This window comes from Mya arenaria, chromosome 14 (genome assembly GCF_026914265.1).
Source record: "Mya arenaria isolate MELC-2E11 chromosome 14, ASM2691426v1".
NCBI lineage: Eukaryota > Metazoa > Mollusca > Bivalvia > Myida > Myidae > Mya > Mya arenaria.
This window is the reverse complement of record NC_069135.1, coordinates 12,660,812-12,804,990: the sequence shown is the minus strand read 5'-3', so window position 1 is coordinate 12,804,990 and position 144,179 is coordinate 12,660,812. Positions and strand designations below refer to the sequence as shown.

Genomic DNA, 144,179 nt, shown 5'->3' with positions numbered 1-144,179 from the left:
TTTGTACATTTCAAAAGAAATTCCTATAGAATTACAGAAACGTGACCAGGAGTGGAAACAAATATGCTTTGCATTTAATAATGCCAAGGGCAATAACTCAGGTATGATTGACTTTAGATTTAAGAAACTTAAGCGCGAAATGCCTATCGGATGCCTTGCCATCTAAATGATCTCTGATATAAACCGGTTAATGACTTAATGACAGTGTTGTGGCTGACATTGGCGGTCGTGTGCTATTCATATTTGGAGTAAAATAAAAGATATATATCTTCTGTGTAATGGAGTTTTGGTGGCCAGGCCTTCTAAATATTTAAAAGTGAATCTGTCCATCGATCCAATAAGCGGAGGCCTAAGACCGAACATTAAATACACTAAATTACTTTAGCAGCTGTATATTTTTAAATCAAAATTATTGCAGATGATCCGATGCAAAATTTGAGAAATATATAGGTATAAGTATCATTTGTTTGGGAGAGTCAACCAAATGCATTCATTGAGGTTGGTTTGGTGTCCTTGTGAAATTTGACATTTATATGCACGTCAGAATTTAACAATCAGGGAAAAACAAGATGCCGAATCAAATTATAACGATTCAAATACATTTCACAAAAGAGGATAATCAGTGTAATCTTAATCTCCAATTATATTCGGTCTCTAAAGATCGAGGATTGTGAATATAATAAGGGATAGTTTATGTTTTGATACCCAGTACTTAATATTTTGATCCAGACAAATAAAACGATTTTCTTGATAATAATCACGATAAACAACTTGTTTATTAAGAACATAAAAAATCATTTAGGAATTTGGATTCATGAAATTAACCTTTAAAGCTAGTTAAGCTTTAAAAGCTTTGAAGAAACCTCGACAGGCGACAACCTGCTTGTAGAACGTTCCCACCACTCATATGCTGCCGCCCCTTCCGGTGGTTTGTCGGTATATGTTGTTGAAATTGGTTACGATGACGGGGACGGGGAGGGCGATGGCAAGCAGGCCGGATAGCACGCACATGGTGCCGATCAACTTCCCAAACACGCCCTGTGGATATACATCGCCGTAACCCACAGTCGTCATGGAGATGACCGCCCACCAGAACGCATCCGGTATGCTCGTGAAGAACGAATTCTCAACCTGCGCCTCGGCATAGAAGATGGCCCCCGCATAGATAATGACGGCGATGCCTAAGAACAACAGGAACATAGACAACTCTTGCATGCTCACCCGCATCGTCTTGGCAAGAATCTGCAGTCCGTCCGAGAACCGGCTGAGCTTGAAAATGCGCACCACGCGAAGCACGCGCAGCACGGACAGAAACCTGCTGTTGTTCTGGCACGTGTTAGCCACGAAGAACAATATTATGAATATGAAATAGGGTGCGATGGACGCAAAGTCGATCCAGTTTGTGATATCAGTCAGGAATTTCACTTTCCTCGGACAACAAATGAGCCGGATTGCAAGTTCAAAAACAAACCACACTATACAGCACGATTCCACTATAAACAGCGGATCACTGTAGTTGAACCTTACCACAACCGTTTTCTTGCCGTCTTCACCAATCACCGTATCGTTAAGACAGTCTCTGCCTTTGAACTGCGGTAACGTTTCTACACAAAACGTCACAATCGACGTCAAAATAAAGATCACGGATATCACTGCTACAATATTAGAAAGGACACTGCTACCCGGGTATTCAAATGTTTTCCATATATAACATGTGACCCTGTGGTCAGGCAATACCATCTCTTCATCTTCGTCGTCCATCAGGTAACCCTCAGCCTCCTTGAAGGCGCTTATAACAGAATCTCCCATCTTGAAAAAGTCGAGCTCATCCAGGAAAATGTCCATTGGAACCTCCACCGGCCTCTTGAGTCGCCCGCCACTCTGATAGTAGTACAGAATGGCCTGAAATGACAGTCTATGTCGATCAAAAAAATATTCCTTTCTTTTCGGGTCCCAAAACTTTTGTCTTTCCTGAGTATTTCCAAGCAATGTACTTGGAAGTCTGTTTAGAGTTTTGAGTTGGGTTTCGAATTTTAGACCGGACACATTCAAGACGACTCGTGAGCACTTCTCTGTGGCACAGTCATGGATCATGTGATTCGAGAGCAGTGGGTTCTCGTTCTCATCTGGGTGTGTGTCAGGCCCGTGGGGAGTGGGTGGGCGCTCAACGTTCTGCAAAGCGAGGAGCGGGTCGCTGTCCTTGGGTGCTCCAAATTCATGTAGTCTCACCAAGTTGGCACTTCCGGAGGACCCAACGCGCCGGTGGGAGAGCACAGGGGACTGGCGGATTGTGGGCTGACCTTTGAATACGTTTAGCGGGTCCGGCCGAAGCGCGTAGCCCTGAGCCTGGTAGGCCATGTCCGTCGAGTTCCGTGCCATAAAATGCATGATGGTCTGTTTTGTTCAGTTCTTTTAGATTTATGAAGAGGTATGCCTTAAAGTCCTATTATTTGAAGTATATTCCAACATATATCCCTTCAGGAATGACACATGGCCTTTTTAATTGTAAACTCCTTAAGTTTCACCATGTTAACTTGACTAAAGCAAAACAGAATACAACACGCAGTTTACCTTCCTTCAAACAATTCGACTACCATTACACAAACATGTACATCATCCACCATATAAACAGTACAAAAAGCTGTTTGTGCACTTTTTTATTTCCTTTATTTCCTTTTAAAGAATTATAACACAATATTTAAATCTCCGGTACTCAAAATAGGTATTCTGAACGAGTACAATAGAGAATAGTATCGCGTCTAGGTCGCTGTTTGTATGAACCATAAGCTCATTATGTCACTTTACTTAGCACAAACCCAAAATTTCTTTCATAATAAAATCCGACGGCGTTTTAAAGATTATAACAATATTCGAAATTAAGAATTCAATCTTATACGCATTTAAGTCGACCAAGGTAAACATACCTCAGTCAAGGTATATCTCACCTACCCCGATTATACAGATGGTAGTTTCATATTTCAAACACTTTTACCATTAACGCTGCGACTTGTATAAGGAAGGATAATTGAATCTTTAAGATATATAAATTTCTAATGGTAATACACATATTGTTCATTTTATTAAATGCACTACTGTACAGACTGCTATGTTATTTTAATGCCACAATGTAAGAAGAGTGCCACCTTTAAGATTAATACGTTATTATTAACCTTAAGTTTGGACAATAATTTTCTTAAAGCAAACGAAAATAGTATGGAAGTTACGTCTTCAAGAGGAACTCTGATATCGTATTAGTAAAGATTTTGGATTAAACAACGAAAAAGTTTTGTTTTACAAGCTTAAGCATACTAAACAGTCTAAACTCGTACTAATCACCTAACATTATTTCAGCAAATCGAAGGTCACTGGAAGGTGACCGAAAATGCTCTTCTATTATTGCGCTTTTATGAATTCAATGTCTTATATTAAAATTAGAAAATAACAAACCATTGAGAGTACTGAAAGAGAAGGCCAATTTGTACACTCACCTTCAGTGAATGCGCCGTCAACGCACACCTAGTTATTTGAAGAATAAGTAATTTGATCACACATAAATAATAGCCAATAGTCAGGAGATTTGTTACAATTTGTAAGATTTGAAATGCCATACGTACAAAAGAACTCATGATTTATTTTACATACAATGAAAGTATATTAAGTCATGTAGTTTTTTTTTTATTTATAGGAGCACTTTGGAAAGTGAAAACGAACAGTTTATATTGCAAAAAGAAGCGGACAGAATCGTTTCGCTTTCAACCATAAATTTGCAAGGATTATTTATAACAATATAATTTATTATGTTTAGTATTAGTAGTTTAGGGATACCTTCCCATAATGCTAAAATTATTTTCAATTATTATTCTCAATTTTCTTTTAATTCGGTCATAAACTCCATTATTACCTTCTGAAGTATTAATGAAACAATCGCCAGGTCAATTTTGTTTAAAAAATACAACATTTTATAGTCACGCTTAATTAAATGAGAAACAAAACGAATGACAATTTTATAAAATCATACACCGCCAATATTCACCAGGCTTTACAGACAGGGAACACATTGAATTACAATGGGAGTATGTAAAGAGCAATCACACTTCAACACATACGAACAAGCTTTAAAAGTATACAATAATTTAGTATGGATACTTCGTAAAAACACTTTTATGGCATTAATAAATGCCCTATTTTCATTCAAAGCTTGTGTTACGTTTTCCCTTCATCCATACGAGTTCGACCCGGCCTGTGACTTAGTACCTTGACGTTGAGCAATACATACAAAAGTATACAATAATTTAGTATGGATACTAAGGCGTGTCTAGGTTAATGTTAAAACGAAATTATCCCATTAGCTTCACTTGTAATGGCTTCCCAAACGAAAAGTGCTTTTTTTCTACCAAAACTTGCTTAAACCCACGGCTCAGAAGAACAGGGGGTTAATAACACAAATGAAGTTGATAGATGCACTTAAGGTGTTGTCAATTTCTCTTTGGAGTTCATCCCTAGATTTGAAATGCAATTTTTGTGGCTGAGCTTGGTAGATTCTCATTATCTGTTATATGAAACAAAAAAACTTGCGCTTTTTGGCTAAGACAATGAAAAATCAAGATTCACTTACATATCATGCATGTTTCAAGTTAAATTATTAATACGAATTCATGAATTCATCGGAGGTAAAAATCATTAATGTTCATTTTCTAGACAAAATAGCAAGTTATCATCCATATTCGATTTATTTATTAAATCCTTTCTAACAACAAAATACAAAGTTATTTGACATATTACAATTTCTGAATAAATGTCTTAACATTTTATCTCTTACAAGATAAATAAATAATACAAACGAGGGGAACACAGATGCCAACAACCAGGCCCCAGTTTCTCGAAATCACTCAATTTCTCACTCTACTGAGTACACTATTTAAATCCTGTGTAAAGCAGAATTAGACAGACATTCTAGTTCTTTCAAATACCGATCAACAGTCATCTAAGCAGATTATCATTGGAAACACTTGTTTACAAACAGCCTTGTGTAAATACATTTCATAGTTGTGTGTAAAAAGTTTTTTACATGACATGAACGACGATCACACCAGTTCACGACCACACCAGTTCACGACCACACCAGTTCGAACAGACCTGATATCGAGAATATAGCAATTCCTCATCATTATTCATCGAAAAACAACCATTTAAAAAATAGTATTGTAAAACAAATAAAATTTAATCAAGACTTTTCAAAAGAGGTACAATTTAAAGGTACAAACATATTAAAACAAGAAAACAACAACAACAACACTTCTTTATCGAGCTTAATTCATTTGAAGAAAAAGTGAATAACTGAATAACTGTATTTTGAAATACACTAAAATTGCTTTAACTTGACCTGTCGATCACTAGAGAACTGCGGATTGGTCGAAGTCTTGCTCAGACCCATAACAGTTAGGTAAATTTGCCATATATTGGCTTTGTTGTACATAAAAGTTAAGTAAATTTGCCATATTTTGGCTTTGTTGTACATAAAAGTTGGGTAAATTTGCCATATTTTGGCTTTGTTGTACATAAAAGTTGGGTAAATTTGCCATATTTTGGCTTTGTTGTACATAAAAGTTGGGTAAATTTGCCATATATTGGCTTTGTTGTACATAAAAGTTGGGTAAATTTGCCATATATTGGCTTTGTTGTACATAAAAGTTAAGTAAATTTGCCATATTTTGGCTTTGTTGTACATAAAAGTTGGGTAAATTTGCCATATTTTGGCTTTGTTGTACATAAAAGTTGGGTAAATTTGCCATATTTTGGCTTTGTTGTACATAAAAGTTAAGTAAATTTGCCATATTTTGGCTTTGTTGTACATAAAAGTTAAGTAAATTTGCCATATTTTGGCTTTGTTGTACATAAAAGTTGGGTAAATTTGCCATATTTTGGCTTTGTTGTACATAAAAGTTGGGTAAATTTGCCATATATTGGCTTTGTTGTACATAAAAGTTGGGTAAATTTGTGATGTCTGTGCTTTCATGCTTAAAATAAAGATGAAGCTCTGGTATAAATCATTATTTTCATTTTTTTTTAAATAATTCATTTCATTTTGTGAAAAAATTCCTACAAAATTATGTCTCAAAGTGCTTACAAAAACACATGTGAGACACTGAATAAATAATGCAATAAACATAAGTAACAAACATGAATGTATAATACATGTAAAAACACTTATCTTATAAAATATATATTTATGCTCTCTTATAATGGTACCATTTTATATGCTACAGTCAATTCTACAGTATGGCATCAATTCATCTGAACAAAACCTAACTGTTTACAGTTTTCATAATGACATCTTAATCATTCTGTTACCAATTTTTGTAATTTTGTAATTTCATTTGTATTCTCATAACACGTCTTCCAAATAAATGTGAAGTTAAACATTCTTAAACAACTCTCAGAAGTCTAAGCCACGTCATTAATTTTGTAACATATTATTGTTATGCATTGACTTGATCCTATTTGAAAACATTATATGCTTCACTACTTATTTCATAAGTTTTATGTTCTAGTTTTAAACTTGTAATAAATACTGGTTCATAATTTCCATCTGTATTTTTTTCAAAATATGGAGTAAAACATTAAAAAAATCTTGGTATTTAGGAAAATAAAATCTATGCCATATAAGAAAAGAATTTCTCATTAAAAACAACAGCCAACTCCCTTCTAAGACACATGAATGATTTCTGACAAAAAAGAAAACTGACAATATATCACAGGTGACAACAATAATACAAACTCTTTTTCATGACTAGATACAGGCAAACCATCATTTTCAAAATTGATAAAACATAAAAATTGATTAAAACATTGATTTGAATTTAAATACAGTATTTTAAATACCGAATATAGTTAATGAATTATTACACCAGTTTAAAGACTAAAGAGTTGTACAACAATATTTTAAGTGATATGTAGGCAGGCTTCATGTATAAATTATTAACTTCAAGTGTTTTTAAGAACAAGAGCCGTCATAAGACAGCGCACTCAACTACAACGCTTTGACTTAGAAGTGAATAAAATAACAATGTAATATTACCAAGTTTGGTTCTTTATGTCAAACCTAACTAAAATTATTCGATACATTAGGTGATTTTGATGCTGCCTTCCCACCAGCCTTCCCGAACAATGATGCAAGTCATTCAAATAACTTAATTTCCCATTATGAAAGTGTGGTCAAGAATATACAAATATGCTTTTCAAAAGAAATTTAAAAAAAAAATCAAAAAAATCAAGGGCCATAATTTGTATTTAGGGTTAAAATGGAGTTATGTTTCTTGTTCTAATATGGTCGTTAATAATTTTGAATTTCATTAAGAGCATTGAATGAATGGTATAGAAGTTCTTTTTATCAAAATGCCAACTTGCCCTTAACTTTTACTTGCCTAAAACTTTAACCTAAGTCAATCAGGGGCCATAACTTGTATTAAGGATATGGAGTTTTGTAACTTTATTGGGTGATGGTCCTGAACAATTGTGTGAAGTATTAAGTCAATTGAATGAAGAGTATAGAAGTTATTAATTAATATCCCAACCTGCCCTAAAACTTTAACCTAAGTTCCATAGTCAATCAGGGGCCATAATTTGTATAAAAGATAATATAGAGTTATCTAACCTCATTATGTGGTGGCTCTGAACAATTGTGAGGTATGAAGCCAATTGAATGAATGGTATTGGAGTTTTAAGTGAAAATCCCAACTTGCCCTAAAACTTTAACCTGCCCTAAAACTTTAACCTGAGTCAATCAGGGGCCATAACTTGTATTAAGGATAATATGGAGTTATGTACCCTCATTGTGTGATGGTCCTGAACAACTGTGTAAAGTATTAAGTCAATTGAACAAGGGGAATAGAAGTTATTAACAAGCATTTTCAGTGAAAAGATATCCCCCGCCAACGATGGCTTGTTTGTGCTTGATGGCTTGTTTTTCATTGCAGGATGTTGGTTCATATAACATTCAAGTTTCATTAAATTCTAGCAGCTAGTTACTGAGAAATGGCTGCAAACAATGATTTTTTTAATAAATCAAGGGCAATAACTCTAAGGAAAATTGACCAATCCAAAAGAAAAATAGACAGGCATCATCACAGTATGTTGGTTCTTATTTATTCCAAGTGTCATGAAATTCTACCAGCTAGTTGCATAGAAAAGGCTGCAAACATGGATCTTTTAATAAATCAAGGGCAAATAACTCATATAGAAATTACACAATCCAAAATATAAATAAACAGGCATCATCGCAGTATGTTGGTTCATATTTATTTCAAGTTTCAAGAATTTCTACCAACTAGTTACTGAGAAATGGTTGTAAATGAGAGTTTTTCAAAATATCAAGGGCAATAACTCAAGTACAATTGACCAATCCAAAAAAAAAATGAACAGGCATCATCCCAGTATAGTAATTCATATTTATTTTAAGTTTCATGAAATTCTGCCAGCTAGTGACTGAGAAATGGCTGTGAATGTGCATTTTTCAAAAAATCAAGGGCAATAACTCCAAGGACAATTGACCAATCGAATTTTTTTTTGGACGGGCATCATTCCAGTATAGTGGTTCATATTTGTTTTAAGTTTCATGAAATTCTACCTGCTAGTTACTGAGAAAACGCAGGTGACGGACGGACGGACGGACGGAAGGAAAGACGGACGGACGGAAGGAAAGACGGACGGACGGAAGGACAACGCCATTTCAATATCCCCCTCCCTATTTCATAGGCGGGGGATAATAAATGTCCAAACCTGCCCTAAAACTTTAACCTAAGTTCCATTGTCAATCAGGGGCCATAATCTGTGTAAAGAATAATATGGAGTTATTTAACCTCACCATGTGATGGCCCTAAACAACTGTGTGAAGTATTAAGTCAATTGAATGAAAGGTATTGGACTTATAAGTGAAAATCCCAACTTGCCCTAAAACTTAAACAGGACGCCGACGCTGGGGCGAGTAGTATAGCCCACCTTTTCTTCGAATAGTCAAGCTAAAAATTAATAAGCTCGAATTGTTTAATATAATTGGCAAACAAATTTAAAAAAATAACCTAATTATTAAGAACTGCTGGTATGTTCATGAGGTGATATAACGGAACTGCTTGCAAAAATATGATTATTTAAAAAATGGTTTTAAGTTCAAATAACATTATCTGAAGGCAGTTTAGGGAGTTTCTCAAGATCATGAAACATTATCTGAAGGGCAGTTTTAGGAGTTTCTCAAGGTCATGTAACATTATCTGAAGGGCAGTTTTGGGAGTTTCTCATGATCATATAACATTATCTGAAGGGCAGTTTTGGGAGTTTCTCAAGATCATGTAACATTATCTGAAGGGCAGTTTTGCGAGTTTCTCAAGATCATGTAACATTATCTGAAGGGCAGTTTTAGGAGTTTCTCAAGATCATGTACAATTATCTGAAGGGGAGTTCTCAAGATCATGTAACATTATCTGAAGGGCAGTTTTGGGAGTTTCTCAAGATCATGTAACATTATCTGAAGGCAGTTTTGTGAGTTTCTCAAGATCCTGTAACATTATCTAAAGGGCATTTTTGGGAGTTTCTCAAGATCCTGTAACATTATCTGAAGGCAGTTTTGTGAGTTTCTCAAGATCATGTAACATTATCTGAATGGCAGTTTTTGGCGTTTCTTAAGATCATGTTACATTATCTGAAGGCAGTTTTGGGAGTTTCTCATCATGATGCTTCATATGGCTGTAGAGTGTTGCACTCTGTGCGAAGGAGCGCAGGCAGATGTGGCACTGGTACGGTTTCTCCCCGGTGTGCGTGCGCATATGCTGCAGGAGATGGTGCTTCTGTACGAACGTCGAAGAGCACATGGAGCACTGGTAGTCCCGGATCTGGTAGTGGATCTTCATGTGTAGTTTCAACGCCTGGCTGCGACCCAGAGTCTTTCCACAAACATTACATGGGTAGCTCTTCTTCTTTATCTCCTCCGGGTGCTGCTCCTTCAGGTGACTGCTACGATCATCCTCGTTGTCAAACTTGGCCATGCAGATCCTGCAGGAGTACACCCCGCATGAGTAGTAGGAGTTCTCCGCACAGTTTGTCTTGCTCTTCAGGTGACGATTGAGCTTGTTTGTGTTGTAGAAGGAGTGGCCACACTTGTCACAGATTTTACGCTGGGCTGGGGTGTGTGGGTGTTTGCGGAGACGGTGGTCCTGGAGCTGAACCTCGTTCTGGAAGTTCTTCCGGCACATTTTACACCGGTGATCATGACTCCCGTGACGGTCCTCTACGTGCATGCGCAACAGCGCCAGCCGCAGAAACCCTGAAAACATACACAAATAGGTATAAAAGCATATAGCTAGTTTTTTTGAGATGTAGGAATGATTTAAACATTATGCTTCAAACACACCAAAGTGTTAGATATGGATGTTATAAATAGCTTAAAAGCAAGGGAATGATTACAGATCATAGTAGCAGATGTTTTAAACAATATTGTGTTTTGACTTTCACAATCATTCTGTTTCTATGTGAGATAGGATGAGGTTTAGCTTCCTGATGTGATTTTTTAACGATTTTGACTTATTTTTAATGTACCATTCAACCAGCTTCTTCAATGAAACATATTTAGGAGTAATGCATATAAATCATTTATTTAGCTAAGTGACTTTTTGTACCTTTGCCACAGAAGGAACAGAAGTATTTCTGCTCGTTGGTATGGGCCTTCCTCACGTGAAAGTTCAGCTCACTCTTCCGCTTGAATGCCCTGTCACAGTCCTGACAGGAAAATACGATCATGATGAAGTCTGAGGACCTATCACAAGCCAATTATTTCAAACCTATATCTGCACTCTTCAGTGTTGCATTTGGGGAGTGCTCATCGAAATTTCTTTAACAAGCCGTTTCATGACTGCTAAGTAATCATACTTGATAATCATAAGTAAATTTTGTCTATAAATAATTTTAAATCAACATGAAAAGGTATGGCTAAAAAGGGAATAATTGTTTGTTTACCAGTATTAAAGTATGATATTATTTCCAGTCATATTTTGACAAGTGGCAGAGCCACAGTGAGTTGTAAATTATATCTCACCTATAATTTTCTACAAACTTCTGTAAATCATTTGTCAAAACAATGCACATGTAAACATACTAAACAACGATGATATAATAAATAATCTGTATGTAACCTTACCGTGCACTTGAATGGTCTCTCACCCGTGTGTACGCGAATGTGTTCTGCAAGGCCTTTACGCTCAGGAAACCTGCGTTCACAGTGCGGGCACGGGAATGGGCGGTAGCCCATGTGCACAGACTTTACGTGTTTGTGTAGGGAACTGTAGTCGTAGAACCTTGGGTTGGTACAAGAATGATCAGAAATCAATCACAACATTATTGATGCTGACAATTCAATTTAAATCAAACATCACAGTGTTTTTTTCATTATAAAAGAACAGGAATGAATACTGTATTTGGCCAGTGTGAAGTTGAAAGATACTCCACAGGTAATTATAAAATACATCATACTGGTAATACTGATTATCATAGCATAAAATAAAAGATCACACAATGTAAATTATCTTCCAACTTAAAAGCCTTATATATATATATTTCAATTAATTTATATATCTAGTCACAAACCTCTATGATCCCAAGATGGATAACTTAAGTACATTTATGTACAATGCTCTACATGTTCACTAATAATTCCATTAAAGAATCCCAGATAGAAAATACTATTAGTACAGATAAATATATATATATATAGTAATATATGCTAACATCCAATTAGTACTTAATTATTGACATACTTGCGATCACAGACATTACATGTTGCTGTGTATTCCTTGCGTCCCTCGTGCACATCCATATGGGTGGTCAGTGATGCTTGTGTTGTGAATGACTTGCTACACAGTCCGCATGTAAAGGTCCCTTTGTGAAGGTGCATGTGCTTCTTCATGGCAATCTTTGACAGGAAAACCTTGCCACATACCTCACATATACTCGTCTCTATGTTGCTTTTATCCTTTATTTTCTTCTTTAGCACAATATCTACAACATGCTTTGTTTCTCCATCTTTTTCACCCTTGTCATTGGTCTTAATTGTCTTTATTACCACCCGTTTTCTTTTCACACCAGTTTTTGCTTTTTCTTTCACCATATACTTAGAGAGACCTTTGTTTGATTTCTTGACCTTTTTAATCCTCATTGTCCACTCTTCATCATTTGTGTCAGCATCTGGTTCTAAAGTGCTATCCTTCTTCGACAGTGTGCAGTTATAATCTTCCACATCTGTGTCACCACCATATTCATTGACCTCATCGGCCAACATTTCTATTTTTTGTTTCACATCATCCTCATCTGGAACAACATTGTCTTGGTCACTAAACCAGTCAACTCTCTCCTCATTGCTTACAACTGCAAGGTCTGTGTCTTTCTCCATATCATCCATCTTCTCAGTCTTTACTATACTTAAATCAATATCTTCAGTAATAGCTTTGCTAGAATCAACACTTTCAGTCGGTGATGATTTTTTAACTTGTTGATAATCTGTGAAATGTTTGGTCATTGTAAAATCAGATTTATGGCTTTGACCCACATCTGTATGAAAACTAGTTTCAAACTGCATGCTTTTAGAGTTGCTAGAACTTGAACTTTCCCTGCCACCAGGCATACAATCATCTATGTCTGTTATAGCTGTAGTAGTTAATGTATGTTGCACTGGTGGTATATCGTACAAGTTCCTGGGAAACAAGGGGAGGTTATTGTGGCGTCCTTGCATTAGAAATGATTCGTTGTTCCTTACAGTGAGGTCCTGGGCCTGGCTGTATTCGGACACAGGGGGGAAGAAGCCGGTACCCAGCTCTTGGACAATATCATCCACCATCTCTTTTTCTGTCTTAGGCTTAGCCCATACCAAGGCTTCAGCAGTTGTCTCTATATGTGTGTTTGTGTGGGCAGTGAGTGCCTTTTTGGTGCTGAAAATGATGGCACAATACTCACACTTGTGTACCTTGCCATGTGGGTTCAAGTCTGGATTGTCAGAGCTGTGTTTCAACTTGTGTCGATTCAGCTCAGATATCCTCCGGAAACCGTCGCCACACTGCTCACATGTGTGCTTTACCTCACCTGTACAGGTTATGATAGTCTGAGTGAAATTTACATCTACATGTACTGGTACATATTTTTTGATACATATTTGGAAACATATTATACAAATGCTTAAGCCGTTTTACAAGATACATATTTGAAAACTATATGTGAATAAAAACATCTAGAACTTACCAATTACTACTTAAATTTAAATTAAGTACCCCAAATAATGCTTAAACAATGAAGGCTTAAGAGCAATGCAATTCCAAGCATTTATGAGTCTCACAAGTGCCTTGAAAAATCTCAGCAAAACCTGTGCAGTTTTTTATGCTCTTGCAATAAATAGTAGTATCAGAAACTATTATTACCCCTGTGAAGGCGTATATGGTGGTTGAGGTCACTGATTCGTTTGTATGACTTAGGGCATTCATTACACTTGAATGGCCGTTCACCGGTGTGTACCCGCTCGTGTTCCTCATATGTCTTTCGGGCGTAGAACGACTGGCTGCAGAACCGGCAGTGGAAGTTCTTGATGCCCATGTGCACTGACAGGGTGTGCTTGTTGAGAGAGCTCTTGTCGTAGAAGTTCTTGCCACACACATTGCAAACCTGATCGCCTTCATAACCATCATGGACTCTGGAGTGGCTCTTCAATGAAGACTCAGAGTTGCACACCTTGTCACATTTCTCACACTTGTAAACTCCAGTGTGTAAGTTTTTATGTCTGTCTAGAGCTCGCAGAGAATGAAGAATTTTCCCACATTCCTCACAAGTGACATCCTGTTTCTCATAATATTTCTTCCCAGTGGGATTTTCTTTTCTCTTTCCTTTGGTTTCCTTTCTTCCAGATCTTTTGCACTTCTTTTTTACATCTTTGTCCTCAGAAACTGGATTATCATATTTTTCATCAACTATGGTACTAGCATCTGAGAGTTCATCATCATCCAAATCACTACCAATATCATCATTTCCAACACCTTTGTCTCTGTTCACAGAATCAGCCTCACTTTTTTTAACATCACCTTTAGATTTGTCATTAATTTTACCAGTATCAGACTTCCCAGCTTTCCCAACATTTTCAGCTTGAGTTTCATTGTCTTCAACCAGAGCTTCAGATGGTAAGGACTGGCCTGAATTTAGAGGCATGTTAATCTTCTTTCCGCTATCTGGTACTGCAATAGCACATGTTTTAGCAGAGGAAATATCTTGAATGGCACTGCTTTGAGTAGCTTGTATGTTACAGTTATCATGCTCCTTGCAAATTGAGTCCTGGTGAAATATATTTGACTGATCAAAAGAAGGCAAAGTATTCAAAGTATTATATTTCTGATTTCCATAACATTGCATTTTGTTTTCTTCCGCAGATGACCAGGTCGGATGTCTTCCAGGGACAGATGGAAAAAGGGGCTGGTTATCTTCCCTTGAGTGTGGCGGGGCAGGAACTCCATGGCGACCCAGAGTGTTGAATGGATCCATGATGTCACAGTCTATCAAGTGATGTTTTAGCAATATGTGAATACCAAGCTGGCAAGTGCTACCAGTTTCTGGAAGTATATAATATAAATTATTCATAATGTACATTTAATTGTGTTTGAATTGTCATCTTTCCTGTGTGAAGAGGAGCATACGAGTTTAGGCCAAAGGAGCCACAGCCCTGAATATCTAGTCAGCAACTGCAATAAAATGGCGAACCTTTTAATCCTGTTTTGTTGTATATGAAACCTGGCTATGCATCATACTGACATTAAGCCATAGTAAAATTAGAATGTAATAAATCAGATAAAAAAATGAGGCATGCAAAATGTAGCACCCTTTTGCCCTCATGAGTACAGTATGTGCCCCCATCTGCCATCTTAGAATTGAATTCATTAGATATAATGTAATACATACATTGTTTACATACTTAAGTTAATAAATCTTGCAGTAAAAACCTATAACTACTTTAATTAAACACATTTCTAATTTTATTGTCAAATTTATCATATTTAAGTTCTTCACAGCCAAATACATTATGCTCTTTTCACACTTAGCAACCTGTCCCTTTTCTGCAGAGTCTTTCTCTTTTTAAAACCTGGCGACAACCCTATAACTATAAGTAAATGATTTGGTGCCCAGGCTTCAGAGTTAAACAGATATCATAATGACAGAGCCCTCACTCTTTTATCATGGAATCTGTTGAGAAGGTCAAAAGTCATACCTACAAGAAAAAGATTAAATGTTACTCATATAAGTACCTTACAATACTGTTAAGTAATCCCAGTTGTCAAAGTGAATCAGTCTTTGTGTGGAGCTCGAACACACAAGCACTGGAACACCAGCACAGCGCTCTACCAACTAAGCTCACCAGGCAGCTGGTTTTTACTCACACACACTACACTTCTCCCCCATTAACCTTTTAGAACAACCTACACACTCTTGCCTTGTACTTCTGACACCTGTAAAGTAAAACTTGGAGAAAAAGAGCACCTTGCGCAGGGCTCAAACCACGACTGCCGAAACACTTGCATGGTGCTCCAAGCAAGGGGATCTGACCATTATTGAGAGCTAATCGGGCAGCTGGTTCTTACCTTAACACACTACAACTGGTGTCTGAAGCAAAGCCTAGTCCATACCAACAGCCGCTTACTTGTTTTGACAACTTTTATTAGGGTGACTCTATGCATCCATAATACACTTCTTCTTTCCATGCCAAATCATAGAGCTAAGATAATCTTGCAGAAAGATAATGCACTAGTCCAAATAATTCTACATTGACAGATTTTGAACTTTTTTATATGGCAAATCCTTCGGGATTTGAGGAATCCTACATATTGAACGTCTATTATATAAGACTAGATAACATACTTGCTTATCTGCCACTATATAACCAAAATGGTGATGAAATGTTTACAGAACTTATTTTAATCCGTGCTTTATGTTTTTGGCTATTTAGAGTAACTGTCGTTTGTTTAATGGACAATACAATGTAATTGTGATGTTACAGTTGAAGAATATATTTTACATTGTAATGAATCGGTCTACTTGTTTGGTAAAGGGAAACATAATGAAAATCCTAATAATAACGGCAAATGTTTAAATGTCCCCCTAAGGAGTATTATTGTGGCTTAAGTAAAGGCAAGAATACCTGGACTAGCTAGTCATTCTAAAATGTTGTTCAGATTTAGTATTTTAATGATATCCAGCATCATCTGGAAAAGTTAATGTGAGAAAATGTAGTGTGTGAGAGTAAGAACAAGTCATTTTATTAGAGCAGCCAGTTAGAGAACCCTACCAGCAGATTGGAGAAATGCAAATATAAGTCCTGTCTACAAAAAAGGCGACAGACAGTTGCAGAGAATCATAGACCTTTGAGCCTAACTACAGTGCTCTGTTAAACTTTAGAACATATCATCTGTGGACATTTACTGAAGCATTTTGAGAAACATCATATTCTGACTAATAGAAATCATGGATTGAGATCTGTTTTTTCAACGATTTAGATCTGTTTTTTCAACAGAAACTCAACTATTAGTAACTATGGATGATCTACTACAATCATTTGATAAAAAGTGCCAAGTAGATAAAGCTATACTTGACTTCTCAAAAGCTTTCGATATTGTCCCACACAACAAACTATTACAGAAATTAGAAAATTATGGTGTCAGAGGAAACCTACTAGTTTGGCACTTGTCATTCTTAAATAAAACAGAATCATGAATGTTATTGTTGAGGGTGAAAAGTCAGTCAGTGTAAAAGTAGACTCCGGCATGCCTCAAGGAACAGTACTCAGTCCTCTGATGTTTTTATGCCATATAAATGATCTACCAGATACAATGAAATTTACAGTTCGTTTATTTGCCGACGATTGCCTTCTCTATAGAACCATCCCCACCACCGAAGATAACCTCGTATTGCAAAATGATTTGAAACAACTTGAAAATTGGGCTAAATCATGGGGAATGCAATGAAATTTAATGCAAAGAAGTTCTACATCCTAAGTGTAAGACAGATTTTTTTTTCTATGTTTGGGACAACATCATACTACAACAAGTAAATACAAATCCATACTTCTTTTGACTTTGTCAGAAGAGCTAACATGGGAAACTCACATCAGTAACATTTGTAGCCACTATAATGCACGTTTAGGGAACTTTTTTAACATTTGGATATTCATTTTGTTCCCTAAATGCCACAAGTCGACTATTCCATATCAATGTAAAATAAATCTTCAACTGTTACTCCACAATACTTAACACTTCACTGTTAAATAAAAGCAAAAAACTTACACTTTAATTATTTTAGCCCAAACCTTTTACTTATTGCACATAAGTTTTTAATGAAACACAAATAATTAGTTTAATTTAGATAAACTTCTGTCAATAAAGCATCGCCATTTTGAAACCATCTAGCAGGTTCCCGTTATCTTTCCGCCCAATATACTTAGCGCTGGGACCTGTCATTCTTGGCCAGGAAAACAACAAGTGGGGTATGGACGCGTAGAGTCGCCAAATAAAAAATCATCAAAGACTCTGAAGCGGCTGTTTATATGGACTATAACTTTTGTAAAAAAGCTAACTCTACTTTGGGCTTTCTGAAGTGAAATTTACGAAACTGTGTGCAAGACTGTAGGAAACTTGCATATATTTCACTCATACGTTCTACACACAAATATGGATCTGTTATATGGGGCCCTTACTATGTCAAGGATAATACTTCTATTGAAAAGATTCAGCGTCATGCTGAAAGATTTATCATGAAAGATTACACTTCAAGAGAAGATGGCTGTGTCACAGACATGCTACAGAGACTCGATCACGACCCACTTTAGACCAGGAGACGCTTGTATTCATGTTCAAAATCATCAGGGGTATGGTGCGGCAATCGACAAATCCAGCTACATAACACTTATTCAAAACAAAAAAAGCATTAAACCAATAAACTGTAGTGACAGTGTTAAAACAGATATAGTAAAAAAGTTTGCAATTCACATTGTTATCTAAACAAACTGGCTATAACAGAACAATACAAACATTCATTTTTTATTAAGGCAGTGCAGGACTGGAACTATTTAGAGGAGAGTGGCGAGCAACAAAATACAGTGGAGAGCTTCAAGGCAGCTCTCACAAGTCATGACTGAATGACCAGGACTTACCACCGACGCCTTATGCCAGAATTGGTCCTGTGTCATATATATACAGACAGATAGGTGCCACTGAGGTGTTCAGACCGTTCTTGCTTCGTGGGTTCAAGCCATACATGTGATAACGTCCCGGACGTCCGGGATTATCCCGGAAATCGTATCTCTGTCACGGAGTCACGGAGGGTGCATGTTTGTCCCGGAAAGTCATAAAAAAAAACGGAAAAAAAAATCTTGGAATCGATTATCTTAATTTTACCAATGTAAGTCAGCTATTTTGCCTGTCCGGGACACTGGTCGTAAAACACAGGACATGTTGACACTAATTCGTTAATTGGTACATGTGTCGTTGAGGTCATCGTCAATCACCCGATAATTGATCTATTGGCCTATTGTTGTGCTTAACGAGTCGGGGAGGGTTCTTGTATACAAATTCATTGTTTTCATATGGATTTGTTTGGTTTTATGAATGATAGCTTTTAATTGATGAATTGATATTTTTCACACATTTAACCGACAAACGAGCATGATGGTAAGTTCAAAGAAAGTGACAAAATGAGTAAAAAAACAAAATTAAAACACGGAAAACATCCCATATTGCATTCAAATTTCAAAGTCGATACATCGTTATACTTTAAATAACTTTAAACAACTTACGCGTCTATAAGGAATTTTAGTGTTTTGAACTGTTTTTTCGAACTATCGTTGTGTATATTGAAATACTTATTACACATAGAAAATCTATTGTATTCATTTTTATTAATTCATGCTGGTATGATTATAAAACGCAATAAAATTGAAATCCTTCAGTCGATGTTCTTGTTCAAACCCACAAATATCACGCCCTGCAGAAACCGCGGGTCTTTCTCCTCACGTGACAGACACGTCGCATGTTCTCAAAAACAGGTGCCTGTGCCTGTAGTTGTTTATTTCCTGTTTTGATGAAACCGAAAGTAGACTGCATATCCTCCTGGTTAGCACTTCATTTAAAGCCTGGGAGAATATCTGGTGGTTTTATTTTTTCAAGAAAATGCAGAAAAAACAAACTTATACGTCTTGGCAGTCAAAATAGGTACATTTTCTTGACGTTAAAAACAACTAAAATAGCCCCAGGTATGCTCTAGAATGCACCACAGACGTTCCCCATTTAAAAAAAATTCAGGGGGGGGCATGCCCCCGGACCCCCTAGTGTACGTTGACATTACGACAAGTGTCCCGGAATCGACCCAAAAAATTATCACATGTATGGTTCAAGCACAACTGGACTCGGTGACAGGAGAACCTAGCTACAATAATGAGCGATCAGGGATACTCTTTTTCATTATTTTGACATTTCTTATGTATTCTTGTTCCGCTGTCATGAGTCTGTCATACTAAAATAAATCTTCAAAAGACTCGCTGACGCCAGTGACGGGCATTTAGGTGGACTACACTACTAGTTTAACTTAAATATTGTTTTAATTGCAAACGTAACACGGCTAGAACATCAGATAAATTAGAAATGATTGTTTTTCTTTGATTATGTGGAGGATAATTATTAACAGTATGAATACCTTTCTGATAGTGTTTTTGTGATACAAAAATAAAAAATATAATAAATGGTAAATTTTGTTATAAGGGAAATAACTCTGACCACAATTTAACCCAAAGAAAAAGTGGTGGTGCTAAATCCCGGTACCCGGTATCGCCCTGTACCCGAAATCACACCATACCGGACTATGTGATACCGGGTTATTATCAGATGATACATATAAATGGCAGCAAGGATAAAAATGTTAAACACATGAAAAGCGGACTAACTGTGTAAAAAACCTGTGCTGTGTAATCAATTAGTAGGACTGATTATTTACCAAAAAAATGGCTCAAGGACTACCAGTATTCCCATCATTCAATGTCACTGAAACAGCAGTGGACAAGAGCGTTACTTTTGCACTACGCTGGTAAAGATGATTATGACATTTTAACAACACTTCCAGACGTCGATGAAACGTTTTGACGCTGCAAAGCAAGCACTAACTCAGTATTTTGCACCCAAGAAAAGTATTGAATTCGAAGTGTACAAGTTTCGACAGGCAAAGCAAGAATCTCAAAAAACTTTGACAGTTTCCACACAAGTCTCAGAAAGCTTGGAGAACACTGCGACTTTGCAAACACAAACAAGGAAATAAGTTCACAAATCATACAAGGCTGTACGTCAAGACTAAGGCGCAAAGCGCTCAGATCAGAAATGTCTTTAGACGAATTAATCAAAGAAGCGCGATCTCTAGAACTATCCGACAAAAACGCAAACGAGATAGAACAATCAACCAACCACAACAACAGTAACAACACCTATCCAATCAGGCAAAAGCAAAAACCAAACCATCGTTAACAACGACAGTCTACCAACACTTACCGTCTGTCGCAACAGAAAACACAACGCTGCAGAAACTGTGGTAAGAAATATCCACACGTGAATGGCCAATGTCCCGCTGCCGGTAAAATATGTAATGTTTACAAGAAACGAAATCATTTTGAGCTTGTTTGTCGTTCAAAACGCAAGCAGTCAAAGCCAGTGCATACAGTAGGTACCGATACATGTTCTGACGGTGAAATTTCGGATAATGATATGAGCAGTAACGAATTAGCGTTTGGATTTGCAATAAATTCAAACAAGACAGTAATATCCTGCAAGCGACCTACAATCAAAGTCAAAGTCGAAGGTCATGCCTTAAAAATGCTCGTAGACACAGGGTCATTGATAAATGTCATTGATGAAAAAGCATACAACTCCATGAAACCGAAGCCAAAATTAAACAAAACGGATACGAAGGTATCACCGATTGTCGTAGCACCGAAACCGAAGAGCAAAAACAATGAAATTCGTATCTGTGTAGACATGCGCTTCCTAACGAAACCATTAAAAGGACTCGACACATTATACGAACAATTGACGATCTAATTGTGGACTTAAATGGTTCAAAAATATTTTCAAAATCAGATTTAATTCATGGATATCATCAACTTGAAATCTCGAAGAAATCACGCATCATAACCACATTCAATACACATGTTGGCATGAGACGTTACAAAAGACTAAACTTTGTATTAACATGTGCATCAGAAGTTTTTCAAAATGCAAAACGAACCTCACTTGAGGGCTTAAAGGTGTACAAAACATCAGCGATGACATAATCGTGCATGGCAATTCGCAGGAGCAACACGACAGTATACTGGCAGCCGCCCTACGACGTCTACAGGAAAAAGACCTCATACTGAACAAATAAACGAACAGAAATGTGAATTCAACCAGAAAACGCTTGAATTCTTCGGCTATATTTTCAGTGAAAATGGATTTTTTGCTGACAAGAAAAGGTTTGAAATAATAAAGAACACACCTGCTCCACAAAACGCATCAGAAGTAAGAAGGTTCCTCACAATGAAAAACTTTGTCTCCAGATTCATACCAAACTACTCAACAACGACAGAACCTTGCGAATGCTCGTGAAGAAAGATGTCAAATTCGTTTGGAAAGAAAGACAACAAAAAGTTAGTGACAATCTAAAATACGATCTAAGTAGTGAAACTGTAATGACATATTTCAATCCAAAACTGAAAACACAAATTGTTGCAAATACAAGCCAAGGCATAGCAGCTATCATGCTGCAAGGAGGGAAAGTAGTTAGCTATGCAAGCAAATCATTGACAGATATCGAGAAAAGGTACTCTCAGACCGAAAAAGAAAACTAACGTATGGGCTATTGAACGATGGCATATATACCCCTTTGACACAAATTCACCATCGTAAAAGACGCAAAAGCGCTTGAACACATATACAAAAACCCGAAGTCCAAGCCGCCAGCCAGATTCGAACGGTGGCGAGTGAAAATACAAGCCTATGATTTTGATGTCATATACAAGCCAGGTGAATCACACATGTAAGACTACCTAAGTAGGCACCCTGATGTCATAAAGACAAAAGAAAGCTGCGCAGGATAAATTGCAGAAGAATACATGTCATTTATTACGTACCATCATGTTCCAAAAGCGATGACGTTGCAGGACATAATCAATGAGACAAGCCGTGACAACGACCTACAACAGGTGATGCCAAACGTGGAAATCAAATTACAAAACCAGTACGGTACTAGATAGACGTGCACGTGTGAAAAATGAACTGACAGTTGTGACGTTCGAAAACGGCGAAGTTCTTTTGCATGGAAATATATTGGTGTTACCTAACAGTTGCAACAGAAGGCTATTTCAATAGCAAACTAAGGACACCCAGGAATAGTTAGGGCAATATATATGCAAAAAGCTACAGAAACATGCTCAGTAGCAAAAAGTTTAAACATAAACCCGGTTTAATGGCACTGGGCAACGCCATAGACATAGAACACAAATTCACAAACAAGAAGCATAGAACAGCACACAACTCTACAAACAGCACAGTGCATAAATACTATATATATAGATATAAATAATTGGTATGTTTATCAAGAATTGTTAGGTACCGCCTTGGAACGGTCAGTAAAATGTAAATTTACTGGGGGTTTAAACCAGTTTATGAGCACAAACCTCACTCTTATCCAACAATTCTTAATAAAGATAAAAAGCAAAAGATAAATCTTATCAAAGTATTCATTAACTTGAGGAAACTTATCAATAAAACAAATAATAATAAAAAACGAAAAGGTAAACCCCAAGAACTTCAATGATTAGAGATCCCAACTCTATCTGCAGACGGAGGGAAACAATTCAGAGCACCTAATGCAAATACTTTTCAAAGATACGATGCAATCATCGTTAGAAACCAAAAACATCACACACAGGTTTAAAACTGTGTGATCATAGAGTTTCATAATAAAAAGCATCATTGTACTAAAATTGGGAACAAATAAAGAAAAACATTATTAAAAATAAAAGCGACTAGTATGCTATTCTCTCCTTCCAAATAATTTGAAAATGTAAAATATTTGAAGAAATTTAAGTCACAGCCAAAACACTCGGAGTCAGTCAACACGTGTCCGCCAAAAACGGTTTTAAAGATAACATGAATTAGCAAATTCTTCATAAAAATTAAAGCACTGAAAGTTTAGTTATGAAAGGATGCTATATTCAACCCAATATTTTGTTTCAGGTATTCATCTTCAAAAACAAGAAGGCAAGTTTTCTTCAAAATATTGCCTGTATATCCACGGTTTAAATAAAATCCAAGTAATTCACTAAGTCTATCTGCCCAACTACCTGCTGAAACATTTTAATTTTACGAATTTTCTTTAAAACATCACCATAAAAATCGGGATGAGCAATACTATCAGCAATGAGCGATTTAAGACTACTATTGTACTTTGATATGAGATTATAATGACCATTAACAAATTATGAAAAAGTTTTCCTTAATTTAAAATATCGGAAACCCTGTTTTAGAAGTTTTTGCGTCATAAGTTTACTGCGAGAGCTGAAACTTTTTACATCTGTACATATTCTAGCCAATCGTATTAACTGTGCAATAAAAAAACATACGATGGTAAAATAGGAACATCACCATCTAAAGAAGGGTAATTAATAATTTTAAAATTAAAATCATCACGTTTATCATAAAAATTGGTGCTCAATATATCTTTTATTTCTAGTTGCAATTCTAAATAGGATGCTTTTAAAACGGATTGCGCGAAAAGCTGTACTTTCCAAAAATGGACAAAATGGTTGAGGACTTGTGTTACACAAGTTGTATTCCCTGTCTCGCAGCAACTGATAAAAACTCCAGGGAACCACTTCAAATGACTGAAATATTAAAACAGGCATGGGATTCAGTGAGTATGGATTTCTGTGGACCATTTCCTGGTGGAAAATCTCTTCTTGTTAACGTTTTGATTGATGACTTTTCAAGATTCCCAATTTTTGAAATAATAACATCTCTTAATCCAAAATCAGTTATTGAGAAGCTTGATAAAATATTCTCAGAATATCGAATACCTGAAGTACTGAGAAATGACAATGGACCGCCTATGAATAGTGCAGACTTTCAAGACTTTTCAAAACAATTTGGTTTCAAACACAGAAAATGACCTCCTATCTGGCCTCAAGCAAACGGAGAATGCGAGCGCTTCATGAAAACATTTGGAAAAGTAATTCGCGCAGCAAAAACTCAAAATGCAGATTGGCGCACAGACATGTATGCATTCGTACGCAACTATAGAGCTACAAAACATGCGACTACAAAATACAGTCCAGCAGAACTATCATTGGAAGACAGATTAGAATAAAATTACCATTTGCACCATCGAAACCTTTAAAGAAAAATGTGCAAGTCAAGGCTCGTAAAAATGACGCAAATCAAAAAGCTAAAATGAAATCGTATGCGGACGCAAAATTGCATGCAAAACCGGAAACATTTAGCGTTGGCGATACTGTACTTGTCAAACAACACAAAACAAAAAGTTCTCCTAACCTTTCGACAGTCGGCCATATACAATTACAAAAATAAACGGTTCGATGATAACAGAAAAAAGAGGAAACAAATCAATCACCCGCAATTCGTCCTTTTTCAACCTGATAAGGCTACACGGCTCCGACAGCGAGGACGACTTCGACGACCGAGACGTTCATCGCGCACTAGAAACGCCCCAGAACGTGTCCAAGACTTTGTGCAAAAATGATTTATAGTGAAAAGGGCATAATAATCAATTTATGGATTTGGATTAGTTTACCAATATGTTTGCTCATATTTTTTATGTTTAAGAAATCGTTTACTATGTTTAAACTTGTGTACATAGCATTTTAAATCATGACATTTTAATGCTAGTGCAAATCTCTTAATATGTAAAAAACAATAAACAGCAAATAAAAATAACATGTTTTGTTTTTTATAAATGTGAGAAAATACCTCATTGAGCTATTAATTTTCCATTATCACATTAACGACTTTAAACAGAGATTCTTGTAACTTGAACCCAAGATGAAATACATCGATACTTCAGTTTTCCTCCCGTTCCGGGTCTGCTTAAGCCTTAAGTAAACTTAATTTTCCTCGTTGAATGTTCATATCTGATTGTTGTTGAGTTTATTTCTTTAAATATTTATTTTAGTCTTGAACTAGCTTCATTCATTACAGGGCAGCTTTTATTAAAACACGAAACTACAACGAAACAATTGCATTATCCTCAGTACTGTTCTGACAAATATGGAACAGCAAAGTAACAAGACCAGCCCACAAAATTAAACTGAGGAAAACAACACATTAACGTTTACGTTCAAATGGCCCGAGTTTTGACACAGAATGCATACCATATATTGTAGGCAGTGTGCACGCATAGTGTATGTTTTTATAAAGTAAACACTCACATTTAACATACGTAATAAAATGTGTTTCAACAAAAGCCGATATGTTTCTAAAAGCATCAATAGTGTGTATGAGTTTCAACTGTAGACAAACAAATCACGGCTTTTGACTTCAACGTGTGAAGAACATGCCGTAATGAAATACTATTACACTGTATCATAAAAATTAGTTCCTCTTTAACGTATGTCGCTTTCGCCTCGAACCAACTTTAGTTTCTGATGGCGTTTTTATTTCGTTTACGAATGATCCAAGTCGACTTAAAATGTTCTCCGTCTTTTCCGTCTTCTCTGTATGTAGTTTGGTTCGTGCATTGGAAGAAAGTCTCCATCTGTGGGTCGATTTCTTTGAATATTGCATTTCGCTTCATAATTAGAATGTTTTTTTGTTTTGTTTGTACGTTCAAAAACAGCCTCATATCCGATAATAAGATTTCGTTCATGAACTTACAAATTTGTCGAGTATTGAAGAACACTCGTGGAAGTCAATGCCACATGGCACATAGTGTGAATATAAAACATACAGGTGCTTACAACTTGCTTGGAAAATGTATTGATAGGTAGAAAAGCAACTGGAAAAGATATGATGACTTCCAGAATCATCATTGCTGGCAAAGATACTCTAAAGGTTCTGATCCGAAACATAGCAAATAACATCATAAGCCAGTGATCATTTTCAGATAGTCTTAAGCTAGCAGAAGTGAACTCTATTTTCAAGAATGATAGCCCCAATAAAGAAAAGAACTACATATCAGTCAGTTTTTACAATAAATGTCAAAATCATGAACTGGCCAGAAGCATGCAACTGATTAGTCATTTTTCGTAAAAAATAATTCTTTGCTGGCAGCTTTCAAAACAACATATGGATATAAAACTACCCCGTTAAGCACCTTACACAGTGCAAAAGTAGGTGGGGAAGGTAAAAAAAAATGAAAGCTTTTCAAATGTTCATGTTTATTTTGTTTTGCGGAACGATCGTTTTGGGGAGTAAAACATACATTCCTTGTCATGTCACATGTTTAGGGGTAGTAAGGAGTTGACCAAATTCAACAAAAGAATATTTTATCAGATTTTGGATAAAAAAGATTCACATTTTTTCGGAAAAGTCTCTCGACAGTATACCATTTGTTTAGTCAAAATGTCCCAGACTAAATAATTACAATGCCTTGAGAGTATTTGATGATTTATTTTCGATTGGAGTGAGTTTGTGCACACAAACAGTTTAAAGCTCCAGTAAATTTACATTTGACTAACCGTTCCAATGCGGTACCTAACAATCCTTGATTAAACACACGTATTTTTTCATATAGTATTGATGAACTGTGTTATTTATGGAGTTTTGTGCTGTTGTGCCATGTTTCTTGTGTTATATGTATTTGGCGTCTACCATGTGCCATTAAACGGGGTTTATGTTTAAACTTTTGGCTACTGTGCTTGTTTCTGTACTTTTTCAGATACATATTGAGAGTATTTGATTTTTCAATTAGGAAAGTTATTCAATAAAAAAAAATGAAGAATAGTGGATGCAATTCATTTCCTATTGTCAAAAATGCAAATATATTTTTAAAATAGCTGCAATCACAACAAAGCCTCAAGGCATTGTTGATTGGATAGTTCTCACAATTTTGAAACAAAACATATTCATTTTGTATTAAGACCATATCGAAAATATGTAAATGTTGTTGTTTTTTTTATTGAAAATCAGATAAAATCCTCTTCCTCACTTCCCAATTACAGCTACACATGTTGCAGCGGATACATGAATTATGCTTGCTAAATATTGAACCTGAAAACTAAATGAATAATAAACTTTTAAACATTTTTAGTTTTGGTCCTTCAAACGACGTTTTCACTGTGGAAGGCCTTTAAGACTGGTGGATTAGGCTGATGGAAGACTTGGAAAGGTTCTTGATTATAATAAATATGAAGATGCCGTTCTAATGGACCGCTAAAAAGCATTCGAATGGCTGCCCCATGATCTCATTTTTGAGAAGCTTAATGCACTTGTTTGTGAAGAGCAAGTTAAACGTTTAAATGTTGAAGAAGATATTTACATGTAATTTAGCTTCCATGCACAAAATTAAATTTTAAAATGTTTACAAAACATCTAAGCAACTTAATATCCTTCAAAGACTTAGCAAATTTTGGCAATCAAAACTAAGCTTATTAAAACGTTTTATCAGATCCAATTTCATTTACTGTCATGTTGTTTGGCATTTTTGTAGCAAGACAAACACCGAAAAAATAAAAGATCAAATACATTGTTTTCAATGATAACACCTTAACTTATGAAAATCTCTTTAAAGAGTTCAATTGCCAACATTTCAGGAAATACGGTGCTTTCAAAACTACATGGAATTTAGAAGACTGATCAGCACCTGATGTGCAACTAATCTGTTATAAATTTGAACTTTATAAAAATAATAGTTGTTCTTTTTTGTTTCGAGTTTCCAAAGTATAAAAATATATCGAGCACATGCAACTACTTGTGTGTTTTCGGAATATTTCTAATAAAGTCTGACGATGTACATCTTTTATTCAGGGGTAGGTGCTGATATTAAAGACATTAAAGAGATTTGGATTGCTGCCTGAAGGTTGGGATTGCCCCAATCATATGAGCAAGCATACCTGTGTGCATTACTGTTTTTGATAATGTGAGCAAAATATATCAGTACTTTAAATAACATGATAAATTTAGTACTTTTTGCTAGCAAGCGATAGTTTTTTACCATCTACACATTACTATTATGCTATAATTCCCGTGTACATAGTGCTACTTTCAACTTTACTGTTTAAAATGTATACTATTATTATTCTTAATGTATATTCTTTAAAGAACAAACCATTATATAGTGGAATGTCAACTATAGGAATAAACGGTTTATGTAAATACTTTTTCCAATGTGTAACCTTTTTAAAACTTTATGCTTTTATTTCAAGGTCACCAACTTATTATTATGTATTGCTATGTCATGTTTGCTTTTTATTCATATCAGAAAATATCTCATTGAGCTATTATTTTTTCGTTTTTTTCCAATGACACAATTCGACCTCAAAATTTCTTCGTTTTGTTCGTCTTTTCTGTATGAAGTTTGGTTCGCGCAATGTAAAAATGTTTCCATCTGTGAACGAATTTCTTTGAAAATTGCTTTACAACAAGTCGGCCTTCTTCCCCGCCTCCGACGACCCAACCCATGGCGCATCACGTACACAGCGTTTCGATCGCTTACAAGTCCACATACTGGCCTCCTTGCTGTGTGGTCTGCATGATCCCAAGATAGGAGTTGAGATCGCTGATATCCCGGTCACTACTTAGTGTCACATATGCTCCTGTTTCAAAGACAGACCGCATTAGAAACCGTTATCACGCATTTCTTTTGCCAATCAGTTTATCATTATCTGCAAGATACCTCGGAAAAGTGCATTTTCCAGCAATTTGGTAGACGGCTACTACACCAAGTTCGCTAAATCGTCATATGTCTGATTGATGTACTATTTCAACAGGTGTAAGTCTATGCATTGTCTCATGTGATCTTGGACGCGTTTTGATTCTTTAAGAGCATTGCGTAGTTCCTTGGCAGCTCCATTGCCAATTGTGTGTTCATGAAAGTCAAAGCCTTTACAAACTTATTTTATTGATTGTTGCATGCACTGCGTGAGTCTTCTATGGCAAAATTAATTCATTCCTCTGTTAAAACTTTGAAAGTGATAATTAATCAAGTAGGGTTCAACGGCAGCAGTTGTCGAATCGATCGAGAAGACCATCTGAATAAAGCTTGTGAAATTTTAAGCAATTCATCTGGATTGTCACTGAAGAGTCATTTCCGATATCTGAAACTTGTCATTGAGATTCGGAGGCCTAAATGGCTCTCACATTTAGTTTTCCATCTTCCTTAGCTTTCATCCATATCTTGTGATGATTACTTTTCCAGTTCAATGGTCATCACAAACTGATGTTATACCGTGTTTTGACAGCTGACATCAGACAAGGCATTGTTAGTCAAGTTTTCAAGCTCTGGAGAGGGTGTCATGGCAATATCTGTACCAAATTACCAGCACTTTTAGTAGTATTTCATTGCGTTCACCATTAACAGTTATTTATGTATTTTAATGGTTAACATAAGGTTTGCTTTTAATAGCTCTTTATTTTTTGTTGCCAATAATTAATGTTTTAACCTTAACCTTGGTTCTTGTTTTCATATAGTATGAACGCTCACGTGACCCGCGATGTTATGAATCCAGGAATCGCGCTAGGGCTTCTTGGATAATATGCAAAATCGCGAACGAGAGTACTTACTCTATGTACGCACGAACATACTAATCAAGTCGTACATAAATATTTTCTTTTTTTCTTTCTTTCTTTTTTCTTGAAATAATGATTTTGATGGTAATATTTTCGCGTTTATCAAAAAAAATATCAAGACTTTTTCATATGTGTTTTACATATGCATGGCCCAGGTATTTCTCGCTAAATTCCGCCTACAGAGGTCTCGAAATGGCGACCGGTTTATGTTTTATCGTACAGAATATCAAGTGCGTATGTAAATATTAGGGTTATATCTCATGTATCAGAGGTTTGATAATGATAATATTAGATGTTGTATGCATTGTATCATTGATCTGGTAAACGAGATTGTATTACGGTATCTGACACTGAAACTAGGTCAGCAATTCAAAAGGTAGAGAACAATAACTATGTACCTTCCTTCTATTTACATCCGATTACGAACTAATGACTCAGATTAAAGGGTCACTTTATATGACTTACAAGTACACAGGTACTTATGCATTAACTATTTAATTATTCATATGAATGAAGTCTATATATCATATACCTGCTTCTCTCCGATTTTAATGGTAAACAATTATTTTATACTTTTTTACCTACAAATACATCTGATCATACACAACATAGGAAATTGGGTTTCGGATCAAAAGTTAGTGGCACATAAATTCACTCGTTATGAATATTGGTGGCAAAGATACTTTAAACGTCCCATCCGAAACATGGCTAATGAAATCATAAGCCAATTAAGGATCATTTCAAAATAGTTTTAAGCTAGCACAAGTTAACCCTATTTTCAAGAAAGCATGTAAACTAATAGCCGATATAAATGATGCGTGTATTAGTTCCAACTGTGAACAAACAGTTCACGTCAACGTTTGCAGAACAGGGCGTATACGTAAGACTATTAAACTGTATCATAAAAGTAGTTCCTCTTTAACGTATGTCGCTTCCGCCTCGAAAGAACTTTAGCTTCGGGTTGCGTAAACAATTTATTTCGTTTACTAATGAGACCATTCGACTTGAAATATTCTTTGTTTTTCTCGTCTTCTCTGTATGTAGTTTGGTTCGTGCATTGGAAGAAAGTTTCTATCTGTGAATCGATTTCTTTGAATATTGCTTTTGACTTGACAATGAAAATGTTTTCGTTTTTATCAAGAATTTCGAGAGAACGTTTCTCGTTTGTAAATTGAAAAGCAGCCTCATATCCGATAATAACATTTCGTTTATCAGAACTTACAAACTTGTCAAGTATGGAAGAACACTCGTGGAAGTCAATGTCACATGGCACATAGTGTGAATATAAAACATACAGGTGTTTACAGCCGTTTTGGGCTGTGTGTGTCTTTTTAAGACTTGCATGCATTTGTCCTAATGTCCCTTTTGCAGAATCGTTCACGTAGATGGTTTTACTGGCACGTTTGAGAGACTCGTTTATACCAGCTTTTTTATGTCCTTCGTCAATGATTTCATAAAGGAAATGTCTATGAGGATCAAAGATGCGACATTCACCATGGGTAAAATGGAATCTTCTCGTTCTGTTCATGACGACAGCCATTCTGTCCTTTTGCACCAATCTATCATGACCAATGTGAAAGACACCCGAATGAAGATACTTAGTGAAATCTTTTAGAATGGAATGATTTTCGTTTTCAATTTCTCTCGTACAAACCAATGCCACAGCGAGATACTGCCTTTTCTTGTCCCTAGTTCTGTTTGGGTCAAGAATATCTTGGATTTCGTAACACGTTTCTTTCCCGACATCCCTTAGCGACACCAGGAATCGTACAATGTTACTTCTGTATTTGTAAATCCACTCACTTATGTCAATAGAATCGCACATTGTCAGCTAATTACAGCTGAATATTATCAATAACCGCACATTTTTCGTACATGTTTGATTTATTGCTTTTGGGATCAATACATTACACGTACGCCCCATTTTGTAATCCAATTACAAAAGGTACACCATACCTTTGATAACTTAAAACGTTTTGTAGACGTATCATGTTTCTATTCTTCGTTATCGTTATAATGTCATTGTAAAATCTATTTTAATTGCTTATATCGGTGGTCGATATTTTAATTTGTTAGTAACTTAATCATGTGGGTAAAGTCACGAATGCATGCATGTTCGAATACTATGTTAGAAATAGTTCATGTATTAATCTATATTTGCTTTGTCCAATTGCGATTATTGATGTTATTTAAACAATTTAAACTTTTTTACTACCTTTCCTTTGACAAAGGTTATTAACCCCTTAGCTCCACATATGTTTGACGGGTGTATGTGGAAGATGTCTCGATCTATTACAATAAAGTCGGCCATCTTCCCCTCCAGCAACGACCCAACCCTATTGCAACGTATTGCAGCGTTACTAGTTTACATTTCCACCGTTGTGTTCAGGTTCACACACTGGCTTCCACGCTGTGTGGCATGCATGATTCCACGAAAGGGTTGAGAACGCTGATATCCCAGACTATATGTCGTGTCACATATGCTTCGCGAATTTGTTTGCCAATCAGGTTTTTCAATATCCAACGATATTTCGATTACGTGTACTTTCCAGCAACTTGGAAGTCGGCTACTGTACGAAGTTCGTGAAATCGACATAAGTCTGATTGATCTACCTAAAAAGTCTTTTTATTTTCGATGTCTGCAACTTGTCATTGAGATGTGGAAAGGCCTAAATTGCCGCGCACATTAAGTGCCGTCTTTCTGAGGCTTTCACCCATACTTTGTGGTGATTACTTTTTCATAAGCAATGGACATCACAAACTGATGTTAAATCGTATTTTGACAACTGTCGAAGACAACAGACATTGGATTTCATTCCAGTGCAGTTTCATACATATCATATTTCAGAACAAATAATGTCTTTTTGCATGCTTTTAAATATAAAAATACATTTGAAACCAGAGTAGTTCTAAAACTTTTTAGTAGAGTTCAAAAGCCCTAAAACAAAGAATTGATAATAATCAAAAACATATTACAATTATTTCCTCAGTGGGTGTACAACATACTGGAGAAGAAGAAGGAGGCTGATCGTATTGTGTATGAGGACACAGACCCTGACACAGGGTTCATCCTGCTGCCAGACATGAATTGGGACCCAACAGACACAAGTGCTCTGTACCTGGTAGCAATTGTCCACAAACATGACATCAAGTCTTTGCGAGACCTGGACACAGGGAGCCTTCCGCTGCTGCAAAATATACTCATGAAAGGGCTGGTGGGTTGTTTCAAATTTCTTGATCCATATATTCTATTAATTTTATTATTTCATCATAGCATTGGTATCACTGTTGGCAGCTTCTTAGTTTGCTCTTGTTGAAAAAAGAACTTATTTCTTAATGTATGTGGCAAATATTCTGCGTGTAAAATGAATGTTATTGTGACTGTACACAAAGAATAACTATACTTGAAATATGTACTTTCCAGAAAGCTATTCAGGACACCTATGACATTCCAGCCAGCAAACTGAATGTTTACATCCATTACCAGCCGTCATACTACCATTTTCATGTGCATTTCACCAATGTTAAGTTCGAAGCACCGGGGTTCGGAGCTGATAGGGCTCATCTTCTGGCTGATGTAATTAACAATATACAGTTGTATGGCGACTTCTACAAGAAAAAGACGCTGACGTTCCTCGTAAGAGAGCAAGAAGACTTGTACATGAAGTTTAAAGATGCAGGATACTTTGATTGCTCTGACATTTAGTTTTCCGTCTTCCTGAGCATTCATCCATATCTTGTGGTGATTACTTTTCCAGTAGCAATGGTCATCACAAACTGATGTTATACCGTGTTTTGACAGCTGACATCAGACAAGGCATTGATAGTCAAGTTTTCAAGCTCTGGAGAGGGTGACATGGCAATATCTGTACCATATTACCAGCAATTTTAGTAGTATTTCATTGCGTTCACCATTAACAGTTATTTAATTTTTTTAATGGTTAACAGAAGGTTTGCTTTTAATAGTTCTATAATTTTGTGTTGCCAATAATTAATGTTTAAACCTTAAGTTATTAAATATACTTATTTAAGGACTGGTTCTTATTTTCCCTGTGTTCATATAGTATGAACGCTCACGTGACCCGCGATGTTATGAATCCAGGAATCGCGCTAGGGCTTCTTGTATAATATGCAAAATCGCGAACGAGAGTACTTACTCTATGTACGCACGAAAAATATTAATCAAGCCTTACATAAATATTTTCTTTTTTCTTTCTTTATTTTTTCTTGAAATTAAGATTTTGATGGTAATATTTTCGCGTTAATCAAGAAAATTATCAGTAAACAATTATTTTTATTTTTTTACCTACAAATACATCTGATAACCCAATAATACTCATACACAACATAGGAAATTGGGTTTCGGATCAAAAGTTAGTGCCACATTAATTCACTCGTTATGAATATTGGTGGCAAAGATACTTTAAACGTCCCATCCGAAACATGAAATCATAAGCCAATTAAGGATCATTTCAAAATAGTCTTAAGCACAAGTTAACCCTATTTTCAAGAAAGCATGTACACTAATAGCATTAAAAAGACCACACCCCTTTATAGAAAATAACTATATATCAGTCAGTTTTTACCATCAATGTCAAAAGAGAGCAACTGATTAGTCACTGTGATAGTAAAAATTATCCTTTCCTGAAAGCTTTAAGAACAACGTTTAAATGTCAAACTACCCGTAAGGCTGCTGAATAAGGCAGGTGGAAGACTGGGAAATGTCCTTGATGAGAACCAATATGTGGGTGCAGTTCTAATGGACCTCTCAAAAGCCATCGACTGCCTGCCCCATGATCTCGTCTTTGACAAGCTTCACGCATATGATCTCTCAGTCCCAGCATGTAAACTAATAACATCCTTACACACACAAAACAATGGGTCAAACTTGGTCAAATTACCAAGGTGTGGGACTTTATCTTGAAAGACAAGGATCAATATATTTTGGGCTATAGTCTTCAACTCCTTTCTCAATGACATCTTCTACTTAATTAATAAGGCAGCTTTGTATAATAATGAAAATGACAATGCTCTTTCTATCTGTGATAGAAATCAATCATGAAATTGTTAAGACCACTCCCAAACGAATGCAGGCTAACCCGGATAAATTTCAAGCAGTTTCAATTGGCACCATGTTCGTTTGAAAGAGCAACTCAATATACTTGATCACATTATCGTTTGTGAAGAACAAAATCGCGTTTTAGGCGATGAAGTAGATATATAATCCTATTTTGATGCCCAGATTTTTAAAATGTGTACAAAAGCATCTAAGCAAATGAATATCCTTCAAAGACTAAGCATATTTTTGACAATCAATACTAAGCTTATTATCTTTAAACTTTTACTGTTCTGTTATTTGGCATTCTTGTAGCAAGACCAACACAGAAAAGAATAGAAAAGATCCGATACATTGTTTTCAATGATTACACCTCAACTTATGAAAATCTCTTCAAAGAGTTCAATAGCCAACATTACATTTTAGCAGATAGATGCATCGCTATTGAAACTTACAAATGTCTGTACGGTATCTCACCAGAATATGCTCAAAACCTTGTAGCTTTTCAGACATGTAATTTTAATATCAGATATGAAAACTGTATAGAAATGCCATCAGTAAGAACAACTAAATATGGGAAGAACTCTCCGCTTTAAGGCGGGAAATGTTTGTCCATATGCGAAAAACCTCCCAACATTTGCCAGTCCGAACCACGTAATAAAATTACTCGAACTCGCTACATTGTAAACTTTGCTGAGACCAGGGATGATCTTCATCGATAGTTATGTAGATACATGTATTAGGCTATTCTGATTGGCAAATAGTATGTCGTTTATCGAGATACACAAGACATCCCTTAATGAGATATTAAGTCGTTTCACTGAGATACGAAAGTCGTTAAAACGAGTTAGTATGTCGTTAACGAGTTTCATAGTCGTTTTGACGAGAAACGTAAGTCGCTTTAACCAGATAAAAAACGTATCACACCTCCATGCCACCGTATTTACCTCAACTCAGGTCAAAGATCTGATAAGAGGAATCAAGACAAGAATATTAAGATCAGTAAACAGAGGTTGTGTACTGTACACATTTTTTGTTTTGTTTTGTTATTTTCGTGTTGTTTTGGGGGAGGAGGGATGGGTCACTTATAGAAGGCTTAAACTATGCCTTTAACTGCACTGCATATTAAGGTGCTTCTAGATACCGTTGTAGAACGTTCTTTAACATTATGGTAACATTGTTCTATTTTTATCCCAGCCACTGGATACTGGATAATGTTTTTTGAAAGCCTTCAGTTGTAAATCTGAACGCAACATCTCTGGTACAACCTTACTTTTGCTTTCACATTTACCTCTAGTCTGATAAGTATACACCACACGGTTCGATTTATGGCAAAGGATTCACACCATACATAGTAGACAGTATGCATAGTTTATGTTCGCATGAAGATAACAATCACATTTAACGTACGAAATAAAATTTTGTTGGAACAAAAGCCGATATAAATGATGCGTGTATTAGTTTCAACATTCGGAACTCCTCGGCCATTTTATCGAAAACAACCTCGGATGTATGCCGGTACATCTGTTGAAGTAGTTCGTAAAATTTTGAATTATATCATTAGTTAAATGTAGTGTTTTAGAGTTGTACTTATTGATCTAAGTTTAAATTTATTGTCATTGAATTGTATTATAGCAAACATAATGAACAATCCCAAGAGTTAAGTCACAAAGTTTAACTGCTAAATAAAATTACTACGCGATCTACTTGCAGCGGACTTAAACGTACCACTTTTTGAGTGTGTAAACCATCCAAATACATCCGAGGTTGATTTCGATAAAATGGCCGAGGAGTTCCGAATGTTAGTTTCAACTGTAAACAAACATTCTCGATATCACGGCTATTGACGTCAACGTTTGCAGAACAGGGCGTATGCGTAAGACTATTACACTGTATCATAAAAATAGTTCCTCTTTAACGTATGTCGCTTCCGCCTCGAAACAACTTTAGCTTCGGGTTGCGTAAATAATTTATTTCGTTTACTAATGAGACCATTCGACTTGAAATATTCTTTGTTTTTCTCGTCTTCTCTGTATGTAGTTTGGTTCGCGCAATGGAAGAAAGTTTCCATCTGTGAACGAATTTCTTTGAATATTGCTTTTGGCTTGACAATGAAAATGTTTTCGTTTTGATCAAGAATTTCGAGAGAACGTTTCTCGTTTGTAAATTCAAAAGCAGCCTCATATCCGATAATAAGATTTTGTTTATCAGAACTTACAAACTTGTCAAGTATGGAAGAACACTCGTGGAAGTCAATGTCACATGGCACATAGTGTGAAAATAAAACATAAAGGTGTATACAGCCGTCTTGGGCCGTGTGTGTCTTTTTAAGACTTGCATGCATTTGTCCTAATGTCCCCTTAGCAGAATCGTTCACGTAGATGGTTTTACTGGACCGTTTGACAGACTCGTTTATACCAGCTTTTCTATGTCCTTCGTCAATGATTTCATAAAGGAAATGTCTTTGAGGGTCAAAGATGCGACATTCACCATGGGTAAAATGGAATCTTCTCGTACTGTTCATGACGACAGCCATTCTGTCCTTTTGTACCAATCTATCGTGACCAATGTGAAAGACACCCGAATGAAGATACTTAGTGAATTCTTCTAGAATGGAATGATTCTCGTTTTCAATTTCTCTCGAACAAACCAATGCCACAGCGAGGTGCTGCCTTTTCTTGTCCCTAGTTCGGTTTGGGTCAAGAATATCTTGGATTTCGTAACACGTTTCTTTCCCGACATCCCTTAGCGACACCAGGAATCGTACAATGTTACTTCTGTATTTGTAAATCCACTCACTTATGTCAATAGAATCGCACATTCTCAGCTTACTACAGCTGAATAGTATCAATAACCGCACATGGAATTGCAATAAAATATACGAATTTTGCATCTAACTTTTTCGTACATGTTTGATTTATTGCTTTTGGGATCAATACATTACACGTACGCCCCATTTTGAAAAATCCAATTACAAAAAGTACATCATACCTTTGATAACTAAAAACGTTTTGTATACGTATCATGTTTCTAATCTTCGTTATCGTTATACTGTCAAAATCTATTTTGATTGCCTATATCCGTGCTCGATATTTTCATTTGTTAGTAACTTAATCATGTGGGTAAAGTCACGAATACTTCATGTATTAATCTATATTTGCTTTGTCCAAGTGTTCAATGTGAGGCAACATGGCGTTCGATGTTACTAAATCAGACTTAAAATAAGCTCTTATTGCGATTATTGATGTTATTTAAACAATTTAAACTTTTTTACTACCTTTCCTTTGACAAAGGTTATTAACCCCTTAGCTCCACATATGTTTGACGGGTGTATGTGGAAGATGTCTCCATCTATTACAATAAAGTCGGCCATCTTCCCCTCCAGCAACGACCCAACCCTATTACAACGTATTGCAGCGTTAATGGTGTACATTTCCACCGCTGTGTTCAGGTTCACACACTGGTTTCCACGCTGTGTTCAGGTTCACACACTGGTTTCCACCGCTGTGTTCAGGTTCACACACTGGTTTCCACCGCTGTGTTCAGGCTCACACACTGGTTTCCACCGCTGTGTTCAGGCTCACACACTGGTTTCCACCGCTGTGTTCAGGTTCACACACTGGTTTCCAACGCTGTGTTCAGGCTCACACACTGGTTTCCACCGCTGTGTTCAGGCTCACACACTGGTTTCCACCGCTGTGTTCAGGCTCACACACTGGTTTCCAACGCTGTGTTCAGGCTCACACACTGGTTTCCACCGCTGTGTTCAGGCTCACACACTGGTTTCCACCGCTGTGTTCAGGCTCACACACTGGTTTCCACCGCTGTGTTCAGGCTCACACACTGGTTTCCACCGCTGTGTTCAGGCTCACACACTGGTTTCCACCGCTGTGTTCAGGCTCACACACTGGTTTCCGACGCTGTGTTCAGGCTCACACACTGGTTTCCACCGCTGTGTTCAGGCTCACACACTGGTTTCCGACGCTGTGTTCAGGCTCACACACTGGTTTCCGACGCTGTGTTCAGGCTCACACACTGGTTTCCGACGCTGTGTTCAGGCTCACACACTGGTTTCCACCGCTGTGTTCAGGTTCACACACTGGTTTCCACCGCTGTGTTCAGGTTCACACACTGGTTTCCACCGCTGTGTTCAGGCTCACACACTGGTTTCCACCGCTGTGTTCAGGCTCACACACTGGTTTCCACCGCTGTGTTCAGGCTCACACACTGGTTTCCACCGCTGTGTTTAGGCTCACACACTGGTTTCCACCGCTGTGTTTAGGCTCACACACTGGTTTCCACCGCTGTGTTTAGGCTCACACACTGGTTTCCACCGCTGTGTTTAGGCTCACACACTGGTTTCCACCGCTGTGTTCAGGCTCACACACTGGTTTCCACCGCTGTGTTCAGGCTCACACACTGGTTTCCACCGCTGTGTTCAGGCTCACACACTGGTTTCCACCGCTGTGTTTAGGCTCACACACTGGTTTCCACCGCTGTGTTCAGGCTCACACACTGGTTTCCACCGCTGTGTTCAGGCTCACACACTGGTTTCCACCGCTGTGTTCAGGCTCACACACTGGTTTCCACCGCTGTGTTCAGGCTCACACACTGGTTTCCACCGCTGTGTTCAGGTTCACACACTGGTTTCCACCGCTGTGTTCAGGCTCACACACTGGTTTCCACCGCTGTGTTCAGGTTCACACACTGGTTTCCACCGCTGTGTTTAGGCTCACACAATGGTTTCCACCGCTGTGTTTAGGCTCACACACTGGTTTCCACCGCTGTGTTCAGGCTCACACACTGGTTTCCACCGCTGTGTTCAGGTTCACACACTGGTTTCCACCGCTGTGTTCAGGCTCACACACTGGTTTCCACCGCTGTGTTTAGGCTCACACACTGGTTTCCACCGCTGTGTTCAGGCTCACACACTGGTTTCCACCGCTGTGTTCAGGTTCACACACTGGTTTCCACCGCTGTGTTCAGGCTCACACACTGGTTTCCACCGCTGTGTTCAGGTTCACACACTGGTTTCCACCGCTGTGTTCAGGCTCACACACTGGTTTCCACCGCTGTGTTCAGGTTCACACACTGGTTTCCGCGCTGTGTTCAGGCTCACACACTGGTTTCCACCGCTGTGTCCAGGTTCACACACTGGTTTCCACGCTGTGTTCAGGTTCACACACTGGTTTCCACCGCTGTGTCCAGGCTCACACTATGGTTTCCACGCTGTGTTCAGGTTCACACACTGGTTTCCACCGCTGTGTTCAGGTTCACACACTGGTTTCCACCGCTGTGTTCAGGCTCACACACTGGTTTCCACCGCTGTGTTCAGGCTCACACACTGGTTTCCACCGCTGTGTTCAGGCTCACACACTGGTTTTCACCGCTGTGTTCAGGTTCACACACTGGTTTCCACCGCTGTGTTCAGGTTCACACACTGGTTTCCACGCTGTGTTCAGGCTCACACACTGGTTTCCACCGCTGTGTTCAGGTTCACACACTGGTTTCACGCTGTGTTCAGGTTCACACACTGGTTTCCACCGCTGTGTTCAGGTTCACACACTGGTTTTCACGCTGTGTTCAGGTTCACACACTGGTTTCCACGCTGTGTTCAGGCTCACACACTGGTTTCCACCGCTGTGTTCAGGTTCACACACTGGTTTCCACCGCTGTGATCAGGTTCACACACTGGTTTCCACCGCTGTGTTCAGGTTCACACACTGGTTTCCACCGCTGTGTTCAGGCTCACACACTGGTTTCCACCGCTGTGTTCAGGCTCACACACTGGTTTCCACCGCTGTGTTCAGGTTCACACACTGGTTTCCACCGCTGTGTTCAGGTTCACACACTGGTTTCCACCGCTGTGTTTAGGCTCACACACTGGTTTCCACCGCTGTGTTCAGGTTCACACACTGGTTTCCACCGCTGTGTTCAGGCTCACACACTGGTTTTCACGCTGTGTGGCATGCATGATTCCACGAAAGGGTTGAGAACGCTGATATCCCAGACTATATGTCGTGTCACATATGCTTCGCGAATTTGTTTGCCAATCAGGTTTTTCAATATCCAACGATATTACGATAACGTGTATTTTCCAGCAACTTGGATGTCGGCTACTGTACGAAGTTCGTGAAATCGACATAAGTCTGATTGATCTACCTGAAAAGTCTTTTTATTTTCGATGTCTGCAACTTGTCATTGAGATGTGGAAAGGCCTAAATTGCCGCGCACATTAAGTGCCGTCTTTCTGAGGCTTTCACCCATACTTTGTGGTGATTACTTTTTCATAAGCAATGGACATCACATACTGATGTTAAATCGTATTTTGACAACTGTCGAATACAACAGACAAGGGCTTAGGCTTTTATAGTCAAGTTTTTCAAGCTCTTAGATGGTGTCATGGCAATGTCTTATATCGTATGATATTTGGTTCACCGTCAACAGGGTAAACTCTTCAATTTCGATATATAGTCCTGAATTTGTCACCATTGTTATAGAATATAGATGGTAAACACAAAGTTTGCTTTAAAACACCTCTTTTATATCTGTTACCAATATTTACTGTTTTAAAAACCCTTTATTTATTGAATCTCATTTAAGCAGCCGCGGTTTGGAAACCTATAAACGCACGAAATAATCACTCCTTACATCAACATTTTCTCCTTTTTATTACTTCTGGAAATATTTTGGTTAAATAATAATTTTCGCGCTTATCAAAAATATTATCAAAACTTTTTTATTTGTATTGTTTTCATGACCCAGGTCTTTCTTGGTAAACTCAGCCTACACAGGTCACGAAAGATAGACCGCGGCATGTTTTATCGTACAGGAACTCAAGTGCGAATGTAAATATTCAAGTATGTTTTGAAAATGATAAAACAAATCGGTTTTACGCATAGCATCGTCGCTCTGGCGTACGATAATGCATAGCCGTGGATATCTGAAACTGAAACATATCATCGGTCAGTCAAAACGTAGAGAAAATGTACCTTCCTTCTTTTTACATACAGAACTAATGACTCAGATTGAAAGATCACTTTATAGTACTGTAACGGTCCACTGTAGGCGGCGGATGTGCGTTCAAAGTATAGCATTCCGTTAAGACGGAAGTACGTTCATAGTACGTATCTTTACTTGGTTGGTAATATGAAAATTAGCAAAGCCCGGGTTCTGTGTGGATTGAGAATTTACTGTTTATAAAGACCAGCGAACCCCTTCAGGTCGAGCATGCTTTTCTCTTAAGGGATCTGTTGGTGCCAAGTTGTTTGACGTCGCACGTTACAAATGTTGGCAGCGGCGGGATTATTAATGACAACTGCCGGACCGGAGTTGCCTTACCCATCTGTTTCCCAGTCCAAGACTCGGGACGAGTCTTCTCGGAGGGGAAAGTAATGTAACGGTCCGCTGCAGCGGATGTGCAATAGCATTCATTTATAGACGGAAGTTCGTTCATGGTAGGTATGTCTACTTTTGGTTGGTAATATGCAAGTTAGCAAAGCCCGGGCTCTGTGTGGATTGAGAATTTCCTGTATCTAAAGACCAACGGACCCCTTCAAGTCGAGCATGCTTTTCTCTGAAGAGATCTGTTGGTGTTTGTTTGACGTCACACGTAACACAAGTACACTTGTACATTAACTATTTAATTATTCATATGAATTTTAAGTCTAAAGACTAAATGTTTTATTCCGATTCAGTAAATATATTCAATCTTTATCATAAGTTGTAAAATGAGGCGATATTAATAGACCCCTTTAACTACAGGGACAAACCAAGAAGCCGAACATTTAACCACAGTCCGGTTTAAGGTGTTATAGAGACACAATAACGATGGTAGAAATGGGGACTATCTTAGTATTTTTCTTTTTATATTTTTTTTTTTTTTTTATTTTTATTTTTCGCACAACCTCTTTCTTTTAACAAAAAAGCATTACAATACAATATCGAACATAACTTTGTTGTTGATTGTTACATTATAAACTCTACAACATGTTTTTGAAAATATCTAGTTTATGATTACTATAGTTAGTTCTGTATTGATATTGTTTTGTTGATAAGTGAATAATGAAAAAAGAAAGAAATGGGGACCATGGTAAGTAATATCTAAGAGTTATTAAACATTTGATTGCTCCAGGTCATGTTTATATTGCGACGTAAAATAAATGTTACCTTTTAGATTGTTTTAATGTTAAATTAGTCACAGTTTTAGTTAAATAGTTAATATGGGCATTGTATCTTTAAATGAAAATGAGCCTTGCTGTAAAATCAAAGTAAGTGTAATGTAACCCCAACACATTTTTCTGAATTACTTCCCTTGATAATTTTGAAAGACACTGACACTCTTGAACAATGGACAGAAAGAAAAGAAAACTGGAATCTGGTGATCGGCAGGACGACGACCGCCTTCGTATATTGGACAGTTTTGAGGGTTTTAAAGTGAAGAGCGTGATCAGTGAAAACTCGCGATGCAAAACGGCTGTCATCCACGGGGAGCTGGACGGGAAAGACGCCATTGTTTTGTTGGAAAGAAAACCATTCAACCTCAGTAATGTTAGCAACTACTTTACGGAGGAAACAGGTTTAGAGAATACATTGAAGAATGACATTTATGGAACTTATGATGCATATCCACCGAAAGTAGAGAATGGTAAACAGTTTTAACTATACGCTACTTGTAGTTATGTCTGATATTTTCACAAAGTATTGATCAATTTATCTAATCGTCACAGGTGCAATGCATGAGTCAGTTGTAACAACCGCCCGCCCCCCCCCCCCCCCAAGAAAAAGTTCTGGGCATAGCGGGGTCTTTGACTTTTGGTCCGGCCAAGCCCGGGTAAAATCGCCGTCCTACGGGGATGAACTGCTGGTAAAATCCCCGCCAAATGCACCCCGCACCCCAGGGACCCTAGGTAAGGCCCATTCCCCGCTTTTTTTGGAGCAAAGACAAAACCATGCACTGCATTCACCCAACACTGCGGGGCCACCTGGAAGGTTAAAACACTGCCCATTTCCCCGGTATACCCTCGAACCTGGGGGGGGGGCCGTGATTGAATTGACTGGTGCAAATTAACAAGAATATGTGTATTCCAATTTGACAATATGCGTTACAAACTGTTTTGAAAGTTAAATAGCAGTTGCATGTTATCAGGTACCGTATGGGCAGAGGAAGCTGTGTTATAAATGTTAAAGTTATAATAATAAATATGTCTTAAATTATGATAAATGTTTACATCTGTATTTTGCGAGTGGACTCAGGGTAATATTAATAAGATGGTACTATATTTACTGTATACTTTGAATGATGATAAGAAATTAAATATATCTTTTTTACAGCTGTGAAGGCGGTGGTGATTCACCCTGCCACAGAGAAACATGTGCAGAAGTACACAGACCAGGAGCGATACATTGTGCATGAGACACCCAGTCTATATGAACAGGTGACACTGCCACTCATCACAAGCAAACAGTTCAGCATACAGGTGGGAAACATGAACAATATGTAATGATGGGAGCAACCTTAGGCCTTGTTAAATCTAAAAAAATACAGGTTGTTGTTATAAGGTTAGATTATGATATAAAGGGTATTTCTTAGCACCTTTAGTATGGAATTGTATTGTTAAATATGTTAATGAGTGGGGAATAAGCTTGATTTCATTCCAATGCAGTTTCATACATATCATATTTCAGAACAAATAAGGTCTTTTTTGCATGCTTTTAAATATAAAAATACATTTGAAACCAGAGTAGTTCTAAAACTTTTTAGTAGAGTTCAAAAGCCCTAAAACAAAGAATTGATAATAATCAAAACCATATTACAATTATTTCCTCAGTGGGTGTACAACATACTGGAGAAGAAGAAGGAGGCTGATCGTATTGTGTATGAGGACACAGACCCTGACACAGGGTTCATCCTGCTGCCAGACATGAAGTGGGACCGAACAGACACAAGTGCCCTGTACCTGGTAGCAATTGTCCACAAACATAACATCAAGTCTTTGCGAGACCTGGACACAGGGAGCCTTCCGCTGCTGCAAAATATACTCAAGAAAGGGCTGGTGGGTTGTTTCAAATTTCTTGATCCATATATTCTATTATAATTTTATTATTTCATCATAGCATTGGTATCACTGTTGGCAGCTTCTTAGTTTGCTCTTGTTGAAAAAAAGAACTTATTTCTTAATGTATGTGGCAAATATTCTGTGTGTAAAATGAATGTTATTGTGACTGTACACAAAGAATAACTAGACTTGAAATATGTACTTTCCAGAAAGCTATTCAGGACACCTATGACATTCCAGCCAGCAAACTGAATGTTTACATCCATTACCAGCCGTCATACTACCATTTTCATGTGCATTTCACCAATGTTAAGTTCGAAGCACCGGGGTTCGGAGCTGATAGGGCTCATCTTCTGGCTGATGTAATTAACAATATACAGTTGTATGGCGACTTCTACAAGAAAAAGACGCTGACGTTCCTCGTAAGAGAGCAAGAAGACTTGTACATGAAGTTTAAAGATGCAGGATACTTTGATTGCTCTGAAGAAGTCTCTGTAGAAAAATAATAAATAAATCGACATTTAGCATCACTTGTATAAAGTTTATTTTGATATTTGGCATGATTATATAGATGATCATAATTTATTTCTGCGGTAGGGCCACATCAAATCATATATGATATTGAACAATTTTAGTTAGGTTTGACAAATAGTGACCAAATTTGGTATATGGGAAGAGTTTATGGAGACCTTTCATGGGATAGTGTTTGGGGCTCCTTGAATCAAGGTCACTGTAAAAAGAAAGTGTTGGTACTGAATAACTTAGCTAGGGTTACCATAATGTGACCAAACTCATATATAGGAAGAGTTTATAGAGACCTTTCATGGGATTGTGTTTTGGGCCCTGAGAGTCATGGAAAAGGTCAAGGTTACTATTGCTAATCATAGAAACATGGTAATTACTGCATAACTTAAGTTAGTTTGACACATTGTGACCAAATTTGTATATGTGAAGAGTTTATGGAGACTATTCATGGGATTGTGTTTGGGGTCAAGGTCACTGTAAAAATGAATTCTCATTTGCTACTAAATAACTTATTTTAGGGTTGACATATTATGATCAAACTTGGTATGTATGAAGAGTTTATGGAGGACGTCCATGAGATTAAAATTCGGGCTCCTAGGGTCAAGGTCACTGCTACTACAAATAGAAAGAGTTAAAATTGAATATCACAACTGAGGCTGATGTTCTTCTGTCAATAATTAAAACAGTTTAAACTTGGTTTTGTTGCATCACTGCTTAAATATTTGCTTGTGACAGGCACATATAACATCATCATTGTACTAGTTTCCAAGACAAAGCGGCGTATAGTCCAGCACGCTGTCCTACAACAGCTCCTGTTCTTAAATTTAGTCATTCAAAGGGCATTCTGTAAACGAAATAATGTTATAGCTGGACTCGTGAAACTTCTGCATGTGTTCCAAGTTATGGTAATCAGTTTTTGCATTAAGATATTTAAATTGTAACTGGTTTTTTTTTTTGGGGGGGGGGGGGGGGGGGGGGAGGAGGATAACAACTTAAGTATTGTATTTGCATGGTTTATTTATTCTTACAAGGCACAACAAAATACCGGTACTCAACACAATGCATTAACAGGTTCTGATACCTGTTTTTTGCCAAAAAAAAATTTAATGCATGCATCTAATTAATACACGTTTTCGTGAAAACATACATCCTTTGAAACAAAATGTTCATATTTAACAGATTGTCCATCATACTACAACTTTGGACACACTGCATTCTTATCGATGTATGCCAGCCTTTATTCATGTGCTACATGGAAGCATTCGCTTGAAAAAGTTTCAAACCAAAAGCAATTACACCCATTTACACTTCAGTGATCAGGTCAATGATTCTGATACAGGAGTGTCTGTGCTGTGGGTATCAAGTTTTGAAATTTCGTCTTTTAACTTCTGGATTGTCATTTTCTTTTGTTTCAAGCGTTCATTCAATTCTGAGATTTCATATCGTATTTTCCGTTTGGCATTTTCTATTTTCACCACTGTCTTTTCCTTTTTCTCTTCAACTGAAAAAGTAGAAAATATTAGAATGAAAATATCTATGAATATAGTTCAAAATAAACTGTTAACTTATTTTGTAACACCTGCAGAACCTGTCTGAGCTTGTCATTGTTGAACTAAATATCGTACAAAATGATTCGATGATGAACATTGTAAATCTTATCTGCACAAGAAATATAAACTAACTATATTTCAACATACAAGGGGAACTACTCTTTGTGTTAGTTTGGTGAAGTGTTTAGTTATGAACTTATTATAATTGAATTTGTTTATCAAGGGTTAAAACATGACAAGTAAATATCTAAATTGGTTTAAATAGTTATGAATATTTTCATCCAACTATATTTAAATGTGTATATCTCTGGTGATGCTAGACTGATTCATCTGACAATTTAACATGACCATGACTTGTAGTTTTTCGCATAAATATTGATAATGGCCACAATTTTTGTCCAGGGCCTTTTGAGCCTTCTTTGCTGAAACCAATACCCAGCTACTTTCACAATGGCATAGCCTCTGAAATGTCCACCATATTTTAGCAAAACTTTATGCACAAATATGTATTGAAATTTAACACAAAGCCTAAAGTGGAAGTTGTGTATGACTTCAATCACAAGGGCTGGGTGTAGTATCTGTGTTGTACATGTACCATATTGTCATATTTACTGAGCAATATGTGATGTGCCTATGTTGAACAAAAATTATTTATCCTCAAGCTACTGGTACTTATTTGTTGGTTTATGATCAGCCTATCCAGTACTGGTCTCTGTTCTGAAAATTAATGATTAAACAAAGTAACCACTCCCTGATGGAAGAATTGGAAATAACGGCAAAATAATTACATCAATTGATAATAGGAGAAACAATGCTTACAGTCTGAGTCATGTTTATATGCCCCGATGGAGAGAGAGCGTGTCCCGTTGAGAAGCTGCTGCATCATGTAGGAAGGGTCATTAAACACCTGCAGGCAGAAACAAAAACAACATGGTTTATAACAAGAGTATTACTGCAGACTGATACTAACACTCATGTGATGTTTGCTAATGAAGGTGCATAACGCAACAATTGAACAACCTGAGCTACAACGAATGAACTTGCTTCACTCTATTATTCACATAGCAAGTTTTATCTTAATACATGTTTGTGAGTTGTAGATAACATTTACTTTTTATATTAAACAAGTGCAACAATGACACAAAAAGAATGACCTTTTTCTATTAGACATATGAGGAGGCAACAGCAGTGACACGTTAGTGGCAATAATGTGTATTTCAGTCCCTCAAAGTATCCCCTCTTGGCAATCTCTTGGAACCATAAAATCCAGTCAGTAAATGCCATTATAAACATTTCTTTTGTTATTTTGTAATACACTGGTATCAGGCATGCAAAGCGGGACTGCATGTCTCTAAACAAGGTCTAGGCAGACACCACTTATGGGACTCCACCAGCTTTATGGTGGAAGTTGCAAATAATCTGCATCCACTGCCGCGCGATGTGCAGGTGCATTATCATGCAGCAGACTGACACAACACACATTGGTACTTAGGTGCTTGCTTATTATCATGATCAATAACAGAAGAGTGGTCCCTCTAATACCGTATATATCTGTGACAGTATTGTGCTCATGTACTTCAATTAAGGACTACAATTCTGTCACAGTAAAAAAAGCGTACATCACCTGTCTCAACATTTCTACTGTTCAAAAAAATACAAATATGCTTCATCATCAGTGAAATCTCTCTTAACTAAGTAGGGTCCATGTCTTTGGAATTAGAGTCATTAGATATGTGCATATAATTATTCAGAATTATTGAACTACTTTTTTTACTTTTTTACCATAAATATTATGAAAAATCAGAATAACAAATATAAGTGCATCAAATTGCACCATCTGTGATAAAGATCACCCAAAAGGAGGGAACACCCCTATCTGGCTGACCCCGACCAATCTGACAACCCTTAAATTTATCCTTAGGGAAACACTGCTAATAATTACTTAAAATATGATCTTAAAAATACTAACGAGCTCTTTCACTGATTGCATTTCAAATTGTAAACTAAATAACAATGGCAATTAAGACATTTGTATTAAGTCCCAAATACTGACCAGTTCATCGTAGTACTCAGCAACGAGAGATTTCTTGCCAAGCATGACCTCCGTCTCACTCTGGAACAACTTCAACAAGTGGTAAACCGTCACCTGAAAACATACAACGGGCATCAAATTACAAATATTGCCATAAACTACTGTATACATGTATAATGTAATGCTAACTTTGTGAGAATTATTGGTGGATAATGGTATTAAAAGACATTTAATTGCATTTTATTAGAAAAATGCGCCAAACTGTATTCACACTTGATGCTATTTCGGAAATGATGTAGTTTTATCTCGTGTGTGTGATGTTTTATTTTGGATAGCAGAACGGGCTAAAATTTCTAAACAGTAAAAAAAATAACTGATCAATCTCTATAAAAAGCCTATAATAAATGTCTTTATCATCAGCTGTAAAATGCATTCCTATGTTGCTGATTTAAATTTTGAAATGAACTTCAAAGATTCAGTACTTTCATAATAATTGTTTTCATTGGATAATATTCCAACATTGATTGACACAAGTAACTCAGGTGAATTTAAAACAACACAGTTTATGGGAATATTGTTAAAACACAAGCGCTAACTGTTACAAAATATGCCCGTCCTAATTTTAGGAAACAAAGATTGGTGATAAGTGGTTGTACCCTAAGCCAAATTTGAAAGCTGACACAGTAAAGACAGCTTTTTACCAATTCAAGGGTCATAACTCTTAAGTGACAGAGGCTACAAGGCTGGTTATAGCATTTACCCAATATATACTGTGCACACACATTCGGACCAAATTTTGTTATCATTGGAAAAAGTAAATGATTGGAAAGGACCTATTTAGGTAATTTATGTAACTTAAGGCCAATTAATCTCAAGCAATATGGCTGATTTATGAACTTGTCCAAGATATTTTTCCCATACCCATTCTGACCAAATCTGGTGATTAGACGATGATGGTGATAATTAGAGGTTATTTAGCGGAAATGAACATTTTTAAGTAATTTCTCAAATTTAAGGGCAATAACTCTTGAGTGACTTGAGAGATAAAGCTGGTTATCAAAAGTGTCCAAGGCATAATGCCCTTTCACATTATGACTAAATTTGGAGATGATCAGAAAAAGGCTTCTAAAGTTATCGGTCAGACAAGACTGAAATAAAAAAAATCTATGACAGGGCAATAAACGGTGAGTGAAAACAGCTGGTTATCTAGCGTGTCAGAGATATTATTCCCATACTGCTGCTGACTGACTTCGGTGGTGATTGGACAGGCTTCAAAATTATTGAGTGAACAGCATCAGGGCTTTCAACAAGTTCTAAAACCCAAGAGTCATTGACTCTTGAGATCTGATTTTCAAGAGCCATTGTTCATTTTTTCTAAACTCTTGGTCTTTCTTCATCAATAATATTTCTCATCTGTCATAAGATGGTATCACAAGGTTCATTATTATCTATTCTTTGTTTAATAGTTTCTAAAACTTAAATAAAAAATACAATTTCCAGTGTTTTATAAAGATCAGCTGTGTTAATCTACTTTTCATTCTAGAAAAATCTCTAGTAAGAAGTAAAGTGATAAAAATAACTTTAATAGAATACCTTGTTGTTTCCTTCTCTTAGGTCTAAAAGGCGGTTAAAAAATCCTAAAGTCAAAACGTGGAAAAATATGTTATAACGTATTATTTATTTAATGCATGTTCAGTGAAACAAGAATTATGAATGTACTATTCGTTATGCAACCCTATGCATCCTTTTCATTTTTCATTTTTTCCGCTCAACCAACCACCCTCCCACCTGCACGCCACAGGTAAAAAAAACTTCAATATGTAGTGTTTTAAAAGCGTCAAGACCTGCTTATGCACATTTATTACTCTGGTTGCTTTCATTTCTTCATCTGTTAACTGTGTACATTTCATGGATTCATGGAACATAACCATTCAGCTGTAACCTGTAAAATTCACTACACAATATTTACCGGTCTCTCTGTTGGGTCATTGAAGTATATTTTGATTATGACTTCGAACTCTCCCCAGCCAGTCTCTGTCACCTCGTAGGGAGACTTTGTATGAACTGGAAACAAACAGGCATCTTGGTAAACATTAAGGCTAAATGACTCCAGGTATATTCTCTTCTTGCATGCCATGCTAGAACATTTCAAATGGCACCCCCTAGGCCAGCCACATTGCGAAACTTCTTTTTTTCTTATTAAAATCTTATATTTTATACCGGTAGTTGAAAAAATTAAATGAATACATTTTAAACTGTTTAAATTCGAGTGAGATTGAACAAGAACTGCTCTAACAAAACAAAAAATATTTTAAAAATGTTCAAGAGGAACTATTTGTATATATAAACTATCATCATTTTGATATAAAATTGAACACTTAACATCTAAATAGATGTCAAGTACTTTATATTATATGAATTATATATCCTGATTATATATACTTTAACATAAAAGTTTAATCCGAATTGAGTGAGTACCTCGGGTAGAATTTGGGTAACTATCGTGCAGCTTGAATGTTACTTTCTTCACATATGTGGACAGATCCTGAAATGTAGTAATTTCACAGCTTTATCCTGTATATATATATGATGCATTTAGATGTGATGCATCTTTTTATAGAAGTAATTTAATTTAGTGGTTGAAAATAACACAGACCTGCAAGTCCTCAACTTTTAAAATGAGTGTTGGGCTTGCTCAAAATACATAATTACATACATGTTGCCATGCTTGTTAATTATTGCCTAGAAAAAGTGAGGTTAAGCAGGCTTGTTGACCAACAGTCTGTTTAAACAAACTACTCTCCATTCTCTCCACTCCCTGTCTCCAACAGACTGTCATCGCAAATTGTAACGTTATGCAATTTTCTTAAAGCATTACAATGATGTACATGTTTAACCACCAAAAACACTCAATTGACCAATAATAAACATCATTTTGAAAGATCAGAGGAATTCCAAAGATGTTGCGATCATCCAGGGAAGCATGATGGAAGTGTAAACATATCGACCATTTACCTCATTTCTGTAAGGTTTCAGGTACACGGTCCACTGATGAGTGTGTCCATCCTCCTCCCTCTTTTTGCCGAAATACCTTGCTACATTCCCATACACGATTGGCTTCACTATCGTCACACCCTAAAACAACATGCCATGTGAAGCTGGTTTGTTACAGTGTCTCACACTTGACCCAACTATATAACATGAACTTGAAAAATGTGATTTACTAGCTCAAAATAAAACATTTTATTTATTTCCATCCATCTTCTGTTTATGTGAAAACCCTTGAATGAGAGGGGATTTTGGCAACATAAGGCAAGATGTAACAAGGATTCAGTCATCAAAATAAGATCTTTGAATGTTACAAGCCATAAATCATATGCATGTACTTGAAATCAATGGAATTAACAAGACCTACTAAATAAAATACAGATTTAAGCAAGCCAATTATACCAGAACAGGTTTGAGGTAATTTTGACCCTTGGTGCTTATTTGTTATAAAATAAAAATATTATAATATGAGTTTTATGGGCAAATAATACTATTGCCTAGTTTTTTTGTGTAGAGAAAACTTGGATGTTCATATTGTATAACATGCAAAGAGTTTTGATAGCATTGTTTATTTTAATATTTGGCTCAGATTGGACTAAATGGAAGTCTTTAATTTTCATTTAATTTTATTTGTGCAATATATATGTCATATACAAGTTATTATAATATATATGTCGTCTAAACAAGATGTTATAATAAGAGAGTAATAAAAACAATATAACAATTAAAGTTTAACATATATAAATTTAGTCATTTAAGATTGATTGAAAAACCATCACAAAACAATGATTTAAATGTCATTTATCCAATGGTGTATGAGGTAAGAATTGTTACATGTTACATGTATATGTATTTTAAATTCAGTACTCCATTGTTCAATTAGCTAGTTGCATTGTGAGGTGACCTAGATTAATGAAAGTAAACTATTTCTTATAGAATGCTTTGGAATGTTCTCTCCCTGGATATGCATGTATAGTATTTTTTACATTACAATAATCAAGATTATAATAAAATTTGAGAGAAAGGTCTTCAGGATTATTATATGTATTTCTTTAGACCTTGCAGTCAAGGACAACCCGTGAAAGTGCAAGCACTTATTGCCAACGGGGTCCTTCTATTTTGCTGAAGGGACAGCACGCGGAAGAGACAGTGGTGGGATACATGGAAGTCAGGGTGCGATACAATAACTCTTTTTCGAAGAGACCCTTTGGTTCTTTTACATGTTCAGTGTAATGCACCAGTCAATTGTAACCACAGCCCCTCCAGGTCAGGGGGTATACCAGGATAGCAGGGAAAAAGAGCCGTGTTCTGACCTTTCAGGTGACCCCGCAGTGCTGGGTGAATGCGGGCGCCAAAAATAGCGGGGAATGTTCCTTACCTAGGGTCCCTGGGGTGCAGGGGGCATTTGGTGGGGATTTTACCAGCAGTTTGTCCCCGCAGGACGGGGATTTTACCCAGGCTTCGCTGGACCGAAAGTTAAAGTCCCTGCTATTCCCCACTACCTTTGAAATGCCGAGCGCCAGGCAAGGCAGCTTCGTCTAACTTTTAACGTCTCTCTGTATGACACAGCCAGGGATCAACCTAGGACCTTCTACTCTGTAGGCGACAGCCTTAACCACTCGGCCACAGAGACAGTTAATAAGTAAGTTAAGTTTAGTAAGTTTCTATAAAAGTTTTACTAGTGCTAGAACATTTCAAAAATATTGGATTTAATCTGATCTAATTAAGACAACTCAAGATTTAATAAAATCATTCTGGTACTACTAATTCTTAGTGTTTTAGCCAGGAATTAAAAAGGGCAGGGTGGGCCAAAAAAAGGGCAGGGTGGGCTAAAATAGGGGCATGGTGCTTTCTTAAATGGGAAAACAATGCGCACAATATTAGCTTTGTATTGTTGTAAAACAACCATGTACCTTATCAAAGTACATGCATGTTCATGCACACATTGTAGTAATATCCCTACAGAATACTCTTAATTCTTTTTTCTTGTTCATTTTCACTTCAGACACTTTCTTTACCATCTCGGGTTGTTGTCACCAGGGCTCTCACAAGGCTGATTTTTTTGGGGAAGTCACTTCTCCCACCAGTCAAATTAGGGAGAAGTGGGGAGACTTTAAGGAGACGAAATACTTATCTTTAAACCTGAGATAAATATTGTGCCATGCCACAAAACTTTAAATTCACATTTACTTTGATTGCTTTTACTAGATGGAATGTTAAAAAAGTGTTCTTGTTTGGCCTATCAAAAGTGTACTTGTCTAGAGTCTCCTTTTTGCAATGTAAAGTTTACCTCCAAAAAAGTGTATAAAATAAAAACAAAGACATTTAAAAAAAATACCATTACAAAAAATCAGAATGGCCTTATATATGAGCTGTTAAAAACATTTAAGTGCAGGGGGCGAATCTTGTTTTGGTATGATCAGGATAGGGTACGAATGTCACATTCAGCTTTGCTGTTGTTTACTTGTCTTTGGTTAAATAAATTTAATATGCTGACATTTTAAAACAAAATGACATTTAAAATCTCTATCCTTCATGAAAAACTCACTAATACTTAATAATAGAACTAGAAAATCGAAAAATAAACTCCGAAAAATGTTATGACAAAATGGCGGTGACTCGCCGAATCTTCTACTTTTAAACATCGTACAAATGAGGAAAATACTCCAAGTAAACGCTATATAAAGCAAATAAAAAAGTTTTGAGATATCAAAACAAATTTTCATTACGAACATTCAACACAAAAACTATCAAATATTGGTCATGAAGTCAAGTATTTGATTTTCTTAGCGCCACCGTCTGTTTTTCAATGACCGTCTGCTTCAAACGAAACACTGTTCTAAAAAGTGTGCCTTGTTTTTACACTGCAAGTATCAATTGTTTACTAATACTTGACAACATTTTTCATTCTTTCTTCGCGTTTTCTATCGCAATTTAACAAACTTTTAATCATTTTACCAGTGTCTTCTCTGATTGGTTAAAATGGGACGTTTCGATAATTGGATGATAGACGACCCAATTGTGTGATTAGGAGATTACCGATTATAAATTGCTAAATTAATTAAATTTGTAACAACATCGGCATCAAAGATCGACATTTAGAGGTACAACTTCGATGTCTCAGACAAGGAATAATGTGTCATAATGAACAGCAATTAGCACCCTGATTAGAAGCGTGAACTACCGTTAATCAGACCCGCGGTGATGACGGTCATGTGCCTTAGAACGCACTGATCTGTGACAGATTAGGAAACGGCGACATTGACCAATGAAATACTTTTAGGGCGTAACTGTGATAAACAACGATCTGAATGGCCAGAAGGGCGCAAGGGGGCGGGAAAAATATGACAGGGCGTGTAAAAAGGGGCAACGGGGCGGGGTCAAAAAAGGGCAGGGCGGGCCGCCCTTCCATTCCGCTTTAGCTAAAACACTACTAATTCTAGACAATGACTGAATGAGTGCGTGAACTTTCTTAGAAGAAACATGACATACCTTTTAAGTTTAGTATTTAAAACAAGTAGGTCTGGATTGAATTTGAAGGATATTTATGGTTTTCATGTAAGTGAAACGCTAGAAATGGCATGCTTTATAATCTGAGGCGTTACCTGTTGAAATGTATATAGAAATTAGTTAGTAGTGTATAACCTAATCGTATCCGAAAACTGTTTTCCGAAATTTATAATATTTAATTGTTTCTACCTTAACTCTTCCGCTGGACTCTTGACCATATTCAGACATTTTGTGGAGAAAAAATATGTATGACAAACGTGTGATCAAGTCTGATAAATAAAGATGAATTAAACATTAAAATCAATAGAAGATGTAAATCTTTCGAAATTCGTTGTTGATGTTCGCGCAACAAAATATATTTAGTTGTGAAAAGCAGTCTACAGTACAGTACATTGTTTTATTAATTTACCTCCCTTATTTTCAGAATTGCCATTTCTTTAGGGCGGAAGAAAAATGTCACACGATGAATCTCTTTTATACATTCTCCAACTTTCTGATAGTGGTTAGTGTTTTCAATTCATTGATACTTAACGACAGGATTTCAAGTATTAATACTTTTCCGAAAAAATAGATTTTCTATCAGAGTTCCATTTAAGATATCAACATTTGGACTGCATGTACATATAGCACATTAGTGTATAGCCTGGACCATAAGCATTGGCAAGAGGCGGTCCAGGAATCGACATCAGGGTTGGGGTGTCCCCTTTGGAAATTACAATCATTTAATTTAGAAGGTGTGATCTGGTGCATTTCTGGGAACAATTTATAGCGACTGTTTCAGTGTTGGTAATTGTACCAAATTCTTTTGACATTTTTGGACAATTACAAAAGGTACATACTGTATACATGTACACTACCAGTTCTCACATGGGGATATATACCCAGGCCTTTTTCTATAGTACCCACAGGTCAAACTTTCAGACACATTCACAAAGCAAAATATGCGATATTTTCCCCAATCTTCAAAAAAAAAACATAAAAAAAAACATAAAAAATAAAAAAGTGGAAAATTTGAATTCAGAAATCGTTGATTTTCATCACATTCAGAGCTCAGTATGAAATATTATCTGTCATGATTTATTACAATAGATATTTACACCCCAATATCTCAGCCTTTTCAGGTTTGAAAGGGAAAAGGAACTAATATTAAATAATTTCATCTTACGCAGGAGACTGAAAAGCTTGATCCTATCCATACCTTTAAAATTTCACAAAATGTATAGGGTCTTTTTCCCAAAATGGGCAAAAAAGCCCTGTATAACAACGTGCTCATCTGCTGCTACTGCGTATGAGTTCCAACAAACATTGCAATTGTGACATATCGCCGCAGTGCAGCTTACCACGACATGCAGTTATTTTAACAGGGTACAAAAAGATGATTTTTAGCTCGACTATTCAAAGAATAAGGCGTGATACCTTGGTTAAGGTTTTGCATGCAAGCATACATAGGTTAATATCTCAGCAACTACTTGAGGTATTGCATTGAGACTTTATATAATGGTACTCAACCATCCAATCTTCTTAATTAACCAAGTTAGATAACTCTAGTTTGCATTTAATGCAAATAATTGCCCTTTATTATTCGACTTAGAAATTCTGGTCAAGGTTTTGCGTGCAAGCACACATAGGTTAATTTCTCAGCAACTACTTGAGGTTTTGCATTGAGACTTTATACAATGGTACTCAACCATCCAACCTACTAAAATTAACCACGCTAGATAACTCTTGTTTGCATTAAATGCAAATAATTGCCCTTTATTATTCGACTTAGAAATTCTGGTTACGGTTTTGCATGTAAGCACACATAGGTTAATATCTCAGCAACTACTAAAGGTATTGCATTGAGACTTTATACAATGGTACTCAACCATCCGACCTACTTAATTAATCAAGTGATATAACTCTAGTTTGAAATATATTCAAATAATGGCCCCTTTTTTATTTAACATAGAAATTCTGGTTAAGGTTTTGCATGTAACCACATTTAAGTCAATATCTTGAAACTTTACTCACAGGCTCCCAACCATTTAACCTTCTTATTTAATCAAGTAAGATAACTCTATCTTTCATATCATATAATTTTTGCCCCTTTATTATGCGACTTAGAAATCCTGGTTAAGGTCTTGCATGTTAGCACAGTGAAATATAGGATAATATATCAGTAACTACTTGATGTATTGCATTGAGACTTTATACAATGGTATTCAACCACCCAACCTATTTGAATAACCAAGTTAGATAACTGTTTTTTTGCAAATAATGGCCCTTTATTATTAGACTTAGAAATTCTGGTTAAAATTTTGCATATAACCACATTTATGTTAATATCTCAGCACATCATGTATTGCATTGAAATCTAATCTAACAGTGATCCATGCATGTTTCGCCAAAACTTTTCAATCCTAACACTGAAAAGCGGCAGAATAGTCGAGCCCGCTGTCTCTGTGACAGCTCTTGTTAAATTGTAACGTTCTCGCAGAATAGCTTTAACCTGGTTGCTGGGTTAAACAATCTTATCCCTCACACTTGACAGGGTTCATTCTTTTTTATGGTTTTGTTTTAATTATATTTATAATTAGGTTGCTGGATTATGAAGTTTTTGTAAAATAATTTTTGGAAATAAGTTAATTGATATCAAAATCATTTACACACAGAATGCATTGCATCAGTGACAACACTTGTGGCTATGCATTTCTTGCCAAGACAAATTATACATATTACATTGTCAAAGCACAATGTTCACTCTGCTACACACACAATTTTGCAGGCTTAGTTTATTTCATTTCAGCTTTCAGAATATACCATGACAAGTTCCATTTCCACAAACAAAATCATTTGCCACTTCCATCAAGTAGATTTCGTAAGTCATGTCCCTGTGCACATTCAGCATCATGAGGTTCAGCCTTTTCTGTGTTATAAAAAGGCACGTTTTATCTTTTGCTGATTCTCGAAATATTTGAGGAGCAGCAGCTGCCCCTGTCGCCCCAGCTACTGTACCTCTGACACATGGATTATTTATCAACCTGCTGACATTTTTAACAAAATGACATTCTTCTGAAAAATTTAATGTTGAATTATATAGACACAGACCTGGCATTAATGTTATTGGTCCCAGGTATTGCTTTTCATTAACATACCAAAAATGAAAATCATCAATTATTAACATACATCTCACGTACATAAAGGTAACATTTCAGCAAGTTTCTTCTCAATATTTATGTACACTGACAGTGTTTAAAAGTATGCCCTATTAACTCCATGGAGTGTTGGTTAGTTCAAACCCTTATATCTTACTGGCTTTGGAAAAATATGTTTAGATTAATATATAACACACAGGATATATTTTATTTTATCTGAATTTATTTTGAAAAAAAGTCTGCAGAACTGGTCAAGTGGCCAACTGGCATGAGATAGGCACCACATGACTAACTGACAAAAAAAAACAACACAGTTTATTAGGCACAATATTATATGGTTGATTTCTGTACAAGTAATAGAATAACCTTGATAAAATGTCTATCAGATTTAATGCCATACCGTAATTATTATGAAATTAACGGTTGTAATGAAAACTTCATTTCGAAATGTATATGTATATAATGTTCTTACCAATGCAGGGTTTCCAACTGGCGGTTTTTCCCACAGTGGAGGTTTGGAAGCAGCTTTGAAAGTAAACTACATTTCTGAAAAAGGTATTTCATAATATTTTCTTGGTCTTTCTGCATTCAACCATGTACATTTCTATTTCAATAAAAGATGTTTGGTGTCCTTATTTATGTTCATGAAAATTTCCACATGAAAACCTTGTAAATAGTTTTCATTTCAGTTTTTTTAAAGGTGTTGTTGTTTTGTCTGGAAATGATATACTTGACGGGTTTGAAAAATAATAAAAAAGTTGACATCTATTTGATCACATGTTTAAGTAAAACAACAAAACTATTTGCTTTAATAAATTACAGATTCATTGAAGACTTACTTCAACTCTTGTCTTGAAAATATTGGTAAGTTGGAAAGTGACTTCGTTAATGATGGTTGTGAATTTCATCTTTATTTTTAATATTTAACTTTTTTTTCTTTTTTTTAAAATGTATTTATTTTACAGCAGTTGTGAAACAAGTCATTACAACAATATAAGGATCATTTTCCTTGGCATGATATAACGCGAGAATGTGGTCTTGTGTTACGGGGAAAACCAAAATACCTGGAGGAAATACACTGACTTGTCTGGCTTGGTGACCACAAACCAAACTCACATGTGCCCAGTCGGGTGAATCAAACCTTGATCAGGGCTTTTTCACCTTCTTTGCTAGGGGCCGAAATAAGGCTACTTCACAATTTGGAAAAATGGCATTTTTCCAATTTTCAGATATTTTTTTCACAAATCCCAGATATTTTTCCCAAAAAGGAAGATCTTACTTCAAAAATTTATTCTACTTGAGCAAATTATTCTTTTTATCTTTTAAGTTGACATAAGAAGAAAGCTGTATAATTTAAACATTATTCAAGGACCAATTACTCCATAGAATTATATTGTTATCAATTCCCCATTTTGAGACGTTAACGCATTTAAATTTCCCAATTTGCAGAATTTCACGCGTTTAAATTTTCCAAAATGAAAAGGCTAGGCCTCTTCACAATTTTTGGTGAAAAAGCCCTGCTGGTTGCCTAGGTGAGGAGTGAGTGCCCTTACCACTCTGCTAACAGGACAACAAACAAACAACTTTATATATTTTTGTGATATTTATTAACATAATTCAGTTGTATGTTCTTAAAAAAATTAATATTATTTATAAAGCTGAATAAATTTATGCATGGATTTTAAAAGATATTTATTTATATAAAAAAGTTTGCGACATATGATTTTGTCAGTCGAATGTTAAAGGTTCGTTTATGGTTCCATTTATGCGAGATGCCTACCGCCTGTATGGAGAAATGGAATCACTGGTGAGACTGGACCGACTGTGTGAGGCATGCACACCCAATCATGTAGCCAGGAGGGCAAGCTCAAGACAGGTCAGTGATGCAAACATTTCTGCAAGAAAGATTCTTAACTGACTGGTTCTTTTCTCTGTTATGGTTAACTTCATATCCTCTTTCTGAGATCTCTTTCTGACAAATACATGAGACATGAATACCAATATTTATCATTTGGATAATTAAAACATGAATAAAGATTATATTATGTACCAATAGTCCAAGATTATAAAAAAGTACACTATCTGGAAAACTATAATACACCCCACTCTGTAACTGCAGGGCAGCTCTCTATTGGACACAAGCCAGAGGGTGTTTTCCGTGTCCAGCCTGGTTGAAGTGGGAGATAATCTGCCATGCAAGCACCTGCCAGTTGTGTATGGAGTTGTGTGTGCCTCCCTTGGTGTTGACATCCACACAGCCACTGTTGCCTTCATCTTCACTGGCATTCGCACCATGGTTGCCAGCTCTGTCAGGCTCGACCTGTTGGGACCTATTGAGGTTTGTGAGTTTGGTCACTTTTGATTGTGTTGTTTATGGCAGATATGAGCAAAATTTATTATACAGAACTCAGATAGTAGAAATTAAAAAAAAATGACATGTCATGCTTTGGGTAAATTGTTTTTTGAAAATCAGTTTATTGTAAAACATGTTATATTAAAACACTTTGAATTAGATCTACACTGGGCAAAAAGGTAATGATAATCACAGGACATAGTAGGTCAACTGTTCTCTTTTATTTATGAAGATAAAACAAGTCACCAAAATATGCATTTTATGAGGAAATATTCAATACTTCAACAATTTCTTACAATTCCAACAATTCCAATGTTAAAGTCATGGATAATTGTCATTTCAGGCTCAAGCTGTACAGCGTGAGCTGCAGAAGGAGATACCTGCAGTTATTGAAAGGTAATATTAAATATAATATAATAGTTATTCTTATTGAATGGAAGTTGAGAAATGTGGTTTACTAAAATAAAATAAGCTTTTTACATAGAAAAACGTTACTAAATCAAATTATACAGCCATTTCCCATGGGTTTTTGATATGTTCCTAGACAAACTTAAAAAAGATTTTGAATAGAAATCATAAATGTATGATTGTAAAGGATGATGTTTTACCATGCTTATGGCATGTTTTATACTTGCAGGCACAAACAAAGAAGCAGTGAGGATGCTTGTATGCTTTTTCCCCAGGCAGATATCTGTCAAAACACGCATGACACCATGTTCACCAAACTGTTCTACTCATGAACCCACTATTCCTCTTATAAACTGATATCTGGCTACATTCTCTTCATTGAGCAACATTTGGCTAACCTACTTATGGACTTAAATCTTACTATTCTACCAGGGGTATTCTGTCAGAACTTAAAGCTGGCTGTTTTTGTCATATTGATTAAATAGCATCTGGTTAATCATTGCATGCCTTTAGCTGACTATTCTGCTTATGAACTGAAATCTGGTCATTATATATATATATATTCAATTCAGCAAACTGAAACATGTTTGGATTGATATTATACAAGGGAGAACAATAAAAGCAGTACACTTCATTGTGAAATATATCTAGATCATAATATGACTGCCCATATATATATATTTCACAATGAAGTGTACTGCTTTTATTGTTCTCCCTTGTAAATATATCAATCCAAACATGTTTAAGTTTGCTGAATTGAATATCAAACAAAATTGTTATTAACTTACCGGTAGCTATGTTCTCATTTATGCTTTATAATTACGGGAATAGCATGTAAATTATAATACTTAATTACATCATAACAATTGTCAGATATTATATTATTTTCATAAATGTTTTTTCTTGTATTATTTGTTTGACACTGTTAGTTGCTCTTAGTTTCTGTTGCTAGGTGTAGATTATACAAGTATGCACATTTATCATCTACATTAGTTTTGTTGACTGTCAGATATATATGAGTTTAGCATGCTTCTTGTGTTCACCATTTACTTACATTGTTTGAATTTGGGCTGGAATCAAGCTGTTTAATAAATGAGATGTGATTTCTCAGAACATTTATGTAACAGTGTTCAAGAAGAAGATTAATGTGAAATGAAAAGGCAGCATTATGATCTGACCATTTATACCTCAAGTGTTTGTAACTCACTCCGTTAATGATATATAGAGACACAATCGTTGGTGACGAAAGTAGGCAGAATTTCAATTTAAAGAACATGATTGCTGATATATTTCATATACATGTATGTACCTACAATAATTAATTGATAAAACATTATGACTACTGTATGAGGATAACTAATTGCCCGTATGCTTAGTTATAATCTTACTTGATTGATATGTTCTTTAATAAAAACAATTTCTGGGTGAGTACCTAAATCGGAGCCCTATTTTTTAAATATTTTTAGTAAGACTTGCACCACAACTACAAAATTTTCCATCAGCATACTAGGATTCAAGACCAATGAGTTGATATAAATGGGATTTTTTAAGATACTACCAATCTGCATAAAGAGTAATTTGGTTTAGTAAATTAATAATTTATTTTATTTCCAGCTTGTTTTTTGTCAGTAAAATTTGATGATATAATTTAAAAAGTTCATACTGTACCAGTATGCTGTGATTGTGGCAAGCATGAACATTTTTCCCCGTGTGCCATGTATTGACATTTGAACATGAAAAAGTTTGAATGATAGCAGCATTTGAAATACCTACCGGAGTATTGTTTTCTTTGGAACATGTATCTTAGGCAAATGTCTTTATTGATTAAAATCATAAATAAACCTATCACAATCGGAAAAACGCTTTTATAACAGGTCTTCCATATTGAGGTACTGTTCAGATTTAGGTACTCGCCCAGTATATATAATTAAAAACATGTTTATCAAAACTATTTTTTAATAAACTTTTATATATTTTTACAAAATGTATGATAATATATTGGACTAGAGTATTTTTAAATATTAACGACTTATAATCTCATAAAGGTTGGAAGTTAAATAGACCTTTTCTATTGTGTTTTTGTTTATACAAGGAAAGTAATTTAATCCATGACATGTAAGCCAAAATATACACTTTATCTTGACCTGTTTATAAGAGCTGCTCACTTCATCAAGTTGCTGTACAAATATGTAACATTGAATACATTATTCAAAGAAGGACTGAAGGCTTAAAAAGGAGATGTTGAGTTGATTGATTGATGTTTATTTAGGTAATACACACTCAATATACCATTTTGTTCTACAGATTCAGTAGATCAGATGCTAACATTAAGCAGTTCTTGAAAATATATCACATAAACAATGCATAGTTCTAAAATACTGGCCATATTCTTAAAACATCTAAGAGACATTTTCTAACTTACACGTAAGTCGAGTTCAAAGTGCCTTTAATATTAAAGTTTATTTTTTAAGCTCAATGAAAATAATGTATGATTCAGGAAAGTGACTTAAGTCAGGAAATGACTTAAGAAGCTTTATAAATAACGACCCTGCAGATATAACAATGCAACAAAATATTCAATGCAGTTTGAGACTGAAAAGAGGAAATTCTAGTTGATTGGACCAAATTTGTTGAATCCACTCAATTGGGACTTATAAAAAGTATCATTTTTATATCACATAATGAATGTGTTGTGGATGGAATGATGAGCAATGACCTCGAGCTTGGTAACAACACATTAATTGTCAATAATAACATTTAATGTCCAAAATTCAAATTACTGTGCCCATGGTACTTTTAATGGGAAGTCAATGTGCACGAGATTAGAAGTGTTTATTATGGTTTTATGTAACCTGACATGCTAAATTATTTTCGTAGGGTTCCATTATATGTAAATAAGCCTAAGCTAAGGCGGCTTTCAAAAAATATTTTGTATGAAATCTTTCATTGAAGATGCATAAGTCATTGGAGCTCAACAATTCCAAGACAAGAAGTGAAATTCGTTCTGTGCGTATCGTTTGAATCAATTCAACGTGTTTTACATGTGTACTGACACAAATCAATGTGGATTTGCCAAAGTTTCTTAATTAGTAACACTCGTTCTCTACAAGACAGGTCACAATTTGGCTTTCCTGGTCCAGTGCATCAGACAAATCAGTCTATTTCAGTGCGATTTTGTTATGTCTCGTTGAATTAAGAATGTAATTATTAACAAAACGTAAACAAATTGGCACTGAATTTACAAGTTTTTTTTCCACGATTCAATGATAGCAGAACAAGGAATCATAACATGTCTTTTATCATTTATGGTCCAGATTTAAAGATGACATACACAAATTCATGAATGATAAAGCTCCAACTTGTGGTACAGAGGAGTCAGTTTGAAATATGTTAATGTGCCTGATTGACAACCAATTTAAGTTTAATTTAATTTTAAAACAAATGTAAAACAAGCTATTGCAACTTAAATTAATTACTCTCGTTGGCACAATGTTGCACGAGAGTGTGGTCTTGTGTTGTGGGGAAACCCGGAGAAAACCCACTTGTCCGGCTTGGTGACCACTTACCAAACTCACATGCGCACAGGCTGGGAATTGAACCCAGGTCGCCTTGGTGAGAAGCGAGTGCTCTAACCACTGCGCTAACCGGACTACCCATTAAAGTTATTTTAAAGTCAACCAGTCGTGGCTTAAAGTCTGGGCCTAGCTACCGTCCCCCCCCCCCCCAAATCGCCCAAGTTTACTTTTTATTTCAATATAGGGGAAAAATATTAAGTTAACAAGAGTGTGTGACGAATGCCCCCGAATGTGACATTGACCTGAACAAGGAAACATGAAATGTTAAAGCTCAAACACTGACCTTTGATGTATGCATGTGGATCATGCATACGACACACAATCGTATATAAAGTGTATCTTTCACTTAAGAGGTAGGGACACGGGTCTTGCACGCAACACGTGGTCTTGGTATGTTGAACACCTGTGGCAAGTTATTTTAAAATCTGTGCATGCAAGAAAAAGTAACAGCCCGGACACAACAACCTATACTCTATGTCCTTATATTCAGCATTCCCTTGTGAATAAACACCTAAGTGTGACCTTGACCTTAGAGGTAGGGACACGGGTCTTGCACGCGACACGCCGTCTTGGTATGTCAAACACATGTGGCAAGTTATATTTAAACATGTCCGTACAAGAGAAAGTTACAGCCCGGACACGACAACCTATTCTCTGCATCCTTATATGCAGCATTCAATTGTGAATAAATACCTAAGTGTGACCTTGAACTAAGAGGTAGGGACACGGGTCTTGCATGCGACATGTCGTCTTGGTATGTCGAACACATGTGGCAAGTCATTTTAAAATCTATCCATACAAGAGAAAGTTACAGCCCGAACACCACAACCTTTACTCTTATCCTTATATGCAGCATTCCATTGTGAATAGACACCTAAGTGTGACCTTGACCTTAGAGGTAGGGACACTGGTCTTGCTAGGGACACATCGTCTTGGTATGTCGAACACATGTGGCAAGTCATTTTAAAATCTGTCTATACAAGAGAAAGTAACAGCCCGGACAAAAAAACTACACTCTATGTCCTTATATGCAGCATTCCATTGTGAATAAACACTAAGAGTGACCTTGACCTTAGAGATAGGGAACGGGTCTTGCACACGTCGTCTTGGTATGTCGAACACATGTGGCAAGTCATTTTTAAAATCTGTCCATACAAGAGAAAGGAACAGTGCGGACACGAAAACCTATAGTCTATGTCCTGATATATGCAGCATTCCATTGTGAATAACACTAAGTGTGACCTTGACCTTAGAGGTAGGGACACGGGTCTTGCACGCAACACATTGTCTTGGTGTGTCAAACACATGTGGCAAGTTATTTTAAAATCTGTCTATACAAGAGAAAGTTACAGCCCAGACACAAGTTATTGAGCCGGACACATGGACGGACAGACGGATGGACGGTGTGATTTTAATATGCCCAGCTTCGGGGGCATAAAAACACACTGATTTTTTTTTTCAAACATTACCATAATATATTTTATTGTGCTGATGTCATTTTTTAATCTATACAAATAATCCATTTCACCAAAAAAACTGGAAGAATCAAATGAAATAATCAGTTTATAGAACTGGGGATTAACTGAAGTTACTGGTTACCTCATATGTTAAGCTGCCAGTTAATGTCCTTCACAAGTTGGTTGTATTTTGACCTCATTGACTTCAAAAAGAATGAGCCCTGATCAAAATCAAGGTTATCTTTGAATGTATTGACTACTGGTGAAGTGGTTATTTCACAAACTCCCTTTAGCTGAGTCTCAGGCTATTGTGGATATTTCTGTTTATGTTTGAATTTGTCTTTGTAGCTTTCTGGGAAGTTACATGAACTGCACACCAGGACAGAGAAGAAACACATTCCAGCTACAGAGGCTGGCAGTGAGGGCAATGTACAGCCAGATATTGACATCATCAGGGCCAGGTGTAAGCAGCTGGAGGCAGAGATAGCTGTCACAAAGACACCGGAATCCATTATGTGTATGTCTTTAACCTGTTTGTTGCAATTATATTTTAAGTCTTAATATATATTTGTGTTTACATTAAGTAACGTGAATAAAGTACGTCCAATTTCATATTGCATTAGATAGTAAATGTTAGATACCTTGTTTGCAGTACTTCCCAATGACCCTGGTGTGCGGTTCAATGAATTGTGTGCAGACACAGAACAGCGGATCTCCCAGTACAAGGAGTGTGTTGACTTCCTCTCTGCACAGTGTTCAGACATGCACCAGGAATATGAGAGGTCAGGATCTGTGATATATTTGCTGGTAGCAATGTATTATGGTGATACATGAAGCACTGCTTTTATTTTATACCGTGTTTGTTTTATGTAAATTTTCAGTGATTCATTTGGATGCACATCCCACATCTTTTACTCCTTGCTTTTCCTGAGGACCCATTTTTCTTAAACACATGAATTTACGGGATGCATATGATCATATTCAAGTTATCTGTGCCAAAAAAATACCTTGGACTCCATTATATTGCTGAGGACTTTTTTGAAGAATGGGAGTCCAAAATATTCCTTAAAGCAGATATCAAAATGAATCGCTGATTGAGATTGTTGAAAAAAACTGATTGTACAGTGTACTTATAATATTTCATTACTTTATAGGTATTGTTGATATATGATTTAGTTTGAATTAATATAATAAGTGTTACCTGAATTTGAGATGAGATGCTCATAATGCCGTTTACTCAAATCAAAATGAATCTGCTTTTAATTGTTTTATTTCCTTTTTATATTTAATTTTATGTCTGTATTTCAGGGAGTGTAAGCAGAGAGAAGAGTTGAGACTCATCATTAAAGCTGCAGAGGCCAAACTAACAGAAACAGACTCACACAATCTCTCACATGCCGAGTAAGTCTTATAACAGACTCACACAATCCCTCAAATGCTGAGTGAGTCTTATAACAGACTAGCAAAATCCCTCAAATGCCGAGAAAGTCTTATAACTGACTCAAACAATCCCTCAAATGCCGAGTGAGTCTTATAACAGACTAGCAAAAACCCACAAATGCAGAGTTAGTCTAATAACAGACTCAAACACTTCCTCACATGCCGGGTAAGTCTTGTAACAGACTCACACATTCCCTCACATGCCGGGTAAGTCTTATAACAGACTCACACAATCCCTCACATTCCAGGTAAGCATTATATCAGACTCACACAATCCCTCACATGCCGGGTAAGTATTATAACAGACTCACACAATCCCTCACATTCCAGGTAAGTCTTATAACAGACTCACACAATTCCTCACATGCCGGGTAAGTCTTATAACAGACTCACACGATCCCTCACATGCCGGGTAAGTCTTATAACAGACTCACACAATCCCTCACATTCCAGGTAAGCATTTAAACAGACTCACACAATCCCTCACATGCCGGGTAAGAATTATAACAGACTCACACAATCCCTCACATGCCGAGCAAGTCTTATAACAGACTCGCACAATCCCTCACATGCCCGGTGAGTCTTATAACAGACTCACACAATCCCTCAAATGCCCAGTGAGTCTTATAACAGACTCGCACAATCCCTCACATGCCGAGTTAGTCTTTAAACAGGCATGCACAATCCCTCACATGCCGAGTAAGACTTAAAAGAGACTCAAACAACCCTTTGCATTCTGAGTAAGACTTATAACAGACTCACACAACCCCTTGTATGCTGAGTAAGACTTATAACAGACTCACACAACCCCTGGCATGCTGAGAAAGTCTTATGATTGACGCACGCAATCCCTCGCATGCTGAGTAAATTCTTGTGACAGACTTACACAACCCCTTGCATGCTAAGAAAGTCTTATATTAAACAGACTCACACAATCTCTCACAGGCGGAGTAAGTCTTATAACAGACTCACACAATCCCTCAGATGCAGAGTAAGACTTATAAGAGACTCACACAACCCCTTGCATTCTGAGTAAGACTTATAACAGACTCACACAACCCCTTGCATGCTGAGTAAGACTTATAACAGACTCACACAACCCCTTGCATTCTGAGTAAGACTTATAACAGACTCACACAACCTCTTGCATTCTGAGTAAGACTTATAACAGACTCACACAACCCCTTGCATGCCGAGTAAGACTTATAACAGACTCACACAACCCCTCGCATGCTGAGTAAATTCTTGTGACAGACTTACACAACCCCTTGCATGCTAAGAAAGTCTTATATTAAACAGACTCACACAATCTCTCACAGGCGGAGTAAGTCTTATAACAGACTCACACAATCCCTCAGATGCAGAGTAAGACTTATAAGAGACTCACACAACCCCTTGCATTCTGAGTAAGACTTATAACAGACTCACACAACCCCTTGCATGCTGAGTAAGACTTATAACAGACTCACACAACCCCTGGCATGCTGAGAAAGTCTTATGATTGACGCACGCAATCCCTCACATGCTGAGTAAATTCTTGTGACAGACTTACACAACCCCTTGCATGCTAAGAAAGTCTTATATTAAACAGACTCACACAATCTCTCACAGGCCGAGTAAGTCTTATAACAGACTCACACAATCCCTCAGATGCAGAGTAAGACTTATAAGAGACTCACACGACCCCTTGCATTCTGAGTAAGACTTATAACAGACTCACACAACCCCTTGCATGCTGAGTAAGACTTATAACAGACTCACACAACCCCTTGCATTCTGAGTAAGACTTATAACAGACTCACACAACCCCTTGCATGCTGAGTAAGACTTATAACAGACTCACACAACCTCTTGCATTCTGAGTAAGACTTATAACAGACTCACACAACCCCTTGCATGCCGAGTAAGACTTATAACAGACTCACACAACCCCTTGCATTCTGAATAAGACTTATAACAGACTCACACAACCCCTTGCATTCTGAGTAAGACTTATAAGAGACTCACACAACCCCTTGCATTCTGAGTAAGACTTATAACAGACTCACACAACCCCTTGCATGCTGAGTAAGACTTATAACAGACTCACACAACCCCTTGCATTCTGAGTAGGACTTATAACAGACTCACACAACCCCTTGTATGCTGAGTAAGACTTATAACAGACTCACACAACCCCTTGCATGCCAGGTAAGACTTATAACAGACTCACACACACAATCCCTCACATGCTGAGAAAGTCTTATAACAGATGCCATTAACTGATCCCTGGAAAGTGGTGACATGAAGATTGTTAAGTTACAGCACTCTTTTCCCTATCGGAGGTCATATTTTTCTCAAACATAATTATTGCTTGAGTCATTATTTGGTAAGTCTGGATGCTATTGAATTTAACATGGAACATGTTTATAACATGTAACATTTGCATGTTGAATGCATTGTATGAAATATTATTTTATGGTTATTTTTCTGTTGCAGGGTCTGTGACAGAGTTCAGACAAAATTAAAGAAATTGAAAGACACGGACAAAGAAAAGAAAAAGCAAATGGTAAGCACATGTCATCATATGTTAGGAAAATACAAGAACGTATTCAACATGTAGTCATTTTTTTTCAGTGTTTATATAAATGAATATTAATAAGTGCATAAAATTGTGTTTTCTGGATTAAATGTTTGTTAATTTGGATTGTAAGTTTTATTTAATATCCTTACCATGTTTTGTAGAAAGTTAAGTGATTTTCTTTAGTGATTTCAACTTCAACTTTCTTCCCTATATTGCAGGTAGACTTTCTTGACAGAAAATTTCCACTTCCTGATCAAGTGACATTTAACAGAGTTAAAAAGAAGGTATTTGTCTCACTGTCTCTGATTTATACTTTCATTGATGCTGTTTGTCCTTTATAAACAAGGGCAAAACATTATTTAATATCCTTGTTGTCAGTCTCCTAAATACTGTCTCAATGAAATTGACAATTTTAGTTTTTGTTCAGTATAATAAAATAGATATAAACTGCCTTGAGGGTGTGACAGTGCATATTGTCAACCTTCAGAATACATTTACCTTGAGGTAAATAAGGCATCTCCTCTCGACAAACAGGTTAATGATTTCAGTCCCAGCTGGGGCTTACTTTTCTACCCAGGAAACAACTCAAGATTGATTGCATTGGCAAAATCAAAGCAAAACAACTAAGTATTAAAATAATAAATATCTATAAACATACCATACCATTGGTTTTCAGTTGGGTAGCGAGGAGAGGGGAGGACAGCTACAGACACTGGCCGACCTTCTGCCACTCAAGTCCATCATAGATGTATGTAGGAGCAGTTAAATATGCCAGTTAGAAATACATGAAGTCTAGATTTGAATTTGATTTTAAAAATATATTAAGGATTTCTAATAGACTGTTGTATATTTTAAGGATTTTTCATTATTTCTGTTTACATATAATTATTTTCCATTTTGAAAACAATCGTGTTATTTATGTGAAGAGCTTGCTAGAAATTGCTTTTGAGGGGTGCTGGAGTCAAGGTCACTGTAATTAAAAATAGAAAAATGGTTTCTGCCCAATAACTTAAGTGGTAATTGATGGATAGTGATGAAAGTTGGTGTGTAGGTAGCTTATGTGAAGAGCTAGCTTGGGATTGCTTTTGAGGGGGTGGGGTCAGGAAAATGGTTTTCATCCAATTACTTTAGGCTGCTACATTTTCCTAACTCATAAAGAAATTAATTGGCTATAATTTCTAATTGCCCATATTAAAAACCTCCTATCAACGCATTGCAGCGTTTAGTTTTGTCTTGTCTCATATCCAATGTTCATTAGAAAAAAATTGCAAAAACTCGTGTCTCATATCCAATGTTCATTAGAGTCCCTCACTCTGTAGCTGTATTGCATGCTGTGGTTGGAATATTTCACCAAGACGTGATCTCCATGCCATTTACTTAATGCAATTTGGAGGCTGATATCAATTCAATGAATTTGCTTATTAGCCACTATTTTAGTCTTTAGTTCTGTGCCCTGTCGGCAACTACTTCAGTAAGTTGGTATGATCTGCATTGCCCATGTGGTAATTAGTACTGTTTCCCTTTATATAATCAATGTGCAGTTTGTGTCATAAAAACCTTGTGTAGACAATGACATAAAAGTTCATTGTCCAACCATGATGAACTTGGTGACCATCATGGTTCGGCATGGCAGAACATATTGGCCAAGTTTGATTATGGGATAAATTGTCTCATTTACTCTAAGAGTAATGCCCCTTTAACAGTAAAATGTAATTGGTTTATAACTTATGCAGATTATTTCTTACTTACAATTTATTATCCAATCAGGTTTAAACTTACATATACAATATCTGTAGGCATAATTACTTGCTTCAAACAGGCAACACGTCAATTTGGCAAGATTTTTGTTATTTCATTTTCCTCTTCAATTAATGACATCCGGTTTCAAGGCAGTGTGTGCAATTCAATTTCAAGCTTCTTATGGCATGATTTCTTGAAACATAAGCCTTCCACTGACTGAGATGTAATTAATCGTAATTGAGTTGTAAGGTGTAAAAAAAAATCTACCTGTAACATCATTGTCTTCTCCTCTTTCAGATGTTGATGAAGGCGTGTATGAGCAGTCCAAACAACCCATACATTGTGGTTGACCACCGGTTCTGGCCGCTGTATGTCGAGTTCCTCCTGGTCTACGGCATCGCAGTCCTCCACCCTGACGACTCACAGCGCATCAAGCTCACGCCCTTTCACCTCTGACAGTGTAAAAATCTGATGTTTGCTTTATCTTAATAGCAAAATATGCTGTGCTCAGTGACACAAGTTTGATGATAAATGTGAAAAGGGACAATTACAACAGACATTTTTGAGATAGAGTTGTTAAATGTATTGTGCAATAAATGATAATATTTAATTTTTTGCTGATTTCTTCAATCAAGATAATTGAAAATTGAAATATTTTTTGTGTGTGACCAGCAAGGCATGGCAGACACATACAGATTGCTTTAAACAAAGCCAGTGACTCTTTCATTTCCATTGTTTTTACCCAGAAAAAAGACTTTAGCAGGGTTCTTATCAGATGACCTTTGACCTTTAAGTGTGACCTTAACCTTGAATCGAGCTGGTTATAACATATGCTCTGCACATCATTTCAATATGGTGAACATAAACAAAGACATATAAAGCAGACAAGATTGGTGATGACTGATGACGGACAGACAACTTCAGCAAAAACAAGTTTATGGAGGGAGACAATGGCACCAGGGCTTACATTACTTTTTTCAAGAAACAAAAAAGTAGTTCATGTGGTTTCTGTCAATTTATTTGAGCATTACCAGTAACAATATAATTGCATAAACAAAACTATGCATAAGGATTTCATTGAAATAATAATTCATGTACATACAAATAAAATGAAAATTTCAAATGAAACGTTTTCATAATTCACACAAACATGAAAAGCATGAAACACATCAAATAAAAGTAGTTATTTTCACTTAAACAATGAATTATGGTCTTATCAATGCATAATATAAGTTCATTTCAATATGAAGGAATTTACAGCTAGAGTGAATTTTACCAACTTGTTAATGTTAGGCATGTGCTCGTCTATGATTATGCAAGAAGCCAATTTGAGAATAAAAAAGGAAATAGCACACATTTGATCTGGTGTTCAAAAAAGCAGTTCAGTCTTATTTCCAGAGAATGGAAGCATTTCCAAAGGCTTAATATCATATACATATTCTTCTTAAAATGAGATCCTACCATTCTATTAGATTTGTTTTACTTCCTATGAACTACCAAAACGTTTTTGACACATTGAAAACAAAAGCAGAACTACAGCTATCACAGAATGTGATAAGGGCCTGGAATAATAGCTCATATGAATGGGGGAGGGGTTTGAGGAAATGTTAAAAGTGAAGTTATTTTTGTGGGGCCCAAATTATCAGAATTTCATGGCAATCAGTTAACTCTATCCCATACATCAGTTAATGGTACAAAATAAAATAAGGTAAAACATTGTACAGTTTTGCATGATGTATATATATTTATGGGCTGTTTCATTTTACTCCAAAGAAAGCTAAGACACATTCTAAAACGAAGCCAATGTACTCTATAGCTGTGGGATTGTTTTGTCAGATTAGAAGAAGAGGAGGTTAAGAAGAGTTGAGGCAAAGGCAATCCAGTAGCTAGGACATCCTTGAAGACTATAAGAGAAGCCTACTTTCAATGTGCAATACAAATGCAGAAAACTCTACCACTAATAATCCAAATTTGGGCATCTCAAGATGCCAAAAATGTGCCATATGACTGGCACAAAGATGTGAAAACCACTGACATTTTGAGTACCTGCTATCAGACACTGATAAAGGTAAGAGAAATAACAAGATTATGATGATGAAAGGGTGGGCTAAATAGAGCTATCCTTTGCCTTGTAAAGTAGCTGTTGCCGGACTGGCCCTGCAGCTGAATCATCCTGCACGACTGTAGGGATATGGTTAACAGCAACGGAGCCGCTTTAGAGATACCCACATCCTTTTCCTAATTTGGATGGAAGGGACGCTTTTCAAAAATGTCAACTAAATTGCCCCAATGAGTTGATTAAAAATCTCATCGAAACAAAACTGTTTAAGAACTAATAATGTGGCTATTTGTTTTGATTACGTTATTTACCGCTATGTTTACAATGTTTTTATAACATTTTTTACTATTACATTTACAATGCTTTTATAACCAAGGTGTATGTGATCAGAATACCTCAGCCATTTCCCTCAGATGTATGCCTGTGTATCAGAAGAAGTTGTTCGTAAAATTAATGATAAAAATAATAATTGTAGCATTTTTATGTGTAAATTGTAATACTTAATTCAAATTGATTCTCGTTGAAGCGTAAGATTCCTATAAATAATGTCCTCGAAATATATGCCAGGTGCAAAACCAGCTGATTATGAAGCTAAGAGGGAAAGAAACTTTTGCCAAAATGGCAAACAAATCATCCGTGGCTTCTGTTCGATACCAAGTACATGTCAAGAAATGCAAGTGGAGCATTGACACCAAAATCACACACACCACATTTTCAATTAGAGTGGGCTGTTCCAACCGGAGACTTGATACAATCAAGACTCATGAAGTGACAACAACCCACATGAAAGTGACTGTGCACCTTCATGCTATGGAAACTGCACCTCAAGAAAAAATAAAACCAAATGCTATGAACTACTGAAAGTTGAATACAAGCAGTTAACAATCAAAATGAGCAATGTCCATTACATTGGTAGACATAATAAACCATTTACAGACTTTCCCTATTATGTTCTTTGGACCGCATAAAAGGGCTGGATGTTGAACAAACGATTCAAGTTGTGCTCTCCTTATACAGTCAATTGCACCTGTGACCAGAAAGTCAGAGAATCTAAATTTTTCTTGATTTCTAAATTTGTTGATTTAACGGGTAAAAGTAAAACGCTACATCTCCTTACTCTTTATTGATGGTTTTATAGTATTAACCATATGCATTTTCATATAATATAATGTAATGTCAATGCTCATAAAAATGAAACATAATTTGTAATTTTGTTTTAAAAATAAAATAAAATAAGGTTATTATATACGTTGGTCCACACTTGTTCTTTCAGTACCGAAATCAGCTGGAAGTGAGAATAGAGATGAGCTGACAGAAATCGGGCCCGGCTTGATGGATGTCTCCTTGCGATTATAAGAACTGGATGTCTCAGGGGAAGGTAGGCAAGTCTAGGAGGTGCGCCCGATGAGCAGGAGCAGTACCCCCATCCCGGAAGTACGGGAGGTTCCCATGGAACCAGTTTGGGCTGACCTTTTAGAGGTTAACCTAGAAGGGGGTGGGAGGATGAGGTCTCAGGATTCAAATTGCCCCTTGAAGCGGTCCACCCACCAGGGGTTAATTTGAACCAAGAGGGAGTTCTTGCCCAAGGGTCTCGGGCTCTGCGGCACTACAGACAAGGTCACATCCTAACAACGTGATTATCCATTGTCTTGCCCACAGAATGGGGTTGGTATTTAAGCACACTGTAACAAGCCATCATACGACACGCTGATGACAGAACTTCCTGGATTGTATTACCTTTACAGGAATAGCCCTTAACTAAAACAAGGACTAAAATAGTATTGGTACCACTATTGCCTTCATCTTTTTATAGTTAGAATCTTTCAACATAGTAATGCACAACCATATGTCCAAGTGTAAGTCTGCTGTAAGGGGCATTATAAGAGAAACATTATTTAATTTCTGGGGTAAATATTTCTTTATTAATAATAATCTCTTTATTCCCTATGTTGTTTCTTAGTTTTATACTATAACTTAAAGTTCAACTTAAAATAAACTGTTACTGATATTATTTATATATATAATTTTATATATATACTTCAAATTTTTAAACACTGTTTCATTACCATTAGTCTTAAGTACTGTTTCATTTTGTTGACAGTTTTACTACTGATATATGATGCATGTACATATCTTTGTTTGATCAAATTATATTATTCAGGAACTCATTGTTTACAATACACAATGGCTAAAACTTCAAATAGATTTTCTCCCATCTTGCAAAATAAAAATAAAAGAAAATGGAGAGGGACATGCACTTCCTTGGTCAGGATACATGTGCGGATATTGGTCAGTAATATGGCAGATGCAGTGCCCCATCAGTGTTAACCGAGACTACATCCCCAATTAAGGAGTTCATACATTGTTGTTGGACGGTGTGCTAGCATTTGACTTGTCCATGTCTATTTGAAAGGATTGAATGCTGTGTTTAACAAAAATTTGCATAAATATTAAAACTAAATGTTATATAACACCATTTATAAACAGTATCCACAGTGCTAGATCATATTTTCAGGGATAATATCATTTAATAAATAACAGATGACGTCGAAAAGAGGGGCACGAATCTGACATGTGAGGCAACAAGAAAAGTAATCAATGATTATTTTGCCCCCCAGAAGAATGCTAATATGGAAATTTACAATATCCAGTCACGCAAACAAAATGACACACAATAATTGGATGAGTTTGTGATGGAACTCTGGTCACTTGCTGACAACCGTGACTTCACAAATGCTGACATGGAAATATTGCAACAAGTTATTCAAAACTGCAAATCGAGCCAATTAATTTAGACATCATGTACTGCGAGAGCAGGAACCAGATAAGGCATTAAGTGACATATTTATAAATGGGCGAATGTAATAGCAATCTGACTGACAGGCCGCCGCTACTGAAAAGTCGGATACTGCACAAAAAGTTTCACAAAGACCATGTGGTGTGGACGTATTGCAGACAATGTGAAATGGCAATTTACCCAACAGACTGTTTTATGTGGTACCACACTAAATAGCATTTCCGTGCAGCGGTCAGGAACCATAACAAAAAATAACAAACTAAACCCTACTATGACAGCTAGTATTTATTGTGTTAATATTTACAATTGGACCCTCATTTGTGTACTTTTTGTACTATTTTGAACAAAAACATTTGGTTGGGTTAAGCAAAAAATTATGAGTTATTTTTGAGGATTATTATCTGTATGTCTGATATATTCTGGCTGCCTTTGATGGGTAATATATGTCAAGTTTCAATCACAATTATTTCTTTATTATGAATGAGATTTTTTTGGTCAGAATAGATCATTTTTGTAGTTATTTGAGCAAAGCAAATGTCAACATAAAAAAATGCTTTATTTTTCAGGTTAAAGGTAAAGGTCATGGTCATGGTCACATACTCACAATATACCCATATGAAATGCCTAGTGATGACGAGTAACATAAATACTTTATTTCCTGGAATTTTCATAAAAGTCTATGAACAAAGAAGTATTTTAGAATAATCCAATATATATATACCCTATATTTATCAGAATTTCCTACTATTTATTAGGAACTCAGAATACCATTTCCTGAGTAAGTTAGCGGTGAAAGAGATCATATTTATATTGCGAAGGTATGAGCACATGTTCCTTTTGCAAAATATTTTTGCAAGAAACATACGAAATAGGTTTTGAGTAGAAACCCAGTTTAATATTTGTTTTTGACTAGCGTACAGCTAATACATAGTTGTAAATTTTTCAACAGCTATTACATTCGTATCTTTATGCAATTTCTAATGTGGTATCTATCAAGCTGTTAAAAAATATTTGTTTAGAAATAGGTCTCTGACATTAGTATAGACCTTTTCAATCACTATTTATATAAGCAAATTCTATTTAATGTTAATATTCTTAAATATCTTTACTCTACCATCACATTTTGATCATCTCAAATTACTTTTCCATTGTTGCCAATAAATAAATTTGTCTATTTAGAAATTTGGTGCTTGGTAAACAAGCCATGTTCGATGTATTATGTTGCAACATTATTTTAATCACAGAACTTCCGCCATGTTGGGTGGATAAAATGCGCCAAATTGACTGAAGAGTTGTTTCATCTATTAAATCTGGACTTCAGGAGCTTTCATTAGGAGGCTCGTCCAGGATTCACACAGAATCAGTAACATGGGGGAACATACGGCAATGGCACTGATTGCTGTGAAGACAATGGTATTGCTAGCATCAGAGGCGGCTTTAAAACAATTGCCAATTTGTACCTCCCACTTTTGAAAAAGGCATCAACAAGGGCAGTCACCATCATGGCTTTTGAAGATTTCTTCGGGAACTTGATCAAAGAAAAGAATGCAATGGAACAACAAAAAGAAATTTGCTCAAAGATGGATGAACCTTTGATTAAGAAATGAACGCATGCAAAAAATTATCATTCGAGCAAAAAAATTTTGAGCTGTGTCCAATAATAATATTTGCTTGCAAAAAATCTGGCCTACCATGTCACGATAAAATGCTGGTTGTTCACCAGTCCAGCAATAGTGTTGCGTCTGGAATACAAAATGAACAGATCCGTACTACAGCATACACACTACTTAAAACCTATGAGACTGATGAAATGTTGATCAAAGGCATGTACTACCTTGATAGAATACTTTTATACATGATGTTAACAATGTGATGTAGCCGTTTATTGCTCCAACAATTGTCAAAATGCCCTACTCCTGTATTCAAGCAGATAAACAATTTACTTCATAAAACCTGTTATAACAGCACTGGTAGGGATGTTCAAGACATAATGTACATTTGCTATTTATTTTAATCGTGTTATCAATTAGCTATTTTCATGCAGAGTCAGATATACAAGTGCTTGTTGTGTGAACATGTGATTGTTAAAGTCACCGAAAAGGGCAACGTCTGATATGGATAAAGCGGCCAAGGAGGTAGAGACTTCTTCAGGGACGGTAATCATCTTACAAAACAAGTGTGATTAAAGGTTACAGGCCCTACAAAATATTTTGTTGTTGTTGTTGTTGCTACCTTTTCTTCTGTTATGCACCTTTTACTCAAGCTAGATAATATGTATTGCTATTATGTTAGTGGAGATCGATCTATGAAATTGGACCAGTGCACAGACAACAGGGAACAAAGTACAGCCAAAGGCGAGCACGTGATCAGACTGGGCGGGACAGAAGCAGACGAACAGCATGACAGGACCCCATTGGATCACTATCATATTCGGAAACAGGCTGAGCACTCTTTGAGGATTGTTTAGGGAAGCACCCATGGTTTAAACACAGACTCTTGTTTACAAACTTGAAATAGCCTCAAGGAATATGGCAGGTCTACACATATATCATACCAGTAATTGTGTATCAATCAACTATAAGGCTTTTACCATTTATCTGACAAAAAATAGGCTCTCTGTTGTTTTTTTACAAAAAAATCACAAACAAAACAATTTTTCGTCAGAAATTACTAACATAAAGAAATCATGATACAACCTTTTATGTTATACACTGTAGTAAGATTTTTACTGTTAAAGTGATATTTACCTATTGCTTCATACTGACATGAAATGAAATAGCCCATATAACTATGAAACATTACATGATCATGCAAGAAGACAAGAGTGCCTATGCATGACTGTTATTTTACAGTGAAGACATGGATATAACTCCACAATTATTACAGCCAGAGTTCTGGGCCTTGCCATACATGTTCATAATATCCTTAGAAACATGTATGCCATGTTTCTTTTGAATATCTGGCTGAAGTAAAAGTTTTTACACATTACGGACGACATGAAGCTATGACAATACCTCCACTGTTTTTTTTAAAAAACAGACAACCTATAATTCATTTGTTTAAGTACTTATACTTTAATAAATAGTTCATTGGTTAAATTTCTCTCCGTGACAAATTAAATTCACTTTCATAATTTTGAAAAAAAATTGAACAACACTTAAAAACATACATATACTTATTTAACTCATGTGAATGAATGAAAACTCAATTTGTTTCAGATCAATTACATGAATGTGACTAATTTTGAATGTGACAATATCATTACTGTAACATAATTATTATACTGATATGTATAACCAAATGACATGAATTTCTATAAACAATTTCTTTACACCAATTTAAAAATAATTCATCACAAATCAAATTAATGTGACATTAATAGATTCAAGAACACTATCACCAGCTTTTGTTAAAATAGATATCACAGTACTTGGTTTTTAACAAAATGGTAAATGAAACTCTCCCCACAAGAAAAAGATAAAAACTAAAACTTTAAGACAAAACTACCATCAACAATAACTACACTTGACACTCATCATATCCATATTCACTGGATACCTGCTAAGAAGGAGATCATGAGATGGTAATAGAACCGCCAGACTCAATACCTGCAGTAGACTCTCAAGGCACTTGTGAAATCTACGAAGGTGTCAAAGGCACAAAGTACATCTTGATGACACTGTTGACTTGCTAAACTGTCCCTGATTAATACAGACACCACTTCTCCACCAAAACACATTAGAGATGAGACCTCCACGTCAGAGATCAGACCTCCACATCAGAGATCAGCACTCCACATCAGAGATCAGACCTCCACATCAGAGATCAGACCTCCATGTCAGCGATCGGACCTCCACGTCAGAGATTGGACCTCCACGTCAGAGATCAGACCTCCACGCCTGTTCATTGTAGTTACTCTGAATTTCAGGAATCATGTTTAACTCCTCTGAAAATGCAAGAAAATCCATTGCTTAATGATTATTTTAAACATTTTACAAAACCTCTTTATTCTATACTTGGCTAACATCTAAACCATTAAGTGCCCACATGTGTTTATTCCCTGGGGGTGCACTGATACATTTTCAGTCCTACTACAGTCTTAATACCAGCTCCTGGAAATTAGTGGTTTTGAGTGCTTGTTCAGTGCTTTTCCAAGATCATAAGATTGCCAAAGAAATTGACTTATTATCATGCAGAAAATGCATGATTTTCTGTAAACACCATTAGTGTCACATTCAGATAGCCGTGCCCATCTCCATTTGTTAGTTTGTTTACTTTCTAAGTCCTTAGTGTTGTACGCTGGGGGTAGAAACTTCATTTTCAATATTTTTTGCAACGATCTTTTATCACAAGAATATTGTTGTTGTTTTTTGAAACAATCACCTAACCGCCAAAAGACCAGCTATTTTATTGGACTACAGCATACAGCGAGCCAATCTGAATTGTCGTATTATATCGTAATTCACCGCTACCTAGGCGTTTAAAAAGCGTCTGCAATGTCTTGATGATCGCGAACCTTCCTGATTGGGAGCGATTGGCTTTTCCTTTCGGAATTTATTGGCGGAAACGGTTGAACCCAGCTAGTCTATTTACGGCCGTAGCCGAACGCGGTCTGGGCTATCTTCTTAAAAACCCGTAAGCGAGCACCTTGCAATGACGAATCGTTACTAAAAATAAATCGCAAAACAGATCAAGTCACTGGAATTTACTTTCGTTTTCGTTTCAACAATTTGAAAGTCGAAGTCAGGGTTGAGGTAGGCCTATACACCCTACCCCACTCTGAAATCTCAACGGATTTACACGATTTGGAAAAGTGATCCCTGAGGACATCAAAAATCCGGAACTTCCGGAGCAGTCCGGAAAACTTTCACCCATGCAATTATATCGAAAAAAGTGTCATGACTAAAGCCCAAATCTGTTCAGAAAGGTTCCAGGTTCTTTCCCAGGCTGGGAATCTAAGCCTATAATGCTACAGCATTGTGATGAAATTATAATTATGTTTTCCCAGGCGGGGTAACTGCAAACTCTAGAACTACAGCATAGTGGTGAAATAATAATCATCATCACTTCATACACTAAACATTTGCTGTATATTTGCACAAAAAAATCCTTATTTTATAAAAGGCTTCTCCATTTTTACCTTTTAACTATTCGTTTCCATTTTATTTTTTCACCTTATTCCTTCAAATTTGATTTTTAATATGTTTTTGGTTCAATTTTGCAACACTACAGCAAAACTACTGTGAAATCACTTATATTTGTCAGCTTGAAATTTCGTGTTTCTTATAAAAAGGACAATTTCGTGGGTTCTTAAATTCGTGGATTTTCATTTTTTTGAAAAAAATTTATAATCAAGACTGCGATCCTAAATCGTCTGCAAATTCTCAATGCGCCAATCTTGTGCTATGTATTATCTGAGTAACGCAGTTTATGCCACTACAATGGGACAATATGTCAATTAGCGCAGTTACCAATGTCAATTATCGCTTGATTGGTAATTAAAGGGTCTTAAATAAAGATGCACCCTCATCAAGGATATGAAATAGAGAAGCCATTGTTTTTCCAACAAAGTAACGATGTTAAATTAAATTATTACATGTTGTATACCACAACCATGTATATTCATGTGAATACATTTACACCCTTTTACATAAGACAGTATAATTTCACAATTAAAAGTCAAATTTTGGTTGGGATCTTAAATTCGTGGAAAAGCCAACCCACGAAATTCACGAAAATTAATGTCCCATGAATATTTATGATTTCACGGTAGTTACAATCTAAGGAACAGACTAGGGCTGCATATAGCCTGACTATAAGCTTTCAACTTCAACTATAATTGAGGTTTAACAAATTGTTAAAAATAATGTCCCTCAGGTAACCTACCATCTATGAGATCGATGGCTTGGAGGCGCTGTATGAGGTCCTCCATCTCCTCCTCCTGCCTCTCACGTTCGATGCCAACATATGAACCATTGTCTTCACAGTATTCTATTAACCTGCAAAATCAATCAGTCAAGTCAAGTCACTTTATTGAATCTCTCAGGCTGCTTATCTGCCAACATGAGTAATTGAAATGAAATGTTGCTATAACCTAAGTGTAAATAACCATAGCATATTTCAGTTTGTATATATGTATGTAGTGGCAAAAGCAGTTTGCAATTATTGTTTTCAAAATTGTAAACAAAAACAGAGCATATTTGATTGTTTCATTGTTTCAATATTCAAGTTACATATAATTATTGGATATTAAGTGTTCAAACATTTCCCAAACAGCATAGTGAAGAAATGGATTGTTACGGTTTCCATATGTTTAAACGGTTTATTTTTTGGTTAAAAAATGATTTAATTTTATTTGCAAAATCTTTGATAAAAAAATATTAAAGATGCACTCTTACTCCCAAATAAGATGAACCACAATTAATAATTTTGTTTTAATATTCCAAAAAGGATGATTTAATGTCAAAAACAATGGTTCTTTTATGAAGGATACCGAGTTTAATTTGAAAAAAATGAGCATAAAACACGGTATTTTTACCTTATGATACTATAGTAAACCACAGTAAATCTTTTAATATTTTTGCGCTTTCTGCTATTAAATTCACGGTTACAATCTTGTTATCAGTAGTTAATATTTTTAATAAATGCATTATTTAGTAAGTAGTTTAATGTTTATCACTTAAAATTTATGATTGTTATACATGTGTATGTATTGATTTTGTATAAGAGCGTCACTTTGACATTCAGGTGTTAAAAGTACCGTAGTACAAAGGCATTTATTTCTTGTTTGTATTAATGAATTCTGGGCATGACAGAATATTATGAAAATCGTCACCAATATCTGTTTTACAGTATATCTTCCAGTTTCAAGTATTGACCAGTTATATTCTTTTGATTGAAAATGTTTTACAAAAAAAAAGTGTGAATGTTTGTTTATCCCACTATAACGTATGATGATACTCACTGTCGCCAGTACTCGTCACCACCCAGGGTATTGGGGTTACCCACCACAATCAGCAGCGCCTTGGCACGCGTCACCGTCACATTAAACCTCTACAAGAATAATGATGGAGTTTAATGAAGACAGCCAATAACTAAATCATGATTCTTACAGCATGACCATTTCAGTAAATCATCTATAATTTGTGTCATAGAAAACATAATTTTGATTTTTCCATAAGCTATATATATTAGTATATATATATACTATTCAAAATACAGTACTCTTGAAATAAACATGATTCAATAGAGATACAACAAATTAGAAACTGACTGAAATTACTGCTAAACTCTCTTAAATGATTTCTGTCAACATATTCTGAGGAGTTACTATGAAGCACTATTATGTTCTTGGCATCCAGTATTCTTTACTGACCTTGGGGTTTTTCAGGAAGCCAAGTTTGTAGGTCATATCTAGGGACATGTACTGAGGGTTAGATCTGACGGTAGAGACGATGATAACGGTACGCTCCTGCCCCTGGAACTCCTCCACGGACCCCACGGAAACGTCCTCCAAATGCTTCTTACGTAACACCTGCTGGATCTTCTGTACCTGTGGGCAGGGAATGGGAATTTAACAGATAACTGTAATATTGTACATGTGAATATATGTGCATTTAATAGAAAACAAGTATCAACTCATTTTAAATAGATATAGAAGTATAACCTTTCTCAATGAAACTTGTTTTTAAAGTACCAGGGTAGATATAACTTGCATATTTTATAGAAATAACTTATACATTTTTATTTCCCCTTTCACATTGCTTATCAACACTCAAATATGACCTAATTGTGAAGGAATTACTTGATAGTTACCAAGTCATGCACCTATGTAATACAGATATTTCCCTTCTAAGGAAAAAGCCATTCATGTTTCAGTTTTCCTCGTTCAAATAGTTTACCAACATTTTAATATCCCACCTGCTTCCTATAAGGGGAGATAACCCCGATGTCTGCAGGTTTGAGGTTGATGCCACCTGTGCGACAGGCGAGTAGCTCTTCCACATACTTAGTAACCACGGCAACCTCGACGGGGTTGAAGAATGAGGGCGACCTCTCCTCCCGCATGTCCTCCCCGGCCACCCCGTGGAATAATACTGGGAAACCCTTCACAGGCAGCTTTGCCCACTGACCTGGCAAGGAGGGTGAGAGTTAGTGGAAATATCACCATAAGTTTATACTAAAGATGATCAGACTTTGTTACCCAGGCCATAGCATGCCTTACTCATCTACCAATAATTTTTCTAGCTGGTACATGCATTAATTCTTTTATTTTTTTTTAGGTAAAATGCTGCAAGCATTAAAAAAAACTAAATTGCAAATAATTATAGAGTTAAAAAGCAATTGTCAATGCTTTAGTGCAATAATGATATTAATCAGTAAAAAATAAAATATACTCAATTAAATTATCATTTAATAAATGACAATTGTAAACATAACAGGCAGTTGTGTAGAAAAATCATTAAATCTAACTCTTAAGGCGAGTAGATACTGTCTCTTCAATGATTTTGTAGTCCAGGAAAGATTGTAATTCCTCAAATCGTAAATTTTCAGGCATAACCCCGTTTTGGCATAAACTGATAAACTTATTGTGTCCCCATGCACTCTTAAGCAGCTTATTAGGCTTATGTCAAAGATATATTTAAGAAAAGGGCCAAGGAGATTTATTCAGAAAAAAAAACAATGTCAGTTGTTAAAATCTATCAATAAACTATAAAGTTACAATTATATCAATTGCCTAGAAAACAAGTTCACCACACCGATTGACATAAATGAAAACAGTGGAAACAGACAACACAATATATGCATACACATTGTACACACATGCCTGACCTTACAACATCTCATTTAAACACATACTTGATATTTCCTTGATCTTTTGCTATTGGATCTACTAATATTTAATTCACACCTGAGTTACGTTCAGTTGTCTTATTGATCAATATTCAAATTCGTACAACCATACAGAGTGTGACTTTGACCGACTCCATTGAAGGTAAGGTGAGAAGCAAAAACATACCTTGTGGATAGTTAAATGTTTTCAATATGTCTCTAAACATGCCTATTCTATTCCTTTAGTTTAAAAAATGAAGAGAAACTGAATACTGTGTAATCATTATTGTTCGTGGGCCATTAATGTTCGTGGGCCATTAATGTTCGTGGGCCATTAATGTTTGTAGTTTTCGTGGGTTGGGTGATCCACGAATTAAAGATCCCACGAAATATAGACACCTTATTCACCTTTTCAATTGCCTTGTTATGTACATTCTCTAGTTTATTCTTTAAAGATGTTGCCCTATACAGCAGTATACAGCATAAATATCGAACTCACTGTATAACTTACTATTACTGTTAATATATTATATCTGCCTGTAACAAATAATAAACAAACAATTCATTGTGTATTTTTAATGAACCAAATGACAGAAACACCTGCTTAAGATGTGCTGTTCATCAAAATCTCCACGTTCAAAAGATGTGTGTGTTGAGTATCGGAACTCGATTTATTCCTTTAATCAAATATTTAATTGATAACATCCATTGTTCACTATATATTACATAGATTGTTTATTAAAATATATGCACCTTCTCGGTGTTTTCACAATTTGCAAAACTGTTCATTGGTATTCAGTGGCTTCCCCATCTATATCTTTGATCAGGGTGATCTTCTTTTATGACCTTAGTTTCCAATTAATTCGATAATTTAGATGGGTATATGCACTAATTGGCATGTTGTACCACGTGTCATAAACCGAGTGACATTGAAGACGGAAATCACGTTCCCAACGCATGCAGATTATGCAGACGATTTAGGCCGTTTCAGATTTTTGTTTCAAGTAACCACGATAATGTAGATTTTTGGAAAACCAGGAAATTTCATGCCAATGAATATAAATGATTTCACAGTATACGCCAACAGATGACTTACAGAGCTTCTCCCGGTCTATGCTTGCACAGGGCTTCAACTCTGATTCATAGAAGAGCTCATTGGGCAGTTTAAGGATGTCGGGATGTGATCTGTAGTTATTGAGAAGCTTGGTGACAACACGCACATCGTAACTCTTGTGTCCAACGCTGTCGATCACGGGTCTGTACAGATGACAGCAGTCCATGTACCTCTCCAACAGGGAGATGTCTGTCATGATAGAAATGAAGTAATGATGCAATTATCATAAGAAAATCCTTTTTATTTTTCTTAGTATATAGTTTGCATAATATTTTTTTTTAAAGAATTCGGAAATTATGGTTCTTATCATCTTTTTAATTTAATAAAGTTATTAACCGGCATTGCAACTGTAAGACATTTAAATGTTTAGTTCCAAATCATACCTCATTTTTTGGAAGTTACGAATCTTCACAATAAAATTAAAGAATCAGAGTAAACTATTCGCAATACCCCACAAAGTAATCGACCACTGAGCTCTACAACACCTACATACCAAGTCCATACTTGATAGCCAGGGGTGAACGCAAGACAGGCCCCAGTTGTTTGTGGTCGCCTGCAATGACAACTTGTCCACCGGTGCGCAAGGCAGGGTTCACCTCCATTATCCCAGCAACAGCTATGATAGCCTCAGGCTCTGGGGCATGGCCAGCCTCATCTATAAAGATGTGGCTGAAATGGCCTGGCGGGAAACTTGCCGACACCAGTCTGAAACAAGGAGTGGAAATCTTGAGGGAATAAAAACAATGTAACAACGCATGAAGTCAAATTGACAGTTCTTAGAGGTTTTAAAAATGTGGTTGTTGTTCAATCTTATGATGTTCAATGTACAGAAATTACAAATACTTTGCATCATCGCATCATTTTTAAGCCAACCTGAAAGAAAAAAATTGTCAAGAACCACACCATCTCAAGATGATTATGTTTGTGAAGTACTGTATCAAGAAGATGAAGCATAAACTGAAGAAGAAGTTTGCTTCTCAAAATTTTGCCAAAATCCTATATGGCCTTAGTCTTGAAAAGGGTTGGAAAACATTTGTATGCTCAGTCCCTGTGCCAAGGTAGACCATCTATAGATGGTACACCATATGTAAAAACTCAAAGGACCATTTCTCAGCGTTAAATAAGCAGAGCAGACCATGCCAATGTTAATGCATAAGTAGGCTTGGTACTTATCATTTTTATGAAGTTTCATCAAAATCTCTCTGGCAGTTTTAGTGATTTCGACCATAATTCTTTGAAAGATTATCCAAGCGGAATATGCTAGTGTTAATGCACAACTCCAAATAATACAGTGTACTGATCATTCCCATGGAGTTTCATAAAAATCCCAGAAGCAGTGATTTGAATGCGGGCAAACGTATCTCTTTGTGCACTACATGTAAAATATCAATGGGCTATAACTTTATGAAATATTTACTGCGTGGAGCATGCCGATGTCAATGCATAACTAGGCTTGATACTTACCAGTATCAATCCTGTGAAATTCCCTTCATCAGTTTTGGAGCTTTTGTGAAAACATATTTTGTACATACCGGTACATCAAGAAAAACAGCAATACTGACAGAGTGAGACACACGGCCAGCATAACTGTGAACATTAGAGTGTCTACTTCCCCTATGGGACATATCTTATTTATTTCTGTGTAGTATTTCCAAAAATAAAGTCTCTATTCCTCTTGAATAAAACCCATCTCTTGTTTAATGTTATTCACACACGAGTATTTTAAGAGTCCGCTGGATTCACTGACTTTAACATGTATGAGTCATCAAGTCCAATTCTTGAAGTCAAATAGTAGTAATTGACCACCTAACTACTAGATATTTTGTAGACTGTTTCAGCATAAATTGCATCTGCATTTCTTATCAACATGAACATATTTAGTAACCAACAATATTGTAACATGTAAATAGTTAGTGACCCAATAACATTGTAACATGTTAGAAATAGGGTTTTCTAATAAGCAAAAGCAATCTCTAGTACATGCAAAGAAATAAGAAAAACATGCATGTAACAGCTGTGATGACAAATGAACTGTCCGTTAAACATGCACATAACATGTGGTAATGAATGGTCAACAACATCTCACTCTATATAAGCAGCAGGACGGACAGGCTCTGCAGCAAAATGATGGTATAATCCATAAAATGTTATAACTTAAACAAGAGAAATATCTGCTTTATCTACATGATCTCTAAACTTTTTTTACCAAATGAATTTAGCACAAATAATGACGGGATCAAAAAGACAGGGAAGAAGCTTACACTGGAATACAGAAATATACACATGAGTAGTATTATACTCATGTGTTTTTTTAAACACAACTTAATGTAATATATCAATTGATTTTGTCCCTGTTGTGTGTTACATCTTGTAAGTTCCTCTTGTCCCTTCTCCTTGTCTACATCCTATGCTAAACATTAAGACATGCACCATTTCCTCACGACCAGTACCAATGTTATTTTCTGACTCAACAGGAGCTGAAAAACCCACCCAATGTTCAATGCCAAAACATATACTCTTCCCAAATAAAAAGCAGTGCTACAGATAACTTCTTTACTTAAAGTGTATTTTACACCCTTATGCAATCTAGTAAAGTGTATGGTACACCCTGCCATTCATTAGAGTGTAACAGCGATTTCTAAAGTGTACTGGTGCATTAAATTACAAAATTGAATGACTTATTTTATTTAATGAACTTTTATAGTACATAATTTTATACGAACTTACCCAAAATTGAAATGTTGCTCAGCAATTTATAAGTCCAGATTAATTTAAACATCTTTACTACTTTCTTGGCTTATAGCCTTCTGTAAGTCTCTTAGGATAGTGAATCAATTTTCAGAAACCGTTAGTTTAGCATTTAGTCAAAACAGCTAGCTAGAACGGTAAAAAATACTCAGAAGAACGTAACGCCCTATTTATTATTTTTAATGGTATTGGTACGAACAGCTGTTTGATTTTATGTCGTAATGGGCGATTTTTAAATTGTATTTACACCCTTATCTGTAGCTCTGAAAAGTAATACCTTTTAAGATAAAATATGAATCTTTTAAGAAATATAAGAATTGACATCATCTGGCAGAAAAAAAATATTCTAGTCTTTTAATTTCTTCTTCTATCAAACAATATTCCTTATGGCATTCTTTTCTTGGAAAAATGGATTTCCCAATTTAGTAATATCAACGCAATTTTCCAAACGAAAAGGTCATGAACCCCTTCACAAAATGGCGGATATTGAACTGAGTGCTCACCTGCCGGCTGTGACAAGAGTGGTGACAATAATACGGTACTCGCTCAGGATGGCCTTTGATGGGAATTGGAACTGACCTCGGCTGTTGTCATAGTTACACACCACCTGCAGTAAAACAACTACACTGTGTATAGAGCTCAAACCCTTAACCTTATATACAGGAAAGGACTTTTGTACCATGTAAGTTCTCTAAAATATAATTATATCTTACTTATTCTGATAACACAAACTGATACACCAAGATATCAAGTCGAACAATAAACATATAAAAAGTTAATACAGCAATTTCTATAAGAGTTTTTAGTAATGCACAAATCACCTAAAAGTGATATTTATACTATTTTTATGTAGCAATTAAAATCCCCAAAAACTGAAATATGAACTATAACCTCACTCCAAATAAATGTTGCCAAGAAAACAACATCTTAAAGCTATATCATTGTCTTTTTTTCTGTTAAGCACCAAAAAGTTCTATCTTTGGTCTGAACCTAATGAATACTAATTAAAGGAAGGTTGTCCACATTCAAACTGACCCTTATCTCTTGAGGTATAGCTCTGAGGGAGCGTGAGGCGGCATTGAGCCGGAGAATCTCCGTGGCAGGTATGTGCTTGATCAGCCTCTTGGTGATCAGGTCTGCTGCAGAGTTGGATGGGGTACAGGCCAACACACGGTTCCCACGTGACTGCTTCCATACCTGAAACCAGAGACTAGCAGTTGAAATAATCCTAAGGTCAGATAACTGGCTCAAGTAAGATGTTTGTTGAGCTGCAAAAATATACCAGTATACTGGTATACTTTCTTAGATAATTGAACCGCAGTATGAATTATCAATATATCACAATATGCTTTTTAGGGATACCAAGTCAAAATACTAAAAAAATCATAAAAAGTTAGTAGAAATTGCCCGTTAAGTTGGAACATGATGAACCAAACCATTAAGCATGAATACGTTTTTCAACGTTTGATGCATAGGTTCAATTTTACTGCAAAAAACAATAAGGTTTCCTGGTTGAACAGCTTGTTCTGTATTTATTAATGATTCATGTCTTAAAAATATCATTCATGTCTTAAAAATATCAATCTTATGATGATTGGGCTTGAATAATTTGTTCTAAATGGCGTTTTATATATATTGCATGAAAGCAATTCCATCCATCCCATACCTGTTTGATAGCCTCTACTATGGTAACTGTTTTGCCTGTTCCTGGTGGACCAAACACTAGGTAGGGCGCCGGCCGCGAGGTCCCAGCCACAATGTGCTGCACCGCACACAACTGCTCATGATTCCTCTCCAGGTCAGAGTTGTACAACCTGGAAGCAAGACACAGGTAATTTAATGAGGGCTTCTTTTGTATAAGATTAAGAAGCTGCCTGCCGAAACAGGAATGATAACATTCCAACAATCCCAATCCTGAAAAGTTTGTGTATAAGTCAGTAAGCACCAAAACAGGAGTAAGGGGCACAGAGCACAGTTGAAATTATTTTAGTACTATTTTAAATCCCCCACAAGCTTCACTTACATGTATCTTCATTATCCCTGAGGAATAATTACAGTGATATCAGTTTTAACAAACACAAATCAGAACAGCAACATTGACAGTAACAGAAGACACAAAATCTACACAAGAGTCCAAATTACTTGAGACTGGGTAATAGCGGTGTAGGGGATGCTATATGTTGCTCCTCCGGGAACAGTATGGGCCCCAGACTGAGCTCATCTGCCAACTGAAGGGCACGGTGCTGCAGGCGGGACGGCAAACGGTTGAAAACAAACCGAACATTATAGCTCTGCTTTTCCACATACGAGTCGCGGAAACTGAAAAAAAAAAATCATTTTCTGTCATTTTATATAAGGAGACTAGAAAACAATTAAAAAGAAGGTATGAAATGAGTGTTATTTCAATGCTGAAATTATTCTACAAAATTTGAAAATTCAAAATTAAAAAAAATGAGCTGTAAAGAGTTTTAATCAACTTAAATAAACAAGTTTAATAAATTTGTACTAAATGACCACAAATGTGATAGTGTACATACATCACATGCTTTACCTTGTTTCCGGTTTTAAACATTCAACTATCACACAATTTTCTGTTTAACACATGTGTAATATAACAATACTACTCCACAGGTATGTAAACACTGTAATTAGAAATAATACTTGCTTAATTGGTTGCTTAATTGGTGATAGTCCTGCAAGTCATACGCTTATTTCTTAGTTTGTTTTTATGATAAAGATTTATTTCAATAAAGTAGTTCATTTTCCATTTAAATGGTCAGAGGAAAACTTCATATATTTTGAAATTACAAGGTGTGGAATGTAACAAAGCACTAAAAGGCTGGGGTAATAGTATAGAAGGCCAGGTCAATAGGGGTGAATGTTTACAATCAAAACCTGACCTGAGCAGACCTCATAAACCAGATTAACCAGGACTCCTCAGCCAAATGGCTGTACTGTATGATATTTGGGGTCATTCATACCAACCTTTAAAAACAAGAAATGGGCACAACCAACCTGTTATGGAAGCCGAGAGCAACATCATTCTGGTGTACGTCATGTACAAATCCCTGGTATTCCCGGGTCCCAAGCTGTCCATTAGGGTCTCGGTTCCGCACATACAGCCAGTCACCACGCAACACAGATGGACGGTTCTCACACAGGCCAGGAACCTTGGGAGGGGGATCACAGGGAAAATATATATAGATGTTTCATACAAACTATTTTTTTTTATTCTGTAAAAAAATTTATGTCTTTATATCTTCTATTGTTAGTCTATTTCTAGTAACACTTAAGGACAGACTTGGGTAAGCACCAAAGCATTATAAGTAAAGGCAAATTAAATTTTCTATATCATATGAAAATGATACAACAGAATCTAGCAATGATTTCAATTCAACAAAAAGTCACACATTTTTACTTGATGTCCAATAAAAAATCAAAATTTATCCCAACCTGCAATAGTAGTAGCCTTCTGTTGGCAGGATATGGTCTAAGCTGGACGTCCTCCATGTCGTATCTTCGGATATCCACCTCCATCTGTACCTCCTCAAAGAAGAGCAGGCTGGAAAATCTCCGCACGTAACCTGACATGGTCAAGTCACTCTCCACCTCATTCCTTCAAGTAGGAGAAAGGAAACAACTTATATTAATTAAATTAATCAACTTCATACATTTTATTATTATCTGTCATAATTCATGGCATCTAGAAAAAATGCTACAATCCCAAGAGTTTAAAGGGTTTTGTTCCCTGGTACCCTTGCCCTATTCACAAAAAGATGGGATGAAAACACTGTCATCGATAATTTACCCCTTTGTCTTTTATTCATACATCTATAATATCATTTCGTCCCCCGCAAAATGCAAATGAATATCTTCCCTCATTCTAGTATAGGAAATAATTGGTAAAATGTAATAGGGTAAGCAGGGTAAGCAGTATTGCATTTTGATCAGGGAGGTCGTATTCCACTTGAGTGGATTGTTCCAAAATCTGCACAAATCCAAGAGAGTATTATACTACATTCCGAATCGAAACACAGTACTAACAACCCTTTAATTGTATACATAACTGCTTTAAATAACTTAAAAAGACACTTGGGTTCACAAAAAATGTCAATTTAATGATGCACTATTTTGTTTTAGGATGTCATTTTTAATGTCATTTTGATGTGACATCAGCAGAGTTAACTTTTGTCTACTAAGCTTGTTTCTGTAGTTTTTCATAAATATTATGGAATTATTTTGTGATATGTTTTACATGTGCATATATGATGGGTATATAATAAAACATATTATGCACCTTAGCCTCTCTATCTGAAGACATTCCTGTTCAGTTAGTCCATCAGTGATCGCAAGCCCTCGGTTGATCATCCTGCGGTCATCTGGTGGCACGGAGTACTGTCCTAGCTCTAACTTTCTCTCGAGGCAGTCTCCAGACCAGCTGGAAATACAACATAGAGTTGTGAGTATAAGATCTAAAGACTCACATTGTGGTGATATCCTAAGCATTAAAGGAAACACACTTGTCCAGTTTTCCTTCAAACAAGTGATCTTACCAAAGTTCTACCAAGATAATTGTGTATAATTTGGTTTCAACATGCTGGTGACATTTATACGAACCTGGGTAACTTGAAGCCAGGCACAACCTCTAAAGCCTTGCCCTTCAGTTTGTTGGTGCGAGGTGGCTTCTTGTATTCCGAAGTTGGCTGGAGTTCATCCAACACGCTGTTCTTACACCTGCAGTGGAGGTAGCGCAGGATGTAGCCTGTCTGGGGTGTTGCTGGGTGGTGGGCGACCATGTGGAACATGACTGGACAGTGGTAGCTCCCACAGTGCTGGGGCTGAGCACGCACTGTCACTGTGTAACTCTGTCCTAAATGTGGAGTTGATTTTGTTTTTAATGTGACATTGGACACAAAAAAATTAGACAGGCTGAAAACTCACATGAAATTTTTAACAGCAAAATGAGATTATGCGGAACAATCAAATGTACAAAACTTCTAAACTACATCTTAAAAAAAATGTATAAAATAAGTAAGCAACCTGGCCGTATAACTGCAGTTTTCCCCATGCCATCAGTGACATGACTGCTGTCTTGTAGTGTGAACACGCGGCATTTCTTCATCATCTCACAGTGGGCCAGTTCCACAGGCACGGTACTGACATTCTGCAGAACGAGGTCAGCCAGCATTGTGTCCCCTTCCCGCACCATCATCTGCAGCACCCCCTCTCCTGTCATTTCAAGTTTGTCTGTCTTTTTGCATGACACCCGCACCTCAGCCATGCCAGTCACAAGCTCTCTTCTGAAATCAACAATAAATCGTTTAATAAATATATCAATGATTTGTTAGAATTTAAGTTATATAACATTGAATATAAGCATTAAAGTACTATAAACTATTACTTTTTGATCATTATAAAATCCATTATATACATAAACATAAAAAATATTCAATTATAATAAGGTGTTGGTTTTATGTATTTCTAAAGCTCTTACCAACCATTCAAATCTATTTAAAGCATATGGATAATTCAAACAGTTTATTTATTGAAAATAAAAGTAATTACTCATGTTGCTTACTTCTTTGACTTGACAGCTTTTATAGAGTTGGCTAGTCGATGTCTCCTGCCGTTTACATGCTGGTCCATATCTAGCAGTGAGTTACACTTTGACTGGCACACAGTACAGAAATACACATTGTTGTTCAAGGTCTTCCCCACATGCTTCCATAGAGCAATGTCACCTTCAAACTCAGGTAGTTCAACCACCTTTCTGAGACCATTTTTAAATGTCAAGTGCTGATCTACAGCATACTTGTTTCTGTTCATGAAATGTTTTTTACTATAATTCTGTGTTGACTGTTCATTTGCTGGGGTCTGTACATGTACACCTTCAGCTGGAGCTGCTAGCTGGTTTACGGGTTCTCGAAATGGGCTTAAGTTTGCTTTTTTCTCATTACTTTTTCTGCCTTTATTTCTAACTCTTTTCACAGTTTTACCATTCATTGGCCCAAGAACTATTTTATCACCTTCAAAATGAGCAATATTTTGCTGATATAGAATCCTGAAGAGCTTAAAGAATGATGGTAAGCTCTGATCAGGACTGATTTGCTGCCGATACTGGCTGTATTCTCCAATATAAACATTCTTCAAATCCTCCTTTAACATGCCATCTATGTCCCTTTGCTCTGTCTGCAGAAAGCGTTGGAAGTCACTGAATACTTCTCTGAATGTGGATGTCCGTGTCTTTTCGTCCGGCTTCAGGAAGTTATCTGGTCTGTCAGGTTTTTCTGTGGTTGTCTGTGCATTTGCATCTGGCTTATTAAGCCCCTCCGGCTTATCAACACCACTAGCCATATTTTAAATTTGGATGAACTCTGTAAATGAAGATATCAGAAATTGATTAACAGAGCTGATATTTCAAAGACCTCTAATTATGTTCCAAGTAATCACTCTCCTAATTTTAAAGCATGTTACATTCATGCAAAGGGCTTTTTCTCTAGTACCCACAGGTCAGACTATCGGACCCATTCCCAAAGCAAAATATAAGATATTTTTCCCAATCTTAAGAAAAAAATCCCAATCAAAATTTTTTTTTTTTTTTTTAAGAAAGTCTTTTCACCTGTACTATATTACAAACTCAACCAGTACTGTACTGGTTCATTTTCAACATCCAATTTTTTGATAATTGAACTCAGAAAACATTGATAAAAAGGTTGATATGATAAATTACAACTAAAGTCATAGTTTGTACCATTTGTTTTTGTCATGCACAGGGCTTTTTCTCTAGTACCCACAGGTCCGACTATCGGACCCATTCCCAAAGCAAAATATAAGATATTTTTCCCAATCTTAAGAAAAAAATCCCAATCAAATTTTTTTTTTTTTTTTTTTTAAGAAAGTCTTTTTACCTGTACTATATTACAAACTCAACCAGTACTGTACTGGTTCATTTTCAACATCCAATTTTTTGATAATTGTGTTGCATTCTTAATAGTATTGTATTTCACTTGATGCTTGGGTATGAATGAATAAACATGTAACTCCATTTGAGATCTTATGACCAACAACGCAACATGGTGTCAGAAGTTGGTGAACTGATTCTTATGGATTAAATTGAAATTAAATGGAATAATTAAATTGTAATTGTGAAGCTCATTCTAACAAAATGGCAAGCTTTAACAATATGCAAGGACAAACACCCAAAATGGACTGGGACAGCAGGGATTTGTCACAGTCATTCAAGTCGTTCAAGTCACATTCCGACTTTATGTTTAAGGGTCCTCTAAAGGAACAATCACAAGAAGTGAAGTGTAATTACCTAATGCTGTGGGTTGGAGAAAAAGGTCGTTCCATTTTTAGCACTTGGAGACCAACAGACGATCAACAAAAAGATCTTACATACTTCTACAACCAGTTCGAGAACTATTGTAAACCAAAATCAAACCGTATATATTCAAGATACATTTTCAAAATGAAAATACAAAAAGATGGCGAATCGTTTGAACAGTTTTTTACGGACTTGAGATTACTCATCAAAGAATGTGATTATCCAGAGGACATTCTTGATGACATGATCCGGGATCACATTGTATTTGGCGTTCGATCTGTGAAACTCCGCAAAAAGTTTATAAGCGAAGGGAACGGTTTAACGTTACAGAAATCTTTGGACATTGCTAGAACGTATGAACTTACAAAATCACACATTCAACAAATAGACAACAATAAAAGTGTAAATGCCGTTACACCAAGGACATATCACCACCCAGAGGCAAAGAGGAATCCAAAACAAAGGTCGAGAGGCAAACTGAAGTATGCTAACGCTGGCACGAAGAAGGCTATGTGTTCAAACTGTGGATCAAAACACGAGACCAAGGACATATGCCCAGCAAGAGGGAAAGACTGTAACTACTGTGGGAAAAGAAATCACTTTGTTAGTGTATGCTACAAAAAGCAAAAGGAACAGAACAAATCACGAGTGTATGAGGTAAATGATTTTTCTTCCTCAGATCTAAGTGACAACTGTGATGGTTATTTTGTTAATACTGTTACTCATGACAAACACAAAAATCAAGCTTTTGTCAATATTTCAGTTGGTGACAACAGCACACAATTCAAATTCAAGATTGATTCTGGTGCACAAGTTAATATCATACCATACCACATGTACAAATCACTTGGTAGCAAAATTCAGTTGAAACACACAAACAGCAAATTGACAGCTTACAATGGCACACCACTCAAAGTACACGGTGTAGTTAGTCTTCAATGCTTGTACAATGGTAAAATTTCAAGAAACGAATTTTACATTGTAGATACACCCTCATGTCCAATTTTAGGTCTTGACACTTGCCTTGCAATGAATCTACTAAAATTTGTATCAGCAGTAGAACCTGACGTTTCTTACACAAAAGACCAAGTTATTTCAAAATACCATAATGTATTTACTGGTCTGGGAACACTTCCAGGTGAATGTGACATACATATAAAATCAGATGCAATACCTGTAGTACACCCTCCAAGACGTGTACCTATTGCGATTAAGGACAGACTAAAAACAGAATTAGACAGAATGGTTAAAGACAAAGTCATTGTCAAAGTGACAGAACCGTCTGTATGGGTCAACAGTATGGTAACTGTTGAAAAACCCAATGGCTCTTTAAGGGTATGCCTAGACCCTAAAGACCTGAATGAGGCAATAGTGAGACCACACTATCCATCTAGATCAATAGATGATATTTTGCCTGACTTGACAGGTGCAACCGTATTTTCCAAATTTGACGCGAGAACCGTTTATTGGTCTGTTAAACTGAACAAGAAATCCTCATTTCTGACAGTTTTCAATACTCCATTTGGCAGATATAGGTATCTGAGACTTCCCTATGGTGTAAATTGTGCTCAAGACGTCTTCGTCCAGAAAATGGAGTCTTGTCTTGAAGGTTTGAATGGCGTCAAGGTCATTGTTGACGATATTGTTTGTTATGGCAAAGACAAACAAGAACATGACAGAAACTTGGACAAACTCATGGAAAGATGTCAACAAAAAGGTCTCAAACTCAATGCTGACAAAACCGAGATTGGTAAGTCAGAAATACCTTTCTTTGGACATTTACTGACGTCAGACGGACTGAAAATTGATCCTTCAAAGGTAAGAGCTGTCCAGGAAATGCCGTCTCCTAAGTCAAAGTCTGAGCTAGAGACTATATTAGGAATGGTGAATTATCTGCAACGATTTGCACCCAATCTTGCAGAAATGACTAGTCTGTTACGACAGTTGCTGAAGAAAGACAGTATTTTCAGGTGGGACGCGGAACATGAAATTGCCTTGAACAAAATAAAAAGGGTAATAACTCAAAACCCAGGACAGGTACTCTCGTACTTTTATCCAAATATTGAAGTTGTGCTGCAAGTAGACGCATCACAAAATGGACTTGGTTGTGTTTTGCTTCAAAACGACAAACCAGTTTTCTTTGCTTCGAAAGCATTGACGTCTGCAGAAAGAAACTATGCCCAGATTACAAAAGAGCTCTATGCTGTATTGTATGGCATGACCAAGTTTCATCAAATGACATATGGTTGACATGTAGTAGTCCAAAGTGATCAAAAGCCACTTGTGAGTATAACACGCAAAAGTTTGCATGTTTTGCCAAGATTGCAAAAGATGATTTTGCAATTACAGAAATACGATTATGAAATTGTTCATGTACCTGGAAAGGACATTCCAGTAGCTGATACACTAAGTCGCAACTATTTGCAAGATGAACAGATTGATGTATGTAAAGACATAGATGTTCATGTACATTCTGTCATGAAAAACATTGCTATGAGTGATCAGAAAATGACCCTGATCAAAAGCAAAATTGAGACTGATCAAGAGATGCAGACTCTGAAACACACAATATTAACAGGTTGGCCTGATAAGAGACAGAACTGTCCAAATAGTATTTTACAATATTGGAATTTCAGAGACGAACTAACAGTCATTGACGATTTTTTGTTAAAAGGAAACAATGTCATAATTCCCAAAGATTTGAGACATATGATGCTGGACAAAGTTCATGATTCACACTTAGGCATAGAGAAATGTACTCAGCGTGTAAGAAGTGTAATGTAAATGGCCCAATATGACCAAAGACATAAAGAACAAAGTACTCAATTGTCCCATATGTCTTGAACACAGAAACTCCAATGTCAAGGAACCAATGATTCCTAATCAGATTCCCAGCAGGCCATGGGAAGTTGTGGCTACTGATATTTTTCACTGGAATGACAGTAATTACCGTACATTGTTGTAGTTGATCTGTATAGCAGATATTTTGAATGCGGGTTACTCAGAAATATGAGAACTCACACGGTTATTCACAAATTGAAGGGCTATTTTGCTACACATGGAATACCCTCAAAAGTCATTAGTGACAATGCAGGACAATATTGTAGTCAGGAATTTGACAAATTTATTAGAGAATGGGATTTTGAACATGTTACGTCATCGCCGTTACACTCACAAGGCAACGGTGTTGCTGAAAGATGTATTCAAACAATCAAAAAGATTTTCACAAAATCTCTACAAGATAACAAAGATCCGTATCTTGCAGTTCTCGAAAACAGAAATGCACCGCTTTCATGTGGCAAATCACCAGTACAATTACTAATGAGTAGGGAGACTAGGTCTATTTTGCCAGTAACACGCAAACACCTTGAGCCGAAAGTTCAAAATAGGCAAGAAATCAAAAGCAAAATGTCAAAATCAAAAATCAAATCAAAGACATGGTTTGATAAATCTGCCAAGCCACTCACACAATTGTCACAAGGAGAAACAATTAGAATCAAACAAGGTAAACACTGGAAACAGGCAATTGTTAGGAAACAAGTGCATGACAGATCATACATTGTTGAAACTAATGATGGTGGTGTCTATAGACGAAACAGAAGTCATTTGTTGAAGACAAATGAAAAACCATTTCAAATCATAGATACACATCCATGCAATGGCAACGACATTGGTCTAACTGATCAATCACAACATGACAGTGACAGAAACATACAAAATCAATCAGAGCGAAACTTTTCTCATGATAACACTCAGTCGCAACAACAACAACCATCAGCACCAACTGATGTTGTTGGCAATACTGATCAAAATTCTAACATGTACGTCACTAGATCAGGAAGACAGGTCAAAGTACCTCAAAGGTTGGATCTTTGAACTAATTTATGATGTGTTTTGTGTTATGTTGTATATATATATATTTGTGATACTTCAATATATTTCAAATGTAAAAACTTTTCTTCAATATTCTGTGCTGTGAAGGAAATTCATAATCACCTATATCCTGTAACCGTGTGAAAAAGATATTTGGACAATATTTCTACAATGTTAATTGGATATATCAACAGCTATCTGCGGTATGAAAACAATACACTTTCAGATGACATTTCGGGGAGGATTCAAGTGTCCTTATCTGAACTGTTAACATTTAGTTAGAAGAAATTCTCATTAATTTCCAGATACACTCTGCTGGAACAATTAATCTGTCAAGAAGATTTTCTGCTCAGCTGAAAATAATGATAACGCTAGGGTGTTGACTAAATTACTTTAGATTAAATGTGTTCTTCATAAATTTACTAATTTGTTTTAAAAGAAGAGAGATGTTGCATTCTTAATCTTAATGTATCTAAGGGACACAATTCTTTATATACTACAGCATATTTCTCTATTGTAGTTATTCATACTGAATACTATGTTTCATATATAGCTATGCCTGTAGTATTGTATTTCACTTGATGCTTGGGTATGAATGAATAAACATGTAACTCCATTTGAGATCTTATGAATCTAACCCATTCCACAGGTTGTTGTAAGAACTAAACCAACAACGCAACAAATTGAACTCAGAAAACATTGATAAAAAGGTTGATATGATAAATTACAACTAAAGTCATAGTTTGTACCATTTGTTTTAACCATTAATAAAAGTGTGTGTGAGAGTGTGTGTGTGTGGGGGGGGGGGGGTCAAAAGGGTGAGTGCTGTTAATGTAACTGTATTCCATATAAACAGCAACATCAGTCTTTGACAATTTTTGTTTTGAAGACTCTACGCGTCCACATCCCACTTGTTGTTTTCCTAGAAAAGTATGACAGATCTCAGCGCTAAGTATAAATCTCCTGGACCTGACAATATTCACCCAAAAGTTCTATGTGAAACAAGTGATTTAATCAGTTATCCATTGTACTTACTATTTAGTAAATCCTTGAGAGAAGGAGAAGTCCCAGAAGACTGGAAAAAGGCGATTGTCACACCCATTTTTAAAAAAGGAAGTAAAAAGGATCCTAGCAATTATAGGCCAGTGAGTTTAACGTGTATTATTTGCAAACTTTGTGAAAAGCTAGTTCGTGATGCATTAATGATCCACTTGAATCAAAACAAACTTTTATCCAATGACCAATACGGATTTAGAAGTGGCAGGTCCTGTGCAATTCAACTTCTTGAAATATTAGACGAATGGACTCAACTGATAGATGAAGGTAACCCAATTGATGTGATTTACTTGGATTTTAGTAAAGCTTTCGATAAGGTGGCACATGATCGTCTGTCTATAAAACTGAATAATCTTGGTATCTGTGGTACAGTACATAAATGGATAAAATCATTCTTACAACATCGTGTCCAAAGTGTTCGTATTGGATCATGCGTTTCATCTTGGTCAAACGTGGTCAGTGGGGTACCTCAGGGAAGCGTGCTGGGACCGGTGCTGTTCTTGTGCTTTATAAATGACTTGCCGCAAGTGGTGGAGGGTATAGTGAAGATTTTTGCAGACGACACTAAGATTTATTCGGCCATAAGCGATCCTCAACAATGTGAAAAGTTACAGCAGGATCTTGACAATTTATGTAACTGGAGCACTGAAAGTAAACTTAGCTTTAATGCAAGCAAATGCAAGGTCATGCACATTGGGTCTAATAATGATTGTGCTAGATACACTATGCAGGACATTGATGGAAACTACGTTAAAGTCGAGCCAGTTGCTTCAGAAAAGGACTTAGGTGTGATTTTTGATTCGAGGCTAACTTTTGAAGAACACATCACAGAAATTGCTTCCAAAGCACACAGAGTTACTGGAATGATATGGAGATCCTTCGAGTTCATGAACAAAGATATGTTTCTCAACCTTTATAAGTCAATTATTAGACCAATTGTAGAATATGGCTCTTGTGTATGGTCTCCATACCTAAAGAAGGACATAAAAAGACTAGAGGATGTTCAGAGACGCGCCACCAAATTAGTTAAAGATGTATCGGACTTGTCATATGAGCAAAGACTAAAAGCCTTAGGAATTCCAACTCTGGAATATAGACGAGATAGGGCGGATATGATCCAGATTTATAAGTCTGTGTATGGCCACGATGAGTTAAAATGGGATCATCTCTTCACTCTTTCGTCTGGAGACCTAAGAGGACATCATCTCAAATTTGTCAAGAAGAAAAGCAAACACAATTCAAGACTTTATTCATTCAGTCAGAGATCGATTATGTACTGGAATTCCCTTAGTGAAGAGACTGTTTCTGCCAAGTCCATAAACCAGTTTAAATCAATGCTTAACATTGAACATTGGAATAGAAAAAAGTTTTTATGTTAACATAACCGCACTCAGTCGAGAAACCACTAAAGAAGACATTTACCAGAGGGGCCACGATAGCGAAAGCTAAATTTACGGCCTGAAGATTACAGGTACAGGTACAGGTATATTGAGCGTAAAGATAACTGGGCACCTGCTAGATAGTTCCAAAATGGTGATGCTTGTTGACCAAAGTCGATCTGAATTAGAGTTTCATGAAACACTTAAGTGTAATAACAGAAAGTATTGGCTAAAAATAATTTAATTGTAACTTTTTTTGTTTTTATTTATCAATGCATTGTTAAATATTCTGGAGTAACTACTTATGCTGGATTCTACATTTGTTTAAAATGTCGACTTGTGGGAATTAGGGAACAAAATAAATATACAAATGTAAAAAAAGTTCCCTAAACGCGAATTATTGTGGCTAATGTGACCTCTGCCTAACATCTTCAATCATATAATTATATAAAAAAAATCTATTTCATGTATTTGTATCCGAAATAAAAGTATCCGAATATGTGTAAAATGACAAACAAAAAGTGGTCAAAATCTGATCAAGTTACCAATAAAGCGGGTTGATCCTATGAGTCAGCTATGTATTTTTCTTTATATAGCTAATTAAAATTAAAACGAGTTTCAAGAAACATTTTATTACATGAAACAATAACAATAACAAAACCTTAAAACCGCGGATTGTTTATGTGACGAATGTTAATATCGTTACAGGTCATATGTTTGTCGTCGTCGTCGTCATCATTCTCATCCTCCTCCTCATCATCATCGTCATCATCATCATCATCGTTATCATCATCATCATCATCATCATCATCATCATCATCATCATCATCATCATCATCACCCTCGTCATCATCATCATCATCATCATCATCATCATCACCATCACCACCACCACCACCATCATCATCATCATCATCATCATCTATTTTTGCATCATCAGCAAACACACAACAGCCATGCTTCTCAATTATTTTCAATGGCCGCACACAGATAGCCCTCAGACTGTCATAGGTATCTCAGAAAACAATCAGGCATCAGAACCATAGCTTCCAGTGTATTGGGTAAAAGATGGTACACTGAGTGCTGCTGAGCCAATGCTAATGCTCGTCTGTTATTTTTAATAAGGGGGCATAACTCAACAATTGTTCGAGCTACAGTTAAGGCTTTATATAATGTGTGTGAATTGTCTCTGACAAACATATACCAAGTTTTATTTAAACAAGAGACAGTGGCGGATCTACCAGTGGGGCACAGAGGGCCAGTGCTCCCCCAGCGGCCGGCAAGGAATGTTTTTTGGGGCACATCTTTATTGATTTAACTGTACAAATAAGTTGTTTTGGCACAAATTAAATTTTATAGAAGCATTTGAGCAAATAAACAGTTGAACCTGATAATCAAGTAGAATATAGTATACGATACGAAAAAGTCTCTTGAAAATGACATCGGGGCCCGAACATTCCATAATGAAAAATTGGCTCCGCATTTCACACAGGCAGCTGATTAAAAGTAGACAAATAATATATGGCTGCAGTCATACGCGTAAGGTTACTGTTTTCAGAATATATCATATACCAGAAATATAAGTTGTTTTAAACTGTTAACATGTACACATGATATGATCGTCATTGCTTTTAATAATGTCATTGTATGTCAACAAGATATGTGTGTGCATGACGTGCATCTAACAAAGGTTTAAATTCAAAACGTTGCCGCCTTGAAACTTTCCATTTCGGCCTTTATTATCGTCTAGTTCTCAGAATTATGCTAAAGCCTTTGTAAATTAATACATTATAATTTATTTGAAACCCTTTTTGGAATTTGTTGTCAAGTTGTTTTTACTTCAGTTAACTTAAATGACAATGGCATCCGAAGTACCTACAGTATCATTGAGTACAATCCATATACTGTAGGTTTATATAGCATTTATTCAACAGCATATGTGTGTGTCTCAGGTGGACGAGTGGTTAACGACTTAACCTGTTAATCCGTCGACTGTGTTTCGATTCCCCAAACCGGCAAGATATCGTTGTTGTTTTTTTGAAAGGTTTATCTTAGATCAGTAAATGGTATCTTTTTAATTCAATTGATCTGCCAAACATCATTGACAGTGAAGACAAATGTTAATTCCATGTCATTATATGATTAAAATAATGCATTCAAAACAAATTTGATATGTTTATTATTAGTTGTGCCCCCCCCCCCCCCCCCCCCATTTAGGAAGTCCTGGATCGGCCACTAAAACATGTTTGTCAAAAGTTATGCCCCAATGAGCACCATTTTGTCAGGCATATTTGGACAATTGAATGAAATATGCATGGACTGAATTGACAGCTGATTTGTCATTTGATATTGGATGCCTTCCAGGCAGTTTTAAGATTATGACCATTCAAGGTTTGAGGATAGTAGGTACAGTTTTTAATCATGTTCAGATGTTAGCAGCAAGGAATAAGTAAATATGACATAAATTTTAATGACAAATACCGGTATGAGTTGAAATCTTGACCTTTGACCCTGTGACCTCAAAATCAATAGGGGTAATCAAGTGTCAGGTTTGAGGGCCATGGGTGCAGGCACTCAATAGGGGTCATCTTCTGGTCTGAGGCCCCACCCCCAAGTCAAGTTTGAGGGCCATGGGTGCAGGCATTGTCGAGTTATCACTCTGACAACCTTTTCACATTCAAGCTCAATATGACTTTGACCTTTGACCCGATGACCACTAAATCACTAAAATGTTAAGTTTGATTATCATAGGTCCAGGAATTGTTGAGTTATCACTCAGACACGCTTTGGTCTACTGTAACCTTGCCCTTTGACCCAAATAGGATGAAATCAATAGGGGTCATCTACTGGTCATCCCCAACCTCCAACCTCCACTTGGACAAGCTTTGGTCTACCCATGGAACGACAAACCAACCAACATGCAATTAAACAATGATGACCCAGGCAACATCGATACTAAGGCTTTGTCAAAACATTTGACTGTGTTTGGGTTTTTTTTTCTAAAAGACCTGTATTTGCTTATCAGGGATTTTTTTCAGGCCAATAAAAATGCAAGTTCTCTGATGTTTTCTTATACAGTAGGACCATTATGTTAAGTTTAATTGCCCTGTGAATCCATATAATGTTGGTAAAAATGGTTTCATTTGAAATGGAATTGCTTTCTGAGCGCATTTATTTTATTTGGTTTTAAATGCACTCAGTACTTAATATTTTAATTTGACTGAATTCTAATGTTCAAATCACAGCCTTCTTTGCAAAACTTCAAAATGTACGAGAACAAATATGGCCAGAATTATGTGGAAACAGAGCTTTTTTGTGTTCGAACCTCAGTCAGTGTTGATCATTATATCATCACACATTTACCGCACAAAAAAATGTTGAGGACCGGTCGATTTTTCTGGTTGTTTGTTGGCTTGGAAACATTTAATATTTTATTTCACAATGTAATTTATTGCAATTTTTTGTTTCTTTCCATTTCAATACAAGTAAAAAATTCATGGTTAATGCATGATTCTTGTGTTTTAAATTATGTATTTTTCAGATGGCTTAATGTCAGTAAAAAAATATCACAGGATGCTTTAATTTGCATAAAACTAAACAAAACCAACAAGAGCACAAATTAACAGGGACATAAACATAACAAAGTGAAACAAAATCTAAATAATGGTCTTGTTCCTGAAGTGGTCATGGATGCCAATCTGTGTATAATTGTCACTATTTGTTGGCCACACATCCACAGGTTCGTAGCCATAGTTGACAGCTGGTGTGCGATGTTTGCGGGAGAACAATGCGGCCTCAGTGTCCCGTCCGTGAGGCTTGTCATACGGGGGCATGCACAGACGCATCTTGTCCAACAGGTGACCAGGCCAGAATGCATTATCCCCTGACATGCCATGCAGATGTTGGTACCGCACTGCAAGGTGCCTAAAAACAACCAAACACTTCTTTATACTTTTAGTATGTTTGTATTTTTTGTTTTCCTTCTTGTATTGATGACTTTTCATCATTATTATCTTGAAATAATGTAGTGACAAGATGTATTAAATTAATACATTTCTAAAGACATTATATATATAATACTATTAATACATAATGTCTTTAGAATTATGTTAAATATATCAAGAAGCTTTATAGTTAACAACAATAAATAAATAAAATCACGTGAAAACGAAACAAGAGCCCACAACTGCAGGTGGTCCATTCTTATTAGTAACTCAACATGTTAAACCAGAGTGATGCGACTTCATTTAACTTAATGAATCATATAAATATGAATCAGTTTAAACTTGTTTAATAAAAAGTAACCAAGTTTGACGGATCTGGCCAACATTACAGTTGTTGCATGACTATGACAAGGTCATTGACAAAAAGCATCATGGCCATGAAAATTCATTTAGGTTAACTTTTTTCTTTAAAAAACTGACAAGCTGTATGGTAATTAATCATGCTTAAACTGAAGGTGTAAATTTGTCTCTATTCATACCTGGTCAGTCTTTCATATGCTTCAAATGTCATCCAGCAGTCAACCCTGCGCCTGATCACAGCACGTCCAGTGGAGAGGTTCTGCTTATATCCTTCAGCATAAACACGCTTGCTGTCTGGATACTTGTGGCGACTGTCAATCATCAGCTTCCCGCTCTTTGACCTCCTGACCTTGTCCTTGTGTTTAACCTCTATTGGGGTGCGTGGTCGTTTTGCCTTATCAGCAAAGTGTGAGGACACAAGAGGAGCAGAGTCTGGGTGACGAACCTTCCGAAGACCCGAGTGTGGCTTGTCGGGTGGATACAGTAGAACTAGCAAAATGAAAAATAATATGCAATATAAATTTAAAAAAACATCCATATACATGTAGGGCCATTTTTGAACATGGTATAAAAAGTTACTTTACAAAAAATAACAAAATTATATTTCTTATATAACTAACACAAAATTTAAAAGACTTAAACAGAAATGCTAAGAAAGTAAAGTAACTGAACCGTTTTATTAACTTCATACTGCTCAGCATATACAGTAATAAAATAATGTTTAAAGAACAACACAAAGAAACAAAACAAATCATTCCGAACAACAAATTTTAATAAGTGAAGAATTAAAAGATATACTGCATGCAATGCCAACATCTATAATCAACAGATGAAATACACATTAACAGCTTGTCACTTACTTCTTCAATTAAGCTAAACCTAATGTGAAAAGAAAGTGTTCCTCAACAAAGAAATTTTACATTCTGAAAAACATTCCTGTAATACATTATGGCAAAGTTCTTCAAATGTTCCTTACTTATTTACATGTGATTGAGATTGGAAAACATCTCCAAACAATTACAAAAAGTACTTTATATGAATATTCATTGCAAAATTCATTCTTTTTATCAATAACGCTTAGAGATTTAACATTTGTAAGTTATTTCTATTAAAAATTGATCACATCTAATGCCGAATCAATGGAAAAAACAAACCCCTCTCAAGCAGTTTCTCTGACAGATTGATATCATGTTCCTCACAAAGACGTTGAATGGAGAAGAACTCCTGGAGTCGTTTCTGCCTGAATTTATCCACCATGACACCCACATCACCAACCAGGGTGGAGTTCATGGAGTGGTCATCTATGGCCCTGTTCCCAGTCAGGATTGTCGCAGGTGTTCCCTCCAGCTGGGATAGCAGAACAAAGGTGCAATATGGTGTGTGTATTTGCAGATAAGTACCAAACTAAATATAAATATTTGTAAACATATTAAATAACACATCATTAAATGAACAATATACACGTACGTTAATTTGTTACCATTTTCCTGTATGTTATGTCCAATAACTATTCAAAAATGGTTTAATACTGTAAATCAATAATTTTTCAAATAATTCACAAAATTAATGCATATGGAAACTTCTTTCCTTAGACTCTAATAGAGGTAAACAAAATTAAGACATAGCTGTTCCTTTCTACCTTTGCATTGTATCCCTTTAGCCCTTCTCTGTCCCTCTTCCTAAGGTCCACCATCTCCTCCTCAGTGTTCAATACCAGCCTCTCCTGCCTGGTGTCTTTAGCCGGGGGCTCGAGCAGGGAAGGTGACCCTGCCAGTGACCTTGACCCATCATGCCCATAGCCAGACTTAACAGTGCCCTTACTCTTAGAGGAGGTAATGGACTGGTTCTTTGGGGACCCAAATGTTTCCTGTTTGTCGAGCTTCTGTCTCCTGGAGTGGTTGGATGAGTTTGGGGTGTTAGGGTCACTGATTTTAGTGGTCTTGTTTGATCGGCTGCCAGATGACCTGGGGGTTGGAGGCTTGTCACCCTGACCCTGCTCACTGGATCCAGACCCTGGTTGAATAAATGCTGGATATAAACACTGGACAAAATGCAGAACTACAAAAAAGTACAATAAAATTATTGAGAGTTAAACATAGACAAACTGCAATAATATAAATTTGAAAAGGCACAAATATTTGTCTTTGTAAGGCATTGGGAATACCCGATTTCTGGCTGATGCTTGTTGCCTCCCTTGAAAGCTCTTTTCTTCTGTCCTCACGTTTCTCCCGGCGTGCCAGCTCCATCCCACGTGCCATCTCCTTGTAATCAAGCTCCTCATCCAAGTTCATGTCGAGTGAGATCAGCATGTCTTCCAGGAGGCCTGTTGAGATCGGGATCTTCTTCTGGAAATTAAAGTCAAACGAGGGATTTCCTTTAAAATTTCACTTTAATTACATAAACTTGATTCTTTCATTGAATGTGTGTCTTATATGAAGCCGGATGTTTTTACGTATTATTATTTATTTTGATACTTGCAATTGTAAATAAGTTTTAATCAAATTGAATTCAAAGTATTATAAGACTTATAAGACAAACTGATCATACCTCATTACAGATTTTTATAAATTCTTCCCTTGAAATTTTCCAATCTTTGTTTTTATCTGTCGAAGTAAACAGATCGATGAGGCGCAATTTCTGCTCTTTTAAATGTTGGTCTAAGATTTTAAGCCCTAGAGGTGCAGGCATTTTTAAATTTGGAATACTGCTTGTGTCAGAGTCATATGAGGTTTCCTTTGAAATCTCCTCAGTAATTTCATGTGGTGCGTGCTCAATTACTTTTTTATTTTCATCATCCTGAAGCTGTCTAAAAACTCTCTTCTCAAGAGCAGTTTTATTTGGTTTCTTTGATAACCACTCAGTATTTAAACCCATATTTTCCAAATCACCTCTGAATTTTTGTCTGTCTTTAAACCAAGATTTATAGTTGTCCTCACGTTCTCTGTACTGTCTTGCAGCCACAATTTCATCAGGTTCTGGTCTCTCAAATGGTATTTGTGGTTTTAATTCATTATTAAGCTGAAGTGAAGGTGGACTTGGCTTTTTGTCTGCATATAAACCAAGTCTATGCTTCATAGGTGTTTCCATAGGTGGTGCAACCATTACTCTTTTACGGCTCAAGGGACCACCAAAAATTTTGACTGCTGCCTTGTAATGCTTTATGTGTGCTAAATCTCTGTGTTCAAACTCCTCCATCCGTTTGCGCTCCGGTATGTGGTCAAGGTTGAACCTGTCAAACAGACGAGCTAGGGGAAAGCTGATGTCAGCATCCGTGAGGTCCTCTGCTGGCCCACCATGGCGCCTTCTCCTATGAGGTGGCATATTTTTGTGATTCTGAAATGACACATATTTATAGGGATTAAACAATGATCAAGTACTGTCAAAAATCATTCACATTGATCAAGTACTGTCAAAAATCATTCACATCTCCCTTGAAACCTGTAGTTGTGAAAAAAATAATATTCATTTATCTCAAAGATCATTTACATCCATATTTTGTTTGGTGGGAACTAGTGATGTTCCGATGATCGATTATAATCGAAAATCAATTGGTTCGGCCTAAAATCGGCGACAATCGATAGTATTTAGTTATAATCGATTATCGAAGAAAAAACAAAAATATTAGTTAGTGTTTAGATGTTATCTTTAACAAAATGGCTGATGAAAGCCACAATGAGCAAGAAAATGAACTATTTTTTATACAACAACACTTAATAACTTCAATCATAGACATAAGGTATGCATATAATGATTAAGAGTTTAATACTGTTCATGAATAAAACTACAACTCAGGTACTATCTAGTATTTTAAAAACCGATTGTACTATCGATAATCGGTTACTTGAGTGAAACCGATCATCGAAAGTAAAATTGCAACCGCTTCCCAACACTAGTGGGAACCATCAGCCTTGTTAGCTCAGTAAGTTAAGCACAGTGGTAGCGTTCCATCAGTTGTTGGTTGCAGCCAAATTAACACAGATCTCGACTTGTCCTTTTTCCTTTAACTCCTTAGTCAGTCATTGAAATTAGACTTTTGGATGAACAAGCCCGAATTCATATACTATAACTTGGCATCAAATTTTTGAACAAGCTCTGCTATATAAAATTCAGAATTTGAGCAAGCCCGGAAGACATTTTATGCATACCTTATGCACCAGTCAATTGTAACCATGGCACCCCAGGTCCAGGGGTATTCCAGGGGTAATGGGCCATGTTTTGACCAACCAGGTGGCTCTGCATTGCCAAGTGAATGCGTTGGTTTTGTTTTCAAGCTGAAAACAGCAGGGAATGGGCCTTCACTATGATGTTTCCGGAATGGGCCTTCACTATGATGTTTCCGGGATGCGCCGGCATTTGGCTGGGATTTTACCAGCAGTTTGTTCCTGCAGGTTGAAGATTTTACTTGGGATTGGCTGGACTGAATGTAAAAGTCTCTGCTATCACCTGGACCTGGGGGGGGGGGGGGGGGCCTTGGTTACAACTGACTGGTGCATTATATTTATGTATAAATACTAAAAGAGACATGTATAGATCATATGTTGCTCTATTGCGAATGTCAATCCTTTCTTTCATACAACTGTCAAGATATAACTTATAACAGGAAGTCAATGACAATGGTAATAATTGAATACATATGTGTGTGTAGAAACAAACAAAAATTTCAGTAGCAACTCGAAAGTCAGCTGATCTTACCAAAGATTGAAATCATGCGAAAATTAAATCGTTGCGTTGGTAAACATTTTCGGACAACCTCGGATTTTTATCCCGATTTTATGCATTCGGAGCTCCTCGGCCATTTTTTCCAAAAACAACCTCGGACGTATATGTTCTGGTTCCCGGCATCTAATCATACAGTTTGCTTAGCAGAAAGGGGAAGGAACTCCAGACTAATCTTTACGTTACCCATTCATTAGCATTACCCGTACTGTATTCCGTACTCTTCGCTTCTCTATATCTGCAATTTGGTTATAGTTGTTGCCCTTTATTGATTTTTAGTAGTCCATTTTTGTAATGACAAAACAAAATAACTACTGGATTAAATTGATTGAAACTTCATACAATGGTAAAGTAAAAAGACAAAAAGTGCGGTGAACAAGATCATTAACATGTTTGGCCAATTACAGAGTTATTGCCATTTGTTATTATATTATTTTCCGGGGCATACTTTGAAAGCTACTAAATGGAATTTAATTAAACTTCATACAATGGCAAAGCACAATTAGAGGAAGTGCAATGTACAATAGCCATTACTCTATATACAGCATTGTCATTTTAGATGCGATGGCGATTTCCAAATAGTTCACTGCCATTTCGTATGTTCGGGGGTATAAATCATAAGTGATAGCTCTAGTTAAGCATAGTTTAGGTAATTAATTGAAAAGAAAATAGATATTAATAAAGTACACTTATATCGCATTGCTTATATAACGTCTTGAATATAAGGTGGTGTGAATATCATTGGTAACTCAAATGTATTAATGAAATAAGCAAACAATACTCGCTAAAGTTTGGTGTTTTGTTGGCCTCTTTGGATTTCTTAGCTTCTCATCGGTATCGAACTAAATGAGTAGCAATTCCAGAAATAACAGACCTTGCGAACATTTTGATATATAATCTATGGTCCACAAAAAGAACACACGTTTACTCGGTGAGAGCCCCCGATCCTCGCATCACATTTAAAGCAATATACTTATATAGGTTCGTGGGTAAAGACACATCTAACACTTCGACCCAAAAATATCAGTATAGTTGAGTATACACTGCCTTAAGAAAGTATGCGTCCCATGCATATAACTGGTATTGCCTCAACTTCCTGGTCCCCTGTTGTAGCTACAAATGATGGTGTATACAATTCACAAGAAATGCAGTAATACTGTATAAGCAATAAATGTTACATGTACAAACTTTTGGTCCCAAACTTTCTTCGCACTCTGTGAGCGTCTTATCAACACTAGTTAATCGTATCGTATTTATTTCCAACTCGCTATGAAAATGTAACTACTGATTAATGTTAGAAATAACAAGAAAGCTATAGATTTAATCAAATGTTTAAACGAAAATAAATCAGTATTGGGATATTTCATTCAATATTGATATTGAATGGTGCAAAAAGGTGGGTATTCCGGACTCCGAGAGGGGATGTGGGGACACCCTCAATTATCACTCTAGCAAATATCCTTGCAACTTCACAGGAACTCACGGGGAGTGGACTAATGAAGCTATGATTCTACGTCAGGATTTGAGTATGCAGTTCATTCCAGTCCATCGAAATCTCAATGTCACAATGAGAAGGTCAAGGGTTTCTGTTGTTGTTTTTTTCTGCTCCATATCTCCATATTTTGGCGGATTCCAGTGAAACTTTGGTCAATACGTTCTATCATTAGAAAAACACACGTGCACAATGTCATTTGGAATATTAATGGCTCAACGTCAATGTCACCATACTATACTAAGAGTTTGAGCTTTGATTTGGTGTTCGCTCCTAATCTCCTGTCACCTATTGCTCAAAACATCGTATGTCCCTTATAACAGGATAAACCTAAGCTATTTTGTTTTGATATAAAACTCGTAATATTTACATTCTTAAGAGTTTTTTGACTTTAAAAGGAAACCATCTTTACTAATTTTCATTTAGTAAAATTAAGTAAGAAATTTGGCTTATTGAAATAAACTACGCTTGTCATGCCTGAGCTCGTTTGAGAAATTGGGGTCCGATGGCATTTAGGCTTTAATCTGTTTATACATGACTAGACTACATAAGTTAGCGCCTTGGCTTGTTGCAGATTGTGACTTTGTTCGTGATATTAAATTCGCATTTTTAATGAACAAAGAATGAGATTGTTCCGGATTTTTGGCAAAACCATTTAGATCTTCAATGGTTTTAATGTTGTAGCATATCCCAAATAATTTAAATTAAGCCTTACCACAGTGTCTGTATTCATAAATCATCTTAAGACATCTCCAAACATAAGTCGAGTCCCTAAAATATGCTTAGTCAAGTTAAAGAAACGAATAGATTATTTTAACAAGAGGGCCATAATGGCCCTAAAACGCTCACCTAAGCAAAGGGCCACAACGATGTCTTGTTTTATATTTGTAAAGGGTCATGCAATGAAGCTCCCTGTAAAGTTACATTGAATTTGGCCTGGTAGTTTCAGGGATATTTTTAAAGCAAAACAGTAAGTCGGCCATTTTCTTATTCAATCTCAATGCCTTGTTGTATTTTTTGTAGAGGGTCATGCAATGAAGCTTCCTGTAAGTTTCGGTGAATTTGCCCTGGTAGTTTCAGAGATGTTTTTAAGGCAAAGCAGGAAGTTGGCCAGATTGTTGTTGTTCTTGATCAATCGCGACCCCTTGTATTTTTGTAGAAGGTTACCCAAGGAAGCTTCCTGTAAAGTTTCATTGAATTTGGACTGGTAGTTTTAGAGAAGATGTTTTTTAAAGCTAAACAGGAAGTTGGCCATTTTGTTGTTGTTGTTGATCAATCGTGACCCCTTGTTGTATTTTTGTAGAGGGTCACCCAATGAAGCTTCCTGTAAAGTTTCATTGAATTTGGAGCGATAGTTTCAGATGATTTTTTTTTAAAGCAAAACAGGAAGTCAGCCATTTTGTTGTTGTTGCTGTTGTTGTTGTTGTTGATCAATCGTGACCCCTTGTTGTATTTTTGTAGAGGGTCACCCAATGAAGCTTCCTGTAAAGTTTCATTAAATTTGGACTGGTAGTTTCGGAGGAGATGTTTTTTAAAGCAAAACAGAAAGTCGGCCATTTTGTTGTTGTTGTTGTTGTTGATCAATCGTGACCCCTTGTTGTATTTTTAAAAAGGGTCACCCAAGAAAGCTGCCTGTAAAGTTTCATTGAACCTGGAGTGATAGTTTCAGAGATTTTTTTTTTAAGCAAAACAGGAAGTCAGCCATTTTGTTGTTGTTGATCAATTGTGACCCCTTGTTGTATTTTTGGAAAGGGTCACCCAAGGAAGCTTCCTGTAAAGTTTCATTGAATTTGGACTGATAGTTTCAGAGGAGATGCTTTTTCAAGCAAAACAGGAAGTCGGCCATTTTGTTGTTGTTGAACAATCGTAACCCCTTGTTGTTTTGTAGAGGGACACCAAGGAAGCTTCCTGTGAAGTTTCATTGAATTTGGCCAGGTAGTTTCAGAGGAGATGTTTTTTAAGCAATTGTTGACGGACGGACGGACGGACGACGGACAAAGACCGATCTCAATATACCTCACCACTTTGTGCTCTGGTGAGCTAAAAATGAAAGTATGTATTTTTCAATAAGGTCAATGAATATAAAGTAATTCAGAAATTATTCAGTAATTAAATCATTCGACCAGCAAGATTCTTTAACAAGGAAAATGACATAATTTAGGAACTGACAGAAGTTATTTTATAAATACTGGCACAGGACAAGACCAATCAAAACATTGTGAATTGTATTCATATTTTATTCAAATCAAACAATTTTGGCTCTATCTGTATAATCATGCATGTAACCACGTCCAGTATACTAGTCGGTTACAGGGAGTACATATATTACAATACTCTTATGTTTTCCACATCCAGTATACTAGTCATTTACAGGGAGTACATATATTACAATACTCTTTATGTTTTAACGTCCAGTATACTAGTCAGTTACAGGGAGTACATATATTATAAGCTCTTATGTTTTCCACGTCCAGTATACTAGTCGGTTACAGGGAGTACATATATTACAATACTCTTTATGTTTGCCACGTCCAGTATTAATACTAGTCATTTACAGGTAGTACATATATTATAAACTCTTATATATTACAATACTCTTTATGTTTTCCACGTCCAGTATTAATACTAGTCATTTACAGGTAGTACATATATTATAAACTCTTATATATTACAATACTCTTTATGTTTTCCACGTCCAGTATTAATACTAGTCATTTACAGGTAGTACATATATTATAAACTCTTATATATTACAATACTCTTTATGTTTTCCACGTCCAGTATACTAGTCAGTTACAGGGAGTACATATATTATAAGCTCTTATGTTTTCCAGGTCCAGTATACTAGTCATTACAGGGAGTACATATATTATAAACTCTTATGTTTTCCACGTCCAGTATACTAGTCATTTACAGGAAGTACATATATTATAAGCTCTTATGTTTTCCACGTCCAGTATACTAGTCATTACAGGGAGTACATATATTATAAACTCTTATGTTTTCCACGTCCAGTATACTAGTCATTTACAGGGAGTACATATATTACAATACTCTTATGTTTTCCACGTCCAGTATACTAGTCATTTACAGGGAGTACATATATTACAATACTCTTTATGTTTGCCACATCCAGTATACTAGTCATTTACAGGGAGTACATATATTACAATACTCTTTATGTTTTCCACGTCCAGTATACTAGTCATTTACAGGGAGTACATATATTACAATACTCTTTATGTTTTCCACGTCCAGTATACTAGTCATTTACAGGGAGTACATATATTACAATACTCTTATGTTTTCCACGTCCAGTATACTGGTCAGTTACAGGGAGTACATATATTACAATACTCACATCCAGTATACTAGTCATTTACAGGGAGTACATATATTACAATACTCTTATGTTTTCCACGTCCAGTATACTGGTCAGTTACAGGGAGTACATATATTACAATACTCACATCCAGTATACTAGTCATTTACAGGGAGTACATATATTACAATACTCTTTATGTTTTCCACGTCCAGTATACTAGTCATTTACAGGGAGTACATATATTACAATACTCTTATGTTTTCCACGTCCAGTATACTGGTCAGTTACAGGGAGTACATATATTACAATACTCACATCCAGTATACTAGTCATTTACAGGGAGTACATATATTACAATACTCTTTATGTTTGCCACATCCAGTATACTACTCATTTACAGGGAGTACATATATTACAATACTCTTTATGTTTTCCACGTCCAGTATACTAGTCATTTACAGGGAGTACATATATTACAATACTCTTATGTTTTCCACGTCCAGTATACTAGTCATTTACAGGGAGTACATATATTACAATACTCTTTATGTTTGCCACATCCAGTATACTACTCATTTACAGGGAGTACATATATTACAATACTCTTTATGTTTTCCACATCCAGTATACTAGTCATTTACAGGGAGTACATATATTACAATACTCTTTATGTTTGCCACATCCAGTATACTACTCATTTACAGGGAGTACATATATTACAATACTCTTTATGTTTGCCACATCCAGTATACTAGTCATTTACAGGGAGTACATATATTACAATACTCTTATGTTTTCCACGTCCAGTATACTAGTCAGTTACAGGGAGTACATATATTACAATACTCTTATGTTTTCCTGCAAAACACTGCGAATGGCAAGAAATCAGACACTTGATAGAACAGTGAAAATAGCATGTCAATTTCAGAGCGCTATTGGAAAGAAATTAAAGCTAATGAAAGCATCAAAGGCAGATGTTTGAATGTATCGAGCAACGGTAGCTTATTGTTCTAGATCCCACAATTATTCGAATCAAAAACTTTTACAAACACCACATGTTTTCCGAGAAGGCTATAACATATGTATGATTATAAGTTATAACCCCGGATAAAAGCAATACTATCTACAAAATTTAATACTGAATGACTTTACAAATTACATCAAGGAAGGAAGGGAAACATGTATAAATGTGTTCACATGGAGACAAATAAAACATTTTATGTTTTCAAACTACTTTTTTAATGAACAACAAACAATTAAAGTAGATAATTATGCACCTCCAGCGAATTTTAACACTATTTTCAGCACCATCAGATGAAGCAACACATGGAGAGTAAAGGTACAAAGGTCCTGTTTACACAATCTATATAATCTCATATTGATAAATTGATAAAATATATATTATCACTAATTAGTATTACTTTTATTAGTAATAGGCCTTTAAGGAAATGTCTTCAAATTGAAAGCTCAGTGCATGTCGGGCATAGTTCCATATAGAAGTAGGACTATTAGGTGTTACATCTGCCATCTGCTGGCTCTCAAAATACACATAAATGTAATAGTACATGTATAAAAATATTGCCTAACAACAAGTCTTATCTTAAATAATAAAATTAAATCTCTACAACATGTTCATACTGAGTATTCAAGCATTGTATGGCAATTGGACATCACAAACCTTAGATTCTTACATAGATTTCTATATTAAGTTAGTATTTTAAACATTAGTGTTTTGTTGTCCCTATTAAACAAGCAATTCATGAACACATGTTTGTCTGTATATACTATCACAAAAGTAAGGTTCCCTTCACATACATGGACAAACTGTGTTTCTGTGATTACCGTTTTTGACTGGTTAAAGTTATAATAACAATACGACTAACAGCTACTGAAAGGAAAATATGCGTACATTTAGCATTTACACACCAGCTGGGGCCATATTACAACAGCATTTCAAGTTTCCCTTATATTCAAACATTTTTAGGAAATGTAATGCTTAATGTATGTTATACCAAAGTATGGAAACTAAAATGAAAACACCATTTTAAAGGATTATATTTTTCAAGAAATATAACAAAAAACTACTCATCTGTTAAATCATTTTAAAATGTTCTTGAGGTGATCTTGTAATACGGCCCCAGCAAAGACAGGCATATCTACAGGTGTTTCTGTAAACATTGCCAAAAGACTGTCATTACTACTTTCTCACATATTTTAAATAAATTATTTACATTATTATTTACATTATTGTGAACTTAACAATTTGTGACCTAACTTAAATGCAGCATATAGAATTGTCATGAGGCTAGCAAATTTCACAAAAAGAACAACAACATCATTTCTTAAGTGACTAGAGAATGCACATTTTTAAAGCACTGATAATGTTCAAAACATGGCACAAACAAACTCCCTGCTTTTACTTGAATTCAAATATATGTATCATGTGATATTCTTTATATTAAAAATACATATTAAATTATTGTATCTTGTCAAGTTTTATATATGAAAAGTGAAGAACTCAATGCACCTTATCCCCAATAATGTTATAACACCCAACCATTACAGGCTATTGGCATGAACCTACGTACATATTAACACAGGATATACATGTGCAACATCTCTCTTCTGAAATTATATCCTTCAATCATTGAAATAAATAAAGAAAACATGTAGATCACAGCCTCATTTACTGTACTCAGTACTGATTTAAATAATATTACACATGCTTTTAATCACAACCATAACATATCACTTAGCCTTATAGTTTCACCGTTCTTATTCCCATATCAGGTAAGTACCTGTATGGGCTCCCAAGTACAATCATCAAATCAAGCACAAGCCTGAATTAAGCTTAGATTGGTAAAACAAGTCGTTGAATATATACAAGCTTTGAAGGTCAACATTTTATAATAACATATACATAAACGAATGTTGGCCTGTTGAAGAAAATTTTCATTTTGATGACTAAAAGTGCAATATGATGAAAATTCAGTAAACTCAAATACATGCATATAAAAAATTAATGGATGTGGTTGTGAATGTAATGCAAACCACAAGAACTGTATTTAAAAGTATCAAGATTTTGGCATACTACATCTTGTAGTAATATTAAGCATGTTATTGCTCACTTGAGAAAGATCCAGCAAGCAAGTTGTATATTTTTTTATAAAAAATAAAAATGAAAAATGATACCCAAATAAATGAGTAGACCATTGTATAGGTCCTAGGCAGGTTCAGGTTTATCCAGATGATACACAAACAAATGAGTAGACCTTTGTATAGGTCCTAGGCAGGTTCAGGTTTATCCAGATGAATCAATAAATAGTCATGGATAAATAAATAGTTATGGATAAATTTATATTATTATTTTTATTAGATCCACACAGATCATGAACTGATCAGCCACTCCATGCTATCACTATGTCTCTTAGTCATATACAACATCAAAAACTGATGTGCAACTCTGTGTCATCACTTTATCTCTTAGTATCTACGATTACACAGCAATAAACACCTTCTCCTCAAATGGTGCTCAACTCTGTGCCATCGCTATATCTCTAAGTATATGAGATTACTCAGCAACACACGCACACAACATCAGCTAATTAGTAAATCTGTGCCATCACCACGCCTCTGTCTCAGATCTGCATCCTCGTCTGTCAGGATGATGTCAGAATCACCATCCTCCATTCGCTCTATACGGTTGTACAGTCGGGCAGAGTTTTCTGCACGGTTGTACCGGACTGAGTGGTCATCACCATTCACATAGATTGTCTTTGTGTTTTTGGTATTTCTCTTTAGGAAATTGTCAACAACCCAGAATATAAAAGCCTGAAATCAATCCAGTGTATGATTTATGCAATTTTCACCTGAACACAATAACATCAGCATCTTTTATAGCTTTTTTGTAAGAAACACCTTAAAAGTGTTCACATTTGTTGTTATTGAACACATTAAAGTGTTACAATAATAATAAAACAAAAATATAACAAAAACATTTATCTCTTTAACACTGTGTTATGTTTATATTTTTTTATTATGTTGCAGTCTAATTTCTGTACATAAAACTAATTCACATACTGTGAGAACAAGTAAATAGATTTGAGACACCACTACGCTACATCACTTACCGTAAATGACTGATTATAAGACGGCCCTGTATATAAGACGCAGGCAAAGAACAATGACTACACCACTACCCTAGGTCACTGACGTTGACAACACCACTACGCTAGGTCAATGACGTTGACCACACCACTACACTAGGTCACTGACGTTGACCACACCACTACACTAGGTCAATGACGTTGACCACACCACTACACTAGGTCACTGACGTTGACCACACCACTACACTAGGTCAATGACGTTGACCACACCACTACGCTAGGTCACTGATGTTGACCACACCACTACGCTAGGTCACTTACGTTGACCACACCACTATGCTAGGTCACTGCCGTTGACCACACCACTACACTAGGTCACTGACGTTGACCACACCACTACACTAGGTCACTGACGTTGACCACACCACTACACTAGGTCACTGACGTCGGTGACCGCACCACTACACTAGGTCACTTACATTGACCACACCACTACACTAGGTCACTTACGGTGACCGCACCACTACGCTAGGTCACTTACGTTGACCGCACCACTACGCTAGGTCACTGACGTTGGTGACCGCACCACTACACTAGGTCACTTACATTGACCACACCACTACGCTAGGTCACTTACGGTGACCGCACCACTACGCTAGGTCACTTACGTTGACCGCACCACTACGCTAGGTCAATGACGTTGACCGCACCACTAAGCTAGGTCACTGACGTTGACCGCACCACTAAGCTAGGTCACTGACGTTGACCACACCACTACGCTAGGTCACTTACGGTGACCGCACCACTATGCTAGGTCACATACGTTGACCGCACCACTACGCTAGGTCACTGACGTTGACCGCACCACTACGCTAGGTCACTGACGTTGGTGACCGCACCACTACACTAGGTCACTTACATTTACCACACCACTACGCTAGGTCACTTACGGTGACCGTACCACTACGCTAGGTCACTTACGTTGACCGCACCACTACGCTAGGTCACTTACGTTGACCGCACCACTAAGCTAGGTCACTGACGTTGCCCACACCACCACGCTAGGTCACTTACGGTGACCACTATTTTAGGTCACTTACGTTGACCGCACCACTACGCTAGGTCACTTACGTTAACCGCACCACTACGCTAGATCACTGACGTTGACCACACCACTAAGCTAGGTCACTGACGTTGACCACACCACTACGCTAGGTCAGTGACGTTGACCACACCACTACGCTAGGTCACTGACGTTGACCCCACCACTACGCTAGGTCACTCACGTTGACCACACCACTACGCTAGGTCAGTGACGTTGACCACACCACTACGCTAGGTCAATGACATTGACCACACCACTACACTAGGTCAGTGACGTTGACCAAACCACTACACTAGGTCAGTGATGTTGACCACACCACTAGGCTAGACCACTAGGCTAGACTGACGTTGACCACACCACTACACTAGGTCACTGACGTTGACCCCACCACTACGCTAGGTCACTCACGTTGACCACACCACTACGCTAGGTCAGTGACGTTGACCACACCACTACGCTAGGTCAATGACATTGACCACACCACTACACTAGGTCAGTGACGTTGACCAAACCACTACACTAGGTCAGTGATGTTGACCACACCACTAGGCTAGACCACTAGGCTAGACTGACGTTGACCACACCACTACACTAGGTCACTGACGTTGACCACACCACTACACTAGGTCACTGACGTTGACCACACCACTACGCTAGGTCACTGACATTGACCACACTACTACACTAGGTCACTGACGTTGACCACACCACTACGCTAGGTCACTGACGTTGACCACACACTACGCTAGGTCACTGACGTTGACCACACCACTACACTAGGTCACTGACGTTGATCACACCACTACACTTAGTCACTGACGTTGACCACACCACTACGCTAGGTCACTGATGTTGACCACACCACTACCCTAGGTCACTTATGTTGACCACACCACTATACTAGGTCACTTACGTTGACCACCAGAGGAACGACGAACATCACAATGACCAGCTCGACCTTGGGGTTCTTCACAGGAGACATTATAAGCTTACGAACCTGAAATAATATATGCAATAAACATATTATTTATATGAGATCTGCAAACACTTTCTGATAAACTTTGTGGGGTAAATACATATCAATCAGGTAGCATGTGACAGTGAGAACATAGTGTTTTGGTTTGCCCTTGTATTAACCCAACAAAATGAAATATTAATGTGTTGTTTTATTTCTGAGTAAAGAATGCTTGTAATCAAAGTAATTGTATTATGAATGCCTTTGGAAAATAAGCAGTGTTGATGGTTGTTTTTCATATTGATTGCATGTATGTGAAATAATTGATGATTTTTTTGTATTATTGTTATCCATGCATATTGTATCTATATTTATTATTATTGTTATTATTATTATTATTATTATTATTATTTTAATCTGGTATACACTGTATAGAAAATACAGGACATGATATAAACGATAAACCTCAGCAATAAGAATGATGCAAAACCTACGTAGTTGACATGCAACTATGGTTGAAAACTTCCCACATTATACACTTAACAGAGTTGTATTTCTCACTGAAATATGATTTTTCAAATCAGCTCTGGATTGGGCAATAAAATTTGGCTCAAGGTATAAAAAACAAAATGTTGATGGCTTAAAAACAAACTTGTGCCATCTGTATTGCTGTAGTTTAAATGATATGCAAATTTTGCTTTACGCCACCAACCACTGCTTAAAGTACTCAAACAAAGCATTCCAACCCTAAGATAATCAGTGGACGTCAAAGTAAATATGCTTGACTGCTGTATGGTAGACTACAAAGAGAAATGTATTTACAACTGCTTTTTCACAGGAAGCGATGCTCTAGCAACGAGTTAAAAAGAGTAAGGTTCCGCCAGAAAAGTGGAATATGTCAACGTCCTGTCTTGCTTTGAAAGAACACATAACAACAACACAAATATAGAGTTAAGGAATCATACATCCTCCCAGAAGTTGAACTGTATGAGACCAGTCATGAGGATCTTCTCGACCACCATCACCAGGATGTAGAGGCCACACTGTCCCATCCACGCACTGCACTGGGCTGGCTGACCTGTAGCACAGCAGGGAGTAACTATGAAATCATGTGTACACTGAGTTATTATAATATACTGCAGTGTTTCATATAGCTGCATAAGGCTATAACACAAATAACTGTCACAAAGTAATGGGATTAGTATAAGTAACGTAAAGCTTAAATAAAAGTTGCAAATATTACAGAAATTGATGCCTTCGGAACTAAAAGAAGAAACAAAACAAACAGATTGTTTTAAAATTATGTGGATAATAGTGATAAAAAAACAAAAAAAAATGCATTATACAGGTAATCTAACCTGAAATTATCTAGGGTAGTCATACTGTGGTATGTATAATGGGCTACAGAACAAACCAAATATTATCTTTAATATACAAGTCTGACATTGTTTAGGTCTTACAACATTTACATTCATTAAATGATTTTAATAAAAATCTACAAAGACATTACAAATATTTCAAAGTTAGTGAGTACCGTATTCTCCAAAGTACAGTGTCTCTATCTTCTTTCTGTGGACAATGATCTGTGTTATCTTTAGCCCAAGGTATATCACAAACAGTCCGATGGTAGAGTCTAGAAGAAAACTAACAACATACCTGCAAAACATGAATAAAAGCCTAATATCAGACTCCATGAAAGTTTGAAAATAAAAATTGATTTCTTTAAAGTGGTTTTGTAACACCTGAAATTTAAAAAAAAAATGAGAAGAATTATGCATGAACAAAGATGGTAAATATTTTCATTTTTTAAGTACATGCATGTATAAGGCAACATTCAGGAGAACAAATCAATTCTACATGATATAAAAAAATGTATGTGTTTACACTTTAAGATTCCGCCCATAATTATTGTAGTTTGAATTTTTGCTCTGCATTTCAACTAAAATCAGACTTGAAATTTTCTTTTTGGCAATTGTTCAAGGCCAAAAAAGCTTATATTATTCTCTGACTAATTTTTACATTTTTGTTTTCTGCATATAAAACACTTTCGAACGATACCAAAATAATATAAATCAGCAGGCATCCAAAATGTGCATATTTGTGTATCAGATACCTTATATGAACCTGGCCTCATTGTTACAAACCATTCAAACTTTACCCATTATAGCCTTTCCTTGTTTGTTTGTTATATAAACAACTTAAAAAGTCTTGAAGAACATCAACCAACATAAACATTATAAACCCAAGAGAAGTGATCATTTACTTACCATGTACACGGGTCTCCCCTGAACACATCTGCAAGAAACACATTTGCAAAGTGGATGACTGCAGCACCAAACCCTTGTTTTGATGTATCAAAGAACCTGGGGATGTAAGAAAACACTGCCTTGCATCAAGATTCTATCTGGGCATAGGTTAATGCTGCATTTGAATCACAAGAAAGTCTCTGTTTCATTATTCCTGTTACTGTGAGATAAGCATTTAGTGCTTAAAAGGAACATACCGGTACCCGGTAATTCATTTGTTAATATATTTTATTATTTTGATGTACAACAAAAAAAAACATATACCATGCATGCATCACTGAACATTCACAAAATTTATCACGTCAATGTTTATGTATGATATAAACATTAAAATATACTTTGTTGCAAAATAAAGTGTTCACTTATGTTTTTGTCATTTAAATATTATGTTTCTTAGAGAAGTGTGTGATGTTTCATAATAAAATGTTAAGAAGTTGCAATTTGATTTACAGTTCAAGTACCAGTAATGAGAGTAAAAAGATTATCACATGCCAATTGGCAAGTATTGTTGATATTTTTTATATTGGATATGACGATCTCTTCTACAGATACACGCCATATAGAACATCTAATGACGTCAAAAGGAATATTATTCCATTCCTGATTGAGAGCGTTTGCTAAATCATGCAGGTTTTTAATGTTGACTCTTGACCTCATCCTGGGACCAAGCCTGTCCCAAATATTCTCAATAGAGTTCATATCTGGTATAAGGGCAAGGCTAAGGCAAAACAGTGACACCATTTTTGTTAAGGAACTGTAATGAGCCACTAAATGTTGTGGTAGCATAATTTGTCCAACATAATGTCTCCACCCTATTTTAAGCTAGCAAAGTTTGTCTAGGACATCGAAAGACAGTGAATTTACTAATACAGTTACCACATGCTGTACAAGAGGCCATTTCAAAATGACTTTGCAGGTGCATCAATCTAATGAAACTGTCCGTTCCTACTTTGTTACACGTGGTCTGCCAGAGATGAGACGATTTGCTATACCTTTAGGTTGATAAAAGCATTCTTGAAGGCGATAAATTGTTTTTCTGTGGCTTCCAAACATAAAATTGATCAATGTCGTGCTTCCAAGCAAGCATCACCAATGCTTGAACTTGCTGATTCTCAGTAAGTCTTGGCATTCAATTTAATGCCAATTTGGAATCTGATGTGACTTTACCTTCATAAAAGCCACAATGTAAGTGAACAAATAAGTTTTGGTTGACATGTACCTTTCCCAAGAGTTGCACATGTATGCAAATTGTCACAGTCCCTAAACAATCAAATTTTCCCCTTTCATATGGTATTGTATAGGCTTGAGCGATAGGAAATGCTGCATATAAATAGTGTAAACATTTCAGACTGATCAATGTTTTAACATTGTGGATATTTAAAAAATAAAAAGTGAACACTTTCTTTTGCAACCGAGTATAGTTCTTAAAATTGAAGTATCAACTTACCATATCTTCCATGGCCTTCTTTCATAAATAGGCTCACAATATCTCTTTACTGAAATAAAATGAATCTGATTGATATTTTTCATGATGTTGTTGCTTGATTTTGCACCTAAATTGCTTTTTTGTACCCTTCATATGTCAATATTTCTTCTTTTTTTCACATTTTTTATCTACTTCTGAGGGTTAAGGTTGGATAGGGTGAGCTAGTTATGGTTTGAAATTAAAATTGCAGTAGTTTGTTATAATACTTACAGATTAAGGAGGTGAATGCCAACAGAGCCAAAAGGAACTGCAGGAAAAGCCCCAATGCATTCATCAGGTAGCCAGTGTTGCAATGAAACGGCTCTGCCATTCCTTTGTCTGCACTTACAGTCTCGTTTACCATATTTTCCACCATCTTATTCTCACAAACTGATTTTTTAAGGTACGAGGACTTTTAACTCATATACCAGTTAACTTTACTTAGCTGACACTCCTATAATATACTATAGATACATTTTTGTAATTTTAGTTGAGTTTTTTTCTGCACTGAATATATTTATTCTTTAATGACATGGCAGACTGTCTTCATGAAACATTCTAGAGGTACACCACAATGCTGTAAGCAGCCAACCATATGACACGTTTAAATGCCATATTGTATTCGAAATAATAGGTAATTGATTCGTGTGCGTCAGATGCTGATACCCGGAAGTATTTTTGCTGCCATTCTGACATCGACTGGTTGCTTTTAACACTAAGAAAATAGTCTGCAGGAAAGATAGAATGTGCAGACGACGTGAAGTTTTATTTTCAAGTATATTTTAATATTAACTGCATTATTAATAGTTCACTGTCAGCTACAAACGGCTTAACACTTTAAATGTTGTCTGTAGCTGTTGGATTATCTTATTTAAATTTCAATCATAGATATATATATTGGGTCATGGACATTACGGACCATGGACATTACGGACCAGACATAACGGACCATATTTCGGAACATTACGGACCATATCTTGGAACATTACGGACCATGATTAATAATTTTATTATTTTAATTATATTACCTTGACTGCTAGTTTTAGTGTGCGGACTTATAAACCGGAATAGAACTGCGCTGTACGCGTTAGTTTGAGCGAATCGCATAGGCACAGTAGGGAGTTTCCAGTCCATGGTTTATAGGTCCGTGGTAAGTTTTAATAAGAAGTATTATAATTATTTCCGTCAATACCAGTACCAGTATGGGTGGTTTTAAAAACTAAAGTCATTTTTAATGCTCCTCTACGGTTTACAACCGACGATACCCTGATGTCTACTTAAAAGTACTTGATTATTTGGCCCAATTCAGGAACTCGAAGACATCCTCCAACTCATAGGCTGTAGTCCAATGGCGACTTGGGTGAACGTTTATTTCCACCGGTCATCCGTAATGCCGTTCCAAGAGCAGTCTCAGTACTTCAACCACTTCTTCAACCATGTTGCGGGGGCGGGGATATTGCGGCTATGTCTCATCAAATTATCAATTAAATCAATTTTGTGTTTAAGTTTGTTGAATTGTCCTATATCAGTGTCGCTTGTTAAAAATGTCCATGTGGTTTATAAAACATTCTCCTTCGAGTATATGTTATATTCTTACATTAGTCAGGAGCAAGATCTATTAAGTACATCTACTGGTGATAGTTCGGCAGTATTAATGCTCGGATTGGGATTGTTCTACGTTTGTTGTTAAATAAGAGAGAAATTCATTTGCGTTGTTTATATATTGTGGTAGTAAACAATATGGCTGGCGTCAAACTAACAAATGAAGGTCAATTATAATCTTCCAGCTCTTATCACCTGACGTGCTCTGGTTCGATCCACTAAGTAGTTTGGGTAGTCAGCTTGAACATATGAATTCTGATCGCAATTGTTAGAGGCCGGCATTGTGGTATACTTGGTGTCATGACTTCGTGCTAGGTTTCCTTCCGAACCCATCCAAATGCTCGAAAGCATCTTCCATTCCCTAAAGTCCGTCATAAATTCCTTGCCTAGCGCCCCTGTTAATATATTACGTGTTCTGAAACTCATAATGATCCATTCACTTTTTTCTTTCTCCATCTTTCAAAGGGTTTAACATTTCCTTAATTAGGCTCGCTTCACAGAGCGAGCCTTTTTAGTGATTGGTTTATGAGATCGTACTGGAGACGGAAATTATTGATTTTAGCCTTTCGATTGTAAGTTTATGCACTGAAAAGTGTTGTTGAAAATTTTGAATTAGGGAATGATATTATTTTGACTACTGTTAGGGTGATTTCGATTTATCTTTTGTAAAAATGTTTTCCTTTACCTAATTGGCAAAAGGTGTAAAGAAATAATGTAATTTGTCGATTTCGAGGCGTATAAACTAAGGTCCGGAGGTCAATAACTCCTTTCAATTTTTTAGCATGGGCAAAGAATGGTTGGGTATAAAAGACTGCCCGAACCGCACCATATCCGGACCAACGGAAATCTCCGAAGTGTTACGGAAATCGTTCGGAATGTTCATATTTATGTGTTGGTATATAAATTATTATCATTTTTAGCTCGACTATTCAAAGAATAGGTGGGCTATACTATTCGCCCCAGCGTCGGCGTCAGGTTAAAGTTTTAGGGCAAGTTGGGATTTTCACTTATAAGTCCAATACGCTACATTCAATTGACTTAATACTTCACGCAGTTGTTCAGGGCCATCACATGATGAGGTTAGATAACTCCATATTATTCTTTACACAGATTATGGCCCCTGATTGACTATGGAACTTAGGTTAAAGTTTTAGGGCAAGTTGGAATATTTATTAATAACTTCTATATCCATTGTTCGATTGACTTAATACTTCACACAGTTGTTCAGGACCATCACACAATGAGGTTACATAACTCCATATTATCCTAAATACAAGTTATGGCCCCTGATTGACTTAGGTTAAAGTTTTAGGGCAGGTCAAAGTTTTAGGACAAGTTGGGATTTTCCTTTATAAGTCCAATACCCTACATTCAATTGACTTAATACTTCACACAGATATTCAGAGCCATCACATAATGAGGTTAGATAACTCCATATTATCTTTTATACAAATTATGGCCCCTGATTGACTATAAAACTTAAAGTTTTAGGGCAGGTTGGGATATTGTTTAGTAACTTCTATACCCTTCATTCAATTGACTATATACTTCACACAATTGTTCAGGACCATCACCCAATGAGGTTGCATAACTTCATATCCTTAATACAAGTTATGGCCCCTGATTGACTTAGGTTAAAGTTGTAGGCAAGTAAAAGTTAAGGGCAAGTTGGGATTTTAATTAAAAAACTTCTATACCTTTCATTAAATGCACTTAATAAAATTCAAAATTATTTACGACCATCTTACAACAAGAAACATAACCCCGTTTTAAGCCTAAATACAAATTATGGCCCTTGATTTTTTTTAAATTTCCTTTAAAAGGCATATTTGTATATTCTTAACCACATTTTCATAATGGGAAATCAAGTTATTTGAATGACTTGCGTCATTGTTTGGGCGGGCTGGTGGGATAAAGAAACCAAACTTGGTATTATAATATAATATTACATCGTTATTGTATTCTAAGTCAAAGCGGCGTGGTCGAGTCTTACGATGGCTCTTGTTATTATTATTATTATATTTATTATTATTATTATTATTATTATCATTATTACTATTATCATTATTATTATTATTATTATTATATTTATTATTATTATTATTATTATTATTATTATTATTATTATTATTATTATTATTATTATTATTTGTATTATTATTATTAATATTATTATTATTATTATTATTATTATTATTATTATTATTATTATTATTGTAGCCTTACATAATAAAATAGATTAATTAATTCATAAAATATATATGAAACATATATTTTAATTTGGTCCGGAAATTAGGTAAACTTCCGAACGATTTCCGTAACAGTTCGGAGATTTCAGTTGGTCCGGAGTTTACATTCTGATTGAAGAAGCTGAAATAAAGACGGGTATGTAATTAATGCTTTATTTACGGATTGAGTTTTTGCGTTGTTTCGTCTATTTGTTGTTAACTGACGGCATGTGAGTACTGAACGTTCACCAGGTCTGACAAGTGGCTTTCCTCCTGGCTCTCCATTTTATTCCCTGTACAATTGCAGCTGCTGATCTACGGCCATTTATCCGATTTCAAACTATTCATTTAAGACTTAAAATTTGCTAAATCTCAGTTTTTTTTATTAATACCTGTATATGTTATGAAACTGTGTATTACATGTTGCATATTTCATACTTGAAGGACACATCTGTGTTTCAATACAATATATTGTTGATTGCATTCTGAATATCATGTCACACTCATTTTAGTCACTTCTTTTTTTAACTTGCATTTATATTGTTTCAATTTCAAATTTTGAATAAAAGTGCCACTTTTATTTCTCAGTTCATTTTGCTCCATTTTACATTGTATCCTGACTAACACGACTAGAACAAATTAGCCTTAGTCATTTATAGTGCCTATTCGTTCTAATTTCAGCACTTCAAATTAAACAAAATGCAGCTTTTTTTTATTTTTTTCAAACAAAGTTCTCATTACAAAACGTTTCAATGTATATTACTCAAAATCTTTCTTAAAGTAAAATAAAGCTTGAAAGATGTCCTGCATTATTTGAATACGATTTGTGAACTCATCCATGTTTGCATTATATGTAATAAAACAAACCTAGGCTGATTTCCATGTGTCAATACTGAAACTGCCCATTTCGCCCCCTCAAAAACACTAGTGTACATTGCTATGGATCGATTTAGAGCGAGCCTTTTTTGCTGTCTCCTACAGCAATTTTGTACTTGTAACATTAGTGTCGTTTTTTTTTTCTGTTGTTAGTGCAGCTGGCTCGCAAGGCTTTCTTTTTGTTGATGTCAAAAAGATGAGATGCATGGTTGCATTGATGCCATATATACCTCGATTTCCAAAAGGCGTTCAACACCGTTTCGTATAAAATTATCAGCAAAAGCCTATCTCACTTACAGACACCTGCCCGTCGGAATAGGGAATAGATCATCAGATAAGAAGCCGGTATGGAACGGTATACCTCAAGGATCGTCGTTGAGTCCTTTTTACAAAAATATATTTATACTCCTAATGCCTTTCCTAAGCTTCTTTCAATTGCATCCAGATTATGATGAACACAATATAATCAGAATACCTCTGATATTACAAAAACGGTTATTGTGACTGATCAAATGCCGTTTTAACAAAACAAAATGACTATTGAGCATGTAGACACCGAAATAAACTTTTCTAGAGTAACCTTTGGTAGCAAAATGAAATTTTAGCTATCGTACGTTCATCAAACATAATGAACAACGCGAATGAAAGGGTTGTCATACAAGAAGTTAAAAGAACATTAGATGACATTGAAAGGGCATGTTCCTGGTGTTATATAAAACATATGTTAGACACATGTTGTTTGGTCAGACACCATGGCTCAAGTAAGACGATGTAACTATGGAAGATGTACCAAGAGGATCAACCAGCTCACCTAGCTCTTCGTCTACGAGAACTCGGATCACCTACCCTCATGATAAAGACGGGAGTGAACACCTTCAAGTACAAAGGGTGGTTTATAATAGCTTCAGAATTCCCATTGTAGAGTTAATATGTGTATGTAACGTTTTGTGCCATGGAGTATTATCAACTGGAACAATTTGACAGAAGAGTGTGTACACAGTGACGAGTGTTATTGTGTCTTGAGCATGCTATTCATTGGATATAGAACGGTCATCTCCAGCAGCAGCCTATACTTGAGCGATAACCAACGGTTAATTGAAATGTAAAACCCCCAGCTTTGTCTACTTCAGCCTTTCCTGGAGATTATATACCGTTACTGTCCGTGCAAGCAAGGACTGAGATTTTAATACAAAAAGTTTTTTTTCCTAAATATAGTTTTAATTATGTAAGTGATGACCTTATTCTTATGTAAAATCTTAATGCACCAGTCCATTGTAACCACGCCCCCCTTCCCCCCAAGGTCCGGGGAATAGCGGGAACTTTGACTTTCGCTCCTGCCAAGCTCGGGAAAAATCCCCGCCTTGCGGGGACGAACTGCTGGTTGAATCCCCGACAAATGCCCCCGCACCCCAGGGACCTTAGGTAAGGACCATTCCCCGCTACTTTGGGCGGGAAGACAAAACCACCGCATTCATTTGGCACTGAGGGGCCACCTGGATGGCAAAAACACGGCCCATATTTCCGGCTATCCCCGGTATCGACACCAAGGGCCCTATGCATGTCTCCCCGGGCTGTTCAACTGTTTGTCCCCATCCTGTTAACCTCTGGTTGTTCATTAGTATCAGCACAACCCTGCCCTGAGAAAATCTTTTAAGAAATCCCTTACTCTGCTTCATAAGATTTAATTAAGATAAACAGCTACATATGTTTTAAAGGCGCGCAATATAGGTTGATGCATTTTTTATTTGAATGCATTATCGTGTTTATCTCATTTGATGTTAAAATGATCAACACACGATAAAGCATATGATAAAGGTACAGATAAAAACATATAATTAGCGATATTTTGGCCGCAACTAGTAACTAGTTTTAAATCACAAAACAGCATATGCTTTTTTGTTTTTATCATTACAGTCAAGAGAATTAAACGCGATTATGCAAAACGATTAAAAAAGGGTTTGTGTCAACCTGTTTCAACAGGTTGCGCGCTTTTGATAGCTATTTCTGACAAGCGTTTGACCTAAACAAACTAGCTATTTTCTTGTCGGTGATTTTGTGCATAACCAGTCAATAGACAGAAAGGGAGGTAATTCAGGGTCCGGTAATTCATGTGGCTGACTAGGGCTAACGCTAAGCCAGCAGCCAATAGCTAGCAGCCAATAAGTGTTTGCGTTGACTTACGGAAATAGATACGACGAAATAGAGAAAATTGCCAAATACATTAAGTCAGCAGCCAATAAGGAATTTAATCATAACCGCAATAAATTTTGCACTGAAAATTCTTGAAATGCAACAGATTGTGGAAGTAAAAGGAAACATAAAACACATTTATTGGTGAACGCTGAATAAAAATTGGACGTAATTCAGTTTAATGCAATAAAAAAAAATGATGAAAGAATATCGATTAAAGAAGACAACAAGTCTGGTTTGATATCAATAACATCGATCGCTGTATAAATGTATTAGTAACCACTAAACGAGGACTGGACGTTCTGTATGATGCAATAAATGTAATATTAAATGAATATTAATGAACAATTAAATAAACATGCAATCATGATCAATCTATGTTTAGACGTACAGGCCACCACAGCCTAACCAATTGAAACCAAACATCACGGAACTTGGGTGGCTGTTACGACCAGAAGGAGGCGATGTGACGCCCCAAGACCGGGTACTGGCATGTAGGGGACATCCAGGGCTATCACCTAGCACCGCCCAATAACTTCCATCTTGGGGTGAGCTTGACCAAAATTGACCCCCAACGTCCAGGACCCCCTATTTGGGTAAAACAAGCACATGGACCTACTTTGGGTGGCTGTTACGACCAGAAGGAGGCGATGTGACGCCCCAAGACCGGGTACTGGCATGTAGGGGACATCCAGGGCTATCACCTAGCACCGCCCAATAACTTCCATCTTGGGGTGAGCTTGACCAAAATTGACCCCCAACGTCCAGGACCCCCTATTTGGGTAAAACAAGCACATGGACCTACTTTGGGTGGCTGTTACGACCAGAAGGAGGCGATGTGACGCCCCAAGACCGGGTACTGGCATGTAGGGGACATCCAGGGCTATCACCTAGCACCGCCCAATAACTTCCATCTTGGGGTGAGCTTGACCAAAATTGACCCCCAACGTCCAGGACCCCCTATTTGGGTAAAACAAGCACATGGACCTACTTTGGGTGGCTGTTACGACCAGAAGGAGGCGATGTGACGCCCCAAGACCGGGTACTGGCATGTAGGGGACATCCAGGGCTATCACCTAGCACCGCCCAATAACTTCCATCTTGGGGTGAGCTTGACCAAAATTGACCCCCAACGTCCAGGACCCCCTATTTGGGTAAAACAAGCACATGGACCTACTTTGGGTGGCTGTTACGACCAGAAGGAGGCGATGTGACGCCCCAAGACCGGGTACTGGCATGTAGGGGACATCCAGGGCTATCACCTAGCACCGCCCAATAACTTCCATCTTGGGGTGAGCTTGACCAAAATTGACCCCCAACGTCCAGGACCCCCTATTTGGGTAAAACAAGCACATGGACCTACTTTGGGTGGCTGTTACGACCAGAAGGAGGCGATGTGACGCCCCAAGACCGGGTACTGGCATGTAGGGGACATCCAGGGCTATCACCTAGCACCGCCCAATAACTTCCATCTTGGGGTGAGCTTGACCAAAATTGACCCCCAACGTCCAGGACCCCCTATTTGGGTAAAACAAGCACATGGACCTACTTTGGGTGGCTGTTACGACCAGAAGGAGGCGATGTGACGCCCCAAGACCGGGTACTGGCATGTAGGGGACATCCAGGGCTATCACCTAGCACCGCCCAATAACTTCCATCTTGGGGTGAGCTTGACCAAAATTGACCCCCAACGTCCAGGACCCCCTATTTGGGTAAAACAAGCACATGGACCTACTTTGGGTGGCTGTTACGACCAGAAGGAGGCGATGTGACGCCCCAAGACCGGGTACTGGCATGTAGGGGACATCCAGGGCTATCACCTAGCACCGCCCAATAACTTCCATCTTGGGGTGAGCTTGACCAAAATTGACCCCCAACGTCCAGGACCCCCTATTTGGGTAAAACAAGCACATGGACCTACTTTGGGTGGCTGTTACGACCAGAAGGAGGCGATGTGACGCCCCAAGACCGGGTACTGGCATGTAGGGGACATCCAGGGCTATCACCTAGCACCGCCCAATAACTTCCATCTTGGGGTGAGCTTGACCAAAATTGACCCCCAACGTCCAGGACCCCCTATTTGGGTAAAACAAGCACATGGACCTACTTTGGGTGGCTGTTACGACCAGAAGGAGGCGATGTGACGCCCCAAGACCGGGTACTGGCATGTAGGGGACATCCAGGGCTATCACCTAGCACCGCCCAATAACTTCCATCTTGGGGTGAGCTTGACCAAAATTGACCCCCAACGTCCAGGACCCCCTATTTGGGTAAAACAAGCACATGGACCTACTTTGGGTGGCTGTTACGACCAGAAGGAGGCGATGTGACGCCCCAAGACCGGGTACTGGCATGTAGGGGACATCCAGGGCTATCACCTAGCACCGCCCAATAACTTCCATCTTGGGGTGAGCTTGACCAAAATTGACCCCCAACGTCCAGGACCCCCTATTTGGGTAAAACAAGCACATGGACCTACTTTGGGTGGCTGTTACGACCAGAAGGAGGCGATGTGACGCCCCAAGACCGGGTACTGGCATGTAGGGGACATCCAGGGCTATCACCTAGCACCGCCCAATAACTTCCATCTTGGGGTGAGCTTGACCAAAATTGACCCCCAACGTCCAGGACCCCCTATTTGGGTAAAACAAGCACATGGACCTACTTTGGGTGGCTGTTACGACCAGAAGGAGGCGATGTGACGCCCCAAGACCGGGTACTGGCATGTAGGGGACATCCAGGGCTATCACCTAGCACCGCCCAATAACTTCCATCTTGGGGTGAGCTTGACCAAAATTGACCCCCAACGTCCAGGACCCCCTATTTGGGTAAAACAAGCACATGGACCTACTTTGGGTGGCTGTTACGACCAGAAGGAGGCGATGTGACGCCCCAAGACCGGGTACTGGCATGTAGGGGACATCCAGGGCTATCACCTAGCACCGCCCAATAACTTCCATCTTGGGGTGAGCTTGACCAAAATTGACCCCCAACGTCCAGGACCCCCTATTTGGGTAAAACAAGCACATGGACCTACTTTGGGTGGCTGTTACGACCAGAAGGAGGCGATGTGACGCCCCAAGACCGGGTACTGGCATGTAGGGGACATCCAGGGCTATCACCTAGCACCGCCCAATAACTTCCATCTTGGGGTGAGCTTGACCAAAATTGACCCCCAACGTCCAGGACCCCCTATTTGGGTAAAACAAGCACATGGACCTACTTTGGGTGGCTGTTACGACCAGAAGGAGGCGATGTGACGCCCCAAGACCGGGTACTGGCATGTAGGGGACATCCAGGGCTATCACCTAGCACCGCCCAATAACTTCCATCTTGGGGTGAGCTTGACCAAAATTGACCCCCAACGTCCAGGACCCCCTATTTGGGTAAAACAAGCACATGGACCTACTTTGGGTGGCTGTTACGACCAGAAGGAGGCGATGTGACGCCCCAAGACCGGGTACTGGCATGTAGGGGACATCCAGGGCTATCACCTAGCACCGCCCAATAACTTCCATCTTGGGGTGAGCTTGACCAAAATTGACCCCCAACGTCCAGGACCCCCTATTTGGGTAAAACAAGCACATGGACCTACTTTGGGTGGCTGTTACGACCAGAAGGAGGCGATGTGACGCCCCAAGACCGGGTACTGGCATGTAGGGGACATCCAGGGCTATCACCTAGCACCGCCCAATAACTTCCATCTTGGGGTGAGCTTGACCAAAATTGACCCCCAACGTCCAGGACCCCCTATTTGGGTAAAACAAGCACATGGACCTACTTTGGGTGGCTGTTACGACCAGAAGGAGGCGATGTGACGCCCCAAGACCGGGTACTGGCATGTAGGGGACATCCAGGGCTATCACCTAGCACCGCCCAATAACTTCCATCTTGGGGTGAGCTTGACCAAAATTGACCCCCAACGTCCAGGACCCCCTATTTGGGTAAAACAAGCACATGGACCTACTTTGGGTGGCTGTTACGACCAGAAGGAGGCGATGTGACGCCCCAAGACCGGGTACTGGCATGTAGGGGACATCCAGGGCTATCACCTAGCACCGCCCAATAACTTCCATCTTGGGGTGAGCTTGACCAAAATTGACCCCCAACGTCCAGGACCCCCTATTTGGGTAAAACAAGCACATGGACCTACTTTGGGTGGCTGTTACGACCAGAAGGAGGCGATGTGACGCCCCAAGACCGGGTACTGGCATGTAGGGGACATCCAGGGCTATCACCTAGCACCGCCCAATAACTTCCATCTTGGGGTGAGCTTGACCAAAATTGACCCCCAACGTCCAGGACCCCCTATTTGGGTAAAACAAGCACATGGACCTACTTTGGGTGGCTGTTACGACCAGAAGGAGGCGATGTGACGCCCCAAGACCGGGTACTGGCATGTAGGGGACATCCAGGGCTATCACCTAGCACCGCCCAATAACTTCCATCTTGGGGTGAGCTTGACCAAAATTGACCCCCAACGTCCAGGACCCCCTATTTGGGTAAAACAAGCACATGGACCTACTTTGGGTGGCTGTTACGACCAGAAGGAGGCGATGTGACGCCCCAAGACCGGGTACTGGCATGTAGGGGACATCCAGGGCTATCACCTAGCACCGCCCAATAACTTCCATCTTGGGGTGAGCTTGACCAAAATTGACCCCCAACGTCCAGGACCCCCTATTTGGGTAAAACAAGCACATGGACCTACTTTGGGTGGCTGTTACGACCAGAAGGAGGCGATGTGACGCCCCAAGACCGGGTACTGGCATGTAGGGGACATCCAGGGCTATCACCTAGCACCGCCCAATAACTTCCATCTTGGGGTGAGCTTGACCAAAATTGACCCCCAACGTCCAGGACCCCCTATTTGGGTAAAACAAGCACATGGACCTACTTTGGGTGGCTGTTACGACCAGAAGGAGGCGATGTGACGCCCCAAGACCGGGTACTGGCATGTAGGGGACATCCAGGGCTATCACCTAGCACCGCCCAATAACTTCCATCTTGGGGTGAGCTTGACCAAAATTGACCCCCAACGTCCAGGACCCCCTATTTGGGTAAAACAAGCACATGGACCTACTTTGGGTGGCTGTTACGACCAGAAGGAGGCGATGTGACGCCCCAAGACCGGGTACTGGCATGTAGGGGACATCCAGGGCTATCACCTAGCACCGCCCAATAACTTCCATCTTGGGGTGAGCTTGACCAAAATTGACCCCCAACGTCCAGGACCCCCTATTTGGGTAAAACAAGCACATGGACCTACTTTGGGTGGCTGTTACGACCAGAAGGAGGCGATGTGACGCCCCAAGACCGGGTACTGGCATGTAGGGGACATCCAGGGCTATCACCTAGCACCGCCCAATAACTTCCATCTTGGGGTGAGCTTGACCAAAATTGACCCCCAACGTCCAGGACCCCCTATTTGGGTAAAACAAGCACATGGACCTACTTTGGGTGGCTGTTACGACCAGAAGGAGGCGATGTGACGCCCCAAGACCGGGTACTGGCATGTAGGGGACATCCAGGGCTATCACCTAGCACCGCCCAATAACTTCCATCTTGGGGTGAGCTTGACCAAAATTGACCCCCAACGTCCAGGACCCCCTATTTGGGTAAAACAAGCACATGGACCTACTTTGGGTGGCTGTTACGACCAGAAGGAGGCGATGTGACGCCCCAAGACCGGGTACTGGCATGTAGGGGACATCCAGGGCTATCACCTAGCACCGCCCAATAACTTCCATCTTGGGGTGAGCTTGACCAAAATTGACCCCCAACGTCCAGGACCCCCTATTTGGGTAAAACAAGCACATGGACCTACTTTGGGTGGCTGTTACGACCAGAAGGAGGCGATGTGACGCCCCAAGACCGGGTACTGGCATGTAGGGGACATCCAGGGCTATCACCTAGCACCGCCCAATAACTTCCATCTTGGGGTGAGCTTGACCAAAATTGACCCCCAACGTCCAGGACCCCCTATTTGGGTAAAACAAGCACATGGACCTACTTTGGGTGGCTGTTACGACCAGAAGGAGGCGATGTGACGCCCCAAGACCGGGTACTGGCATGTAGGGGACATCCAGGGCTATCACCTAGCACCGCCCAATAACTTCCATCTTGGGGTGAGCTTGACCAAAATTGACCCCCAACGTCCAGGACCCCCTATTTGGGTAAAACAAGCACATGGACCTACTTTGGGTGGCTGTTACGACCAGAAGGAGGCGATGTGACGCCCCAAGACCGGGTACTGGCATGTAGGGGACATCCAGGGCTATCACCTAGCACCGCCCAATAACTTCCATCTTGGGGTGAGCTTGACCAAAATTGACCCCCAACGTCCAGGACCCCCTATTTGGGTAAAACAAGCACATGGACCTACTTTGGGTGGCTGTTACGACCAGAAGGAGGCGATGTGACGCCCCAAGACCGGGTACTGGCATGTAGGGGACATCCAGGGCTATCACCTAGCACCGCCCAATAACTTCCATCTTGGGGTGAGCTTGACCAAAATTGACCCCCAACGTCCAGGACCCCCTATTTGGGTAAAACAAGCACATGGACCTACTTTGGGTGGCTGTTACGACCAGAAGGAGGCGATGTGACGCCCCAAGACCGGGTACTGGCATGTAGGGGACATCCAGGGCTATCACCTAGCACCGCCCAATAACTTCCATCTTGGGGTGAGCTTGACCAAAATTGACCCCCAACGTCCAGGACCCCCTATTTGGGTAAAACAAGCACATGGACCTACTTTGGGTGGCTGTTACGACCAGAAGGAGGCGATGTGACGCCCCAAGACCGGGTACTGGCATGTAGGGGACATCCAGGGCTATCACCTAGCACCGCCCAATAACTTCCATCTTGGGGTGAGCTTGACCAAAATTGACCCCCAACGTCCAGGACCCCCTATTTGGGTAAAACAAGCACATGGACCTACTTTGGGTGGCTGTTACGACCAGAAGGAGGCGATGTGACGCCCCAAGACCGGGTACTGGCATGTAGGGGACATCCAGGGCTATCACCTAGCACCGCCCAATAACTTCCATCTTGGGGTGAGCTTGACCAAAATTGACCCCCAACGTCCAGGACCCCCTATTTGGGTAAAACAAGCACATGGACCTACTTTGGGTGGCTGTTACGACCAGAAGGAGGCGATGTGACGCCCCAAGACCGGGTACTGGCATGTAGGGGACATCCAGGGCTATCACCTAGCACCGCCCAATAACTTCCATCTTGGGGTGAGCTTGACCAAAATTGACCCCCAACGTCCAGGACCCCCTATTTGGGTAAAACAAGCACATGGACCTACTTTGGGTGGCTGTTACGACCAGAAGGAGGCGATGTGACGCCCCAAGACCGGGTACTGGCATGTAGGGGACATCCAGGGCTATCACCTAGCACCGCCCAATAACTTCCATCTTGGGGTGAGCTTGACCAAAATTGACCCCCAACGTCCAGGACCCCCTATTTGGGTAAAACAAGCACATGGACCTACTTTGGGTGGCTGTTACGACCAGAAGGAGGCGATGTGACGCCCCAAGACCGGGTACTGGCATGTAGGGGACATCCAGGGCTATCACCTAGCACCGCCCAATAACTTCCATCTTGGGGTGAGCTTGACCAAAATTGACCCCCAACGTCCAGGACCCCCTATTTGGGTAAAACAAGCACATGGACCTACTTTGGGTGGCTGTTACGACCAGAAGGAGGCGATGTGACGCCCCAAGACCGGGTACTGGCATGTAGGGGACATCCAGGGCTATCACCTAGCACCGCCCAATAACTTCCATCTTGGGGTGAGCTTGACCAAAATTGACCCCCAACGTCCAGGACCCCCTATTTGGGTAAAACAAGCACATGGACCTACTTTGGGTGGCTGTTACGACCAGAAGGAGGCGATGTGACGCCCCAAGACCGGGTACTGGCATGTAGGGGACATCCAGGGCTATCACCTAGCACCGCCCAATAACTTCCATCTTGGGGTGAGCTTGACCAAAATTGACCCCCAACGTCCAGGACCCCCTATTTGGGTAAAACAAGCACATGGACCTACTTTGGGTGGCTGTTACGACCAGAAGGAGGCGATGTGACGCCCCAAGACCGGGTACTGGCATGTAGGGGACATCCAGGGCTATCACCTAGCACCGCCCAATAACTTCCATCTTGGGGTGAGCTTGACCAAAATTGACCCCCAACGTCCAGGACCCCCTATTTGGGTAAAACAAGCACATGGACCTACTTTGGGTGGCTGTTACGACCAGAAGGAGGCGATGTGACGCCCCAAGACCGGGTACTGGCATGTAGGGGACATCCAGGGCTATCACCTAGCACCGCCCAATAACTTCCATCTTGGGGTGAGCTTGACCAAAATTGACCCCCAACGTCCAGGACCCCCTATTTGGGTAAAACAAGCACATGGACCTACTTTGGGTGGCTGTTACGACCAGAAGGAGGCGATGTGACGCCCCAAGACCGGGTACTGGCATGTAGGGGACATCCAGGGCTATCACCTAGCACCGCCCAATAACTTCCATCTTGGGGTGAGCTTGACCAAAATTGACCCCCAACGTCCAGGACCCCCTATTTGGGTAAAACAAGCACATGGACCTACTTTGGGTGGCTGTTACGACCAGAAGGAGGCGATGTGACGCCCCAAGACCGGGTACTGGCATGTAGGGGACATCCAGGGCTATCACCTAGCACCGCCCAATAACTTCCATCTTGGGGTGAGCTTGACCAAAATTGACCCCCAACGTCCAGGACCCCCTATTTGGGTAAAACAAGCACATGGACCTACTTTGGGTGGCTGTTACGACCAGAAGGAGGCGATGTGACGCCCCAAGACCGGGTACTGGCATGTAGGGGACATCCAGGGCTATCACCTAGCACCGCCCAATAACTTCCATCTTGGGGTGAGCTTGACCAAAATTGACCCCCAACGTCCAGGACCCCCTATTTGGGTAAAACAAGCACATGGACCTACTTTGGGTGGCTGTTACGACCAGAAGGAGGCGATGTGACGCCCCAAGACCGGGTACTGGCATGTAGGGGACATCCAGGGCTATCACCTAGCACCGCCCAATAACTTCCATCTTGGGGTGAGCTTGACCAAAATTGACCCCCAACGTCCAGGACCCCCTATTTGGGTAAAACAAGCACATGGACCTACTTTGGGTGGCTGTTACGACCAGAAGGAGGCGATGTGACGCCCCAAGACCGGGTACTGGCATGTAGGGGACATCCAGGGCTATCACCTAGCACCGCCCAATAACTTCCATCTTGGGGTGAGCTTGACCAAAATTGACCCCCAACGTCCAGGACCCCCTATTTGGGTAAAACAAGCACATGGACCTACTTTGGGTGGCTGTTACGACCAGAAGGAGGCGATGTGACGCCCCAAGACCGGGTACTGGCATGTAGGGGACATCCAGGGCTATCACCTAGCACCGCCCAATAACTTCCATCTTGGGGTGAGCTTGACCAAAATTGACCCCCAACGTCCAGGACCCCCTATTTGGGTAAAACAAGCACATGGACCTACTTTGGGTGGCTGTTACGACCAGAAGGAGGCGATGTGATCGCTGGAGCTTATTTTTGAGTAGTCGAAGCATTGGCACGTACATATAAAACAATGATTGGTAATGCCACTTTCCAAGGTTGGTAGGCATTTGGAATTTCTTCAATCACACATGGGCTATTGTGGTCGGAAAAGTTTGGTTTGACCACATTAAACATATTATCATTTTTTTATGCAATGCTATATTGTTTGAACATACACTATGCAAATCCCGTGACCAAGGACAAAAAATAGAATTTTTTTTCGATAAATGAAATTATATGTAAATTATGTATTTCCATCTGTAGTTAAACTAAATCCTTTGGCTAATTGCAAGTTGGTCAAAACTACCAAATGAAGGGGGAAGAAAAAGCATTTAAAAGGTGTATGTCGCTGAATTCCAGCTTTATGCAGATATTAGGGATGCAAACAAATATTCGAATATTTGAATACTCGATGGGTTTTTTTGGTATTCGAATGTCAAA

General features: G+C 37.4%; 11 protein-coding genes across 15 annotated transcripts in view; 4 read left to right on the top strand and 7 right to left on the bottom strand.

The window, feature by feature from the left end:
• The window catches only part of LOC128216664 (potassium voltage-gated channel subfamily A member 1-like), a 3,805-nt gene extending 838 nt beyond the window's left edge, over window positions 1-2,967 (bottom strand). Inside the window, exon 1 of the mRNA XM_052923284.1 lies at window positions 1-2,967. This exon is cut by the window's left edge and continues 838 nt beyond it. Coding sequence (XP_052779244.1) covers window positions 904-2,388 — 1,485 coding nt within the window. The 5' untranslated portion in view covers window positions 2,389-2,967 and the 3' untranslated portion in view covers window positions 1-903.
• Window positions 2,968-4,717: 1,750 nt separating this feature from the next.
• LOC128217620 (zinc finger protein 184-like) lies at window positions 4,718-19,808 on the bottom strand. Of its 3 annotated transcripts, none has more exons than XM_052924885.1 (6): window positions 19,753-19,808; window positions 13,452-14,627; window positions 11,802-13,119; window positions 11,186-11,342; window positions 10,668-10,767; window positions 4,718-10,315 (listed from the first exon to the last, which is right to left on the bottom strand). In XM_052924885.1, the coding sequence occupies exons 2-6, from the start codon at window positions 14,557-14,559 to the stop codon at window positions 9,681-9,683; spliced, it is 3,318 nt and encodes a 1,105-aa protein (XP_052780845.1). In that variant the 5' UTR covers window positions 14,560-14,627; window positions 19,753-19,808; the 3' UTR covers window positions 4,718-9,680. The 3 variants fall into 3 exon arrangements, with proteins under 3 accessions (XP_052780845.1, XP_052780844.1, XP_052780846.1); XM_052924884.1 differs by having other exon boundaries at window positions 18,215-19,787; XM_052924886.1 differs by having other exon boundaries at window positions 13,452-14,570; window positions 18,215-19,787.
• Window positions 19,809-29,913: 10,105 nt separating this feature from the next.
• Window positions 29,914-33,704, top strand: LOC128217951 (m7GpppX diphosphatase-like). Its single transcript, XM_052925424.1, has 3 exons — window positions 29,914-30,052; window positions 32,813-33,037; window positions 33,247-33,704. Exons 1-3 carry the CDS (start codon window positions 29,969-29,971, stop codon window positions 33,526-33,528), a joined length of 591 nt encoding a protein of 196 aa, XP_052781384.1. The 5' UTR covers window positions 29,914-29,968; the 3' UTR covers window positions 33,529-33,704.
• Window positions 33,705-35,256: 1,552 nt separating this feature from the next.
• LOC128218365 (uncharacterized) lies at window positions 35,257-37,805 on the bottom strand. Its single transcript, XM_052926023.1, has 2 exons — window positions 36,692-37,805; window positions 35,257-36,346 (listed from the first exon to the last, which is right to left on the bottom strand). Exon 1 carries the CDS (start codon window positions 37,769-37,771, stop codon window positions 36,764-36,766), a length of 1,008 nt encoding a protein of 335 aa, XP_052781983.1. The 5' UTR covers window positions 37,772-37,805; the 3' UTR covers window positions 35,257-36,346; window positions 36,692-36,763.
• A 5,400-nt stretch (window positions 37,806-43,205) lies between these two features.
• Window positions 43,206-45,466, top strand: LOC128217709 (m7GpppX diphosphatase-like). 2 transcript variants are annotated; one of them, XM_052925037.1, is made up of 4 exons: window positions 43,206-43,525; window positions 44,212-44,315; window positions 44,709-44,933; window positions 45,146-45,466. In XM_052925037.1, exons 1-4 carry the CDS (start codon window positions 43,228-43,230, stop codon window positions 45,440-45,442), a joined length of 924 nt encoding a protein of 307 aa, XP_052780997.1. In that variant the 5' UTR covers window positions 43,206-43,227; the 3' UTR covers window positions 45,443-45,466. The 2 variants fall into 2 exon arrangements, with proteins under 2 accessions (XP_052780997.1, XP_052780996.1); XM_052925036.1 differs by having other exon boundaries at window positions 44,212-44,357.
• Window positions 45,467-46,452: 986 nt separating this feature from the next.
• Window positions 46,453-55,956, bottom strand: LOC128218252 (YEATS domain-containing protein 4-like). The gene is made up of 7 exons (XM_052925866.1): window positions 55,791-55,956; window positions 52,059-52,178; window positions 51,522-51,588; window positions 51,013-51,107; window positions 49,065-49,157; window positions 47,831-47,918; window positions 46,453-46,962 (listed from the first exon to the last, which is right to left on the bottom strand). The coding sequence occupies exons 1-7, from the start codon at window positions 55,827-55,829 to the stop codon at window positions 46,778-46,780; spliced, it is 687 nt and encodes a 228-aa protein (XP_052781826.1). The 5' UTR covers window positions 55,830-55,956; the 3' UTR covers window positions 46,453-46,777.
• Window positions 55,957-56,015: 59 nt separating this feature from the next.
• On the top strand, window positions 56,016-63,561 carry LOC128218253 (uncharacterized). The gene is made up of 7 exons (XM_052925867.1): window positions 56,016-56,103; window positions 59,219-59,293; window positions 59,561-59,602; window positions 60,484-60,614; window positions 60,858-61,076; window positions 61,435-61,487; window positions 61,729-63,561. The coding sequence occupies exons 1-7, from the start codon at window positions 56,055-56,057 to the stop codon at window positions 61,829-61,831; spliced, it is 672 nt and encodes a 223-aa protein (XP_052781827.1). The 5' UTR covers window positions 56,016-56,054; the 3' UTR covers window positions 61,832-63,561.
• Window positions 63,562-63,696: 135 nt separating this feature from the next.
• LOC128218251 (centromere protein K-like) lies at window positions 63,697-72,884 on the top strand. The gene is made up of 8 exons (XM_052925865.1): window positions 63,697-64,505; window positions 66,880-67,048; window positions 67,184-67,313; window positions 67,840-67,932; window positions 70,450-70,519; window positions 70,753-70,818; window positions 71,211-71,282; window positions 72,572-72,884. The coding sequence occupies exons 1-8, from the start codon at window positions 64,452-64,454 to the stop codon at window positions 72,728-72,730; spliced, it is 813 nt and encodes a 270-aa protein (XP_052781825.1). The 5' UTR covers window positions 63,697-64,451; the 3' UTR covers window positions 72,731-72,884.
• A 390-nt stretch (window positions 72,885-73,274) lies between these two features.
• Window positions 73,275-104,155, bottom strand: LOC128218249 (putative helicase MOV-10). Of its 2 annotated transcripts, none has more exons than XM_052925863.1 (18): window positions 104,121-104,155; window positions 95,403-96,198; window positions 94,865-95,124; window positions 94,442-94,694; window positions 94,122-94,262; window positions 93,278-93,440; window positions 92,840-92,994; window positions 91,967-92,143; window positions 91,491-91,638; window positions 90,860-91,021; window positions 90,328-90,431; window positions 87,570-87,781; window positions 87,059-87,265; window positions 85,051-85,262; window positions 84,506-84,682; window positions 84,095-84,183; window positions 83,017-83,129; window positions 73,275-81,076 (listed from the first exon to the last, which is right to left on the bottom strand). In XM_052925863.1, exons 2-18 carry the CDS (start codon window positions 96,176-96,178, stop codon window positions 81,009-81,011), a joined length of 3,417 nt encoding a protein of 1,138 aa, XP_052781823.1. In that variant the 5' UTR covers window positions 96,179-96,198; window positions 104,121-104,155; the 3' UTR covers window positions 73,275-81,008. The 2 variants fall into 2 exon arrangements, with proteins under 2 accessions (XP_052781823.1, XP_052781824.1); XM_052925864.1 differs by having other exon boundaries at window positions 104,005-104,142.
• A 2,725-nt stretch (window positions 104,156-106,880) lies between these two features.
• On the bottom strand, window positions 106,881-112,596 carry LOC128216860 (EF-hand calcium-binding domain-containing protein 12-like). The gene is made up of 7 exons (XM_052923548.1): window positions 112,456-112,596; window positions 110,311-111,096; window positions 109,928-110,108; window positions 109,403-109,776; window positions 108,918-109,110; window positions 107,943-108,252; window positions 106,881-107,383 (listed from the first exon to the last, which is right to left on the bottom strand). The coding sequence occupies exons 2-7, from the start codon at window positions 111,082-111,084 to the stop codon at window positions 107,116-107,118; spliced, it is 2,100 nt and encodes a 699-aa protein (XP_052779508.1). The 5' UTR covers window positions 111,085-111,096; window positions 112,456-112,596; the 3' UTR covers window positions 106,881-107,115.
• Window positions 112,597-116,198: 3,602 nt separating this feature from the next.
• Window positions 116,199-127,930, bottom strand: LOC128217772 (store-operated calcium entry regulator STIMATE-like). Its single transcript, XM_052925144.1, has 7 exons — window positions 127,468-127,930; window positions 127,219-127,267; window positions 125,733-125,828; window positions 125,000-125,121; window positions 124,431-124,543; window positions 123,424-123,507; window positions 116,199-121,127 (listed from the first exon to the last, which is right to left on the bottom strand). Exons 1-7 carry the CDS (start codon window positions 127,610-127,612, stop codon window positions 120,894-120,896), a joined length of 843 nt encoding a protein of 280 aa, XP_052781104.1. The 5' UTR covers window positions 127,613-127,930; the 3' UTR covers window positions 116,199-120,893.
• Window positions 127,931-144,179: the final 16,249 nt, after the last annotated feature.

Excerpts from the sequence above, each read along its gene's own strand:
- LOC128217772 (XM_052925144.1), bottom strand. The coding sequence starts at position 127,612 with ATGGTGGAAAATATGGTAAACGAGACTGTAAGTGCAGACAAAGGAATG. Across the intron at positions 125,829-127,218 it reads AGAAGGCCATGGAAGATATG|GTTCTTTGATACATCAAAAC; the intron begins GTAAGTTGATAC and ends TTACATCCCCAG. Across the intron at positions 124,544-124,999 it reads ACTGTACTTTGGAGAATACG|GTCAGCCAGCCCAGTGCAGT; the intron begins GTACTCACTAAC and ends GCTGTGCTACAG.
- LOC128218251 (XM_052925865.1), top strand. The coding sequence starts at position 64,452 with ATGCATAAGTCATTGGAGCTCAACAATTCCAAGACAAGAAGTGAAATT. Across the intron at positions 67,314-67,839 it reads ATGCACCAGGAATATGAGAG|GGAGTGTAAGCAGAGAGAAG; the intron begins GTCAGGATCTGT and ends TCTGTATTTCAG. Across the intron at positions 67,933-70,449 it reads CACAATCTCTCACATGCCGA|GGTCTGTGACAGAGTTCAGA; the intron begins GTAAGTCTTATA and ends TTTCTGTTGCAG.
- LOC128218252 (XM_052925866.1), bottom strand. The coding sequence starts at position 55,829 with ATGTCTGAATATGGTCAAGAGTCCAGCGGAAGAGTTAAG. Across the intron at positions 51,108-51,521 it reads TTACCCAAATTCTACCCGAG|TTCATACAAAGTCTCCCTAC; the intron begins GTACTCACTCAA and ends GTTTGTTTCCAG. Across the intron at positions 46,963-47,830 it reads ATATAAACATGACTCAGACT|TTGAAGAGAAAAAGGAAAAG; the intron begins GTAAGCATTGTT and ends CTACTTTTTCAG.
- LOC128216860 (XM_052923548.1), bottom strand. The coding sequence starts at position 111,084 with ATGCCACCTCATAGGAGAAGGCGCCATGGTGGGCCAGCAGAGGACCTC. Across the intron at positions 109,111-109,402 it reads TAAAGGGATACAATGCAAAG|CTGGAGGGAACACCTGCGAC; the intron begins GTAGAAAGGAAC and ends CTGCTATCCCAG. Across the intron at positions 107,384-107,942 it reads GCATATGAAAGACTGACCAG|GCACCTTGCAGTGCGGTACC; the intron begins GTATGAATAGAG and ends GGTTGTTTTTAG.
- LOC128217620 (XM_052924885.1), bottom strand. The coding sequence starts at position 14,559 with ATGGATCCATTCAACACTCTGGGTCGCCATGGAGTTCCTGCCCCGCCA. Across the intron at positions 10,768-11,185 it reads AGAGACCATTCAAGTGCACG|GACTGTGACAGGGCATTCAA; the intron begins GTAAGGTTACAT and ends TTTTCCTGTCAG. Across the intron at positions 10,316-10,667 it reads CTGTTCCTTCTGTGGCAAAG|GGTTTCTGCGGCTGGCGCTG; the intron begins GTACAAAAAGTC and ends GTATGTTTTCAG.
- LOC128218249 (XM_052925863.1), bottom strand. The coding sequence starts at position 96,178 with ATGGCTAGTGGTGTTGATAAGCCGGAGGGGCTTAATAAGCCAGATGCA. Across the intron at positions 91,639-91,966 it reads CCGCTATTACCCAGTCTCAA|GTTGTACAACTCTGACCTGG; the intron begins GTAATTTGGACT and ends TCTTGCTTCCAG. Across the intron at positions 84,184-84,505 it reads GCTTCCTGAAAAACCCCAAG|AGGTTTAATGTGACGGTGAC; the intron begins GTCAGTAAAGAA and ends TTATTCTTGTAG.
- LOC128218253 (XM_052925867.1), top strand. The coding sequence starts at position 56,055 with ATGTCACACGATGAATCTCTTTTATACATTCTCCAACTTTCTGATAGT. Across the intron at positions 56,104-59,218 it reads TCTCCAACTTTCTGATAGTG|GGTTTCCAACTGGCGGTTTT; the intron begins GTTAGTGTTTTC and ends TTACCAATGCAG. Across the intron at positions 59,294-59,560 it reads AAACTACATTTCTGAAAAAG|ATTCATTGAAGACTTACTTC; the intron begins GTATTTCATAAT and ends AATAAATTACAG.
- LOC128217709 (XM_052925036.1), top strand. The coding sequence starts at position 43,228 with ATGGACAGAAAGAAAAGAAAACTGGAATCTGGTGATCGGCAGGACGAC. Across the intron at positions 43,526-44,211 it reads TCCACCGAAAGTAGAGAATG|CTGTGAAGGCGGTGGTGATT; the intron begins GTAAACAGTTTT and ends TCTTTTTTACAG. Across the intron at positions 44,358-44,708 it reads GCAAACAGTTCAGCATACAG|TGGGTGTACAACATACTGGA; the intron begins GTGGGAAACATG and ends TTATTTCCTCAG.
- LOC128218365 (XM_052926023.1), bottom strand. The coding sequence starts at position 37,771 with ATGCAAAATTCGTATATTTTATTGCAATTCCATGTGCGGTTATTGATA.
- LOC128217951 (XM_052925424.1), top strand. The coding sequence starts at position 29,969 with ATGGCCCAGGTATTTCTCGCTAAATTCCGCCTACAGAGGTCTCGAAAT. Across the intron at positions 30,053-32,812 it reads TTTATCGTACAGAATATCAA|TGGGTGTACAACATACTGGA; the intron begins GTGCGTATGTAA and ends TTATTTCCTCAG. Across the intron at positions 33,038-33,246 it reads ATATACTCATGAAAGGGCTG|AAAGCTATTCAGGACACCTA; the intron begins GTGGGTTGTTTC and ends TGTACTTTCCAG.